We start from the raw sequence: 130,542 nt of genomic DNA, 5'->3' as shown, positions 1-130,542 counted from the left end.
AGTTATGAAGAGATGTTAATACTTTATATTGATCATTTGTAGTTATTTGGTATTTATTTAAGGTCATAAAACGATAACACAAACACATCATTTATACATAGTTCATCATAGAACACATTTTCTGAAACATTTTAGTTGTACATTAGTCTAACGGTTTTTAAAATGTCACTACTTCAGAGAATGTTGTCAAAATGATGAAATGGAATAAAAACAAGTTTTTTAAAAAGAAAACATCTGAACATTCAGAGAACATTTAGAAATGTATGCAAGAATTCTATAACATGGGATTCATGTTATTTGTGTGATTTACACTTGATTACATGTGATAAACTGATATTTCACAGCCCAGTGAGACTCTGAATATGGAATTACCTAGACAAGATCAAATCTCAAAAAACATCAACTTTTTTAATGTGGTTGTTAAAACCCTTTTCTATAGATTTTCTTTGAAAGAAGACATAAATGTAAAAGTGCCTCAAAGTAACACTGGATTTAAAAGGATGTAAAACACATCTCTCCAAAAAGCATGAATTCTGTTAACGAGGCACCTGTATGCACTCAATCTAAAATTGTTAGCAGCTCCTGATGGAGATGACGGGAAGGTATGTGGCTTCACTACTCTATCAAGCACTCTGCTGGCTGACCGACTGCCCCTGTCACTCAGAAGAGGTCATGACAACCCTGCACTGGCCTCCTCCATCACAGCTTTGATGGAGTGATGAAGCATTTTCAACAAACCTATGACACTGCCATGTGTGAAAAGCATAGCACCTGTATTCCATGAGTGTTCTTTTACTTTAAAGCATGCATTATTAAAAAAACAACACCTTGTTTTGTGTCTCATTCCATTGCCTGTGTTGTAAGTCAATATATTGTGAACACCAATTCAAAGACTAGCAATAGTCACTAATTCATTAAACACAGGGATGCTGGTTTTAATAACAAGACGGTCTGTAGTGATGTCAGACTCCTTCGGCAGTGACTACTGAACTAGGGAGCAGATTGAGACACACACTATTAATTCATGTTGTTGCTTTTTCACCCAACAGAAAACTGGATTTATAAAATATAGCAACAAAGTGCACTATGCAAATTATGATGTCGTATTTAAACAACATTAATCTTTTTGTACTCCGCTGTATTCTGATTACCATGGTCTCCATGTTATGCTTCTTACATGGTCAGCTAGTGATGTCTGCATGTGTTCACTCCATTCAATGCTCATCAATGTCATCAGTCACAAGTTTTAAGTATGATGAAATACTTGTGTGAAAATATAAATTAATATAATAAATATAAATAAATGGTGCTGTTAAAGATTTTAGGTTGGTAAGTTTAAGTATTTTAGAAAGTATGTTCACCAGGGCTGCATTTATTTGATAAAAAATACTGTACAAACAGTAATACTATGAAATATTACAATTTAAAATAAATTGATTTCTTTATTTTAAAATGCCTTTTATAACGCTGAATTGTCAGCAGGACTTGCTTCAGTCTAGATGATTCTATGCATATTTGATACTCAAAAAATATTTACCATAATCAGTTTTGAAAACAGCTGTGCTGCTTAATATTATTTGAAGACGGATCTCTTTTTGCAGGATTTTTTGATAAACAGAGTTTAAACATACAGTTTACAGTCCAGTAACAGCACTTTAGAACATATTACAAGTCTTTATGTCACATTTTATAATTTTAAAATATATGTATTCATTTCATTTTTTTTTTATCTTACTGACCCTGTAGTTCTGAAAAATAGATATGTATTATTCACCAACGGGTATATTGTCTGATCTACTATCTGTAAGGTGATAAAATGATGTATTGGTTCCATATATAGTACCCTTCAAACTGAGTCTACACACTTCCTCCATACAGTATATCACCTTGAAATCTTATTTGACCAAATACCCTGTGAGGTTCATTTAAGTTCAGCTGATCTGAACACATTCATTTCTTTTCAATGGTTCTTATTCACTTTTCTAAACAAAGGATACAGAACAGTGACCTTGGACTCACTATCACTTACACCGTCACATTTCAGTTTAAAACCAGCATCAGTTTTAACTTTGCTCTTCTTTATTCAACAGATGTGAGAGTATGTCTAATGTTTTAATTATCATATCTGGTGAGAGTAATATATATAATTTTTTGGTGTAAACTTGCTCGGTGTAAATTTGATCCTCTATTATCTCAATATTAAACACTGTTCATCAGGCTGTTGAGAGCAAATGTGCATCCCTATATATTCGTACACAAAGCCTCCAGTCAGGACTGATAAAGATTTCTTTTTAAGTATATGCAGTGAGAGACAGTGACCTTTTGCCACTCGTTACTGGCTTCAGTAGGAGTTCACATCATGGGGTTCAGTGAGATTCAATCCGGTAATCACCACCTAATTACACTCTTTGAATGCCTGTGCTCACCATTAGCCTGTTCTTTAACTAAAACCACGAGAGCCCCAAGGAAAGGTTTTGTTTGCTTAATCTGTGTGGGAAACATCAGACTCTCTACTAGAGAGTATTGTTGTAGTTTAGCGATGAATTGTACTATGCCATTTTATTATTTCAGTTTTAAGATTTCAACAACCAGTTTGGGGTCAGCACATAATTTTTGCCATTCCATTACACATGTCCTATCTTAAAATCTTAAAATATTTATACCATTTTGTGCAGTGTTCCATATATATCCAACATAACCAATGAATGCACATTATTCAAATATTCTAGAACACATCAACAGATAAAACGTATACCTTGAATGATGTTGCTTCTGCTAAATGTATGAATTTAGGTTTAGGAGGTAAAATGTAATCATAATAGTCAAATAAGTAATAGAAATAAAAACATGTTAACTAATCTGGGATCTTCTTAATTTTTGTATTTGTAGGAATGAGTAAAGTGGGGCGAACCACAGGGCCAATTACAGGATGTTATAAAATATTAATTCCTTAATTCAGTCTTACATTTAATAATATATTGGCTGATTCTACAGCATTTCTCCATTTGGAAACTTCATTACCACAGCTGTAAGTGTCACTGAGCTAATGAGGGTTTATCTAAAGGGTATCTGAGATGACTTCATGATGAAGTCTAGCAGACGGACTCTTGTCAGCGAGGCGACGTGTCTGCCTGAATTACACTGATGTAAATACGGTCAATCTTTCTTTCTCAGATGCACACACACTCACACACATGTGGCAGCTAGAGTGACATTCTGACTAATTAGCTAGGTTTTAATTTGCTAAAGGTTGATCAGTGTCATGATCTCATGCCAAACTATGGAATGCATGTGTGCAAGCAAAAAGCAAGCGAAGGAAGAAAGCAGGAAAACTGGAATAAAAGAATCCAGAATCAGTTTCAAGGGTAAGAAGGACTGACTCTTTGAGAGTTTGTTAAAACTGGTCAGTTTTGGATATCAGCTTGTTAATCTAGGTTGCGTTTCCCATAAGCAACTATCGTATTGTCGCAAGTTCCATTGTTACCAATGGAGTTCAATAGAACTTACCATCACAGTTAGCTAATGATGTTTTTTGGAAATGCAAAAACATCCCGATCGGAAGTACTCATAGAGCATTCTAGAACTGATAGAATGCCATAAACCAGCACAAACCAGATACTGCCTGGTGACCTCAAACAAGTCAAAAATTGAACAAAAATGAATGCCATTTCTATGGAAGCTTGTTTCCGCCACAGAATAAAAACTAAAAATGGCAATTGCACTTTTTAATCTCACAATTCTGACTTTTTCTTGTAATTATGAGAGGGGAAAAAGTCAGACTTGCAAGATGTTAACTCACAACTGTGAGATAAAAATTCACAACTGCGAAAAAATTTTTTTTTTTAAATATTTTAAAATATAATTTAGGTATATTTTTTATACCATAGTCAGAATTCCTAGATGTAAATCTAGAATTCAGAGATAAGTCAAAATTGTGAAAAAAAAAACATTTAATTTCTAAATGTAAACATACACACACACACACACACACACACACACACACACACACACACACATACTGTATATATACACATACATATATACACTGTATTACAATTCAAACCTTTTTGTAAAGTTACAATGTCAGGAAATATAGAAATTAGTCAAATTCTATAAACACAGTATGTTGCAGAATGCAAATGCAAATTCATGTTGACTTTAAGAAGCTTTTTACCTTACATTGTGCATGTTGCTGACATTTGCATTCAAGGATCTTCAGTTCTTTCATTTCCTGGAAATCAAACCCATGACCTCAGCATTGCCAGCTGCATACTGTACTGTCTGAGCAACAGAAAAGACACATTTCTATTGAGAAAAGTTGTATTATCATACTGCTCCATTTAATTGTAAATGGCACTATACTAAGTGGTATAATAATGTACAAAAATACAAAATAAATGTATATTAATAAAAAAATTACATTATGAAAAGATTTTTTGAACATACTGCTACAGTGAATACTAAGGCTGGGAAATACTAGCCAACTTAAAGCAAGTGTGACATTACAGCAAATGGGCCATGCACCCCCTATAATTGATGTGTGACCGATTCTGTACATAAATAGATGGTCTGATTACCTCATTATTATCTCTCTTTGGTGAGCTAGGCAGGAATGTAGGAACGGTCATGCCTCAAATGCTCCTCAAGGTCAGTATAACGCGGATGAAATATTTCAGGTCACATCAGAAGGCACACAGAGGGGAATAATCCACTGTAGCAATTTCTATTCAGTCAGAAACCTCAAACGGGTGCATTACTCAACAATTCAATCCTCACCAATGCTATCCTCACCAATAGGATCACGGATGTTTACATAAAGTGAACGGTGGAAGGTTTAAATAAACACTTCATAACATCACACAATGGCTTGTAAACAGCACCGATCGTGCTTGTGCCATAGTGTATTGGCTTGCAACTGAAAAGAAACATCCAAGCAAAACCAAGCTTGTAGAGCTCAGAGACAGGATAGCATCAAGCCACAGATCTGGGGAAGAGTTCAGAAAAAAATCTGCTGCATTGAAGGGTTCACTGAAGCATGAAGCTATAATGGAAGAAGTGTGCAACAACCAGGGCTGCGCTTCCCAAAAGCATTGTAAGCTCAAGTTGATCACAGAACCATTGTTACCAATGGAACTATGATCCACTAAGGCTTACGATGCTTTTGGGAAATGCAGCCATGGACAGGTCATACCGCTGGGCCTTGGTTATATAGTGGTGATCAAGATGCTTATGGTCAATCGAGTTTTCAGCAGCAGGTTACTGGGGAAGAAAAGCTCAATGCAGCAAAACACAAAAACAGCCATAATGAAAACCTAGTCCAGAGCATTCAGAACCTCAGACTGGGCAGAAGGTTCACCTTCCAAGATTAATTCCTTGTGTGTGTAAACACACTTGGCAATAAAGCTCTTTCTGATTCTGAAACAGTTCTGGAAAACCCTGAAAATGTCTATCAGCCCTCATCCAAGCTGACAGAGCTAACTGCCAAACGCAGATGTGCAAAGCTTGTTGCATCATACCCAACAAGACTTGAGGCTTTAAATTGCTTCAAGCAATTACGCAGTTAAAGGGGTCATGATTTTGTATTTATCTGATGTCCACTTGTAACATTATCAAGATTTTACATAATAGACTATTTTCTGTCCTGTTTTGACCCATGCAGATGGACGCTGCAGTGATTTAGGTTAAAACGCATAAATACTCAGTACATATTAAACTATTTGTAATAACAGACCAGCAATAGTGACCACATAATAAAAACAATTGCACTACTGTGTGTGCGACATCAGATCCAATATAGTCAGCACAGCATTGTCTTACATTTTTCTGAAAATCCTGCATCGAATTGTGCCTTGTTTGTAAACAAATCCACAGTAAAATGAAGTTAACAAAAGGACCAAGTTCTTATTTACATGTTCTGGAACTTAAAAATAAAGTTGATGCTTTATGTCTGCTACCTTACTACTCGTGTGATTCGGTGAGCGGGTCTAAACAGAAAGCGATGTAGAATCAGTCATAAGGTGCGTCCCTGATCGCGTTCTTATATGCATTATGACATTTCTTAGTATGAATTGCGAGTAGTGCGTTCACACTGAAAATTCTGTAAAGAAAAAAAAGTGCACTTTAAATACCTGGATGATGCACTTAACCGAAAAAATGAAGTGTGGAAATGTTAGGCACTTCATGCATTCAGCTGTTGCTGCTTTCATTAGCGAATAGATTTGTTTTATGGAACAAATGAGGGGACATTAATACTTTTGCAAGCCACTCTACCGATACCAGACAATGGAATCTAGTATTTCAGGTGAGTACAGGCTACATTTAATGTATGAATTTACTGGGTTGAGTAAGATGAGCCTTTAATAATACACTAAAGCGTATTTGTTCTAGAATAGAGAGCTTCTCTAGCACATACAGTACAACACAAGCATGTCTTAAAGTGTCCCAGCTGTTGCCATGGTAGCTTATATGCAGATTACGTAATTATCCAAAAATGGAATATTCATAAAACTTTTATTTTAAAACCCCCAATTTCAATTACAAGACATTTTGAAAACTGTGATGCATCAAAGTGGCTGCTGGTCTCTCAATGCATTTCAAAATCGGTAAGTGACCCACAATCACTATGGCAACAGCAGCCCTGATCCATCCCCAAAAGAGGACATACAGTACAGTGCTGCATGCTAAAGGACAGTCACCAATCATTCTTAATGCCCTCTTTTACTAACACACACACACACCTCACAAAACACTGATTTCCCTAAACACACTCCCTTTAAACAGTATCACTCTGAAACAAGCTAGAATAAAATATAAGTTTTTTGAAATGCTGCCATGCATTTTAGTGTTCTCTGTGTGATATTGCAAAATAATTTGTTTTTTTCTTTCTTTGTAAATAGCTTTTTGTGTTCACCTTAAGAGTTGGAGCTGTTAGAACGACATTTTTATTGTATTTTGATGTATATTTTACACATTACATAAGCATTTAAATGCATATTTTATTATTAGAGCCCTGCGTATGCCCAGTGTGATTGACTACAGGCTGAAGGCATTATTATTGAACGTCAGAAATGAAAGCGCATGTCCCTGATTTGGAATTTATGCAAATGCAGAAATGGCTGATCTCTGGATATATATTATTCATCCTAAATGTACTGTAACTGAAAAAAGTTATAGTCTTGACTCTCAGTGTCTGCAGCCGAAGTGTCATCCATTTACAATGTTTATATCAGCTCTTAATACAGACCCTTCAACACCATCTGAGCTCACTTCTCGGCCAATCAATCTGACGAACTTATTAAGAGCCAACACGCAGTGTGAGACTGACACTGTGACGAGCGAGTTCATTTATAGCGGAGATGGTGAGCTGAAGATGGCAATATTAGTTTAAATAAAATGTTTAAGCTTAGGACCTGCATATTGATGCAACTGCAGCTCAGACTAAAGCTATTGTGATGTTTGCAAAATTAGCATAGACACGGTTTAGTCATGAGTACGTGTAAACAAGTTTATTAAGCATTAGCTGTTATATAAAAGTAAGTATTGCAGGGTTTCTGCAGGTTTTATGAAGGTACATTTAAGACTTTTTCAAGACTTTTTAGGATAAGTACAAAATGTGAGGAATAAATTAAAGGGAATAAATATATTCTCTTAACATAAATCTCTATAGGAAACAGTCAATGATTTGCATTAGCAAGACTTCAAAGTTAGAAAATACTTAAAACCGATCTCTATTCATTTTTTATTAACTTTATATGTAAATATAAACAGACAGAAATAGCTTAAGGCTTGAATAGCTCTGTTCCCAAACATTAGCATATGGAAATAGCTTTTAATGTACCTTAAAATCACACTACAAAAAAAAATATATATATATTAAATGCAAATTTATATATGACGTCTTATTTTTAGTGAAACTGAACAAAGTGAAGCATTTATGATCAAAACTAGAACACATCTGCCAGTGAAATCAGATAAATACAACTGACTGTCTGATATTTTTTTCTTTTAAAGGGGGGGTGAAATGCTCGTTTTCACTCAATATCCTGTTAATCTTGAGTACCTATAGAGTAGTACTGCATCCTTCATAACTCCAAAAAGTCTTTAGTTTTATTATATTCATAAGAGAAAGATAGTCTGTACCGATTTTCCCCGGAAAAACACGATTGGCTGGAGGCGTGATGTGTGGGCGGAGCTAAAGAATCACGAGCGCGAGTAGGCTTTTGCGAGCGCGTCTGGAAGCTGTGACACCGTGAGGACAAAACCAACCAAAACAAACCATGGCTTACAGTCAGATTCAGCGTATATTTCTGATCCAGAATCAGATCCAGAGGCTGAAATTGAACAAGAGCAGCATCAGCAATCAGTCTCTATGTGGTATGTACTGAAACTGTATATATTTGCTTAGAGGTTTTGGAAAATGACTAAGTTCCACTTTGTCGTCTTTTTTTTTTTTTTAAGCTGTACATGTGGAAAGTGCAGTTTGATGACAACATTGGATGTTGTTTACTTGATGTGCTCACGCGCTGATAGCTAAGTTAACAACACAGAGATATTTGAAGCAGTTTTACAGATTGACTACGATCGTGACCCTTTTACTTTGGGCCTGCATTATCCTTAAGAAATAAACGATGTGCAAACCCGGCGTCAAACGGCCTCAAAGCATCTTCGAAATGCAGGGAACAAACACAAACACTTGCACAACTCCGTTGATGCTCTGTAAAAATAAACTCCATCCACTGTTCCCTTAATGCAGTTTCTCTTTTGGTAATCTGTGCAGGGTTGTCTTACCAAAAACACACTTCTTTTGTGACATTTCGCGAAATACTCCTTCAAACGTACAACTTAATTTTTGAAACTTTGTCCATGTTTAGCATGGGAATCCAACTCTTTAACAGTGTAAAAAACTCAGTATGCATGAAATAGCATTTCACCCCCCCTTTAAACAAACTCACCTCATCTTTCTCAATGTTTCATTTTTATTTCAAATAAATCTTGATTTTTGTATGTTTAGATAATTCTATTGGAAAACAAAAAATAGTGCATGCAACAATTAATTCAACATTAAATTTGATGCAGTCAACTCTGATCTTTTTACAACCTTAATTTGTGGAAGGACGAATTATAATAATAACTTTTAAAACCTTTTCAAGACCCACAGAAACACTGTTTCGTGAACACATGCCTAACAACATTCTCTAGCCATCTCTATATTCAAAATATAGCACACTTCTCATACCTAATTGCTAAAATTAAGCCTTTCATTCCTTTGTAAGAATACCCTCACTAATCGCTGTAAGAGTCTTTCAGTTCATTATTTTAATCTGCATTAACTGCCCACAACTGATTCCTTTAAGCTTCCTAAACTATTCCCGGCATAAAATCCTCAGACAAGACAGTCTGTCCATTAATAAATGACAGTAGACCTGAGGGGAAAAGAGAAATGAACAGTGAACGCTGAACAAAAGATTTCAAGAATGAATAGAAATAATAGAGATTTGCAGTGTAATGGCTCATTTTCACTCACAGTAGTATTCATTCCCTCTCTGGATCCATTCATTTGTGTGGACAAACTCAATCATAATAGATTGTTATCATAAAAATGCCATACTTGCTTTTGAGTTATAGAGTGATAAAAAAAGGGGGTCTTGAAGGTCAGCGCACTTTCACTTCTGTAATGCATTTGAAATACTGAATATCCACTGGCATTACAAGAGAAATGTACAGATCCATCTATTCATTCATCCATCTAAAATAATGTTTGTGAGTATATATAAATTTTTTTTCTTTTGAATGGCTCTTAAATTTATTTATATATATATATATATATATATATATATATATATATATATATATATATATATATATATATATATATATATATATATATATATATATATATAGATAGATAGATAGATAGATAGATAGATATATAAAAATCTTATTTTCCGGACTATAAGTCACACTTTTTTTTCATAGTTTGGCTGGTCCTGTGACTTATAGTCAGGTGCGACTTATTTATCAAAATTAATTTGACATGAACTGAAAGAAATTAACCAGTAGAAAACATTACCGTCTACAGCCACGAGAGGGCGCTCCCTCTCGCGGCTGTAGACGGTAATGTTTTCTCTTGGTTCTTGGTTCTAAATAAATGCGACTTATAGTCCCATGCGACTTACATGTGTTTTTTTCCTCATCATGACGTATTTTTGGACTGATGCGACATAGTCCGAAAAATACGATATATAATATATATATATATATATATATACTGTTTTTGAAAGAAGGCACTTCACCAAAATACAGTAAAACAGTAATAATAAAAATACAACAAAACCATAATATTGTGAAATATTTAAAAGAATGGCTTTCTATTTGAATATATTTTAAATTGTAATTTAATCCTGTGATACAAAGCTGATTTTTCAGCTTCATTAATCATTTTCAGTGTCACGCGGTCCATATTTAACATCAATGTTGAAAACAGTTGTTTATATATTTTTAAACAGCCAATGGAAAGATGGTTTTGTTGTTGCACTACAAAATATCCAACAAGCCGGGGCTGACTCGAATACCAGAAAAACAATTTCTATCCTTGACATTTCGAAGATCATGAGAAATACATCGATGTAAACTTTCAGCTGTTTTGAAAGATACACGATCACATTACGGATGTGGTACAGATTCCTTTAGAAACCTCTAACGTCATTTCATTGGATATAATCTCTGAATCGGACAGAGAGTGATTCTGTACAGTCAGACAATAAAGCCCCGCAGAAGAGAGAGTGAAGGAAATGGTAAACAGATCAAAAAGAACGACAGAAAGGCAGAAAAATGAAGGATGAAGAAAATTCCTTCTGGGGCTCTGTAATCTTTTTAGGGTGCCTCGAACACCGCTTCAAACCTCTTCTGGAGCATGGTGAACCGCCACGATTGGCTAGCCGAGCTTATGAAAGCTAATGTGATTGTGGACTAGTGATATCTAACATTACTTTGTGTGTATGTTGGGAGAGATAGAGATTGAAAAAAGAGGTTGAGTGTGGAGGATTTATGGCTGCTAATATAATCACAAGTACTGTTATCTAGTTGTAGGCCATTTTCTGTAAGCCTAAGAGGAATCAAACACAGCAAAAGCCTCTACCCACTATTATCTAGAAAGATAAGTGAGATCCAAAAGCAAACAGGCAGACTTTCTAGTCACTGCATTAATCTTTATTTTAACAAAATCCTATTCTCACTCTTCGAGCTGCACTAGTTAAAAATACCCGAACGCAGCAAGCCTGTTCAAATCAACCACTTATCACACACACAGTTTGAGTGACAGGGGATGTGTCTATCCAGGGAACCTGTCTCTGTCTGCTTCAATGCTCGTCTCTGGGGCGATGCAAGAGGGAGCGACCCAGTGTGACACTCACTCTAGTTTCAAATGCCATGGCAAACGAAGAACAGATAAGGCACACAATAGAGAGATATCGCCAGTCTCATCGGTGCAAGCAGCAAACCTCTATGAAGAAACACACGGACGCTTGACAGATGGGACAATTTTCCCAGCATGGGAGAGCACATGTTGGGGAACGGTTTGTGACCACCTTTTTGGTCTCAAAAGATAATTAGCATGAAATACAGTAAATGTTGACATACTGTACATGGCAGTGCAATAGTAAGGAGACTGGAAGATTTTATGCCGCTTATGTTTAATTTTCATGTTTTTGTATATAAAAAAAATTGTGGTACCCATTGATATCTACAGTACATACAAAAAGAATTGTTGAAAATACAGTGACCCTAAAAATAATATTGATACTTAATCAAACTTTAGCATTAGATGACAAAATACAACACAGAGCAAAAAATTGTCCAAAAATTGTATGTAGAAAAGGAATGATACTTTAATATACATGTTATATAAAGAGCTAAACTTTAATAAGAAATTAATCATTTATATAGCCTGACATTAAAATGTGCACAATTAAATACAAATTGTAACCTATTTCTGGAGCGAACATTTTTCTCAATACTAAAACACTAAGAAAAAAAGAAATGGTAACACTTTACTTAAAGCCTTTATGTAAAATGCATTATAAAAGTAGTTTTAATGTATTAACTATGCCTTAATGCACCTTATAATGCATTGTACCATCTCATGGATGATTGTAACAAAAGTTAATGCATTACAACACTTATCAATTTATTGTTACACTATGCATTTTTTATTATTTACGACAGGATATAATGTATTACAATGTACTTTATAATAAATTATTCATAAAGGCTGTAAGAAAAGTGTTTTCAAAGAAACCTATAAAATGTAAAATCTTAAAGAAAGACAATGGCATCAATACTACAAATGAATAATCTCACACGGTTCTCCACCGAATAGAAACGTTTGGATTTTTAATCAAAGACAATGCAAGCTTATCTCTCCTCAGAGTCCATATGTTTTCGTTTTGTGCAGTGTCGTTGTTTGGTCTAAAGCTTCTCAGATATTAATTTTTTATCTATTTACAGCTCCTCATTAGCATATATAGCCTTTTCCACCCCAAAGCTATGAATTATATAACGACCGATCATAAAAAACAAAAACGTTCATAAATAACCAATGAGGGGCCACCTTATTTGACTCCAGATGATAAATGATAAAAAAATAAAATTGTGTGATGAGAGAGGAAATGGGTATCAAAGAAGTAAAGGGGATTCGGGGACTTAAAGGCCAAAGATGCATGACTCAATGAACTGTTAAACAAATGATACCAAATAAAGAAGCAAAAAGTAAGAGAAAGTGTGAAAACAACAGAGGCTAAAATTGACGGAGCAGTGCCAGCTTGAGAATGTGTGCATAGTAGCTGTTTTTCTGAATTGATTTTGCCAGCCAAAGACTGAGTTTGCATATAACAGGAACAGCTAACAGCAGGGACATTGCATAAGCAATGTATTCTCTGGCATGAGAAGAAAGCAGAGATGCTGGCCAAGGCCTCTGCGCACTACCTGAAACCACGGATGCAGGATGAGGGTAACATTCTTTGCTAATAGCTTTGGCACAGTGGCACTTTCCATCGCTACTGCGACAGATTTGAGACGAAATTCATCTGAAAGCAGTCCGACTCATATCAGATTAAAATTAATGTGTGCAGGATATGAAACTGTGGCATTTTATGTGGCATTCAAATAAAGACAGTAGAAAAAGGGAGAAAAAAGTAATAATTGCTGCCAGCTAAAACGGCCAGGGAATTTAAATACTCACACATCCACTAGGATTTGGTGCCAAATTGTACAAAGCAAACGTTTAAAAGACATAAAACTTGCATCAACTATTGTGGTTTCAGTGGGCATATTAGTTTATCCTCAATTCAATGAGGAATTGATAACAATAATCACTAGGTTATTTGAGTCGTTTGAAGTAAAACACAACAACAAGAAGCTTCTAACTGAATCATTATTCACTTCAACACAGACAATGTTTTGAAATCCATCAGAACTCAATACGAACAATAGACTGGAAAGTTTAATACGTCTTTATTTTTTTCTTCAATACATGCACATAAACTGCCATGAAAGAAGTTTTTTTTAAAAAAAGACTGCACATCTTTATGTTTCTTTTCCATACCTCTTAACCTTTTCTTAAACACAGTGTGGGCTCACAGCATTAAAGGTAAAGAAAAAATACACAGTAATCACTATCCTACTCAAATGCTGCCATATAGATTGTCATGCTTTGATGACCTATAACTATAAAATGCTTAATCTGTAAAAAATGCTAATTAAAAATGATCAGCTTGTCACAGCCAGGAGTTCTGTAGGTGTCAGTGTCTTTAGGTGTGTGTGTGTGTGTGTGTGTGAGAGAGAGAGAGAGTTCCCTGAATACTGTTTGGTGGTTGAGCAATGACAGGTAAATCAGGTGACAGTTTGGCGGCTGAACAGCTCGATGGTGACCGCGCTGAGGAACACTGGGATGCTCTTCTGATGGAAGAGATGCAGATCTACCAGTCCAGTTAGAGTGCGGGAAAAATCTGTTTCCAACAGCTGCATGCTGCCGCTGCCCACTGAACCAGTAGACTGGAGAGAGAGAGAGAGAGAGAGAGAGAGAGAGAGCTCTGTTTAAACATTTGTAACATGACACAGACAACAAAAAAAATCAAAGTAGCATTCACCACACAAAACAACTTCAACTGCAAAGAGAGAGTAACAAACAAAGTTGAACTAACAAAAAGTTAACAAGTTTAAGTCAAACAAAACATCACAAACAGTCAAACAAACTACTACAGGCGTCATAACTAGCTAACAGCCAATGACTCATAATTAAAATGCACTTAACTAACTAGTCATTTGGGTTTATATAAAGCTGTGATAATACTCTACGCGTAAGTAGAAGACACAAACCAAAAAACTGCTGCTACATAACTAGTTATGGCCACTAACTACTAACAAAGTAACAAGTCAAACACTGTTTATGTCAAAATGTCAGTAATGAAAAATCAGAGTAAGTGATAGACAAAAACCAGTTAACTAGCTGACACTCCATAGTTAAAACAGGAACTAAGTGACAGAACTAACTAAAACTAATTAACATTCACCAAGTCAGCTTTCAGGTAATGATAAGCTCTGACTAAGAAAAAGACAACTACTACAAGACTACTAAAGACTATAAAAAAAAAAGTCTCTAACTAATTTGCTAACTGGAACTAAGTAACAAAAGTAACAAAAACTTAATTTGATTCACCAAATCAAACATTGTTTGGGTTTATGTCAAGCTTTAAGTAATGATATGCACTTACTTAGAAATAGAAAAAAACCAACTAATAGCTACTACTAGTTAAATGAACTCAGTCACTAACAGGAACTAAGTAACAAAAGTCACTAAAAACCTACTAATCAATATTCCCCAATTCAAACATGGTTTGTTTTTTGTCAAGCTGCAAATGAAAATCTTTATGTAAGCAGTAGACAAACTAAAATGTTAATTCCCTGTGTATATTAGTTAACTAGTCTCGTGTAGCCAGACCCACAGACTGACGGCTGAAGGTCTGGAATCCATGGCAGATTTCACTGGCTAAGGCCCGCCCATGAGGCCATTTGACCGACATGTCAAACAACCAATCACAGCTTGTTCCATTCAGGATTACTATTCTGAGTGTGGAAATGTCGTCACAGTTACAGACCAGTGTGTACACGCAAGTCTCCTGGAAATCCTGTATAATTCAACCAATCCGATGATGACAAACTCTTTTGTGCCGTATGTTTCAGACGTTCAGTCAACGGTCCATGGGTGTGACGTTTGAGGCTGAGACTACTAGTTAACTGACTAGCTAACCAACTAATAGTCTCTTCTAAACGGCTTGCATTGAGTAACAAAGTTTATATCAGACATGGAGTCATATCATCCTTTACAATATGAAGCCAGAAGCACAATAAAATGCTCTGTTTCTCTGTATACATACATCCCTCAAAAACTTCAAAGAAAAAAAAGCAGTGAGTCTGTGATTAATTGCTTGCCCAGAGTAGAACCAAAAGGGAGCCAACACAAAATGAGGGCATCAATGCACAATGGTGCTTTCCATGTCAAATCTTTTTAAGTCTGACCTCCATGAGGAGAAGTTAGCATCAAATATATTTTACATTTAGAGGGCTCGAGAAAAGAGGCCTCTCAGTAAAGATTTATTCTTTTTTGCAGTTTTCTGTGATTTATGAAGCACTGTAATAGCATTCCTGCCTCATAACACCAAAGCACCCCCTCGACACCAGACCTTCTAATACCTGTCCCAGCAAACCGGGCGCATATGAAAATGCCTCTCCATTGTCTCCAACTTGGTTTTGTTTTCTATTTTCCCAGATCACATTTTAATAAAAGGTCAGTCTGTATTTTTACTGGTTTTGAGAGGGAGTTATTCAGATTGTGACCTTATCAATGTGTTTTTGTATTGCCACCGCCACAAAAGGGTGTTATGAACAATATTCAACCTTTCAGCTAACAACAACATGTTAAATCCTTCCCTGAAGTCCACATGAGAGAAAATAGTTTTATAAAATGAGGGGAAAAATGATTGACTTGGGGTACAGTTGGGCAAACAGACAATGGTAGAATGGTTTTCAAATTAGTATCGTTTCTATTACTGCTTTTTCATCTTTCCATTCTCCACGGACACCCAGTTAGTTTGGCGTTCCCAACACTGTCATGCTAGAATCCATAACTTCATGTATTGGCATCTCCTGCTGAGCTCTCTTTCTAGAGAATCAACTCCATCAATCTCAATTCCTCACTTCTAAGAGTTTGTAAAATGAAGCATTTGAACGGACGGGGTGTGAAGTGAATAATTACACCATTTTGCATTTGACCCAAACAGCTGTTTTCTCTCTAAGGATGTGAAAAGGGATGCATATTAACGGTTAATGCCATATTGTAGAGAAAGAAGGGGAGAAAAAGACAAACAGTAAGGGAAAAAGAAAAATATGCTTGCCTAGACTTTGTTCAAGTTGCATTTCTGTACTTGGAGTGACACCTGTAATGACTCAGTCTTCAGAAGCTTCCAGGGACCTACACTGTAACAGCCTATATATCTCCTGACAAATCCAGAGAGAATCACGCACACCACCAACACAAATATCAAATAAATACACAGACAAGAAAGTAAAAACGGCTGGTCTCAGGAGGAGATTTTACAATATACATTCTGTCTGAAGCCATCAATCCACACGCACACACACACATACACACTGAAGTAGTTTTTGAACCACTCATACTACAGCAGAACAAAAAATTTTTACCTTACATTGCGGTTCAAAAGTTTGGCATCAGTAATGGATACGGTCAAAAGACATTTGCAAATGTTACAAAAGAGTAATATTTCAAATGGTGCACTTCTGAACTTTCTACTCCGACAACCCTGAGGGTTTTCCACAAAAATATTAAAGCAGCACTGTTTTCAACATTGGCCATATTGGTGTCATGTTTAAGAATTTAAAATATCATACTGATCAGATGTTTACATGACAATGTGAAGTTATACAGCTATTCAGTTGTTGATACTGCATTGTAATAAAAAAAAAAACTTTTTAAAGGATTAAAATTTTTTTATTTAAAATTTAATTTAAAAATTGCCTCCTAATTTGCTGCTTATTAAGATTAGTAAGGTAGCTGTTAAATTTAGGAATTGGGTAGGTTTAGGAATGAAGAATATGGTCATACAGAATGTGCTTTATAAGTAATAATAAACTGCCAATATGTTAATAATAGGCATGCTAATAAGCAACTAGTCAATTGTAAGAACTGGTCCGAATACTAAAGTCCTACCAAAAAATAGTACAGGTAAGTTGGAAGAAATTACCCCCCCCCACCCCCACCCCCACCCCCACCCCCACCCACACACACAGTCCAGAAACAACAGCATTGAAGTAATACAAAGTTTGCAACAAGCCAAGAAAGCATGTACTACACACAGACAAATTTCTGATCCAGTTGAATCTTTGAGTCGTCTGTTGTTGCGAGAGCACCCCGCCGAGCTTAAAGAGAGGAAACGGGAAGCTGTCATTGCATCGAGTGTGAGGCGGAGGTGTGTGAAGAGCAGTAATTGGCTGTTAAATTAGCTTTATCTACTGATTAGGCAGATGTATAATTAGCCAACTGCTCCTTGCTAACGGCAGATCGTGCTTTACCACATCCATGACATGAGATACAACACATGCACTGCAGACAGAGAGCTACTTTAGGTACTGAATTGACACTAAATTTGGCATATTTATACTAAGAAACAAACATTTTAGAAGTACAAAGTAGGCACAAAAAAGTATTACGACATTATATGACATGTCACAATGTATGTCACTGTATTGAATAATAATAGTAAAAAAAAAAAAAAAAAATGTAAACCTATCAAAGTTAAGCAAGGTGACACATTTGTAACATTTTGATGTAGTAATTTTAACAATCCAATTGCTACTTTTATGATAGTTTTGATATAATACAGGTAATATGATCTGAATATTTACATAAGTAGTTATGAATTGGACTTCACATCATTTTGTCCCCCTAAAATATATTCACAAGAAAAAGGCTGCTGTTTTGATGATAGTAAAGCAGTATGTTAGAAAAACAACAGATGTGTTTAGAGGGGAAAGGCTCCATCTAAGATGTCACTGAAAACAGATGCAATATATCTAGTCACTTTCTAAGAAATGCTGAAAATAAGAAAAGCTAATTTTCAAAAATTTTAAATTACAAAACTTTAATATTCTTTTTTGGTAAATGCAAGTCCAAATTCAAACTGAACTTGACTGAAAAAAATATACCTTTAAAATGTATGGAAAATGTAGTTTTAACAATAACCGCAAACACAATTGGTTCCAAATCAGCTCCATTAATTTAAATAAATACATTTTGGCTATTTTATTTATTTATTGAATAATATAGTATACAGTAATAGTACTATTTAATAGTATTTAGACATCTCATATTTAGGTTACAGGAAATTAGAACCACAAATCATATAAACTTAGCATCTAAATAAAATGCAGCCATAGAATATGCTAACAGTATATAAAAATTAGAATGTAACTATTTTCCTAGCACTTATGCCATGAATGTGAAATGTGGATAGAAAAAAAACAGATAAAAGGTTTATTGGCATTCTTGTTAGTGCCGTATCTAGAGCGAGTGCTTTATGATCTCCGAACTGAATGAGCGTTAGCCAAGGGACTGCGGGAAGGACCGCCTCTCCAACTGGAGGAGAGGAGATGTAATTGAATAATCAGAAATATGCAAATGAAAAACAAAAAGGCTCCAATTTAAATGCAGATTTTGACATTTTACCTTGGGTGAAAAAATAAAAAGGACAGCAGGATGAGTGGCAGAGTAAATATCAAGACCATTATCAAGGGTTTACTCAGACTATCCAGATTGTAGGACATTAGTAAGTGCATTAAGTTCTCTTTAACTTCTGCCTGTCTGCCCATAAACAAACATTTGATATTTACTAGGTCTTGCACAAAAGTAGAAAAAAAACCCCACTGTGATTCTCTCTTTTTTTTTTAAATGTATCATCCCTATACACATATTGGTCTATTTATGTTTTCTGCTATATGCTTAATAGAGCATATAGAAATGAGAGTTACAGTACAGCAAACACAAGATTTCACAAGCCATCTGTGAGAAACCACACAAGAACAACATAAAACGCAGAGAAGAACATCTGTGGAAAAGAATTCAAGACAACGAGAGAAGAAAAGATAATGGTTTCCTCACCAGTTAATCTAAACTTTCTTAAACTTAATTTATCATTTTAATTTACCATGAACAAAGTAGCTGGTGAAAATGTCTAAACATTGTTTGTGGGGGAAGTCGTGGCTTAATGGTTAGAGAGTTTGACTCCTAACCCTAAGGTTGTGGGTTCGAGTCTTGGGCTGACAACACCACGACTGAGGTGCCCTTGAGCAAGGCACCAAACCCCCAACTGTTCCCCGGGTGCCGCAGCATAAATGGCTACCTACTGCTCCGTGTGTGTGTGTGTGTGTGTGTGTGTTTGTGTGTGTGTGTACTTTGGATGGGTTAAATGCAGAGCACAAATTCTGAGTATGGAATTCGCTACTATATTCTTAATTTTCTTTTTCCTGTTCTATGAAACTGTGAGAACTTCTCGTGTGATTTAAAGATGTTTTTTATTTGCATCTCTCAGTCACGACAGTTGAAACATTCTCTTGCCCGAGTGTTTCTGTATCCTCAGTCTAAGCAAATTAAAATGCATCAGTACAAAGAGCTTGCTGTCCTCTTTTCCCATGATACTCCACCACACACAAACAACTTCTGCTGTCATGACTAACATGACGGCTGACATATGCTTTAAGAATGGAGAGAGAACTAGAAGGAATAAAAGCGAGCGTCGTTCTGGGAAAGAATGTCAAATGGAATAGAAGTCAAACTCTGTCAGGAAACTCTCCACACGACAGATGTGATGGACAGAGATGATGTCTACAAGTTTAGGCATTCGATCTTCAATAGACTCTGCAGTCTCTAGGGATCAAATCAAACCCCATCCACTCAGAAGAGAGAGCTCACGCATGAGCACGCATGCACAACCTGTATGTTTAGCTGAATCTATAAACATGTTCCGAATGGATGAGATATTATAGACATATGTCAAATCGTTAGTTTTTTTTTGCATCAAAAAAAGAATATGAAAATGAGAAGGTTAGCAGGTCAAATGTACTTTAAAATCCCATGGAATTATCTGACATATGCAAATAGGACAGAAAATTGCACAGTTTTTATTCAGTTTTTCCACATTTTGACCAATTAATTTCCATAAGGACTTTTGTACCTTGTATAGATATTCTTGAAGAGCAGATAGATGAAATACTTTATAGCTGAGCATAAAAAAGGATAAATACATTAAAAAAAAAAAGCTTACTGATCCCAAACTTTTAAAAGGTAGTGTACACACACACACACACACACACACACACACACACACACACACACACACTTATTAAATAAAAAATACTTTGTACTTTTGTATTTTAAATAAATTGTACAACTCACTATATAAAGTTTCAATAAATAAATATTAACTATAGAAATTTCCATAAATAATTAAAATATTACATATATTGAAACCCTGGATTTTTTTGTCAATCATATTTTTGACCTTCAATGAGTTTAGTAAAATAACAGATTGTCTGATTCTACGGAGACTCTAGAAAACATACATATATATATATATATATATATATATATATTCTAATTTTAGTTATATGGTGGCATACAGATGACCTCAAAAGCAAATATAAAGATTTCAAAAGTTCCATAAATTTAACAATGATTTAATGGGGTGTTTAAGTCTACGTATTTCACATGTATGACATCAAAAGCTAAGGAAAGCAATAAATATAATAATCACTGGTGTGTTAGAAATAGTTCAAGGCACCACAGTGGATCCATGAAATTATTTCAGAGTTCATGCTGTGAATGCAAATGTTATTGGCCAATACAGGACAGAAAGTAGTTCAGTCTGAGAAAGAGAAACTCGTCCAAAACACAGCAGTAGCGAACCTGATTAAACAGTCCACAACAGTGTCTCGACTGTGCCCTTCACTTCTTCAAATCAACTGCACAGACACGGCCCAAAATGAACTTTGCCACAGCTACTAAAGGTGGGTGAGTTGATCAAATTTACCAGCCATTATTACTTCCTACTTGTCATAAAAATGTAGTTTGCATTAATAAAAAAATATATATATTATAATAATAAAAAAACTGTCTGCATGCTGTGTTATCTTTCTCTCCCTTTTTTTCACACTTAAAACAAATTAGTTTTTTTTTTTTATGTTATATATGACATATGTTACCACATGGAGATGAAGATCGTAAAGATTCCTCTGACAGAGGCAGGGTTGCAAATTTGATTGCCGGGAACGCTTCAACAACGGCATAAACAACAACAACAAAGAGATGAACAAAGTTATATACCATTTGCAATAAAAGTTGCATTAACTGATTTTCGCAGGACACTTGCAAGTTCATCTACATCCATTAAAGCGATTTTATCTTTTGCAGCTCATCTCCAAAATCTATACAATACTTAAGACCCTATAAAATAGATGTTCCAACTCAAAAATGCAGCTGCTCATTAGCAAATGATCCAGAGAATGATTTAAAAATGTATTGAGCCTGCTAGTGAACTGTACTTTATGCCTTTAATTTTTTTTCTTTTTTTATGAATGCATATTGTCATAAATTAGATCATGTACTGTTACCCATTCTCTGAAGTTCCCTCACTACATGTGCTCACTTGCAAACATATTCTTGATTTCACTCTCATTAATAGCTCATCAGTGAGTTTAATCAGTGAGTCCATCAAAAGGTGTAATCATCCCCTGATTGGACGAGAGGAAACGGCAGAACACTGATGAAAACATGCACGGAGACACCTGCCGTTCCGACGTCAACAATCAATGTGGCGCTACTGTTACCATGGAGATTATCAAAGCAGGAATCTTCGTCATCATAACTTTTGAGGTTAAAGCGAGACATTGCACCAGCAAAGGTTAACACAGGGACACATTTAACTGTCAGTGTGTGTCGGCTCAGAGGATGACATTTGTGAAGCCGTTATAAAGGCTATGTGGATGCTTAACATAATGAATACAGGTCAGAGCTTGAGACACAGCAATCTGCTATGAACTTTAAGTGAATTCTAATCTTATTTAAAAATAAAACTTTATAATTAAGCATCAAAAGGTACATTTCAAATATAACATTTATGCAAATAACTTTCTCTATGCAAATGACTATTTCTCATAATTACTTGCATTTAGAGATTTGTTCAAATCACAGCAACTTGCCAAATAAGTAAATATTTACACACAAAATATTGATATGAGAAAGCTGCTGCAAAGAAAAACAGTTCAAACTGTTTTGAGTCTAGACAAAGTTCAGACGAGATGGAAATTTAGGGCATAGAGTCATATCACTAATTACACAGCTTTTGACCACAAAAATTAAGACAAGGGAATAAAATGCTGTCTAACTGATTTAATATTTTGAATCCATTACAGTGTACAAAACGATCATTCTAGCGAGAAGACAAACACTTCACCAATAATACTGCAGGGCTGCTACAGAATTAATATGGAAGTCCTCTGGTGTCATTTTACAGTAAATACATTTGATTACTGAGGTGCCAGATGATAGCAGCTGCATTTAGATGAAAGTAGAAAGAATGTGGTGGTGTGATATGAGAGATGTAACAGAAGCGCCGGCCTGAAACACCCGGAAGAGTAGTACAGTATGTTACTCAGAATCGCTAATGAATACGATTAATATTGATATCGGGGAATAACTCACTTATGTTGCGACTGACCAATCAGAATCAAGCATTCTAGATAGCTATGTAATAAAACTGGCAACCACCTACAAACAGAGCAGAAAACCCTAGCAATGCCCTGGTAACCAGAACTTTAGCACAGACAAGCACTACTTAATTTTTCATCAAATAATGCACAAATCAAGTTATATTTCAGTGGTTACAGAGAGACATACATCATTTTGCCCCACCCCGCCTCCTTCCCCCCACGCCTTGCACATTTAATTCCCTGATGAGACTCAAATAGGCAGACAGGGCTTTGAGGAGTTTAAAAAGTGGACTTGATGCTCTGTTCCAATAACACCCACGCAAAAGCATATTTCCACCATGAATAGGAGTGAGAGCTCTCACGACCAATGCGCTCTTATGCTAAACACTGCAACGAACAAAGAACGTATTGTCAAAGCTGCACAATGACTATGGTGCGCACTGTGTGCTGGGAATAGACCGTCCACTAAAATTATAAGCACGCTAGACAGCATTGAGCCTTTTCAGCCCCATTCAGTTTATGTTTTCATCCCACTGAGGAGAGACATACAGCGTGGCTTAAATATCACAGATAAAAGGAAATTGAGACTTTTTTCATATCCATGCTTTGAAAGTAAATATTTTATTGGGGACAAGATGTTAGAGGATGAAATTAATGAAATATTATGTGAAAACAGAAGCTGTATGGTACTAACCAAATGTACCCACCATCAAAGCACAGAGACCCTAATTACAGCAAAGATGAGAGAATACAGAGTATATAGTCTTCCTTTGATGGAACGGTCCATGTTATTGCTATTCTCATGAAAAATGCAAAAGTAATATAGAACTGGATTTTCACAGTTTCAGAGAAAAAGCTTGCTGCAGTGATGATAAGGTGTTCTACATGGTTGCTGATGTGATGCAATGCAGTTGACAAGGCATTCATAATGGTTACTTTAACATTGTTAACAGTTGCTTTAAGTTCCAAGTTATTATTTTATATTATATTTAAGGGATAATGCATGGCTAGCTGTGCATTAAACAATTTTAACGCACAAAGTGGAGACCAAGAACCTGCATGGTTGCCTTGGCAAAGTGGATTAAAATAGTTTAATGTACAGCTAGCCATGCATTATCCAGGTTATATCATGGTTATTTGACAGCATTGAAATTTCACTATTTTGATAATACCGTGATAAAAGAATAAGCAATTAATCGCAACATGAAAATTTATACCAGCTTATCCCTACATATACCACAGTATAAATTGAAAATATAATACACAATATTGTACATCAAAGCTAACATTAAAATGTATATATTGAACAGTACCCCCCCACCTCCCCCAACAGAGCTTGGTCTGTGCATATGTTTCTCTTGATTCAGACGAGACAACTTTTTCACTGTAGAAAGCCTTATTACTGATAGAGCACTCATATTTTACCCAGACGAAATGGTTTGAAGTTTCAAGTATCTTGACGGATAAAACATTTACTGTTGGACTAACAGACTATTCAAATATTTAAGAAACAGAAGAGTTTATGAAAAACTAACAAATGCCAACTGAACAATTCAGAAACTAAAATAAAATTAATGTTTAAAATGGAAAAAAAAACAACCTGAAAACTACAAGATTTCAAACAGAGAATTTACCCATTGAAGTTTAATTCATTGTAATAGTGATGCTGTATCATTAATGAAAGTTGAAAGTTGAGTTCAAGAACAGCACACACACACAAAAACAAACACTGTAAAAACTGTGACAACATAAGTGATGTTAGACTATGATCTGCCCTGTGACAGATGGTTTTGGTTCAGCTACACTCAAATTCAAAGTGTGAAAATCAATCAGAAAAACACTTTCAGGTCCAGTTATGTTTTTCTTTTGGGGCTTGCAGGTTGGATCAGTCTCATGTCTTCAGACTTTAGAACATAAAATTGGCCACCAAAAAAACAAGAAACAAACAAACAATTATGATGTCTACTTAAAAAAAAAAAAAAAAAAAGTTGGCTAACCAATCCCTAAACTAGTTTATACTTTGTGACATCATCCTACTTTATTCCTCTTTTAATTGTGACCATTGATTGAGTATTTTCTCTGCCTGCTTCCCTGTTGAGATGAGCTCAGCAGGGAAACATGCTGATTGGTTTTGCGTCTGAGAAACTTCTGATTACTACTGGAGCTGAAAACATAGCTGAGGGCAGCAATCACAGTGACCAACCTGGCCTGACAATAACTGAAACCAAGTTAAGAGACGATAAGAGAGAATGGCAACATAACTGCAAAACACTGCTGGGCAATGAAGCAGATGCTTCCATAGGTGGTGGGTATTTTCAGATAAACACCGGAGAGCTCAAATTAAACTGCCAGATACTGTGATTGAGGGTTATGGTTAAATCTATGTGAGTGTGTGTGTGTGTGTGTGTGTGTGTGTCTGCAAATCGAAACTTTGCAGTTATTTTCACGTCAAATCCCTGTCAAAAAGTGGCTTCGAGCTTGTCAGATTTTACCAGCAAAACAAAATTGAGTATGCATAATTATGGACATGTATTTGTTCGGTTTCTGAACCGTTTATTCACGCTTAAATTATAATTACATGAATGTGGTTAACGACTGCTACTCTCATGTTGACATGGCATGTAAACTGTTGAAACATGGCATTTAGAAGCTCTTTGAAGGAAAATCGATTTACGGGATTTATGGGCAAATAAAACTTAAATAGTAGGCCTTTGGGACAGTTTTTTCACTTGTCAAATATTAATGAGTTCATTCTATGATCATGAATGATTTAACCTCTGAACAAGAGCGATATTTGCATTTTTTACAGTAGCAGAAAAAGCTATCCCACTACAAAAATTGATCTAAAGCCTCAATCTTTTATTCAAAATGTTTTTGAACAAGATCATGTCGTCAAAGATTACTCTTACTCACTTTATTTAATCTCTAAGTAAATACAGTAAAAAAAAACAAAAAACAAATAAGCGTTTTAAATGCTACAAGTGAATTTAAGCATTAAAATATCTTGTACCATGGTCTGCCTGAATTCACAATTCTGGTTGGCTGGCAGGTATGCATTTAACGCTATTTAATTAATGTTCTTTATTAATGTGCTGCTTTAATTGATGCACACAAACCCAAACACCGATAACTCACACACAAACAGAGAGAGAGCAGACAAAGGTAACGCGCACACACAACTGTCATCTCTCTCGATCAATTGATAATTTCATTTCTAAGTCTGATTTAAAGCAGGAAGCAAAAACAACCTTAAGTTTTACTCTTCCGGTCAAATACTGCACTGCAAAACATCATTAACAGCTTTGACTTGTAAATGCTGGCAAATGACCAAGGTATAAGTTGGATGATGCAAGGCTATCTGTGCATCAAATGATTTTAATGCACGATGTGAAGGCCAAGGACCATGGTTGCCTCCATGAAGTATCCTTACATAATGTACAGTAAAAAAAAAAATAAATACAAAAAAATAATAAATATAAAATGGCTTGATATTTGGTTTAGATTACACCTATTAAATTAGTATTATTATTATTATTATTATTTTAATGACTTTAAGTGTGTGTTAGATGACAAAATCTTAATATAAAAATAGGAAAAATTAGAATGCACAATTAAATATTATTAAAAATTATTGATAAATACCAATTAACCCAAAAGCATTCTTATGCAAGTCTTTGAAAACATTAATAATGATATAACAATTTATACTGGACCAGTACGTCCTTTGGCCTCTGGTTTAGAAAAGGTAAATTGCTAAAAAAGTTTCTTGCCTACCGAGAACTCCCTTCTAAAAACAAATAAAATTTAATTTCATAAGCATTAAGTCTATGATGAGTCCACACTAACATGGCGTCAAGATGGTACTCCATATGCCCTCAATCAATACAAACTGGTTTATCTGCAGGAGTCGCCCACAACTAGAATTAACAGCTGGACTGAAGTGTGCTTCAGATTCACTGCAAAGCCTAATAATGCAGTAAACCAAAAGGGCTTTGAAGAAAATATATACCTGCAACATTTGGTTGACTCCCTTCACAGCCACACTGAGAGGATAACAAGGTTTCATTATTTAAAGAAAATGGACAATAAGAGGACAAAATCTGTTCTAAACCATTATCCCAAAGTATTAGCTAAACTTCAGAGAGTAACTCAAACTGCACCATTTGTCCAAGAGACCTGAACAGGATCTCATTTAGTGTGGCTCGATGAGAGGTGTGCCTTTACTTTTCTAAGTTACTGAACTAGCAAACAATAAAATAGGGGACTAAAACGTCCTACAGATAGTGAAGAACATAACCTTATAACAATGCAGTACACAGTTTTACACAGCTTATTATAACCACTCTGAACTGTAATAATAATGAACACTAATATCTGTAAAAATAAAAACTGATAAGATAAACTCATGCAAAATGCACTTATTAGGATTAAAAACTTTTTTCATTTTTGTGTCCCCTGTGAGTATTTTCTAACATCATGATTTACAGTAACTGAAGAAAGTAATGAAAGAAAAGCTCAGAACAGTATTAACATCAACTCTAATTAAAAACTTTACTCACATCTGCTGAAACTATTAACCACGGTTAAATCTGAAACTAATGAACAGAGAGACAGCAGTTGTCTTCGAAGTTTAACTTCAAGGCTCACTGATCTGAATTTAACTGACAAAAAAAAAAAAAAAAATGTAACGCTTTGAACATAGTTATTTATTTCTATGTTTTATAAAACATTTCATGCATATTTCTTTGTCTGTTAATAGCACTCAATCCCAACATGCTTTGCATAAAATTACAAACAATGCACCACAACTGACAGATTGCAACACATTGGAAAACACCATAAAATCTTATTGGAGTGTTTGTGTGTGAACGGTAAGATCTGAATGTCTGCGATTGTGTGTGTGTCTGTGTGTAACTCAAGGTTAACAGATATTGACAGTGAATTATCTTCAGCAGAAGGGTCGCAGGTGGCTTCAACAGGCCTAATTTCACAGGCAAAGACCAAACACACACACACAAAGACTAGAATGCCTTATTCATATGACAGCAAGCTGCTAAAAATCTGAATTGAATGCTTTATTAAAAGCACTGCTATACTACAGAAATATAGCAATTTCAAAGTCAAGTACAAGAATTTATCTCCAGTTAAAGCAATTGATTAAATGCATACTTAAATGTAAAAGTATGTCAGACTCAGAAATAACTAAGACAAGCCCTAATTCCTCTAACTGCTCTTAAATTCCTTCGTTCAAGCCAACAGTTCTGGGAACTGGTTCTCTCAAGGTAATATAATTACACACTTGCTCTTGTAGTTATTAATTTCCTGAAGAGGTGATTAGCAATTAGTTTCATTTAGGCAATTGAAAAGTCAGTGTGCTCTTTAAGTATATGTAGCCTTCAATGACGGTTCTCAACTTTATGAGGGAGAAAGTGGCATGAACAAACTATTTATCTACTTGTGAAAACCTACATTAATGTAAGAATTTGGGACACTTTCCAAATGTCATTTAACCATACTGAAGAGTGGGCTGTGCGGGTTTTTGCTAGTGTCATTCAGTTGCCAATACAAATTATTCCAGGATTCTTTCTATTAACTGAATATACAGAAAAAAAAAAAAAAAAAAATCATTGAGAATCATTGGGGAATCCATGTTATATGTTTCAAATAAAAAATGCACATAAATGATAAAAAAAAAAACTATCACAGTCCCATGCCAAAGTGTTATTTTAAAACACAATATACACATTATTAAATTTGATAGGAAAGTGTTAAATATTCCGTGCATTTACATTTGATACAAGCTTTTTTCATGCCTCCAGTTGCATAAAACAATTGAAGTGAAATACTGAAGCCAGAAATCATCGGGAATCCAAGCACGTTGGCATTACATGTGCTTCCTTAATCAGTATTTCAACAGTGGTGAAAATTATTACAGATAAATGTTTCATTAGAACGACAAAAAAAAAAAATTAACTAACAGTAATCTACTGAAGCGCTGAAAATCCAGTTAATCCCACATTCTCTGTCCCCGTTTTGCATGTAATAACATCTGGAAGTGCTGCTATATGATCATGCAAAAACGGATTGCATTTCAGTCTCAGTTCTCCAGGTTGTTAGAAGTAATCTTTTTTCTCTTAGAGAGCTGCAAAGTGCAGACTAGTTTACATATTCTTAACGTTTGGAGTAATGTCACACATTTTTCTGTATGGAATGTACCTCTGCACTTCTACTTCTTAGCCGGACAGCCTGATAGATAGACACTTTATTCATCCCCAAGGGGACATTCAGGACACCCAGGCAAACTGTGACAAAGAGTAGGACACCAGAGTCCCTTATTCATTGCCATCATTTAAATCATGAGTGCAAAAGCTGAGTCATCATAGAGTTTGATGAAAAGTGCTTATGTGAATATCAAATCAATTATTGATGTCATGACACACCCGCTAGCTTTTTTTTAAACTACTTTTAAACAGAACAGCTGTGGACTCCGTATTTAAGCATAAAATATAGGCTGCACCTTGCAGACACAAACTACATTTGGCAATTTAACAACCTTATTTATTTTAACAAAATTCATCAGACCTGCACAGAAAATCCCATGAATGTTCTTAAAATTTAAATTAAATGTAAAAATGTAAAAAAAACCTTTTTTTTTTCAGAAAATACTGATTGTGATTAATTAGCACTTGTTATAAATTTTTCATCTGATTAATACATTTTATATTCAACAACCTCAGAAATAACCAAAACATAGTAATTTAAACTTTTTAATAGTAAATAAAAAATAACTACGCACCGATTAAAAGTTCAAAAGATATTTAATTCTCATTAAAACGTTATTGATTGCTTGAGACATTAACGCTAATTCTGTAAGTTTGCATCTCCTCATTATCAGGTGAAAGAATTCCAAAAGTTCAATCAGTTCTGGGGAAAACAATACTCACAAAGAGCATTAGACACACACATACAAATATAAATATAATAGACTGATTGCAAAGTGCTTCAGTGTCAAAACAGAAAGCTTGTAATAAATGTGTGGTTGTACCTGTGTCACTATTAAATTAAACTTCAAAACACCGAAAAAGGTGGCATGTCCAGTGCCTGACTTTTGATTTCAAAAAGTTTCTATATAACCAGACAACAAATAAACATGCTGCATCAGAATCTGAGTTTTAGAAGACATTTCAGAAAATTACTTTGCAAATTAATGTGTTTGCATAAAAATTCTGAATCACTTTTGATGCAACAGTCAGCATTCTTTTTTATACCCAGAATAAAATTGACAGTAATTGGACAAGTTTAGTCACATCTGCCATTTTTTGGTGGCGATAGCTTTGTTAAATACAATGATTGCCATCTAGTTTTGTTGAACCAGCTGTTAATCCACCCCACAATAGTTTTTATAAAGTGAAAACACAATAGTTTTTGACTGGAAACCGGCTTTGGCACCAAATTGTTGAGAAAGCACTGGAGAAGATTAATTAAGATTGAATGCACTGAAGTGTTGCAGCCTTGATTTAATGTTAGAAGCTGACAGTTAAGGGATTGACTATTTGCTATGTTAAAAACAGCAAATATCTAAATCTCTCATTTAACACTGAACAAATGTTTTTGCTTTTTAACATTTAGGAAGCCATGTAAATGTGTTGTCAAGTTTTAGAAGAGCTGAAAGCTACACAAATGCAAAACGAGGAAGATATTCAATGACTGACAGATTCCCAAAATAATGTTCAGGACAATGAGACACATTTTGAAAAATAAAAAGGGGAATAAAAAATCTGTGCCTCTCATTATCTTTCCTCCTTCTCAGACAGAAACAGGGAAGAATTTCAAAGCTGTTCTTTAGTTCTTTGGGGATCAAATCATTACATAACTAAAGCATTGCTCTAGTGTACTTGTCTAATATTTGGGGGAAGCGGAGAGACCAGCATTTCACTCATTTATCTTCAAGTGCCTATTCTTAAAAAAAAAAAAACCAGTGGCGATTATATTGAAAAAAAAGAGAATAATGAACCATCTTTCCTAAACACAGAGCAGATAATGCTGATCAAAATTCAGACATTTTTTTGAAGACTGTGACACATTCTCAAGGCTCTTTATAGAGTTTCAGTAATATTGTGCCCAATTAATTGGCCATTACAGTTTGCCAAACAAATAACTACAGCTTCTTAGATTAATATTTTCATCCTTGACTGGTCGCAACTGAAAAGCTATTAGTGCTCTCTAGTACGCAAACAGAACTAGTTTGCTCCTAAATGGAACTTCATAAAACAAAAGTTAAGTGCCTTAACTTTTTAACTGTGTATAATTTGTGCATCAATATTAAAGTACCAGAGATGGGCAGCATTTCAATTAAATGTATTTGAAATACATATTTAATTACTAAATATGTATTTTGTAATTTGTACACTATTTATACATGCATTTATTTAACATGCTTTTTATTTACATATCCTTGCATTTTCACATAACACACCAGCACACACAAATATCACATAATTTTTATTTTGTATACAATGTTCTTTCAAAAAATTATATATTATTTCCTATTTACTTATTCTATTTTTATTTTATGTTTCTTGTCACTGTCATTGATGGAGTACTTTAACAATGTCTTTCCTACTGTTCTGGGCTGGGAATGTGTAAGCTGCATTGGTGCCTATGGAGGGATTTCATCAGAAAGATGAAGAAAGGTCTTACAGGTGTGAAATGATTTAGGTAAAATCCGAGGGAAACTGTCATTACAGCATAATTTTACTGAACCTCATCTGTCAACATGATGTTGATGAATCTCACTGTTGCTCACTGGCATTACTATAGTGATAAGTTACTGACCACAGCTCACTTAACAGCCACTTGTGTCATTAATAACAAGGGTTTCTGCATTCTACATGGAGCCCTTTAACAGCTAATTATATGCATATGAATTAAAGTCATGGCCTAGTAATTAGAGTTTGACTCCTAACCCTAAGGTTGTAGGTTCGAGTCTCGGGCCAGCAATACCACGGTGCCCTTGAGCAAAGCACTGAACCCCCAACTGCTCCCCGGGCACCGCAACATAAATGGCTGCCCACTGCTCCGGGTGTGTGTTCACGGTGTGTGTGTGTTCACTGCTGTGTGTGTGCACTTTAGATGGTTAAATGCAGAGCACGAACTCCGAGTACGGGTCACCATACTTGGCTGTATGTCACGTCACATCGTTAAATACATCTGATGTGCTTGTATTTGTAATCAGCCTACAAATGGCTTGCTTAATAGTCTCTTCACATTAAACTGGGATATAATTAGTATTTTACATCAATTTAACAAAAAAAAAAAAAAAAAACTGCCACACTTCAACTTTAATAAAGGTGCTTAAATTACTTATTGGGCTTCAGTTGTGACCCGTCTTTTGCATAAAGAAAAAAAAAAAGATATTCAATTAAAGATACAGATACATCCATCACTTTTGCTGTCTTTTCACTCACTATTTCTTTTCACTTTTCAGTCAATTTAACACTCAAGCACATTCACACAGAGAGAAGTATTAGAGTGCTTCAGATGAATCAACTTGTGCTGTACTGTAGACACTTCTTTCAGACATTCTTGACTGACTTTTAAATCCACTATTTTAAATTCTTTCAGTTCTTGACAGGGCTGAGCACCTGTCTAAACACTATCATCTTAGAAATAATGAATAAATAAACAATCAGATGAAATCATCTGATAATCATATACAACATATTAAAAAGAAATAACCAGCAAGACAATCAGAAGTGGCTACATACATAGAATGTAGAAAAGGGCTAAATGATTAAATTATTTCCTTAGCACATAAATAATGTGTATTAAATGACCCCAGCACTCCCAGACGCACACACAAACGTGAGTAAATGCTTGCACTCACACGCAGAATGCAGACGCACTGAAGCTTTACTGCAGCTCTAATTAAACAGCCTGAGGAAAGTACCGATCAAATAACAAAAACTCAAATCCAATTACTGCAGTCCGTGTGCATGTGTGTCTATAAGGGATTACTGAACATTTCTCCAACCCACAAAGGAAGGGCATTAATTAAGAAAGATAAATTACATTTGCAGGTACACCATTGTAAGAGCATTCGGTTTACACTAAATATGTAACTTTCGTCCGACATATTGCATTAATAACACTTGGTTTATCATATACAGGCCTGTCCAAAATAAGAACAAAGGTCTTCTCATTTGCATTAAAAGAATAATGATCATCATCTTAAATCAAGTGAAAAGCGAAAAACAAAACTATTGTGCAATGAACAGTAAAAAAAAAAGAAAAGAAAAAATAACTAAACCTGAAATAGTAACTTTTCCACGTGAAATTTGAAGATGTCCTATACAGATTTGATACAGCAGTAAAAGTAATATACTACACACGCTTAATTAATTAACAATACTTTATATTTATATAAAGATTGCCATGTGGATTTTCAAGAAGTCAGAGAGCGTAAGATTATTTCTTATTATTTATTAAAGAGGCTGTTTGATTTAGTTTACCCATAAATGTTAATGAACGCAATAACTATCAAACAAATACTAACATTTAGTTAAAGTTGCCGTTATTCATGTGTGAAACCATACGACTCCAGTTATAGTTAAAAATAGCTCTTCATTAATTCATGATTTAATAATCATTATTATTTGGTGAATAAAGTATTCATTTAATTTTCCTGTGGCTCAGTGGTAGAGCATTGTGTTAGCAGCGCAAAAGGTCGTGGGTTAAATTCACAGGGAACACACATACTGATATATATATATATATATATATATATATATATAAAAAATAGCATGAATACACTTAGTTGCTTTAGATAAAAGTGTCTGCTAAATGCATAAATGTAAAATGTAAATGTATTTAGGCATCAGTAAATGGTTATTCATGTACCATTATTGTAAAGCATTACCATTATTCCTTTAAGTTAAAAAATGGAATGTTGCATAGAATTTTGAAGCAAACATTGCCTCAAGATTTAAGAAATCACTGAAGCAAACAGTCAGTAATATATATATATATATATATATATATATATATATATATATATATATATATAAAAGGCCATTTAGACATGCGACAATAAACAAAAGTGCACTATAGAGAAAAACAAAACTCACGAGGGTGTATTTCAAAGCATTATGAAAACATTATTTGATTTACACTTGTATACTGTGCAAGTTCAAGTGTTACCTGAACGGGACTCATCATCAATAAAAATTCAAAACACTCCAAACTTATGTAATCAACTGAAAGTATTCAGTAAAATCACATCTCAAGGGCTGACACTCAACATATTAGTGTACGTTTTACCAGAAGAAGAGTACTCACAGCAATTTCCTTGATTAAGAGTTATTCTAGGTCACTGTTGTTCTCTACATCCTGCTGCTTAAGTAAAAACATCAATTTCCTATACTGTTGGTATGCCTTCATCTGCACCCATCTCAGCGAATGCAGTCACTGACTGAAGAGGATATGACCTCCTGTGGAGACTCAGATGCACCTGAGGCTGGAGGAGCTGCTGAGCTGGTTCAGATGAGGTTAAACACAACAGCAGTTCTTCAGATGCCTGACCTCGGCCTTGGGTTTTAAAGTCCTTCTTTCGATTTTCATGCTTTTAGATTTGTGAGTCGAACAACAAATCACCAACTGTGGGTATGAAGCTTCAGGCTCTAACACATCTTTCTTTTCTGAAAACCCATATAGTTTTGCCAAGGCATCCCTTCAAAGTCATTCAAAAGCTCATTGATTTTAATGTGATTGTTTTATAATTGAACAAAAACTGAGCATAAAGCCTTTGATTGCTGGTATGCTTTATCTGTAACATCTGCTCAGCTTAGACAGAACCCCTAAAATAATCAAGTGACCATAAAATCAACATTCAAATTAACTGAAAAACTGAAGAAAAACAAAACAAAACAGATTCAATAGAATTTAAGTTTACTTTCCTAGTTTCCTTCAGTGCGTTCTACTTTTCTTCCAGATTATAAGTGCATATACAATGCACTTCATGACAATGTGTCCAATTGTAAACACATTTATGTAATGAAATACAGACTGCATGGGTCATGCAGTGACAAATAGGTTTGTATATGAATTTACCTTGAACAGTAATGAATCCTCCATATGCTCGGCATACACAGAAGTGAGCCGGTACTGGTTCTCCACGGTGATGTCGATCTGGTACCCGGTGAGAACGTAACACGCAGTACGGAACTCTTGAATCTTCTTTTGGAACACTTCCTTCAAGCGCTGGTTCTTCAGTTCTGCACTTTCCATCTGCTTGCGCAAGTCTGAAGAACACGTAAATTGTGTTTAGTCAAAACCATAATGACATTCAAATAATACATACATATATATATATACACACAATATGGTCTGAACAAGAGCAGAAATTTAACAAGTAATTGAAAACATGCAATTTCAAAAATAAATGGAAAATACTGACGTCAGACAATATGCACTAATGCCTGAGTTTAAGAATATCTTAGTTGAAAGAACAGCCCAACAGTCCAACTTCAACTAAAAAAAGTGAATTCTATCATAATTTATTCTATGCCTTTTAATATCAACTTTGGGCTAGAAACGGACCAAAATTGTAATCGCTATTAAATGATAATCTTTCTCTCCAATGAGCTGAATTCAAAGTTGATTAGTTTCCTTCAGGAATATATGATTGAGACTGTTTTTTGTTAAATGGCACAATTAAATCTTTGAAAAGATTGAACTCAAGAAGATTTGTTCATTAATCAGATATTGTTACTCTTCTCAACAACCAAAACGCTGGTCTCCATCAACTGCATGAAAAACTTGTGACATGAAATTGAGTAAACAGTGACCACTTTCATTTTTGAGTAATTCAACCAGAAAACAATGTTGGTTTAGAAAAAACATGAAATGGACCAAAAGCAAAAAAAAAAAAAAACACCTCTTAAAATCTCTCTAAAATTCATATATGAAAAGGTAAATCTCATGGAAAAGCTATTGGAAAACTTTGCTTTTAGAACACTTTTTAGTTTCATACATTCAGAGATTTTTGCCATTTACTGCAATACTATATACCGTATTTTTTCGGACTATAAGTCATACCTGAGTATAATTGCATCAGTCCAAAAATACGTCATGATGAAGACGGTAATGTTTTCTATTGGTTCATGTCTCTTAGTTCATTTCTCTCGGTTCATGTCAAATTAATTTTGATAAATAAGTCGCACCTGACTATAAGTCGCAGGACCAGCCAAAATATGAAAAATGTTTGACTTATAGTCCGGAAAATACGGTATACCCTTCAAAATTAATTTCCAATCTACCAGAATAATAACGGATTCTAACGAATCAAATTAGTCAAGTAAAAAAAAAAAAAAGCCAAGCCACCAATCCCATCAGGGTCTTATTTCAGAATTCATTTGAATATTTAAAAGAGAAAAATGCAAAATCAACTATTTAAAATAGCCGAAATGCAAGCTGTGCCTTATAGCTTCAATATAAGGCTTCTGTATGTACAACAGAGGACTCAACAGCAGTTTAAATTCTCTTATGGGGCTTCATGAAAAATTGATTACGAACAATAAAAGTTCTGCAGGAAAAGAGACAAGTGTTCTGCTACAGTCTCCTGTAATTGCACACTAGAACAGTGTAGTTAAACCACAGAAGTTTCAGTCATCATGTAACAGAATGCACTGATGTGCTGCGTACTAGAAGAGTCGGCCTTTTGTTCGGTCCTTTTCCTTTAACCATTCATCAGGATCACTTTTAATTATATATCATGTTAATGTCTCTTCTTTTTTGTCTCTGCTGGAAGCTTTCTGAAATCACTTCCGTACAGAGAGTAGGATAGAAATTACACACTGAACTCTCATCACAATCACCTTTAAAATGAGATGCAATTAAAAAGTGCTGTATGTGGCCCTCATTTACATCAATACACTTACAATTACCATGTCATGAACTTTACTGAAGCTGCATGAAAGTTGCATGGACTGTGTTGAGATATGATGCCCTGTCAGGAGGGGAGTAGTTTTTCCTCAGGAGGTTAGGTTCAGTTGTGCTTTCCAGACTTACTTTATGATTTTAATCTCTTCTGAACTGAATAGTGTTTTTCCTCGTACAACCTTGGTAAAAAGGTTTTTATTTATTTATTTGGTATTTTGGTATTTATTTGTTATTTATTTATTTTATCTTATCCAAGGCAATAATTAAGAAATCAACATTCATATGGATTGGGATTTTCATAACCGGATGTTTGGCAAGCACACAAAGTTACCAAACAGTCTTTATTCTGGTCTGATTTTTTTGTGTAATGTAAAGACACTCATACATCTTTAAGTGTGGCTTAAGTGTCCAAATTCTTTCTGGGGCCACTGTTTATTCTCCGCTTGCAATATTAGAGATGGCATAACCAATCCTGTTACCTAAAGCTAGTACACAAAAGGGAAATATGGATACACAATCTTCTTAGTGTTAGTAATGTGCACACATTTAAACATGCATATAAACACTCTTATGCCCTGAGCATGTATTAAACAGGCCCTACAGTAAGTTTAATTTCAGTAATGGTAAATATTACACACTTTGTAAGTAATTTATGAACTGTTAAATGTCATGCAAAAAATTTCGTTTAGTTCATTTCCAGATTCCATTACTTGAATAGTTTTCTAATCTCTGTAAATACCTGATCAATAAATATAAATTAAAAGATGATTTCATCTATAAAAGAGTTTGAGATTGTTATCATACAAACCCAAAAGGCTGTTTATGTACTAGAGAGAACTTGTTCTTATCATTTGTAAGGACAACAAAGCCACAAAAATCACATTTATTCAACTGATTTTGAACTAGATTTGTGCAAACACGTGAGCTTGTAATCAAACACTAAAGATGGGAGAAAAACTAGGTCATAAAATGAGGGATGAACAGTGAATAACAAAAAAGATAAAGAAAACAGCAGCAGCAGCGGCCAATTTAAAAAGCAGACCTCAGGGTGTTTGTTTACTTATGGGTCTGAGTCCTAATTAGACTCTTGCCTCCTTCAGAACTCATTTACGGTAAACTGATGGCCAAAGAAAAACATAATGAGAGAGTGAGAGAGACTGTGAGAGTGAGAGAGAGAGAGAGAGAGAGAGAGAGAGAGAGAGAGAGAGAGAGAGTGTGAGTGAGAATGAAGTAAATGAATAAATAGTCCCAAAGAAATATGGATCGTCAGTGCACTCCAATTAAACATTTAGCCCTGGCTATATACTTCATATAAATGTCTAAATCACCATGAACACAGAAAGGATGTGGAATTAGGAAAAACCTTTTTCCCACAATCCTTCTGCACAATATCCATTCAATATCCAACTGCACAGGTGGAAACCATTTGCTATCAATCCAGTCAAATGGCCAAGCTACATCAACTTCTTCAAAATACATTTACAAATACAAGTTTCACATTTGTATTTAAAAGAATAGTACACCCCAAAATGTTCTCATCAATTACTCACCCTCATGTTGTTCCAAACCTGTATAAGTTTCTTTCTTATGTTGAACACAAAAAAAATTTATATTTTGAGGCTGCTGCTGATAATCAAACAGTTGTTGATTCCCATTGACTTCCAAGGTATTTCTTTCCCTACAATGGAAGTTAATGGGGAATAAAAACGGTTTGGTTTTTAAAAATTCTTCAAAATGCCTTCTTTTTGAAAAACATCAAGATGAGTAATTTATTTATATTTGTGGATGAACTATGCCTTTAAGGTGCTACATTTACCCTGGTATTTATGAGTTTCCTTACTAAAATTTGCTTTTTGATCTGCTACTTAAACATAATTGAGACAATAAAATGCTTGCTTTCACCCAGCTGAAAATATGAAATAATTTTTCATTCTTTGGTCATCTCTGAGAATTCACCAGAAACCTGATATAAAAAGTGAGGACTGTTTATAACTTCTGTTGATGAACTGGACATTAAAAGTCAACAATGCCATTAAAACAGATAAAGGGACGGTTTCTCTGCCCGACCATTAAAACATCTTCACAAAGACTTGTGTAAAAAAGGTATTTACTCAGTATTTCCTGTGAAGGTGGGATGATTAGAGTAGTGTCGTCTGTAGTCATGCCACCACCCGCCTCAATTTTGCGGAGTCGGTCCCTCAAGCGTTGACACTCCACCCTCAGCTGTTCCACCTCTTCGGTGCGCTGCTGCTTTGCGATGCTAGTGGGGTTCATTTGGAGGTGGATCACCTTGGTCTTAACAGGATCATAGCCTCCCTAATACATGGAAAAGTTAAGAGATTCCAAAATAAGTATACATTTCATTAAAATAAGGAACAAGTTTGTGAGTATAAAAACATTTTTAAAGTCTGTGATGTGATTCTTCAAAAGTAAAAATGAGTGCAGACGATATGCCTAAACGCAAATATATTGCAATTTCTTTTAATTATTTTGGCATGTGAACCATTGTTATTGTTGACTGATGTAGACTTTGATCAATGAAATCAACACTGAAAAATGAATAAATAAAAAAGGAAAAATGGAACTGAAAAGACAAAAGTCTTTCTAAAATCCGATTAAAAAAAAAATCTGTGATTTTGAATTGTACTTTGCTTACACAGATTAAAAAAAAAAAATCTCAAAATTGTCAATGAAAATGTCAACTCCAAAAGGATGACAAAACACTCGTTAGAACCTAAGAATAAAAAGATGCTGAGAGAAAATTAAGTCCAACTTTTATTAAAACAAGGATGCATTAGTTAGGATTTTTGAAAACGCTTTTCATTTTTTTATTTAATTCTTCCAAGGAAGAAAAGAGTGCAGACAAAACACATCAGTATGAAACTAATTACCACTCATTTCAATAATTTTGTCATGTTAAACTATTGTAGTTGTTGATGAATTACTTAAATCAACATTAAAATGAAAGTGAATAAGACAAAATGAAAGAAGACTGGAAGCATAGCTGTTTTCTACAATTCTTAAAACACATATGATCTCGAAATTATGAAAAGAAAAAATGTGGAAATATATAAGTTCAAGTGAGAGACATTAATACGGTGGGTTCAATAGCTCATTTGTTAAAAATGAGCTTCATGTAAGCTAACCAGTTAACCTGAGAGGTTAAAATCAAGTCCAATTTTGCCTGAAGGCACTTACAGTACACCGTAAAAATACATTTATCCGAATTACCCTCCAAACAAAAGGACCAAAGAAGTGATAGTTCATCCCTGTCTGAAACGAAAGGCTTTATCTTCTGGAACGATTCTTCATTTGGGTGTAAAACTTCAGGGGTTTAAAAGCCATTACTGAGCCTTCTGGTGAATTAAGGGCTCCATCAAAGAATAATGCCTCGATCTGAACATCTCATTACTGAGCAAATTACATCACCCTGAGCTGAAGACAGAGAGGCAGAGAAGAGGAATAGAGACTGAGGGGTAAGGAGCAGATGTCATAACTGCAGAACAGAAGGTGATGAAAGAACAGATACAACTAAAATTACTAAAAATGAAAGATTAAGCTTTGGTTAAAGTGTTGCACAATGGTTGGGGAAGAAGGATAACTCAGACATGCCACACTGATCTATACTCTTATACACTCTTAGTCAAATATTGTTTTGAAAGCATTTTAAAGAAACCTAATAAAAACTAAACTCAGTAAAAATATATATTTTTATATTTATCTAATACATTTTAAAATTGCTCTTGCAATCAAAGACAGCAAAATGACATTACTGGTATTGACGACTGAAATGCTGGCATGTTGACAACACCAATAGTACAGCTATGAAGTCCACATGTACATCTATGTAACCTTCAAGATGAATACACCTTGAATCATAAATGAATCATCTTCAACAATAAGAAAGAGACACGAAAACCATTAAGATTAGTCCTTGGGCCAAAAACAACCCTCTTCAAACTGACAAGTGTTGAGTGGTTGGCCATTATTAACTATCTGAAGTCCCTTATATTTACTGTGACACTTTAAGCGTCATAGATAATAGATAGAAGAAGAGGGCTATAAATATTAGAGACAAAGTCTAAGCACATTAAGACAACTGAGTGATTGAGAGAGCAGGACGAAATGAGTGACACAGCTCTTGAATTCTAGACTTCAGTTTGTTTTGGGCTGGCACCAGTGTTGAGGTCTAATGGAGCATGTCTGACTGCATTTCAGCCCACTGATCGCATCATTGAGTCAGCAAGTGAAAACGAAGGATAAATGGATGGGAGGCCCCTGATAAATATAGCAACGCCACAAAAAAATGACAGAAAATGACGAGGCCTTACATTTTCACATTACGTCACTGACTATAATGGTTAAATGTTGCCTATAACAGGCCAAACCAATACCTTTAAAGTGCGGCAGTAGTGCAGGAATTTGCCGACTATGTTGTATAGGACTACAAGTTTAGATATTTTGTTCACATATTACATATCTGAAGTCATTTTGGCACCAATTTCATGTTTATTCAGTTGTATGAATAACACAAATGATAAATCTTGTCTTATGATAAGTTTTCATCAAGTTTCTAATAAATATTAAATCAGATGTGATGAATTTAAGTTACTGGATTATACCAAAAAATGCATTAAATTTTAATTCAAAAAATAGTTTGTGTTTTATTGCAACACAGGACAGAAAGTTATTTTATATTGCAGATTTTTTACAGAGTTTATCCCCACCCTAGAATATAAATATAGTATACCAATACACAACAACATACCTAAACAACATAAAAAATGTAACACTAGGACTTATAGTCGGAGTTTCCTCTAAGTGACTCTACATTATTTATTGACTAACAGAAATAAATAAAAACACCACCGTGCTATTATTAAACTATTATCTTTAAAAGCATATTAAAAGCTGGCAATCCCCAGCATGCCCAGAGTAATTTTTTACAGTACATGTGCCACCACTGGCTAAATCCATATTATATGTAAAGAGCCATCAGAGCTCCTTGTTGAACTAAAAGGAGCGGGATTTACTTCAAGTCTAAAGTTAGCAGGACAATTATTTATTTTTTTTCCTTCCACCTAAAAGTGGAAACACCAAGTTTATGGAAGGAAAGGGAATAACAAGTCTTGGTGGCAACTGACTAAAGTAAAATTATAGAAAGTGATTTGAAGAGGACTTGTAAGTGTGGAGAGGTTTGCAGGCAACACACAATATGGTCTCAAGTGCCGATTAAGAAGAAACACATATTCCTGAGTTACTCTGGAAACCAGATGCAACACAAGTGTGGCTGTGCATTCATAAAAACAAACACACATCTCGTCTCAAACTGAACCTATTGCACATTCATTTTCAGTACTGTGTCCTAAATTACCTTATACCATGAATAATTTGCCAATTAGAACAGCAATGAACCCATGTTGGTTTAAGGAACAGAGGGAGTTTAAAGAAAACAAAACCGTTTTGTTTCATTTAAACTCCATATTGTTTTTATTACAAGAATTACAAAAATAATACCAAAATTACCTCACCTACATGTAAAAATGGATCAGCTTTGATGATAATATAAACCAAAGACATTTATTTATTACTCAAGTCCCTGGAATACTTGAATCTGATTGGTCAATCACTGTATTCAAATGTTTAATATTTGTGAATGATGACCACTAAGCTGGAGAAATTGATCTCATGCTGACGTTCAAGTCTTGTATCACTCCACATAGCAACTTACAACAGCTGACTTGCTAGTATGCAATTTTTGCTAGCTAAAGGCATGCCTAATTATGAAGTAAATCATAGCGTGTCTTTCAGTCTGTATCATGCAGGTCTGATTATTAAGCATCAGGCTATCATCAACCACCACTGAAGCCATTAGCCAAGCTTAAAGGTGAAATGTGCAGATAAAATTGATAACTATAATGTATGGCGGAAGAGCACTTCACAGCACTTCGACCTCGGTGCAGCAAAAACGGTGATGCTTTCCTTCAACAGGCTCTCTGAACTTCCTATCATTAGAGATGGTCACAGAGCACTTATCCAGTTAATTCATAATATAATTGGTTGTGGATTCATTTTACTATTAGTCTTCATTTTGTTTTAATTAATATTGGTGCACTCCTACTGTAAACATGTTTTAGTTAATAGAAATCTTGCACAAAATGAAAGTATCACCTGGAGGTTATTCCTCTCTAGTCTCATTTCCAGAATGTTGTTTTGCTCTTCAAGCTGCTGACGTTCTGCCTCCAATTCCTCGATCTTCTGCCTGAAAGAACAAACACATACACCTATACATATAGAATGTCATTTCTAGTCCAAGCATAATGAAAAAACCACTGTCAAAAATCTTAATCTCAAAAATACTCAACATGGTCATAACATGTTCCACCATGAAGAGGTAAATAAAGGTAAACAGGCTCCAGGTTCTGGAGTTTGATCGCAGAGAAAAACATTCTAGAAATAAATGACTTAATACATTAATAGTCATTAATTAAGATCTTGTTAATTTTGAATTTTCTGGTGATAAATTAAATGATTAAAATTTAAGAGCAATCCATTGTTGTAATCAAATAAATGTGTGCCAAATCATGAGCAAAAGGACATATCAAATACTATGAAATTCAGAAATTAAAGTTAATATTCCATATCAATTAAAAAAAAATAGAAGGATTTTCAGTAGTGGTCCGGATATTTAGTAAGACCTTTTTGAACTCTTACTCTTGAGTATTCTATATAATTTCCCAGAAAGTAATTTGGTAAGCATTCAGGTTGGTTTAGTTTTGGTTTTGAAGATTACCATGTGGGGTCTTAGACTTGTATTCAGTACAACAAATATTCAATTAAGGTGTAAACAGCTTAGTGAAATGGTTCCAGGAGTGATTAAATTAAATTCTATAGAGAATAATTACAGGATCAAAAAGAAAGAGGAAAAAGGAGAAAGTAGGCAGTGAATGAACCTCACTTTTCAAGCAAGGCCACAAAAGCTAATGTAGTATAATCACATTTCCATAGTAATTAGGCAATGCAACAGGCCATGAAAAAAAAACACAGATTTTAGTTTCTCTCAGTCTAAATCCCCGTTCACAACACCAGCGACTTAAAGTGACAAAGTAGCGCAAACACTTCGATAAGAGCTGGCTATTTTCAGTGACTGTTGGTTGTTTATTGGTCATCTATGGAAGCCTCAAGCACAAAAATAACACAATGAATAAATCACCAATGTGACTTCATTACTTTTATTTTATTTATTAATTTTACTCAGAAACAGGCTTCCATAATGATCAGATCAGAAATGTATGACGCAGGAGAGAAGGACATTTCATTTCTCACATATCTCTGTTACCTGAGAGAGCTGACTTCGTCTGCTGTTGCTAAGGTGTTTTTCTCTGCATTAGGCACCTGCTGCTCTTTCAGTGCATCAAGTTCAGCAGCCACCTGAGCATGTGATTAAAAAATGTAAAATAAAAGTCCAAATGATTGGCACTGTATGCCAAAAACAGTAAGCAAACGAAACATGCAGCATAGTGGCAATGTTATTTCTATATTTCTGTCTAATATCTTGACTTCTGCCTTATGTGGTTTACCATTTCTTGCATGCATTATAGCACAAATTTTAATCAATTCCTTATGATCAGAACGGTAGCTGACATAATCGTATAAATGCCAAAAGGAAGCTCCCATGGTGATGAATGTGACTTACCATCTGAGCCTGTAATTTGAAGGTGCCTGCCTCCTCTTGGGCTTTAGACAGTTGAGTCTATCAGAGTGAAACAGATTATTCCCATAAAAACAAGAGCCTAGATACTAAACCATAAAAGTTCTTCATTACAAAGTCATGAGTACGATCAATGTCAAGAAAGTTATCTGGATGCAACTTCCAGACAGGCCATGAGCAGAGGTCTAGAATTTTTATAACATAGTATAACTTGAAATTAATTGAACCACACATTTTATAACATGAAATCAACCACATACAGTAGCTAATATCAACACCTAATAAATGTTTTTTTTTTTTTTTGTCTTATAGTTATACCTGCATGTTATAAGACTAAAAAGATACATTTCTGCTGATGTGTCCAAGGGAAAAAAAAACTGATAAATTAGCAAATAGAGCTGAGCATATAGCTAAAATATATTTAACAATATTTAACATAATTTTGTCCATCGTGGCAAAGCATCTTACATTTACAAGGTTTACTGTAATAAGCAAACAAAGGCATGTTTTCCTCATAAATCCTCTGTCCAATTAGTGCAAAGCAATATCTATCCTTCCCAATATCAATGCATTCCAAATTCAGTGCATTAACATATGCGATTAATTCAATTATTTAAAAGACAAACCCAGACAGGAAATAATAATAATAAAAAATTAAAAAACAAATTCACAAGCCCCTATTATGCTATTCCAATATTGCCTTTCATGTAGTGTGTAATATAGCTGTATTGGAATGTAAATGATCTGCAAAGTTGTAAAGCTGAAAGTGCATGATTAATTAAGTTATTGTCTCCCAAAATAAAGAATCAACTCTGTACAGCTTAAGCGAGTCGTTAGTAATTCAAATACCACTTCTATGACGGCTACACATTTGCATAATGTGCACCTATATTTACCTAAATGAGATGAGTAAAGAGTGCTGTTGCATAAATTTATACCATGAGAACCATCCACACAAATTACTGAACTGATTAAATCACACCTTTAGTCCTATTAATCTTTAAAATAAATAAATTGGCTATTAAACAAAACCACTCAATTCAAACATATCACTGAATCAGTGTTCTGTTTTTTGAAAGGTACATTTGAAAGAATGATTTGGCATGTATTATGGGTAATGTAGTTCTCACCTCCATCTCTGTATTGTGTGTCTGGACTTTCTGCAGCATATCCTCTGCCTCCTTGACCCGGATCATGAGCTGAGGGGAGTATTCACTTGTGGCCAGCTCGCTGTCGTACGACTCTAATATGGCCCTCATTCCATCGCGCTCCTGACCCACATACAAAAGCACAAGTTTCAATTGCAGAACTCAATTCAGGCCAAGCTGGGTCAGTACAATATAAAGATATCATGCATATAAAACTAGCTGAAACACTTGCAGAACCATAAAATGGAGGACACTGATTTTCATTATCGGGTGAGCAAGTATAAAAAAAAAAAAACACAAAAATTCCAAATGAAAGAATCTGCTTACTGTCTTAATGTAAATTTGATTACAACAGATTGATTGTGTTTCACTGGTTACTGAACTTCATTCACATGCTTTACTGGTCAACCTAATCGATGAATACATTTAACTGGCACGCTTCAGTTGTACTGTCACTGTAATGTTTTAAATACAGGAGGACAGACAAAATAAATATTAGAGGAGAATTAATAGGGTGAACGAGCTCCCTTCTGAGTCGGAGTCATCTGTGTAAATATCTCATTTTAGAGTCGATTTAACCAAAATTAAATCTAGTCTAGTCTCTAAAGCCGAAACCAGCAGGATCAATAAAACATTGTGATTCATTATCCCGAGTGTGAACTGAGAATACAAAAACAACCAGCAGATTAAAAACAAGCTATGACAGGCACATGCTCATATATGCACCCAGACAACACAGGTTGCTAAGGTTAATGCTGAATAACCTTCACTAAAAGACCTTTAACAACATTTGAAAGAAAAAGCTAATGATGCATTTGTGGAGCTTTAGTTAAACTAATCGGATGTAAAAATCAATGTGACTGATGTCAAAGCATCCATGCAGACATGCAGTAAAATTGTGAATGTCGAAATTCTTTTTGTGCACGGTTAAATTTTCATGGTAAATATAAAAAAAAACATGGATTTTCAATCGTGAATCACTGATTTCGGGTTTAATCAATTTAAAACGCTAAGAATCCAATGCTTTATAAATACATTAAATTATTCCAAGCAAAATTAATGGAGATCTTGAACAGTGTTGTTTGTGCATCACATCTCTCCTTGTAGCGTTCCACTCTTTACTGCCTATCACAGGATTGCACTCGTGCTCCGTACGTAGCTCTCACGGATACATTTTTTAACCAGCCAATGTGTGATCTCTCCTTTGAACTCATGGCCAGTACTGCTAGAGTAAAGCAGCTTTACTCAGTAGTTTTACTCTTCTGTAGTTTTTCAGGAGGCTCTCAGTCATTCCATTGATATCATACCTGTGCGCATTTGGACGGAACAAAAACAATGCAAGTGTCTAAAAGCATACGCACAGTTTCACTGAATGATAAATTACTTTTAATTTAATGTCGGAAAACTGAATGTACGAAGGAAATGGTTAAAACAACCACAGTATTAACAACCTTGAAATAAGAGCGCAAGGTTTATCGGTCAATCATATGCATAAAAGATGCGTTCGTCATTAAAGCAAACAGACATCGGGCGCGTTTCTTTCAGACTTCAGCATTCACTGAATTTTATTTTATGAAAACAAGATAAAGAAGCTCACGTCAAGCAAAGGTGTGACATGTTACCCTACACTGACAGTATGCTACACAATAGTTAACACAAAATAATACTTTTATACTTGGCTTACATACTGTACCCTAGTGAAAAAGACTAAGACTTAGACTAAGCCTGGACTAGGCCTTAGTTAAATTAAGATATTTAAGCAGCTTTTATAAAAATGCCTTAGAAAAAAAGTTTCAGGTGTGCATCTTGAGACAGAAAAGTGGCAATGACATATTAAGATATTTATGAACAAGATATTTTTAGTGTGGGACTATAGCCTTAAGCCTTAGGTGAAACCATAGGTATACTAAACTGTTATACTTTAAGTCTGCTAAATTGGAACAACTAATTTTGCACTTAAATGCACTTTAATTGTGTGGAAGCAGTACTGAAGCCCAACTAAAGACATAATGAAGTATATTTGATTATGTTAAAGTTAAACTATTGCAAGTATACTTCAGGAGCACTTTTCTTGCATTTAAAAACCTTTATTATTCATAGATCACACAATCCTCGTTAACAGTGACATTAAACCACCTTTTAGGCTTAATTTTAAGAAATGTGCATTGCTCACAAGTAGTACTCCAAATAAAGTTAAAGTAGAATTTTAGAAGTCTTGAGCAATATGTCAGTTAATATATTAATAGATTTGAACTATAATTTTCTATTTTTAAATGGTAAATTTACATAATTCATGCCATAGCATCATTAAACTAACATCTAACAATGGATAAAAAGGTTTTTTTTGACTCTATAAAGTCTACTGTGTAATTTGTCCCGAGACTAAACATATAAAGATTTTAAGGGAAGCATTTAAATAATCCTGTGAATGCAATTAAAGAATACAGAATTGAATCGTTAATCGAATCGCATTGAATTTAATTGTGAATCGTCTCAAATTGAATTGTTTTAAATGTGCAAAAATCGTTCTTGAAAGGAATCAAATCCTTATGAATCAAATCGATTCGCTGTTTACCCAAAAATTCACAGCCCTAAATGAAATACATAATAGACATACTTATTACAAGTTGTAAGCAACAAAAGGAGGAAGGAAGGAAGATTTTATTCTTATCTCTGCTCTACTTTTCAAAGGCCAAAGAGGTATCCGTTTTATTACCTGAAGTCATGAAAACAGTTCAGGTTTAATATGAGTTATACCACCCTAAGGGGTTCAACACACTAGCACATATCAGTATATTCACACACATGCGTACGCCAACACAAACACACACATTTTCCAAAGCTATTTTTCTGCTTCCATTGTAATGAAATTCACCTTTGCTGTCATCTTAAACAAACTTAATTCGTCCCACAGATAGCAAACTCTCATTTAGGACTCTATTATTTTGGCACCGGCCTCTGAGTTTCTGTGGCAGAGAGGGAATCTATGTGGGTGAGTGAGTAAGGAAATGAATCTGTGCCGCACTGCAGGGTTTTTTTTCACCTCTATGGATCTTCATTTAATGGAGAACTTGGGTCAATGCTACAATAAAAGCTTTTTATCGTGGCTTTTAATCATAGCTAGAAAACTGTTAATCTAGTATGCTCCAAAGACCGCTGATGCATTTTTCTGGTCTTGCAGCAATGTGAATTGCTGAAGTTGTCAATAATGGCTAGTGACAAACAGCCCCTAGATTCTAGCTTGTCAATTCTATTAATTCTATGAAACTCTGCGCGTGTAAACAGGTTTATCATCATATACAGAACAAGTAAAAAGCTTAGACGCTACTGAACTGACTATTGCTGCATGATAATTGTTAATGAGAAAATGTGCTCAAAAACTTTAAATTATGATTTTTAATCAGTTATTCTCATGAGAGAAACATGTTTTAATTTCCTCAGAATTACTGCACATTCATGTAAACACAAATCAAGAGAATGTCAACTCATATGCAGGGTTTACCTCATCTAGTTTCTGGACTTCTTATTTTCTCTCATATATTAACCCTCTCTTCTGGTAGAACCTTAACTCCAAATATGAATTCCAATAATTCCAAATTATCCACTTATTTATTCCCATTAAAATATTTATTAAAAAGACTTTGAATTTGTCATTTTTGGATTTATTAGTTTGTCATTAGTTTGTAGTTTGTTAACTGCAACAAATATCACAAGTGATCTTGTAAAGGAACATTGACTGCACTACACTTTTTTTTGAGCAAAACATTACAGTGAGATTGCTAAACTACAACACACATTTTTCTGTTTTCATATCATCAGTACTTTTTTTAAACAGTGTGTGTATGTGTGTGCACATGGTTACCACGTTTAGTAAAGATGAAGTAAAACACTGGGAAGAAAACATATCAATTTAAGAAAAAAGTCAGGGGGGTTTCAGGATAAATAACCAGTAGACTGAATAAAGACTATTACTCTTCATTAACTAAGAGAAGCACAAAGTGTGATAATGATTAAAATACAATTAATTGCATTGGGATAAAATTGACTAATTGACTTCATAGTGTTTTGTATGAAATTACATTTGTAGAAAAGTTGTACAATGTTATTACTGCTTATATAAAAATTTGAATTAAATTGACAAGCATTGAACTGAGCATGCCACTAACGTAATTAACTACTGGATAATAGAGAAACATACGAGCGTGCTAGCTTATCTTTACTCTTAATTACTTGTTCTGGCAGCTCTAATTGTCCATGTGTGGTTAGAGCAGCTTCCAGGCTTTAGGCTGAAGGTGAGGATGTTCTAAATGTCTCCAGTGTGGACATCATTACACTCAAACATTGACCTCATTAAATCAAATACCACCTATTTAGCAGCTTATTGAAGCCTTTGTTAATTACCAGTTTGCCAAGCTGTTGACAAACAAAGAACAAGAGTATTATTCGCATACACAATAAGACGCTGCTCCAGTAATTTATCTAAATCTCATCCTAGCCTTTGGAGAGAGCATCATGCCAGGAAGGAGGACACATTCTACATAGGAGTTACAGCCGTCCATACTGCTGAGACCGAGATTAAGAGAAGGATAATGGGTCATATCAGACTTTTGATTAATGTCCCTTGCTTAAAGGTTACTTTCAAACAAAAAAATTAAATAATTCAATTCATAATTCAAATGTCATCATTTTCTCACCCTTTTGTAATTCCAGAAGCTCATCTTCGAAACTAAAATGAATTTATGTCCCTCCACTAAAAGTCCACAAACTCTAATGCTTTAAAGATTCTTAAAGATATCACAAATCCATCTAAATTGAGTGGTTAATTGATGCATGAGAACAATTCTCATTGGTTAACTGCTCTATTTATATTGATGTCTTTTTATGATTTCCTTATGTATGATGTCCTCATGAACATTTTGAAGTTTTTTAAACCTTTGTCTGCATGCAGCGGATGGACAGATAAAAAAAAAAAAAAAAGAGCAAGATATTTTTAATGTGGGACTATAGCCTTAAGCCTTGTCTGTGAAACCATAGGTATACTAAACTGTTATACTTTAAGTCTGCTAAATTAGAAGGTGAGTAAATGATAACAATTTTCAGTTTTTGGGAGAATTATCCCTTTAAGAAAGTATATTTAAACAGTTCAAGTTTCTGCACATCCAAAATAAATCATTCTAACATGTTACTTTGGCACATAATTTTACCATATCAGGACTGAAAATGATTGTTCTACTTAATTAAATGTTTTAAAGATACAATACTTTCTAAGTTGTTGATATCATGAGTACACTTGCGTTATAATATTTCTGGTTTCACCTATCTATTGTTCTAGCGAGAAAAAGCCACTTTGCCCTGGGGAGAAAGTGTTCTGTTTCTAAATGTATAGTTTACAAAGTATGAATCCTTTTGTTTTGAAGAGAGTAACTGAATGCGTTTATTTTCTACGTTTCTTTTTACCTTGGTGAGCAGTAGGACTCTCTTCTGCAGGCGACGGACAAGTGAATCCTGGTTCTCTCGTTTCTTCTGTTCTTCTTGAGCTTTGGCTCGCAGTTGAGCGATCTCGGGCATGAGCTCAGTGCGGGTCTTCTCCACAGAGCGAATGCTGAAAGAGACAGATAGAAAACGGCAGAATAACATTAGGATAGAACAGCTCTTGAGAGAACACAAAGAACTGCATCCTCTATATCCTGGAAGGTCATTTCCTTATAACATAAAAGCTGCCTTCTGAGTGCTCACAGCTGAATATATGCTCTTTGTTGCTGGGCCGTTCTGGGAAATAGCACATTGTTATGTGTAAGACAGTGAGGCATTAACAATTCCTCTGAAACAGCCCTGAAAACACCCCCTGGTGAAGTTAAATGAATGAGCATGTCTGATTGTGATTAATCCATATTCATTACAATAGTTAGCTTAACTAGACACTAACAAACTAAACCGTGACAAACGCCAGTCTCCCTTTTTTACAGAACACAATATATACGCTCAACCAATAGTACTGACAGATAGAAAGATATATATATATATATATATATATGTATAAGAGGTGTAGCAAATCAGCTCAAAGGGGAAATATGAATAATCAATCATAACTAGTTATGATTAATTATAAATATTTCGATTTACTTGACCTCTCATTGTCAAGTGTCAAGAAAATAACTCTTACAGTTCAACACTCCGATAATGTAGCAAAAAAATCTGCATGATTAGGGAACTTCGGTTATGAGCAAACAATGATCAACCTCAAGTGTGATACAAGTAAGACTTTATTAACTACATAAACATTTAAACTAGTCAAGAGGAGAAAAAAAAAAAAAAAAAGGAAACATCAGTTTCTTAGTTCAAACACACATTTGTAAAAGGTGCACATGATACTTAAAATGTGTGAATTAATAAGACTAAGTTTGATACTTGCACGTCTTGCCTGTTTGAAAAAGAGTCCTGACGCACTTTGAAGGCTCAAGTTGATCTTTGCTGAAGTTGGTTGATGTAAAATAACTAGTTTGAGTCCGAGGATTTTGATGAATGAAAAGTCAAGGCTGAAGGCCTGACGCAAGCTTAGGGTGGTTTTTAAGGCTCTTAGCTCAGCATCTTCTCCTGGAATTACTGAATCTAAAGGAATCGCCTGATCTGGTGCTCAGTGATCTATATAGGGTGACGATGTCACACCCTCAGGATTTGAGTGAGCCAATGAGGAATGGTACCTTTTGGAGGGAAGTTTTACAACTCTGTCTTTAGTATGTTGTCTTGTATATGAAATTAGATTGGGGGGTTCAAGAGAAGAATCTTTAAGATTCTTATAAAACTAATGTGTTTCATAAGCATCAACATATTCATTCATTACCGTGATATATCGCATTACCAAATATACCCCCCCCCATAACAATTCAAAGCAAAACAAATGTGCAATTTTGATTAACTTTTTTTTATTATGTAACATTTCTATTCAGTAAAGAACCATTGGATTGAAACCAAATCCTCGCTAGACATGTGCCTATATTTGGTAATGCGATATTATCATGGTAATGATTATGCACGATACTGTTATAGTGGGCACTTCTAAATACTGAGAATACTTATAGATTACAAATTATTCAGAATTTGGAATGCAATTTAAGAACACCTATCCCATCAACTGGTCAAAATGCACAACAGCGCTCTATGCTGCTTGTAAGAGCGTGTGCTCTGATGTAAACAAGCATGCATGAGAAGCATATGGGGGAACAGGTGAGAGATGCTGAATGAAAGCACATTCACTTTCTGACAGCAGATGGCGCTAAACTGCAGAAAATGCAGCCCTTACCCTGGAAACACCCATAAATAAAACAGCTGTGCTACATTTTAAAACTATTTAAATAGCCTATCAGATTTGTGTATTCGCTATGATGTTCAACACAGCGCCAATACTTAAATATTTATACTAAATTTTATTTCTAAATACTAAACTTTTATTTACATTTTATTCTGTACTACAACATGCTTCTGTAGCAAATGTAGCTATTGCTCATTGTGAATGTTAATTCATTAATTAACTAATGAGATCTTATTGTAAAGTGATCCCTATATGTCTTTATAGTTCTTTTGCACTTTAATCTGTGTTAAACTTAACTGTAAATATTTTTCTGTATTACTTTATTGTATTTAAATGTTCAGTTATTTTTGTTATTAAAAAAAAGTTATTAAATCTGTTATACTGTATTATGGCCACTTTTTTTAAACTATTGTAAATTTCAATACCATGATAATACTGTATACCGTGATAAATGTATTAGCGTTTAATTAAAACATGAAAATTTTATATGGCAATGCCCCAATCCTCACAATTTACTTTCAGTATAATACTCTGACACTTAACCAGACAATATAACAAGGAGACAGACATTAAGAAAAATAATTGTCAATTTTTCAGGTTCACCATTTTTCTATTATGTCTGTACGCAAAGCAATTCCATATTTCTCTTCTACAGCTCTGCTTTTTAGCGAATTGAGGACATCTAGCAAGATTGATCTCATTATCCAGCATTTCTAACACTTACCGAACTGCCGCCAGGTACCAAAATTTGGGCAATTTTACACTTTTCGCATTTTGGATATGTGATATGCTGTTGTGCAGTTCTTGTGTGGTGTCACGGTTAAGACACAATAACGGACATCAAAACAGTTAGCAAAATGGCAGTGCATATTTATATGAGAAGAAGCTGTTTGTTTGTGTGCGCATGTGCCTTCTAGAGATAAAGGAAGGATGTTTGATACAGATAGACTTTGACTGGGAGAGCACTTTTCCACTTGACCTTGCAGAGTGAGAGAAATTACCCACAGCAAGAGTTCAATTCCATCAAATGTGCTGGAAAAGTGTGTGCGAGTCTTTGAATCTGCTGGATTAAAGGGAGAGAAAGTGCTAAGACTGTATGGGTGGATGTAATTGTACTTTCTGGAGGTAGTTGACAAGGGAAATTTGTTTGTAGGAGGAGGGAGGGTGAGTTTGTGTGGGCCGGCGTTTGCAAGAGCGAGTCAGCATGTGTATGCGTTTGTGTCCTCATTGCTAAATTGATTAACTCCTCTCATCTCTTCCAGATGCTAACTATCCAGCTCAATTTGAGCTGTAATGAAAACCATCATGGCCTACTGTGGAGGGTCAATAAGACAATAATGCACAATCTAATCACAAAACCATACTCGTCTCCTAACAATATGACCTTAGTGCATACTAAGGCTTATTATGCAAATTGCCTCTATTCGTTAGTGAATAGGGTAATTGATTTAGTTGGCCCAGTTTCTCAACACAGAAGGAACAGCTTAATGGAGTGATTCAACCAAGTGGACCCCATGAATGCACACCAATACACGTACAAACACATGTATGTAAAGTACCTATAAGCACTTGTGATATAACACAAAGAGGGTGATTTTACGGTCCATTGCATTATTCCATTACGGTTATCATTCACAGCCACCGCATTTCTATTTAAATGTTTGAAAATTATTACCAAAACAGCTGAGGGTACATCCTCCACATTGATTATCGTCTGGTGCCTGTTTAGGAAAAGATTCACCTGCCAACACGCATCCAACATTTAAACAGGACAACCTCGTTTTTTTCACATGATGTTTATGGGCAACAAAATAGGAAATGCATGATATCACAATAACAGACCTTCATGCAGTCATGTGGCTCATTTATTAATGGTGCAGCAGTCTCTGAAAACAGTTATATAGGAAACTAGCAGCATGGGGTTTTTTATACCATGATATAGATTGAGCAGGGAGGTCAATGTAATTCAGTATGATTGCAAATAAGATAACTTAAGGCTATTGAAAGCAGAAACATGCATTTGGAACTGTCATGCAGTAAGGCATACTGCGATTTGACCCAAAGGCTGTATAGATACCAAGACACTCATATTGATATGAACTGAGGAAACTGCAGCACACTATATTGCTGTTGAGAGAAAGGCTGTGCAATACATTTTTAGGAGTAAATGCAAATTTTAGGAGTAAATGCAAAAATATAATGATAGACCTATATGATTAATATGAATGCATATAATCAAAACATGGAAAAATACATAGATAAATTTTTTTTTAGCTTTATTGCCCTGCCCTAATCCAGATGGCTCTTTATATAGGGCTGTGCGATTTATCGAAATCGAATCGCAATCTAAATTTGAGACATGTGTTTTGCTAATCCCAAAGCCTGCAATCTGGACTAGAGGTCTTCACAGTGCACCCGAGACCCGTCGACCCCGGACACATACGGGTTCGGGTCTATATTTTAAATCATCAGCCGGGTCCGGGTCGGGTCCGAATCTATTACCTCCGGTCCCGGGTCTGTTTAACATTGTGTGTAATACCCGTGCGATCGCCGATCGGAGTCATCAGACTCGAAGAACACCCGGCCGTGATCAAAGACTGCTTGTGTTTTTTGTAACTTGCAACTTGTAAAATTAGGAAAAGAAAAGAGTGAGCCAAAAAAAAGTGATCTCTCTCACTCGCTCGCAGACTCAGAGTTACAAGTGCACGCACGGTATTAATGCTTGCAGACTTGACACACTCATATTTAATATATTTCAAATCAGCAACACAATCTGAGGTGAACTGTCACATGAATGTTTTCTATTACGCTCATATTGCGCTAAAGCATTTTAGGTTGATACAGCTAGCACGCATGTGCAGTCTCAAGCGCATTTCATGTTTCTATGGCAACCAGTGAGGGACACTTCGACTGCCAAACCGCGTTTTACATTTTCTCCCATTTTTATAATATTATAAATGAACCGTTTAATCTTAAAGTTTTAGTGGTTCAGATTCAGACTCGATAGAGAGCAGAGAGCACAGACAGAGATCAGATGATAGTAAATAAATAACGTCAGCGGCCATGGCATTGCACGAGCAATCGTTATTATAGTTCAAAAGGGCAAACAGTCTAAGTTATTATGCGAATTAACTCGAGTCAGAATGTAACGTTACATGTGCACAGTAGCATTTGTCATCCGTCACCGTGACATCAAGTGGACTTTTGAAGCTGAAAAAATTAGTGGTTTCAGCTTGGACTTGGAATAACGAGAGGAATAACATGAATAACTTTCTTGTCTGAGGATTGTAATGCATCACAGGCAGTCAGGTACAAGGAAGAGAGACTACGGCTCTTTAAATTAGGTAAGACAAGCTGTATTCTTTGCAACAGGTTTATTGACATGTAATAGCAATTTAAGGTGGAATATGTGAACGTCAGGTCCAGTCGGGTCTGTGTCTTCCCGGCAGGTTCGGGTACAGATTCAAATTATATACGGGTCGGGTCCGAGTAGACATTTCTCGGATCTACATAGGTCCGGGTCCAGCTTTTGAAATATTAGACGGGTCCGGGTCGGTTCGGTGTAGTACATTACGGGTCTCTGTCGGGTTCGGGCACGAATTTTTGGACCCGTGAAAACCTCTAATCTGGACACGATATTACTGTTCCAGAGCATATGAAAAACAGCCAGCCTTGAGCCTTGAGTGGCAGCCTTACTAACCAATAGAGTGAGCCAACTTCCGTTCTCCCCAATCAGTACTGCTCTAGTCAACTGCATAACAAACGCCCACCATTTAAAAAAACAAACAAACAACGAAAGCAGGAGAAAGAGTAGTTAATTAACACACGCAGCTGGTCTCATAATGCTCAGTTATACTTGCGCGAGGTTCCGCACTGCACATCTTCAGGAGCACATCTGGCAATGTGGATGAGGCTTGATGCACGTGCGCAACCTGTGTCAACTCTCACCTGTCTCCACGTTTAAAACAAGTGTAAAATCAGTCTAACTGCTTTACTAATTTCACTTGGATGAAATGAAACATTCAGCACATTTTCCACTTGTTCTTAAAATCCCAAATGCTTAGAGTGAATAAATCAGCCTATGTAACCCATGCAATACTTTAGTAATTGACTGAAGTAATACAGTTTTTTATTTTCACAAAATAAACTCTTTCCTGTGAAATTCAGTAATTAAGTAAATTCTGTAAAAGGAGTAATACCATTATAACATTCCCTGTTGAAAAAAATACAATATAACCCTTCCCAAAACACAATAGAAAATAATGGGTTAATGAGATTTAAGTTTTTCTGCTTGGCCGATGTGTTCGAAGCAGGACTTTTATGTTGATGGTGCTAAGAGCTACAGCACTTGAGCACACAGTGCTCACATTCTCACTCGTTTACCGTCGTTGTTAACAGTTCCGTCTAATCCGATAGAATGGTTAAACAAAGGAATTAATTATAACAATAAACAACAAAAAGTATTATAAACAATAGCTTTTATCTTATTAGTAATAGAAATGCAAACATTATAATACTTTCTCGTTTGCAATCAGCATTCAGCAAATACCCCTTATCTCATTTAAACAAATCTTTGAATGACTAATAAACATAATTTCACAAACCTTGCAAACTTAGTTGAATCAAGCTGTGAGATCTTGTGAAGTGTGCATTTTTATCCTGCATGACTCATGATTTCAAATTACGCTGCACTTAATGCATTTGCCCATTGTCATATTGATGTCATTTTCACTGTGTGCTGAATGTAAAATGAGTGTTACCCTGGCTTTATTTGAAAAATATGATTCCCAATGCACACAGACTTCCCAGAATATTGAGTACCCTGTTGGTTACAGTGTTTACTTTTTTTTTTTTTATTATATTTGTATTCAATATTTATCTATAGAAAATACTTTGTCATCTAAAGTAGAAGTTTGTTTATTTACACAATTATTTTTAATTCATTGTCAAATTATTTCAAATTTGTTAAATTGATATCTCTATATATGGCTTTATATGGGCTATATTGTTTTTCTCCATGCATGACTAGGGGTAAACCACATTTTCTACTGATTGAGAGAGGAAATAAGCTACTGCAGTAGACTGACTTAGTATTTTACTGTCATGATGAGTGTATACTGTAGAAGAATTCCACTCTAAATAGTGACAAAACACGACTCCTTAATACATGTTAACCAGGATTCACTCTCGTTTATAATCATGACATCATCTGATAAAATCTACATGCATGTTGAGCGGGCTATGTAGTGGTTTTGGCTATATTACTTTCTTGTGTCATGCAGCACACTGTCTGCTTCTGAGTAGCATAAATAAATAAATAATAATAAAGTGCATAATATTATCAGACAAACTATGCTCATGTTTATAACTCCAAACAGTCAGTAAGCAACAGATGCTTGGAAACGATGTTTTGTACTCATTTATTGACCAGTCGGCTGTGGTCCGGCAAGCTGAAAGAGATGCTTCTCTGCCACTCACTGCACAGAACAGACACCGAGAGAGACGACACTGTGCCAGAAAAGACTGAACTCACACTCATGGGGCAGCACTGGGAACATCTTCCAACTGAATCAAAGCTAAAAAAAAAAGTCGCTAGGTTTGTCAGTATATATATATATATTCTATGGAAAAAAGCCACTAAAAGCACCTGAAAGTTGCTAAATCTAGCGCTGAAGTTGTGCCCGTGTGTACTGACATGTGGAGGTCAGTGGATATTGTAGATTAATTCTGTGTCATCACGTTCTACTAGTTCAAAATTTTCCATTTCGGAACTTTCACACTTAATAACACATACAGTTGCGTTCTCGCCACATTGCAGCAGTGAAGACAGACACCTCTCAAATGCGTTCTGAACATTTTTTAAACAACACCGGTATTGCAGCATTATATGCAAAATACAATACCATAATATCAGATTTCATACCTAATATGAAAAAACTTGTAGTGCTGTCAAATGTTTAATTGTGATTAAATTACATACTAAATGTTTTTGTTTACACGTGTGTGTACTGTGTACATTTATTATGTATAAATACATACATGCATGTATAAATTTAAGAAAAATTTTGTTTTTGTATGTATGTGTGTGTGTATATATATATATATACACACACACACACACACACACACACACATACATATACACAAATATACAAAGTACACAAATATTTTATGTAAACAAAAACTTAATAAATAAGCTATTTAATTTGTCACAATTTCACATATCTCAAATTTTGACAGTTACTCGTCTTCTGTTAGTGTTATGGCATATTAATAAAGTTAACTACAAATTCACATCATCTGCTACATGCTTTTTCAAATGCATCAGCAAAAAAAAAAAAAAAAAAGTGTGATATATTGACACTTAGGGTGTTTTCAAACTTGCTCCTTTTCAGGTGTCTGAGTGCAGTTCACGTGATTTTTGGCCCATATGTGAACACTCCAAATGATCTCAGACCCCACAGAAGCGAACTGAGCCGAGACCATCTCGGGAGGTGGTCTGAGTAAGGTTCGCTTTTGGCTAGAGGTACGGTTTGCTAAAAACATGCACTGTGAACAATCCACCCCAGGCTCACTTGATTTTTCCATTTGCTAATTCCAATGTAGTTTGGTCTTCAGATGTCTCCGTACAGATCAGCTGCACATAATGGCTGCGTCTTCTGGCAGATCTCCACAAATTTTGCTCACAACATCTTGTTTATTTAAATTTCAACTGCTTCCAAACTGTGTAAGAGATGTAGCAATTCACCTGCCCACTTTAAACTTCTTGATATGACAGGCGTGCACATCTAAAAGGGGGTTAAACTATACTCGCTTTAAAGTCTATTATGTTTACTGTCATTTTTTACATTTGATTATTCCATTTCTTACTTGAATGCTGCTTTTAAGGATACCTACTGTACATGAAAAGTTCAATGCTGTTCATATGTTCTTGTATTTGTCCTATCTTGATGTCATCAGTGCTATACAATAACCATGATCACATAAAGAAAACAATTCAAAATAAATATTACAAAGGTGTACAAAACATCTATTCTTGTACAAAATAAATCTTAGTGAAGGTTAGTGAGGCACATTGTAAGTAAAATAAAAACAAATTTTGGAGGCCATAGGGTCAGCCATCAAACACTAAACTTGACTAGATCCAAAAAGCAACAGTCTGAACACAAAGAGGTCTGAGACAACATTACTGCTTTAGTGGACCTTTAGTGTCCTAAACCTAGAAACATTTTTTTTTTTTTTTCGTGCAAATCATTTGTGATCCAGCCTCACCTACAGAAGAAGCGAGTATAATTGCATAAATCAATAAAAAGGAGTGTTTTTTAAATTTTTTTTAAAGAACCAGACAGCCCCAACTCCTTCCATAAAGAACTTGAAGAAATGACAGCAGACTCATTACTTTGCAAAGCTGTTTTAGATGACATCATAGTTCATAATTAGCCCAATCTCAACACTCAGCTCATTAGTGAGATCTGATATTGTCAGAGTTTCGTTTGACTTGACTGCTCAAGTGAAGAGCCGTGCAGCGCCGACACGCACCAACTACCATCGACCAATTACCATCTGACAATTAGAGAGAGGGAGAGACCAGAGATAGACTGAAAGAGCATCAAAGAGAACGGCTAATGCTGGCCGGCGAAACTCAAGAAAAGACCCCATTACTGCCTTCGAAAGAACTGCACAGGATGAAGACACCCACATTAGAGGCCTTGTCAAATAATGACATTTTTAAGCACAAAAACAGACATGAACCCACATAGGGAAAGAGAGACTGTCCCAATCGATCACTTGAGGGACAGATCACACGCTCTGGAGTAGAGCTTTCACTCAAGAGTGAAGGTTCAATAGAGACTGTCAATCTAACAAATCATGCAGTGACAGCGGGGCACGACTAAATCAAATATTTAATCTGAAACTGCTTTAGTTTTTACCAACAATCAGCTCTGTGACATTAAAGAAATAACTTTGGAACAATAGTGTAAAATTCTCAAATTTGGTTACAGTTTATTTTGATAATCCAATTTAGACATTCTACTAACTATAAGCAACTTTACATATAATCTAATTCTAATTTATTTGCAACTACATGACTAACTCTCAGAGTAGACTGTTGTTTTAAGTTTGGGGTTAGTAGAATAAGTTGACATATACTTGCAAAGTATCTTATAGTCAGTATGTTGTAGACCCATCAAAATAAGTGTTTGAAGATATTAAGCCGACAGTCTATTAATAATCTAATAACTACTAGTTGACATGTAGTTGCAAAGTTACTTACTGTCAGAAGAATGTCTAAAGTGGACTATTATAATAAAATGTTACCTCAAATTTACCTCCACACAACTTTGTTAAATCAGTGAGTGATGAGTCAAAATGAATGACCCAATGTCAGTGATCTAGATCTTAATGCATGTGAATTTGTGTATTTACCTGCTATTGAGTGTGTAGTTCTGCTGTTTCAGGTTCAGTTCTCGCTGCTGAATCTGTATGACCTCCCTGGACAAATCCTCAGGTTTCCTACAACAAATCAATTTGAAAGTAAGAAGAGACAGACAGGTATTACACACACACATACATATATATATATATATATGTGTGTGTGTGTGTGTGTGTGTATATATATATATATATATCTCAGATGTAAGACAAGTTAAAATGAACGAGGGTTTTAAAGTTGAGGGAGATGAAACTGAAGTAGCGACATACTTTCCCTTGTGTATTGTGATGTACTGTCAAGTATAACAAATTATCGCGCTAAAAAATTAGGGCAGGGGCTCGGTTCTATCCATCGTTTAATGTTTCAATTTTATGTTACAAGTTATGCTTTCAAAAACAGAGGCAGATCTGAATGTGAGCTTGTGGAAGCAGAGTTTAAGTGGACTGCATAATAAATGTTTCATTTAAGTAAATAAAAAATAAATAAATAAAAAAAAGTATGGATGAATCATTCACATTGATTTACAAAGAAGATAGCAACTTTAAAACGGTCTACTTTCCATGCAATGCTTATTATGATCCACAATAGTTTACCTAAAGCATCTTATAGATCTGAGAAAGAAAAAAAATATTTTTCTTGTCGTAATTGTACACTAGTGTACCTTATTCATGAAAAGCATTCTATAAGCCCACAAACTCTGAATACTTAAAACTTCCCAAACTCATTCTATAAAATACTCATTAGCGCCTGCTAATGAAACACAAATTCATTTGTAAACTCATGATAGAATCTGTTTCCTAACAGAGATGAAGACAATTTCTCCAAAGTCCAAAGCTATAACATTTACTTTTTCTAATTAAAAGTACAACTGTTTCCTGACGTTTTGCCCCTGACTAGGTTTTCAAAATGTGTTTCTCTTTTAAAACAGCTCTTTGCGAAAACACATTGCCTTTTTTCTAATTCGTCAAACCCACACAGATTTCAAAAGGATCCATTGTTCAGCGGTTTTTAAAACTTGATGCCATAACAGAAGTTATGTAATTTAAATGAAAAAAAAAAATGCAATCTTCATTTACAATATTTGATATAAATTCTTCAAAATGTGATACAGTTACACAGGACTCTACTGTTTTGATGTTATTTTCTCAAGCATTCTTCTCATAAAAGCAGGTTTTGTCATAATTCTGCAATCTCATTTTATAAATTCTATGTTTTGCTTCTTGGAAGCACACAGCACAAGAAATAAGTAGCAATATATATTTAAACTGCTTAAGATATTCACATTTACACTTAAAAATAAAGGTGCTTCAAGATGTCATAGAAGAACCTTTTTGTCCAAATGGTTCCATAAAGAACCTTTAACATCTGAAGAACCTTTCTGTTTCACTAAAGGTTCTTTGGGGTGAAAGACGGTTCTTCAGCTTTTTCAAAGGGTAAGAAAGAGATGGTTCTTTGTGGAACCAAAAATGGTTCTTCTATGGCATCGCTTGCAGAACATTTTGAAGCGTGTTTATTTTGTGTATTTGTATATCATACATAGCTAAACACTGGATCATGTTTCAAATGATCATAGGGCATGTTAAATTACATCTGCCATCTTTGATTTGCATAATTAACAGAGCTGTCAACATCAAACAAAAGGCACAGGAACTTAATCACACCCACAGACCGAAAGGCTTTGCTCAATTTTGACAAATTTTCTTAATTTCTGTGATGAAAGTGCCATCTTACAGCTGACACCTTTGTTCTATATTTGAGATGAAAGCGAATTCTAAAAGACAATGGATTCAACATTCAAACAGTAGGAATATCGCCGCAGAGGGAACATAAAGGAAAGACAGAGTACAATACATTTTTTGAGTATGTATTTCTCTTTCCCTCTTCATTTTTCAGAAAGTTATCTTTCTTTTCCTTCACGCCGAGATGAAATGAGTCCACAGTACAAAAAAGGAAAGTCCCGACCGCTGCACTTTTCTTTGCTGAGACAAAACATTGAGAAGATATGACACCAGTTTCTTTTATTTGGAGAATCCCCACGAGAGTTACATTGCTCGCCCAGGTAAAACATGAGAGAGCAGAATGAAACTACCGCCTGACATATTTATACTGCCGGTGAATGTGGTGGTTCATAGGCCTGGAGAGCAGAGAGAGCAGAATGAGTCATGTTCAATGATCAATCAGAATCCAAAATCTGATTTCTGCTCCACCAAAGCGAGAGGGGCACTTTGGCTCATTTGCCATGCCATTATCCCTTCAGAGCAACTGAAATACGTTGGGAAGAGTTTGATTACATAAAGTGTTTTACCTATGCGAATGTAAGCATAACCAGTTGAATCCTGCATTCAAACGCATCACCCAAGGCCATATCATACTTCAAAGACAGGAAATGCATACAAACAGGAACAAAGACCTTCGCTGAGAAAAACGGACGTCACAGAGAACAGGGAGGAGAGAACTGATCTGAGGAGGAAGAACCTATATGGGAATTAAGATTCTGCCCAGATACATGAAGGATATTGACTCTGTGAGCAATTGCGTGCCGTTTGAAGTTAATAATCATTATTGGGCAATTACAGAATAGTCAAAGAGGGAGGTTTATGCTCTACTACATTCAAAAACACACATACATCTAAAATAATCGTTACAAGATAATTCACAACAAATTTGCAATGATTTTGTTGGAAATAATGCACCGTCCTGGATATCGTAATGGTTTTTATATGCCTATAAGTGCCCTAAAGACTGAGGGTGAGTTTTTCTATTTTCTGGTGAAACATCCCTTTGAAAGGTTTCAGCAAAACTATATGTAGGTAAATATTATGGTTTATAATGATAGGAGTGAATATAAATGAAAGCAATTAAGTCAAGTCCCATTTGTTAATTTGAAAGAAAAACATTTCAGGCATATTTTATTTTTTTCTTGTATTAAACCGTCTAATCTAATTGGATTCAATTTCTGTTTGGAATAATACTTCCTCTGATATCCATAGTTAGAAAGAACGAAGAAGTTTTGCTTAAAGTTTTTCCACTACAAATAATATGACGCAAACTTAAACACATTCCTGCTGTTGAAAAGTACAGCACTTACATGAAACTACAGGAGTCTGTTTTTCCGAGTTTACATGTGACAAACGAGAAACAGAGCCATCACCTCACCAGTATATTTAAAAGAACAGCTCACCCAAATGAAAAATTCCTTTTAGGACACTAAGACAAATCAATGTATGATGAACTTATAGTTGTCCTTGCATATCAAAGGGTTAGCACACCCAAAATTTTATTCTGTCATTAATTACTAACCCTCATGTCGTTTCAAACCAGTAAGACCTTTGTTCATCTTCAGAACACAAATTAAGATATTTTTGATGGAATCTGAGAACAGTATGATGTCCTTGCTATGTTTCTCTGTTTATCATGGTAATATCATTATTGTTTGTAAAAATGAGAATTTATTAAAATAGAGATAGATATTTTTTACCCAGCCCTAGTAATTAACGTATTGAGCGTTGTTTACGTTCAGCATGCTTTCGCTAAATGTAAGCAGGTTTGTTTATGTTCAGTAGACAGTGCGCGCAAACTGAACGTAAACAACACTTACGTTGACTGAATTCTGGGGTACTCTCCAAAATGGGAAAAGACTGTTATTCGGGAACAAGAACCACTGAATAAATTGTTATTATTGTTTTCTTTGTGCACAAAAAGTAATCTCATAGCTTCATAAAATTATGGTATTACCCCTGATGTCACATGGACCAATTTCCTGATGTTCTTGCTACATTTCTGTGCGTTGATCGTGGTAATATTGCTGTCTATGGAGGGTCAGAGTGCCCTCAGATTCCATCAAAAATATCTTAATTTGTGTTCTGAAGATGAACGAAAGTCTTTGCAGTATGGGTTTGTAATGAAGGGTTTGGAACGACATGAGGGTAAGTAAATAATGACAGAATTTGCATTTTTGTTAGAACTAGAGTGAAGTGAAAGTGAAGTGAAGTGACATTCAGCCAAGTATGGTGACCCATACTCAGAATTTGTGCTCTGCATTTAACCCATCCGAAATGCACACACACAGAGCAGTGAACACACACACACACACTGTGAGCACACACCCGGAGCAGTGGAGATAGAAAGAAGGGTTTAAAACAGGGATGCACCGATACTGGTATCGGCCAGATACTGAGCTCCTGTACTCTTACTCATTAAAATGCCCCAATACCAAGCCCCGATGCCAAAAACACAGCATGTGATAAGTTCCATTCTCAGACGAAGAAACAACGACAACAGAACAACAGACAGCAGAATGGAGTTATTAGATATAAGGATGTCTACGAAGTACATGTAAGCAATGAATATGTTAAACATTCAGTATTAACACCTGTATAGCTGACAAAGCACGAAGAGTGAACTGAGCACACGCTGGAGGAGTGAATATACCTTTCATCACTGGAAAGTATGTAGTTCGGTCAGATATGTCAAAAACAAGTAAAACAATGCACAAAAGAGCGAGCGAGAGAGAGAGCACACTTCTGTTGTATGATCTTGACTTATTTAGCACACGCATCAATTGGATTAAAACTAAATCGTAAAAATACGACCATTTATAGAGGCATTCACTATAAACAGTTTATTTTCAACCTTAGGCTTACACGACTTTCTGGCGAAAGTGAATCTAGCAGCCTGTGTGAAAAGCGCTAGGCTGTAACTACTTGTCCTTCTCATTCTGCACCAGTACAAATACATGCACCCATTGCACATGTTTTGCTTGCATAAGTATTTCTGTATTATATGAGTGGCTTTGGAATATAAATCGAAGCACAATTAAAAAAAAAAAAAAAAAAAAAATATGTATATGTATATGTATATATATATATATATATATATATATATATATATATATATATATATATATATATATATATATATATCACAGAAGATTTATAATGAGTGGTTCTGTGCATTATTACAGCAAAGTGTGTGATTACAGCACTAAGTCGCTGCAATGGAGTGATTCTAATGCTATTAAATTAATGATGACCATAGAGCAAAAAAAAATGAACAAAGAAAGTAACAAAAACTTGTAAAATACATTTTAATGGGCATAATTAAGTGTGAAAATAACCGAAGGATATAAAGTCAAACCAAAAATTATTCAGAGACCAGATATAATTTGAGATATATATTTTTTTTACTAGTGAGTGCAGAACACTATAGTTCATTTATGTAAATAAGGATAGTTAAACTGTGACAAATTATACCCAAAAATTATTCATACAGTAGACTACCAGTAAAAGTCATACAAATTTGGGACCAAAAATTATTCAGTCCGAGTCCAAGCTCAGGTTTGAACCTGGATGACAGCATGCTCCGGAGACTACAGGCTGTCATTACAGCTAAGGGTTGCCTGACTAAGTATTGGTAGTTATGTAAATACTGTCATTCAGCTGTCTGAATAATTTTTGGTTGATTGTAATCCATTACATACCATTCTATCAAAGTTATCTAACATTAAAAGTGGTATCGGTGCATCCCTAGTTTGAAATAAATAAATAAGTCACCTTAACACAACGCTTTAAATATATTACATTTACACTATATATTATATATATCTATAACCATATTTACATTACAGTTCAAAAGTCTGTATTAAAAATACAGTAAAAGAAAACCGTAATTGTGAAATATTACTACCAATTAAAATAAAATAAAAATATTTTAACATCTTAATTATTGTCAGTTTTCTATCAGCAGATGTTTAGATACTCATAATATCATTAAATATCTGTAAGAGATAAGATCCGTCGCTCGCTCTGGTGTCTGACGTTTAGGACAGTGATTGACTAATAAGAGACTCCGTGTTTGTCATTTTGAGGGGTACTTCAAGAGCACTGTGTGTGTTCCACCAAATCCACATAAGCCATTAAACAGACACTGTTTATATGTTTCCACATGAGTGACAAAGCACATTTACATCTCACATGATCAATAGAACGCATGCATATGCAAACAGCAAGCGCTTCACCATCTATAACAAGCTGACCTTGAAATCACTGCAGAACCAGAGACCATGTAGAATTTACAAGCAATAACACTGACTGACCTAACACAAGTTAATAGACCTACACAGGGGCAGATGCAGAGGAGAGAAACAACATGTTTCTTGAGATCAGAGCGCCCTCTAGTGGCATTTTTATTCACCATATGAACCAAAACTATAGAGTTTCTTGGAATATATATTAACAATTCCCTCAAAATTCATACATCGATTGTCAGTTATCAGTCAGGCTTTTAAGACAATATTTCCAGCCAAACAATTACTTTAGCTATGCGTTTATTAAATAATAATTATACATAAGAAAATACCCACCTAATATTAAGTCCTGTAGACTGGCCAATGTTTTCCCAAGCCTGCAGCTCATGCTCCAGTTTCTAGAAGATACACAATTTTGATTTAAACCATACCATAAAATGCAAGTTACAAAACACTACCATTACACCCGTTTTTGGGGGTAAAATATCAAGCATAATATTATTTATAATCAGAGCGTTAATTTTGCATAACAAGACCAGACATATTTTGCAAATATTGCACATTAAAAACGCACCATATAAAAACCACAAATTATTGTTAATTCAAGGATTCACACAATATTTTCAGAGAATAATTATACTAAATGTTCAATCTCAAATTAGTCTCTGCAAATGTGTAACTGTTTACCTCTTTCTCCAACTCTACTTTCAGTTTCTCCTCCATCACTCTCTCCATTCTCTCTAACTTCCTCCTCAAACCCTCAGTCTCTTCTCTCAGCAGACTGTTGTTCTCTTTTGTCTCTCTGAGAAGGAAATTGAGAGATAATTGACAGTACTAGTTATAATTCTAAATAAAGATTTATGCATGTATCCATCACACAAAAAGTATGCTGATGACAATGTTGAAACCTTAAGAAAGTATTTTCCTCCCGCAGACGTTTAATTTCCCGCTCCAGTTCAGGCAGTCTGGCCACTTCTGATTTCATGTTCTTCACAATCACAGAGTCTTGCTCCTGAAGAGCCAAACGCCTCTCCAACTCCTGCAGACATAAGAGGAAGCAGGGCACAAATAAAATAATTTCTTGATGTAAAATACAAGTTTCACATTCTTTTTTCACAGACCTGGTACTTAATACCACTATTTCTGACATCCCTCAGTGCTCCACAAATCATAGAAATAGATGAATAAGAATTAAACACAAATACCTTCATCTTTCGTTCACTCTCTGTGCTGGTGGAATGAGATGACTGCAGATTTTGGTACCTCTGACTGACATCCTGGAACTTTCTAAAGGCAAACGAAGGAAAAACAACACCATGCATATGTATTTATAGAGGTTATGAGGAAAATAGTGTGCATTTGTGTATGTGGGAATTCATACTTGCGCTGCACGTCCAGTTGTTCCTGCAGGGACTGGATCTCCAGGTTCTGGGTGGAGAATTTGGACTCCTGAATCTGGATCTGTTGATTGAGCCTTCGTGTCTCATCTTTCAACTCACTGATCATCTGCAACATGAAAAGAATTTACTTGAATTAAACGATTGCAATCCTAACTGTATTAACAGAAAAAAAATGTCAAAAAAAGGATTTCAACTAAATCATATTTGTAAACAATGACTGACATACAATTATTTTATTTTTTGTTAATGTACAACACTTTAAAAGTTGTTTTACAAAATCTTACAAAGAAGATGTTTTAAAAAAAATTTAATTCAGCAAAGACGTATTGGTTTAATCATAAGTGGCAGTAAAGACACTTATAACGTTACATAATATTTCTGCTTTTCAAATAAATGCTGTACGTTTTAACTTTTTATTTAAAAAAATCCCAAACAAACCATTTTACGTATTCAAACTATTATCATTTTAATAGTTCATCAAACCGTTTCATGGGAGCATCTTTTCATCTTTCTACAAACACTAATACAAAAGATAAATAAACACACCTGGTCTGCCTCAGCGAGTTTGCAGTCTTTTTCATTGGCTTTCTTGTGGAGTTCCTCAAAGTTACGCTTTAAAGCTTTGTTGTTTTCCATTTGTTCATTAAGATCTTGATTTGCTTTCTCTTCTCTTTCTTCCAGATGCCTGATCTGCAAAAGTAGCTCCCTGTTACGGTCAATTTCCCTCTGCAAATGTAATCAGACACATACACACACAAACACAGGTTAAATGAGGTTTTTCACAGCAAAGACAAAAGCAAAGACTAGACAATCTTGCCTTGAATACACCAAATCACATCCTAATGGATTTTGTCTAAGGTGTTTCTAACACCCTGTTTTAGGTTGCAATTTTTTTAGATATTGCCGAATATGTTTAGAAAATGGGAGTAAGGGGAGAGTAAAAGAAAATCCAACAGAACCCATGTTTTACAGCACTATGCCACCTATCACTCACCTGTAAGTCTCTGGAGCTGCTGTTTGCCTCTTTCTCTAGCTCTATACGGGCCCGTTTGTGACTAAGTTCCATCTGTTGTTTCTCTTGAGTGAGCTGCAGCAGGCTAGTGTGAGAACGGACACGCTCTGCAGCCTCCTCCAACTACCACACAACAACAAAATTCAATCATTTGCTCTACACGTACTATATTAAAGGAATAGTTCACCCCCAAAAAATTATCATCCTCAGGACATTCAAGATGTAAATGAGTTAGTTCTTTTATTAGAACAGATTTGTAGAAATTTAACATTAAAGCATTTGCTCACCAGTGGATGCTCTGCAGTGAATGGGTGCCGTCAGAATTAGAGTCCAAACAGCTGATTAAAAACACCACAATACTCCACAAGTAATCCACAAAACTCCAGTCTACCAATTAATGTCTTGCGAAGCAAAAAAAAAGCATGTTTGTAAGAAACAAATCCATCATTAAAAGTATTTTAACATTAAACCATTGCTTCTGGACAAAATATAACTCTACAATCCATAATAAAGCTTTATCTGATTTAAAAGTTAGAACTGTTTTGGACTGTTTTTTGCTTGCAAAGCATGCTTGCTCTGTGCATATTTCTCTCCAGATTCAGACAAGACGACTTTTGCACTGGAGAAATGCATTATTATAGATAGAACATATATGGATAGAAGACTAGTATTTTAGTAAGAAGCAGTGGTTTACGGTTTCAAAATTTTAATGACTTAATTTTTTAAATCGCGAAATGTTCATTGATGAACTGGAGTTGTGAGGATTACTTGTGGATAACGGTGACATTTTCGGTAGTAGTTGGGATTCTCATTCTGACGGCACCCATTGAATGCTTTGGTGACCAAGTGTGGAAAATGCTCAATTTCTCCAAATCTGAGTGAGTAAATGTTTCACCAGTGAACTTTTCCTTTAAGAGACAAACTGCATATTTATAAGACCATGGAAGTGAAATGTAGAGATACTTCCATAAAAAATAGGCCTAAAATATGAAAAGAGTCTGTGACTTGCCTCCACTCTTTTGGTATAGAGATTTTGAAGGCCACTTCTTCCAAAGGCTGGCTCAGTCTCGAGTAAAGAGCGATCTGGACACGATATGAAACTCTTGAAAGATTTTAGCGTTGAGAAGATTGTGGTGTCATCCTCCATATCATCCATATTGACAATGTCTTGACAACAGTCTCCTCTGCAGAGTTAGGAAAAATGTAAATAAATAAATGTGTAAAAAGCTATTAATAAACCTCCTCAATTTACCTCAAGAAACCTACTGCACAAACCAAATAATTAAACAGTACATGTAAAATATAGTCAATTCAGTTTAAAGTAGTAAGCATGTATCTATACCCCATTTGGATGGTATTAAAATTTTAGCAGTTTATTATAGAAATGTTAAAAAATAAGTACATCTTACATCATATGATGAAGAATAAGATGTGTTTCAATAATTCTCAAAGTCTTACATAATGTCTCCTCATTTTAAAAATACACGAAAATATAGCCTTCTCTAGCATGTTCCCACTGTTGAACAGCACTTTAAAAGTTAAATAAGGGGTCTGATGTAGTAAAAAAAAAATGACACTTCACACACACACACACACACACACACACATACTTACTGAGTGTGGAAATATTTTCCATCATGGTATAAAATGACAATACCAGAGTAACGTAATTTGCTACATACCATGTACTAAAGGTGTGACCTATTTATACATCATGACATTTTAACTGTACACAACACAAAACCTCAAAATATGGTATTGTCATAGTTCATGGTCCAAAACGTAGTATTTAAGTTACTAATACAGACTCGAGATCTCATTAAAGCAGATTAAATGACGAATTAAATGAAATATTTTACAATTCTTGTTTATGAAGGTAAGCATTAATACAGACGGTAACCTCATATGAAGTAAATCCACACACGCTAACAGTTCAGTGTATTTAATTAGCAAGAGTTCAGCTAACTTGACCTTATTAATGCTCGTCAATAAAACGATTGTACAGTCTAAAACGCAGACCAAATTCACTAACATACGTGTATTTATGATAAATCAGTAACTCACGCTTCTCGGGACCCTCTCTCTTGGCGCTCGTGCTTCTAGTTTGAACTTGCGGTAGTTTTGTTGCCGTTGGTTGAGGGGCCGCTACTTCGTATATGTGAGGAAATGAGCGCTGGTTCGCTCAACAACACAACAGCGCCACCTTTGTGGATGGGCGGAATGGATTCACTTTTTCTGCTTTCATCGAAATTTACACTAGCGAAAAATACTATGTACATCTATGCTGGATAATCCAACTCATTCTTGTTGTTTATTGAACTGGTGCGTAAAATTAATAACACACAAGCACTAGTGTTGTTGATGAGCTCGCGGAGGTCGTTTACTCTGACGTGTAACTCACGCGCTCCGACAACACGGAAGATGTGACGTTGCACTGCTGAATGGATGAAACGAAAGTCTTATGCTGGAGGACTGTCACAAACTTCACACGGATCGTACAGTGATTTATTCAGTTTGCTAATTTTACAATGGCCAGTTCTAGCGCGGATCCGACAACACTGTGTTTGTTTGATGTGGACGGGACTTTAACAGCTGCTCGCCAGGTGAGAGAATTTTTAATATACAGTAGTTATGAATGTAGGCGCGAATGACTACTGATGCATAATCATTTGTTGTGAGTTGACAAGTGCTTTTAAAAACAAAACTTAAGTATGGCGTAAATGTATGAAACTGAATGATGATCTGTATAAGCATCTTGTGATCTGATTGCAGTAATCTGACTGTGTTTTTAGGAAGTCAAATATGTATTGTAAATACAGTTTTGGGGTGATAATATAAAGTAATCTAATCTTCTTTCTTATCACATCCTAAATGACAGTCGTGGTTGTTTATTAAAGATAACTTTCATTCTCCATACTATTTTAGACTGCTTGTGAGGTGAAGATTGATTTTATGTGTAAAATTAAACACATCCTGGTGAATAACATTTTATACAGTGCAAGAAAATTTTAATCAGTAGTTTGCAACCTTTTTGACTCCAGGGCCCCCCTTGTCCACAGCAAAATTCAGAGGCCCAATGACTTTTCTGTTGTTGTTTTCTTCTTGATATCCTGCAATTATATATTTATATTATTTATATATTATATATTTATATATTATTTATATTATATTATTTTATCACATAATTTCTGCCTGACATTGTTGGTATAACTAAAACATGTATATTCATTATAAAATGAATAAGATTTATGACATTTTTAGAAAGTAAAACAAAAACAAAAAAACACTTTAAAAAGTAGAATACCTCTTATATGCAGTTTTTTCCAAGATGGTGAAAATATGAATAATTTTAATAAGTCAATTAAAATCAGAAAATAATGGCTTATATTAATGCTTGTTAAAGTAATTTTGAGGCAGAAGAATTAGTATTTCTGTTTCAGAAGTTGATGTATGGAAGATTGTGATTAGTAACTTGTGACACTTTTCACTTCCAGTGAATATGTTCTCAGTGGTACATTAACTTTTTGAAAGTCAATTTCTCTACAGACAAACTTGCTACAGAACAGCTATTTCATGTTTCAATACATAAGGGTGAAAAACTGTAACACACACACTTTAGCTACAAAACACACTACAGCAGGGGATGTAGTTACCTGAAATTTAAGCTTTAAAATAATTACGAAGAACAAAGCAATTCATTAAACTTCACATAACGGAAAAGATAAAAAAAAAAACAAATCTATATATAAAGAAGGACTGGCATTTTATTATTTTGTGTTTGGAGTAAAGTAGTTCCCCTGTGTTTGTATGTTTTTGTCTTTAGAAAGCGACTCCTGACATGCATCAGTTCTTGAATGAACTCAGACAGCGAGTGAGAGTCGGGGTGGTCGGAGGATCAGACCTGGACAAAATTAAAGAACAGTTGGGTGATGATGGTGTGTGTATAACAATAAATAATATTATGCACAAAACATTCAGTGTATTTATAGTGGTCAGGAGTACGTAAAATCTTTCATATCCTTTACAGTTATTAATAGAGTGGATTACGTGTTTGCTGAGAACGGTTTGGTAGCATACAGGTTTGGGCAGCTGCATTCTGTGCAGGTAATTTGAATTCTCAGTTTACTTTTAAATGAGATCACAAACTTGTCTAGCAAATTATATTTGTTGCTTTTCTATTTAAATTTTTTTTTCATCAGAATATTCAGGCACACTTGGGAGAGGAGGTTTTACAGGATTTTATCAATTTCTGCCTCAATTACCTTTCAAAGATAAAACTGCCCAAGAAAAGGTGAGTATATATGTGACGTTGCTTGCGGAAAACATATTTTTATTGCTTTACTTTAAAGTTGGTAAATATTGATTGTGAATATTAGAGATTATTTAACATTTCTTTTAGAAAATATTTTTATTGATAATAAAAAGAAATGTTTCTTGAGCAGCAAATCAACATATTAGAATGATTTCTGAAGATCATGTGACACTGAAGACTGGAGTATTGATGCTGAAAACTCAGCTTTGACATCACAAGAATAAATTACATTTTAATATATATTTAAATAGAATAATACTTTTTTAATTGTAATAACATTTTACAGCATTTCAGTTTTTGCTATATTTTTGATCAAATAAAATCTTACTGACCCCAAACTTTATGTATATATAAACACCATCTTTTTTCTTGCAACCATAATACTTACATCTTCACTCTTTACATCTCAGAGGAACATTTATTGAATTCCGTAACGGAATGCTGAATGTCTCTCCAATTGGTCGAAGCTGCAGCCAAGAAGAGAGAATTGAATTCTTTGAACTTGATAAGGTAATTTTATTACTAACACAAACTAAAAATAATGTACATCTATGCTTGAAAATCCATGCAATTATTTATATATTATATAATATTTTTATAATAAACTTTTTAACAAAAAAATCACTCATTGTCTTTTGAAAGAATGTCATTAAAAGGTTGCGTGACTTTTAAATGTTCTTATGCAGAAGGAGAAAATCAGAGAAAAGTTTGTCTCCATTTTAAAGGAAGAGTTTGCTGGGAAAGGACTAGCTTTCTCCATTGGTTTGTAACAATTTAAGTACTGTAGATATAGTTGTATAGCCAATAATATGTCTGTGTAGTGTATATATAAATTCTATACATCATAATATGTATATTTCTGCAGGTGGGCAGATCAGCTTTGATGTGTTTCCAGAGGGTTGGGATAAGCGATACTGTCTGGGAATTGTAGAGAAAGACTCATATCAGCGCATCCATTTCTTTGGAGACAAGACTATGCCTGTGAGCCCAAATTTTTACTACTACAATCGTGACTAGTAGTAGCATTTGTGTAATCGTGCGTATGCAACTGTATAAATGTCTCAGACATGCTTGAATTAAACAGTTTTGTCATATTTCTTTTCTTTTTTTTTTTTTACAAACAGGGCGGAAACGATTATGAAATCTTTGCTGACCCCAGAACAATTGGTCATGAGGTCAAGTCTCCTGAGGACACACAGAGGATCTGCAAGGAGCTCTTCTTGAGCTCTGCCATCCAGAATGAAGTACAGTAGAAAGATACAATGTCCATGAACTGTGAAATTATGCATAGAAATCTCACTTGACATATCCAAGCCATTATTGTCTTTGTGTACTTCAGTGATTGTAGGTCATGACAGTTAATAGATGAACCTGTTCATACAGTGTTCATTTTATATGTAATCTGGTATTATTTACAGGTTTAAGGAACTGACTGGTGCTAGCGTCACTATATCTGAACTTCTGTGCCTTTAATCATGTCAATACTGGAAATATACACTATACATTTTTATTTTGTTATTAAACACTTTGGATTAAATGTAAAGACAGATATCATTCAGTTATAACAGGTTTGGTTTTCATCAAATGTTACTGTACATGTTGTTTTATTATGGGTTGTTGTTGTTTTTAAATCTGGAGCAAACGTGATTAATAAGAACAGGTGTAGGCTGGACTTAATTCAAATTAATGGTGAAGGTACTACAATTTAGGTCTAATTTTCATAAGTAGAATTTAAAAAGACATCAAGACAAAGAGCTTTATTAACTTCAGGTTTAACTAGTTTTGTTCAAATTAAACTAACTGAATATTTCGTTTCCTGACAACAAAACCAATAGTTTTTCCTTGGCAGAGTTAATCTACATGCTGAAGTCAAATAAGTGAATGCAAATGCTGTATAATAAATGGGAAATATATTCTGATTGGATATTGCTGCTCTGTGCCAGTTTATGTATATTAAACAAGTTCAAAACCATAAGAGAGTACTGTAGATATTCTGAGCTAAAAAAAAAAGGGGGGGTTCGTAGTTTTTATTAGGAACACGTTTGAAAAAATAAAATTCTCAGTGTTTGTAATAACCTACTCACATGCACATTTTAGATTGATGAATAAAAATATTTACTGAACTGATATTTTCTCTTTTTTGTTGTTACTAATTGCTTTTTGAAACCAAAAATGAACACTTTCATTTGGAAAATGTTAAATATTTTAAGAATTTTAATTATAAAATGTGCTACTTAAGCAGGCCATTAAATAACCACAAATGTAGATTTTCCAAAAATATATTTCATGGTTTGTACAGTATTGTTGAAAAGGTATGAATGCATTTTTACCTGAAACAACACTTAATCTGTACAAGCGCTTTTTAAAGTCTATATCAAACTTAAAATTATACAATGGATATCCCAGTTTATGATACACAAGACCATATAACCTGACCAAGCCAAACATGACTACAAGTTCAAACCGAAAGTTTTGAAGATCATCTAATATAAAATATAACAAGTTTGTTCTCATCCCAAGAGGAAGCAGAGTAGTCCAAAAGTCCTGCATAGCTGGTTAACGAATGGGCCGGTAAGGAAAGGCCATGGCAGCAGGATGGAAGGCATGTGGAGAGAGAGAAGGGTGTGCGGTGTGGGCCGTTAGCGGGCGATGTGGGGACAGCGCTGGGTGCGGTGACAGTACAGGGTGCGGGCTGTGGGGAGAGAGAGAAGAGGGCCGACCCGGGTGGATGTGTGGATACATGTTGGGCTGGAAGGGTCCACTGTGAGGTGGAGGCTGCACTACTGGACCGGACATCACAAGCTGTAACAGACTGCAACACAAAACAGACTGTTACTACACAAAGCTCACAAATGACCAAAAACAGTAGATAGTGATTGACTAGTCTTGCATAGCCAGACCCTTATATTGAAGGTGTGGGATTCATGGCAGCTTTCACTGGCCAAGGCCCGCCCATAAGTCCATTTGACTGACTTCTCAAACAGTTTCATTCATCATGACGTTTTGAGGTGTGGAAATGTCGCCACAATAACAGACCGGTGCGCAAAACTCTCTTGACATATTTTAAAGTTTCTATGCCTTAAACTTTAAATATTTCATATACTTTTGAAAATCCAGCATTTAGTTGATCTTAAGTGCCTAATAAGGGGGTTTGGTGCCATGGTATCTTTGTTTCCAGAAAGAACGTTAAAGAACGCGACACACGTCTAGCGGTAATCCTGTATAATTCAACCAATCCGATGATGACTTCGACACTCCTGAAGTGTTTCCACTTTTGTGTCCCATATGCATCCGACATTTAGGCAATGGTCTGTGGGCGTGACGTCTGAGGCTGAGACTAGTGATTTACTGATGTGGGTTTCTGAAGGGTTGGTGGGATGTCGATACGTACAGATATATAATCTACAGCATCATACGTCATAAATTATATATATTAAGAATGGTAAGATTCACCATTTCACATTGGTTGTCATAATACAGTATAACAGGTTGAGTAAGTTTTTTTGAGAACGAGTCAATCGTTCGTTCATTATCTGGCTCGGCTCGGTGTTAATTTTCAGTTCTCTCTTCACAGCAGTTCAGTCAGTGTGCTGTTTGAGTAAATTAATTACTCTGGGATATTGGTTTGTTTGAACTCAGAGGGAGTGTCAGCCACATTAAAAAAGTGAACAGCTTAAGTCATTCGTGGATTAATGCGCATTGGAGATGCGAACCGTTTAAAATGATTCAGTTCGATTTGGTGAACTGGTTAAAAGAAAAATCTGGTTACATCGAATGATTCGTTCGCGAACCGGATATCACACACTGCTTTGTTTTGCACTTTCTCACAACAGACACAGAAGAGAAGACAATGCTGAATAAAGTCACAGTTTTTGCTATTTTTTGGACCAAAGTGTATTTTCGATGCTTCAAAAAATTCTAACTGAACCCTCTGATGTCACATGGACTACTTTGATGATGTTTTTCTTACCTTTCTGGACATGGACAGTATATCATACACACAGCTCCAATGGAGGGACTGAGAGCTCTCGGACTAAATCTAAAATATCTTAAACTGTGTTCCGAAGATAAACGGAGGTCTCACGGGTTTGGAACAACATCAGGGTGAGTTATTAATTACATAATTTTGATTATTGGGTGAACTATACCTTTAATGCACTAACAACGTATGCTGTTCTGTGTCAGTGTGCGGATACCATGTTTACGTTCAGATCATAGCGTAAAAAACATAAACTCAGTATCCGCATACGGTGCTGCGGTCACAGAACATCATATGTTATTAGTGCATTAAGGTTAACTAATGAGTTGTTTACTAATACTAATGTGTATCGATACTCTCCAAAATGGCATCATCGGAAGAGACAAACTGTTGAATAAAGTCGTTGTTTTTTTTTTTCTTTGCGCACAATGTATTCTTGTAGCTTTGTAAAATTAAGGTTGAACCACTGATGTTACATTTTAATGATGTCCTTAGTTTCTGTGCTTTGATCGTGTTAGGACCCTTGCGGTCTATGGGAGGGTCATAGAGCTCTTGAGATTCATCAAAAATATCTTAATTTGTGTTCAGAAGACAAACGAAGGTCTTGCGGGTTTGGAACGACATGAGGGTGAGTAATTAGTGACGATTTCATTTTTGGGTGAACTATTCCTTTAAAATGATCACAGATCATTCAATATTATTTTAATATTAAAATCTGCATGATCAGGTTTCATGTGATCATTGACTTACTTGTTGTGGGGAAGTCTGGAGCACAAAGCCCGTAGGTCCTCTGAGAGATAAAAGACATGACAGGAAATGACATCACTGAAATGCTGCACTTTTCAGTTCAAAACCCAAACAGGACTAGGGCTAGAAGGGATACAGCAAAAACTAGTGGACATATGCACATCAATACACTGTACAACAATAATTACTGTGTTTGCATTATTGTAAAGGATAGTTGTAGAAATTAACAAAACACAGTCAAATAGATAGAAAATGTAATTTATTGTTAGCTTCCAGTTTTTGCTGTATCCCTCCTAGCCACAACCCCCAGACAGGACATCATGAAGTAAGCATCACTTACCTCTAGCACACAGAAGAGCTCCTGTTGCCATGGCGACCTGAAGAGCTTGCGCCAGCCTATCCAGTGCCAGCTGGATATGATTGGCAGCAGGGAAGGGCGTGAGCTTCTCGCACAGACGGCTGACTTCCTCTACCAGCGTGGCAACAGACTCCACAGGAAGCACAGCTAGCCGACCTATCAAATTCTGTTCTGTCAGGTGGACCTGCAGGAGTTCAAATAGAAACACATTATAAATTCTAATACTGAATGGAATCCTTAAATCCTCACAAAGTCGGAAGAAACACAACACCTGCAACATGAGAAAGACTTGCAGAACACTCAGGTGCAGTTTAGAGTACAGCTCTTCAGATGCTGTCCCTTTTTCACTTTCCCCATGGCCATTGGTCAAAGCTGGCTTGCGGCATCTCTGATAGGCTAACGGGGCTTTCACACACCACCGGAGCAGACCCAAAAGAGGCGTGATCTCAAGGCAGCCTAATGGCAGGCTGGAATTGAGGGGTGTGTTGATGAAGGTGAGGAGCAGTAGTCTGGGATCTTCTGTGATCCAACCAACCAGCATCTCCAAGAGTGCAGGGGGCGGAGTCAACTCATCTGCAAGCAGCAATACTAATTATTTTTTTTTAATATTAAAATATTTATATAAAAGTGTAAACTTTTATATTAAGAAATTTATATTAAAACATCACACTTTTAATATTATAATAAAAAAAACTGTATGCATTCAATATTTTAGAATATGCACTATATAATAATTAATCAAGTAGACAGATCTAAAAAAAAAAACAAAAAAAAAAAAATGACAAAAAGAAAACTAGTACCTGAGGAGAAGTCATAGAGAGCCGTTACTGCAGTGATGAGCTGACAGCAGAAGCGAGGACTGGCTGAACAGATGTTCTGCAGGGTAGAGATGGCACATGGCACCAGTGTGCAGTAATCATCCATCAGCACCTGAGCCAAACGCACGCACCATGCAGAGTGTGTGCGCTACACACACACACACACACACACACAAAAAAGTTTCAAAAGTGGTCATATTTCAGCCATTTTAGCTTATTAAAGCTAATATAGCATAAAAGGAAAAAAATTAATGAAAGTATAACAAATATTACCATGATTTAAAAATACAATATGCAATTTAAAGTATTGAGAAATGTTTGCATTACTGTAATGAAAGTTTACGGGGTTATTAACATGTTCTTGAACATTGCTGTTATTGTTAATTAAAACTACTGCTATAAAAAACTATTAAGCTGAAAAAGTATTATTTGAAAACTTTCTGAAAAAAGTTTAAATGTTTCCTGTAATTTAAGTACTAAAACCAAAATGATAAAACTAAACTGAAACATTTAAAAAGCACAAAAATACTAAAACTAAACTAAACAGAATACTGAAAATATAAAAACAAGAGCTAATTATTATTAAAATCTAAATTATTAAAATAATACAATTGAAAAAATAAATACTAATAATACTATTAATAGTACTAAACAATACTAACACTGTTCTTGATCGTTTTAGTGAAGCTCACAATAAGAAAATGTTAATTAACAGTCAATTATGACATAAAATGAAAGTAAACGCATTAATATCACACACCTGTAGCCAGACGGCTGCACACTCTAGTATTGGCACCCGACACACAGCTATAGCCATTGAAACTAGCTTCCCAAGCATGGCCATGCGGCTCTCATCAGCCTTGTTGCCTTGAAGACTGAAGAGTGCAGAGAAAATGATCTGTCTGATTGCATCTTTGCTCTGTTCCTGGAAGTAACTGCACATGATCTCCAGCAGTTGCAGTTCCTGAACGCAGCTCATCCTCTAAGACAACACATAGGTCAAATCAGCATATTAGAACGACTTCTGAAGCATCATGTGACACTGAAGACAGCTTCAAACAATGGAATGGCATTCATCACCACACAGATTTTTATTTTAGTCAAACTAGACTTGACACTCCTGTTCCTCACCTTAGGCTGGATGTTCCTGTCTTTCGGGACATGAAAGATGAACTCCTCCACCAGCTCCACCATACTCTTCTCTAGTCCAGGCGTGGGGCCGGTGGAGCTCTGCAGAGCGCTGCCCAGTGAGATGTCCAGATGATACAGAACCTCTTTAGCCGCGCTCAGCGGATCACGCCGCAGCAGTGCATGCCGGATATCACTCATCTCTTCTGTGGAGGGGAAACTACAACATCAAACACAAGCAAATGAGACATATGAAATACATTAATCAGTCATTAACATAATAAGAACCTAATATATCATTATATGTAGTATTTCTGGACATGCATCATTGTAATACCATGTTATTTTGGACATGCATTAGGTTTTTTGAACGTGCATTACTATAATACAATGCTGGACATGTACCATGTTTTTGAGATATTACTACAGTAAAGCAAAGTATATTTGTCTTTCCTAGCGTGTATCCCTTAGTTTCACATTACCATCTTATGGTATCATTATACTGACAACGCAATATTTTTTTGTAATGCGTGTCATATCCAAAATAATGAAAAAGAGAAGCTCTGAATATAATGTATCGGTAGAAAGACTAACTAGTTGGATTACTAGCCACTTAAAGAATTGTGTGGGCTAATCGAACGCTTTCAATTAGTAGCGTTAAACACAAATAAGCATCAGAAAGCGACACAGGACATTGTCTGAAGCGATCCCGTTTACACAGCGCGATTGCTGCATCGCCGATGTCTTTAAATGTTTCCACGGTTCATACAATGTATACACTTTTATACTTACAACACCCTTACCTGAGTTGATAATTAGACTCGTTACATTAGCTTCTATCAATCTGCAAACGTTTATCGCCCATAACTGACAATGTGAACGTTGTTCGTCACAAAAATAACTACGGAATCCCGTAAAGGACATAGTAAACTCGCTTGTGTGAAGAAGAGCGCGGCTGATCAGCGCCTCCTGCGAACTGGAGATTCTGTTGTGTACACTGCATGCAGACTGTATTTGGACTAATAAGCGTTTTCAGGACAATCGATTCTTGCTTTGATTAAAAAAAAATCTAATTCAATAACATTCAAACACTTTAATTGTGATTTTTAAGTCCAAACAACCTCCTTTCTAAAGCCATGATAAATTTGAAAATGAACAAAAAATCGAACAGCTCAAATAATATTGAGTTACCTCATGATACAGTTAATTTAGCATTAAAATTATAGTTTTTACTAATAATTAGAATTTATTTTTATATTTATATTTTCTGTGTTCAGTTTCATGTTAGCTAAACTTTTGTAATTTTGTTGTGTGTGTGTGTGTGTGTTTAACAGCCTCTGTAATATTTATGTAGCCTACTATGTAATATTTTAAGTGGATTTAAATAAATTGTTATAAATATGTTTTAATTAATTATTATTATTATTTTATTATTATTATTATTATTATTATTATAAGGCTAGTTTTTATGGTTATTTTAGTAGGCTATATCAAGTTAAAATAAATGAAAAAGATAACTATATATTGTATTTGTATTTCAATAGTTGAAATAAAAATACAAAAGATAACATTTATTTTATTATTATTTTAACGACTAGCCTAATAACCTTATAAGCACTTTCTAATATGTTTAATAAGCACCTTTACATTGAATTTAAATATAGTAGTCAACATTTGAAGAAGAAAAGAACGCATTTTGGTTTTAGGTTTTAGGACAACTTCGATGAATGGTTTTGAGCCATTTCAAATGTTGACAGTTGTATATTATGTCAAGGTATACAATTATCAATTTGAATCAATCAACACTGGGAGGCGCTATTTGATGCCTAATTATGAGTATTCTGTAGTCGGATGTAGCGCCACCCCATCGCCTCTCTGACGGGACAGCAGACTGAGAGCATCATCCAGCTCTCTTCAACTTCACATCCAGGACACACGAGCAGCTGTCAACATGACCATCAACACACTCAGTCAGGATGGAGTGCAGCGCCAGCAAATGCCCTGTCTGACTAAGGTAAGTCACCAAAGTCGATTTGCATTTAGCTCTCACAATCATAAATCTGCTGCAGAACATACTGTCATCTTTGCAAACCAGCCAGAGTTTAATCATCCTGCAGTTGTTGCCTATAAAGACACTGTATAGGAACTTTTCCTCGCAACGTGTTAAATACGAAACTAACATTTCTTTACTGTAAATGTTCTGGATTTGCATAGTTGTGCTTGCATTTTCTTAGGCTACTTATATAACTGATTTATATAACTGGAGTTGGTAAAAAAAAAAATAATCCAACAAAACAATCCACTCTTCCTGTTATGCTTATTGTATTGATGCTTTTGCTGTTTTGTAATTTTAAATCACCCTAATTAATACAATGAGAATGTTTGAATTGGTAATTTATAACTTAAATAATATAAGTTCTCTTTATTGTTAATAGCCTGAATAGTTGGCAAATAACAGACTTATTATTATTATTCAAGATGAAGGTTTTTATGTATTTGTTTATAGAGGAACTTGTAACTTTTTATATTATTTATATTTACGCTATTCACAATTTTAATCACATTTTAGCTTCTGTGCAGTTCGCAAAATAGTTGTGTGGTATGATACATGAATATGTAAAAGTACTAATATTTCACATATGCCCACATACAGATGGAGCGAATGATCATATCCATGCAGGACCCTGATATGGGCATCAAGTTGCGCAATCAGCGTCTCCTTATTACGGTCATACCACATGCAATGACTGGTGAGTCTCTCTCTCTCTCTCTCTCTCTCTCTCTCTCTCTCTGACTGCAGCAAACTTCAAGCTTCACTCACTCTGTTGATAATCCCAAATGGACATGACTGTTCCTCGTATTTTCCAGCCTCTGACATGTTATGGCACGATTAGAGAGACAGTTGAGGCACAACTAGGATAGTTTCCCACTATTACTGTGGAAAGCATCTGCATTTAACAGCAAAGTATCCATGCGTATCTCATAAATTCTCGAGTGTGTATGAGGACAGTGAATCAATAGAAGCTTGCGCAGTGAAATTAGACTCCTGTGTGTGTGCTTTCAGTCTCTGCGCTCATTTTTCTTGCTATTAATTAGTCTAACAGTGCATGTTTTGCCCCTGCACTTGTCTCTCAGAGGACACCGGGCTACGTGTGAATGAACAAATGACTTTCTTCAGCAAATTTAAGATTTAGAAATTTAAGTCAAAGTCACTTAAAGTAATAATACCACGGATTCTGTGCAGTGAATGGGTGCCGTCAGAATGACAGTCTCTACAGCTGATAAAAACACCACAATAATCAATAACTAATCCACTCAACTCCAGTCCATCAATTAATGTCTTGTGCAGCAAAAACCTGTGCGTTTGTTAAGACATTTGTAACTTCAGATCATTGCGTCCAGGTAGAATAAGCTGTCTCTTTTGAATCAGGAGAGAAATAAGCACAGATCACGCACTGCTTACAAGCAAAAACAGTTTAAACACCAGTATGTTGGTAGATTTTGATGTGAGAGGACAACAGGAGATAGACTTTTTCACTGTAGGAAGCATAATTATAGATTATGGACTCATATTTTGGCCAGAAGTAATGCTTTAAAGTTAGCATGCAGCTTTTCACTTTGCAAGACATTAACTGATGGACTACATGTGGATTAATTGTGAATTATTGTGATGTTTTTTTAGCTGTTTCAACTCTAATTCTACGGCACCCATTCACTGCAGAGGATACATTCTTTTGTCTGACACACCGCGTTTATGTTGACAGTCATATTCTTTGATTTCATACAGGTGTAGACATTGTTGAATGGCTGATAAAGAAGTTTTCTATCTCCGATGAAGGTAGGAGATTAATATAACCTATAAGTATATATTGATACTTTGTCTTTTGATACATAACATTGGAATTGTACTTGATTGCAACAATGATGATAATTGTCGTTTAGAGTAAAATTTATTATTTATTAAACTAAAGTGTCAGCAACTTTTGCATGGACAAGCACAATTCATATTTTCTTCAGAGAATGTGATATAACAGGCCATTATTTTAAAGTGTGCATAAAAGTAATACATTTAAAATGAATAAAACAGTGCTCATAAACTCATGATTTCAGACTAACTGTGTGCATGTCAGAGCCTGTGTGTGTAATAGTTTCCATGCTATCTGCTGTGGTGTATTTGTTGGAGATTTGCAGTTACCTGTGTGTGGTTTATAGAGAGTGTTCTCCAGAGATGACATTATTCTCCATGCGTTATCCTGGGGGACTTCAAAACATACACACACACACACACAACCACAGGGAGCTGAATTGCATATGAAAGTTGCTTAAAATTAAAGTCAGATTTTATGTAATGTAAGCTGAGTTGTGTGCAAGGTTTTTAATAATAAATGCAAAAATGTCACACTCTCAGAGAACAGGCTGCATGGTTCAGAAAAGCTCTAATAAACAAGTAATGCTGCACACAGCTGTGTGTGGAATAAACAAGACTCCAGAGAGTTTGGCAGATCTGTGCACTGCAGTGAGGGAACACCTTGTGTAGGAAACCACTAGATGAAATGTATGTATTACCAAATCATTTACTTCTATTTTAGTTAAAGGGAAATAAAAAAATTTGAATATTCGGACATTATTTTCTCACTCTCATGTCCTTCCGAACCTATATGGGTTTCTTTATTTTGCTGAACACAACAGAAAATATTTTTGAAGAATATTGGTAACCAAACTGTTGACGGTACCCATTGCCTGCCATGGTATGGAAAAACATACTATGGAAGTCAATGGCTACCTTTAACTCTTTGGTTACCAACGTTCTCCGAAATATCCCGTTTTGTGCTCAACATAACATAAATAAAACAATGATTATTTGATGTATGTTGTATGAACTATGAAAATACTATTTCAGTCTTTCTAAATCAAAATGTCATACTTGCCAATTGTTTTGTAATTATTTCTAAATAAATTCACTAGCACAATGAACAATTCTAAACCAATGTAAATCCTTGGTTTTATTTCTATAATTATTTATATTTTTAATTAAAAAAAATATTCTTTTTTTGTACTTGTGTGGGTGTATTTTTTCATCTTTATTTAGAGGCATTGCACGTTGGACAACTCTTTATAAAGTATGGATACATTTATCCTTTAAAAGAGCCAAGAAATCTTATTCTGAAAGCTGACGATTCATCATATCGTTTTCAGGTATTTATATATGCACACACTTACACAATATTTACATAAAATCCCATGTCATGTCAGCAGTTTATAAATTTCCATTTTCAAATTCAGCACAACTGAATGAACCTCTGTCTTTATCAGACGCCGTATTACTGGATGTCGACCCGCTGGCCTGCTTCAGAACTGGACTATGGTGAGATCTTCCCATTGTTCAAAACATAAAATGATTTACCAAAATGTTGTGCCAAACCAAAATACATTTGCTTCAGTACAAAAGGAGATATTTTGCAGCAGATTCAGAGGGTAAATCTATTATACGTGGACTTATTTATGTGTTTAAGCAATCTACTTGGCCAAGAAGAATATCCGAAAACAAGGAGAACTAATTGAGTATGAAAAGGTATGTAGGTCAAATGCCAGCCACACCATAGAGAAACAAGACTGTACAATGTAATCACGAAGCAATGAAGCCATCTGTTGTTCATTTCTCAATCTCTGTCTTTGTTAGGAGTGCTATAATGCCTTACATAAACGTATCAACCACACCTGGGACTTTGTTGTGATGCAGGCAAGAGAGCAGCTCAGGTAACTATCCTTTTCCATTACTAAACATGCACACACACACACACACACACACGCTTAACACTCTCATCGGCCTATTACATTTAGCCCTCGATTGTCTACATTATAAAAGTAGCATATAAAAATAATTTAAATTATATTAAAAAATAAAAAATCACATTTTTGAATAATTATAAACCATATAAAACATTTGTTAATTGTTTAAAAACAAGTAAATGCTGAAAATACCACCTATAGGTACAACCATGAAAATAAATATATTTTTTCTAAATATTTAAATATTTAGTTAAAAGTGTTTATACATTTCCATTGAAGTTAGAATACTAGAACTGATTTAAACAACACAAAATAAATAAACCAGGTTTCAACATTAGCAATATATATATATATATATATATATATATATATATATATATATATATATATATATATAAAATCTATATATATATATAATATATATATATAAAAGGTTTTACTTTCATTAAATTGTATTATAGTTGACTGAAAGTAAACCACTAAATGCTAAAATAAATGTTAACTGAAATAAAATATAAAAAACTGAAATGTATTTCATTTCAGTTAGTTGCCACTGCATAAATTCTCATTTTCACTTTATTTTATGTACTGACAATTAAAAAAAAAAAAAAAAAAAAAAAAAAAAAAAAAATATATATATATATATATATATATATATATATATATATATATATATATATATATATATATATATATATATATATATATAAGAATATATAAAAAATAAGCTAATAAAATGACAACCCCCCCCCCCCCCCAAAAAAAAATTACTTTGCCTTTCATTTAAATTAAGAATAAAATGGAAAATATAATTTACACAATAAACAACAACAAAAATGGCATGAAAATCACAAAATTCTCTGTAGTGGATACACTACACTCCTTTGCAATTTAAACAATTCTTCCTTGCATACAAATAATTTATATAGCTCTAAATGTTTTAAACTCAAGTTTTATGCACTATTAAATATTAAACATATTTTTGAATGTTGAAAAAAAAAATCAATATAAAATATTTTTCTGATGGTTGCTGTCTAGAGTTTCTTTATGTCTGTGCATTGGCCTTATCTTGTTCATTTCCTTATATTTAAGGGCATCAAAACAGCGTCGAAAAGCAGATCGTATCGTACTGGAGTGTCAGGAACAAGCTTACTGGCTAGTGAACAGACCTCCTGTAAGTCCCGAACACTGTAAACTCACAACGATAACAAAACATGCCATGGCAATGCTTACACCATAGTATTCTTTGAAGTACATTGGAGTAACATGGTAGTATCCATCAAGGTTGCCGTCTTTGTCTGTTCATGAATTAAATAAACATAAAAAAGTAACATACTGCGTATCACCTTTCAGAAATGTGATATAGAAATTGAAAGCATGTTAAATGCATTAGTCAGTGTATGATGCTTAAGCAGCCACAGCATCTGTGCCCTTCTGGCACGTGCCATCATATCTCTATCCAGCTTCTGCTTATGAAATATTCAGCCAGTCAGTTAAAAGCATTGCAAAGCAGAGGAAAAAGGGGGAAGGGGGAAGGGGACAGAGTGAGAGGAGATCAGGAGAAAGGGAGGGCAGATTCTGGCAGAAGAAAAGGAGAAATAGAGTGGAACACATTGGTGGCTTTGAAACACACTCACACATGAGTGCAAAGGATATATATGGATTGCTTTAACATGAGCTTAAGTGTCTTGATGGATGAAATAGTAGCATACTGAACCGGAAGGATTGTGTGTGTGTGTGTGTGTGTGTGTGTACGTGCTGGTATATCTCTAATGGTTCCATCTTTTGGCAGAGCGCTTAAGAGGATATTCTATTACTAAGTGAATATGTGTGTTTTAGTGTATGTATGGCTGTGTGTGTGTATGTGAGACTGGCCACTAGTATACAGCGTGTGTGTGTATGTGTGTGTGTGTGTGTGTGTATGTGTGTGTTTCTTATGTTACTCCTGAACCCCTGCAAAAGGTCATTTTAATGAGGAATACAGCTGATGATTTAATCTGGGGTGGATTTAGAGACCATTTCATTCATATATTGTCACTGTGTGTGTGTGTGTGTGTGTGTGTGTGTGTGTGTGTGTGTGTGTGTGTGTGTGTGTGTGTGTGTGTGGTTTACTAATTCTGTGAAAATGCTGTAAATCCACCTGGCAGACATTACTGTTATTTGGGTTAGTCTGAAAGCCTGTAAAATCAAGGCTCACGATATTTTTCAAATACTGTATATTTATAATGAATTCTCTGGACAGTGACGTATATATCTTGTATGATGAACATGTTTTGAATTTTATGAATTTACAGTAAAAATATAATTTAATCATTTCTGATGTGGAGAAAATAAAAATGTTAAGATGGTGTATTTGTTCTTAGATTGTAAAAAATAAAATAAAAATCAGATTTGTTTTTCACAACACTGAGAATTTTTTTTTTTGAATTTTGAAACAATTTACATTTTAAATTGTTTAAATTGTTTAAAAAAAAGAATTAAAAAACAGGACATGATGTCACTGAAAGGAGGACTTCTTTAAAGCCCAGCAAGCGGCAGGGCTAGTTTAGGTTTGTATGAAAACATAACCTTAAGAAAAAAAAAAAAAAAACCTTGAAACTTGTATATTTAAAATTAGTAAATATGATTTAAAAAAAATTCTGATGTGAAAACTATATTTGATAATAAAGATTAAGATATGTTTATGCTTACATACTCCATGTTTAATGCTATACATTTCAGAAGATACCAATATGAATACAGAGATCATATTTCTAAGGGCTTGGCACATGCGTTTGATCGTAAACATCGTTATTTTGTCATTGATTCATATACAGTATCTCTTTGTGAACACATTTTCAGCCCGGTACGCAGGACAGTATAGATCATGGACCGGAAAGAAGAACCATGAACACACGAGTGCAGCTGGTCAGTAAACAGACCACCACAACACAACAATATATAAACAAACATTCACAGCAGAATCTCTCATGTTCAAGCATCATCTATAGCTTTTTCTCTTTATTTCTGTTTTTTTTTTTTTAAATCATGCATCCTTGTTCAAGTAAGTAATCTCTAAAACACTGCCTCATTTCTTGCTGTCATTTCATTCCATTGCAAGATCAGAAAGTGATTAATTTTAAGAAAGCTAATATATTTTGATGATATTTTGTCATTGTGCATTTCAGAAAAGAATGCAGAATTCTACAAAAAAGAGGTGAGTAATTTGAATGGCAGGTGGTCAACTGATTTAAAACCATACAGTGGATGCCAAAAGTATTATAACAAAAGTATAAATAGATGGATGCTTTTATGTCAGATATTTTCTATCTTTTTCTGTAGTGTGTCATTAGGCAATATCAGTTTACATTCATTATGCCATTAATTGTAATAATCCAGTAAGATTTTTGTTTGCACAAGGACTCTGACTACAGAGAAATGTGTGTGTGTGCGCATAAATATATATATATATATATATATATATATATATATATATATATATATATATATATGATTAAAGAGCGTCCCAAAAAATATATGTATATATATATATATATATATATATATATATATATATATATATACTGTATGTATGCATATGACTGCTGAAAATTCAAATGAATAAAATATATTCAAATATATTTTCTATTGTGACCACATTTCACTGTTTTTAGTGGCTTTTCGATTAAATAAATGTAGCCCGGAGTCTAAAAGAGACATTAAAAAAACATAATTATACTACAACTATGATTTTTACAAAAAAAAAAAAAAAATAGAGAAAGCATTCAAACTAAATTATTCTAATATCTGTAATAATAATATTTATTTGTAAAAAAAAAATATAAAAAAACATAAATCTTTACTTATGCAGCACTATCTGTTCTTCTATTCTTTTTGTGTTTTTATGGTACACGACCTTAGATTGAGCATAACAGGATAAGCCTGGCAAGGAATCGTGTAAAGTCCTCCATTTGCCTTGAGAGGTACTGTGTGTGTGTGTGTGTGTGTGTGTGTGTGTGTGTGTACTCTGCCGAAGTCTAAGACTCCAGGCTAGAGCTAATGGACTGTCCTAAAAGTATCTTTTAAAAAGAACTCTTACCATAACCCTTTGTGTTGGCCTTACATGTGTGTGTGTGTGTGTGTGTGTGTGTGTGTGTGCAGTTACGTTAAGTACTGTGAGCAGTACCAGCCCCATGACCCCATAATGCAAGGATGTCTTCCCAGCAACCCCTGGATCACAGATGATATCATGTTTTGGAACATGACCTCTGAAACGTGAGTCACATGATCAAACATGAATAACCATTTAAAACTGAAGTACACTAATGTTCTGTCTGAAGGTCAGTATTTGTCTGTATATCTCTGTTTTCCTGAAATAGAGTGGCTTTGCCGACGAAACTGCGTGTGGAGCGCTGGAGCTTTTGCTTCATGGAGCTGCTCAACGACCCGATGGGAAGAAAAGAGTTTCTCACGTATTTGGAGAAAGAATTCAGCGGTACACACACACAAATTAACAAAAGTATTCATGACACTTACAAACAGGACTGTGATATACCATAGTATAGTTATAGCGTCAGGTAGTAGTAACGTAGTACATAGACATATTGTGTACTGAAGTACTGGATAAATATAGACACATAATTGGTTTGACCAATACTTAATAAGTTCAATATGTGTTTTACTAGAAAATGGCGCCATCTGGTTGGGCTATATAGAATAACAACTGCGTTTACAGATAACGTTTGCAATTATAATATTTGACCTATTAATTTATTTCTGTGATGCTAAGCTGAATTTTTAACATCATTCCTCCAGTCTCTAGGTATACTATATCTTTTGTAACATTTTAAACATCTTAATATTCAAAACAAAACTAGCATAAGCTAGCGCTAGTGAGCAAAAAAGTGCAGAATCTTAGATTACAAAAGACTTATTTAAAATTTTAGTTACATTACTTTATGCAGCTTTGGCCAGGTGTTAATTATAATAAATATACAGGTTTCTTGAAATCTTTGTAGCAATCTGTTCATCTTTGGCTGTTGATGTATATTTTAGTTATTAGAATTGTTTCAAAATCAGTTCTGCGTATCAGAAACTTAAACCATAAATGATTTGGTACTGTTGTATTAAATCAATACCAGCTGGTCTTTAGTATAAATTGTATTCACATCAAACAATACCATGGAATTTTCCAAATCACTGTGGTTTGTTTGTCTGAATCCCTCTTTATATAAACATCTTTTATTTTAGCCCAGTTCTGAAGAGCGTCCCAAAACTGTCGTTCCCTTCTGTAATTCTGGAGCTTTAATAGATTCCGTTTTTATCCTGCTGCATACTCTGTATATATGAATAATGCAACAATTTTTCATGTTTCTCTCTCCCCGTTCTCTTTCTCATCATCTTCTTTTGTCCCCGTTCCTGGGTGCTTCTCTCTTGTTCCTCTCTTGGTTTCTCTCGTGTTATCAGCGGAGAACCTGTGTTTCTGGCAGGCCTGTGAAGACGTTCGTCACGGAGAGACTGCAAAAATTCCAGAGAAAGTGGATGAGGTTTACAAGTATGACCTTAAGATTTTATCCATGCAACAATCTTAAAGACATTTATAAGGTTACAAAATATTTCTATTCTAAATATGCTGTTCTTTTGAACTTTCTATTCATCAACAAAATATACTATGGTTTTCCAAAAAATTTAGTTTCACCATCACAAAAATAAATCTATGTATATATACACTAAAACAGTAAGTATGTACTGTACTGTATATACTTAATCAGTGTGCCATATATGAATGAAAGTTTCTCGTCACCTCATGTGGTTTTTTTGCTGAACTTTGTAACTGATCTCCATTATAATCTATCAGGCAGTTCCTGGCTCCTGGTGCAAGTCGCTGGGTGAATATTGACAGCAAGACCATGGAAAAGACCTTGGAAGGACTCAAGCGCCCTCATCGTTTTGTCTTGGATGATGCTCAAATGCACATTTACTTTCTCATGAAAAAGGTATAATGTTCAGCTCTGTGATCTAATGCAGAATGTGGGGGTTGATCTTATTTTTGAAAGATTTGGAAAGACGTTTATTTGATCAAAAATACAGTAAATACAATAATATTGTGACAATTGTGGAATAAAACATAATGACCCCAAACTTTTAAACTAAAGAAGTGAAGACTCCCATGTGACTGAATGAATGTAAATGTAAATGAATATGGGTCATATGATGTTAATACTGTAAACAAGGCCTTTGTGATATGAAAAGATGCTAAAGAGATTTGAATATTCTTTCTAAAGTTCAATAAATGTCTTTTGTGTTTCTTTGTAGGATTCATACCCTCGTTATCTCAAATCTGAACTCTACAAGAACTTATTAGCCAGAGCAATAGTACCACAGGAAACCAAAAAAAGGTAAGAGCCTCTTTTGCTCAGTCTGCAGAGGAAGAGATGTCTTATAATGTTTGTCTGTGTGTATGTCCAGTGTTTTCCCGTTCATGCGTCGTCAGCGTCACTCCAGCCCCTCGCCTGCCCTCGCCACCCAAACCGCAGAGGATGATGGGAAGGCAAAGAACTCCAACTCTAATTCCGGAACAGCATCCCGGCTTTAAACATGCACACAATATTTACTGCTTTTTTTTATTTTGTGCTGTTATGTTACCTAACACAGCTGTAAGTGGCACCTGCATTGCTTCTTGTTGTGCTCATAACTAACATAACATTTGTCATAACTAAAGTTCATTATATAATAAGATTGCTAGATTCCGGTTCACATTTCTCTATATGATATTTAGAAATACAGCTTATCATGCATTTCACAGATACTATTTATGGTGTAGCAATAATGCCGTAAGACAACAGATATATTACCAACTTTCAGCTGTTCAACAAATGTGTTTTCTTCAGTGTTTTAAGTGTAACTTGCTCTTTTCACACATTTGTTATGTTTTTAATGTATTTATTTGATATAACGTTTTTCCTTTCTGCTATAAATGTACTATTGTTACAGTTTATTGACATATTTTAACATCACATGCTTCAGTGAATACTTGAATGGACAGAGTACATCCGTCTAAGAACATCCAAGAAACCAGTTTTAAATAATCATTAAATTATTTATTTCTCCATTTATTGGCATATAGATCATTTTCAGAAACAGAGGAGACAGAAATCAAGAGCACAAATAAAAACAAGAATAAAGAAACATAATCTCTGTGACTGCACTGCTTCATTCTCAACCCCAAACACAAGTGCATATATGTGCAACTTACAAGGCCTACCAATGGACACAAAGAAGAACAAGGATCATCATAAGCAATATTAAATCAAAACTAAATCCCATAAGAAAGAAGAAAAGGTTTTGGGATTCGCAGATCTACAAATAAACTATTATATTTCTTTTCAATATCAATCCCGATACTAAATGAATATAAAACATTGTAAAACATCTGTATAATATTCCAATCCTAACCTCCTCTGGAAAACAAGAGATGAATCACGTTAAATGGAAACCCGAGATGCTGATTTACATACACTTGATCTTTAAAGGACAGCTGCTATGTAAAATCTTAACTTAAAAGAACGTCCACAGATGCCTCTTCAAGTTTATACTGGCCTGAGGGTTCAGAAGTGCAGAATTATGCATATCTATGTAAAGCCTTGAACAATACAGAAGCTCATCTTAAATACATCATGTCATCATACGTCAGATACTTATTACACACACATATACACCTTTAACCTAGTAAGGAGACACAGCCGTTCATACTGGCATACAACCATAATTTCACATACTGGTAACATCAAACAAACACAATTTAAAGCGAGTTTAAGAAGTTCTTCCCCTAGGAAACGGAAGAACAAAATCTCAAGAAAATTTCCAAGGCTTTCAGGGAGGAAGAAGGGAGGTCATTTCTTATACATTCCTGACAGTGGTATAAATAATAGTGTAAAACAATTCTGGCTATTAATCGAGGAACTATTGCACCTGTTCTCCAGTGTATGCAAACAATAGCTCAGAGACACAGACAACAGTACTCTCTGGTAATCACAATGCCCAACACGATCCTCAACGTCATAAGTAGGTCCAGAGAGAATCTGCAATTTCTTTATTTTCTGTGCTGGTTTTGAAAAAAAATCATTTCTGCAGAAAAAAATCCCAGTTCTGCGGGTGCAGATTCAATGAAGTGCTATAAAAATCAATGGACAAAAGTGCTGAATAGACCTTGAAATCAGTAGTGTTTTTCTCAAAAGAGATTTAAAAAAATACAATAAAGACAAAGAACATCACAAATGCTGATAAATTGAACTCTCAAAAGTGCTTCATGGGGTAAACTGGGTCAAATGACATTCAGCAAGTTGACTTTTGTTTGTTTTCGTTTTTAAATAATTGACATTGCTGTTGTTCTCTGTGAAATCATTCATTTAAAAAAGTTAAAAAGTGTAAAAGTATCCTGTTTAAAGGAATAGTTCATTCAAAAATGCAAATTATTGCATTATTTACTCACCCTCACTTCATTCAAACCTGTAAGCAGTTTTTTTTTCTCTTCCATGAAACACAAAAGGAGAAGTTTTCATTCATCAAAAAGCACCATAAATGTAGTCTACATGACTGAAGCCTTCTGAAGTCACAATAGCTTTGTGAGGTGGAAAAAAAAGTTTGTTGTGTCACTATTAATTGTCAAGAATCTCCTGTTGTGTTCCATTGATTTGGTTTATGGGTTTATGACAGTAAAAATGACATTTTTGGGTAAACTATTCCTTTAAGTAGTGTTTCTTTAAGCTAACCACTAATGTTTGTAAAACTGTTCAAATGCACAGTTTGTGCATATATCAATAGCAGTGTATTTAGGTGACAGTGTAAAGCTCTACTTTCTCATTTTTGCATCTCCTGTAGCTACAGATTTTGTTGGTCCAGCCCCAGGGGGGGATGTGTTTTTCACGGGGTGGTAAGAGGAAGACCACGCTCGTGGCCACCATGACATGCCATATGGAATGAGTGTAGTAGTAGTTGCTGTCGGTCTGAGCGAAGACGTACACGCACACACCAATCAATGCAGATACGATGCCTGGAAGCAGGAACAACACCCAGCGGCGCCACAACGGAGGATAGCATTGATGCCTTTTCACTCCTCTGTAAACCTGTCAGGTAACACAAGTCAACAGGACAGGAAATAACACCTTCTTTTATGTGCAACAAAAGAAAGGTTTGAAAATACATGAGGGTGAATATATGATGACAGAAAGTTATATTTTTGGGGTGAACTATCCCTTTAAAGGGGGGGTGAAATGCTATTTCATGCATACTGAGTTTTTTACACTGTTAAAGAGTTGGATTCCCATGCTAAACATGGACAAAGTTTCAAAAATTAAGTTGTACGTTTGAAGGAGTATTTCTGTTCCAGAAATACTCCTTCCGGTTTGTCACAAGTTTCGGAAAGTTTTTTTTCGAGTATGGCTCTGTGTGACGTTAGATGGAGCGGAATTTCCTTATATGGGTCCTGAGGCACTTCTGCCGGAAGAGCGTGCTCCCGTATAGCAGAGCACTGAGAGCACAACAGACTTCACTGATCAGAGCGAGAGCGTTGCGAAATTTCAGAGAAGTGTGTTTTTGGTTGCCAGGGCAAGACAACCCTGCACAGATTACCAAAAAAAAAAAAAAACGGCATTAAGGGACCAGTGGATGGAGTTTATTTTTACAGAGCATCAACGGAGTTGTGCAAGTGTTTTTGTTTGTTCCCTGCATTTCGAAGATGCTTGTTTTACAAACAAGGCCCAGTTTGACGCCGGGTTTGCACATCGTTTATTTCTTAAGGATAATGCAGTCCCAACGAAAAAGGGTCATGATCGTGTGTTGGAACCGCATGCGGTGAGTAAAACTGCTTCAAATATCTCTGTGTTGTTAACTTAGCTATCAGCGTGTAAGCACATCAAGTAAACAACATGCGATGTTGTCATCAAACTGCACTTTCCACATGTACAGCTTAAAAAAAAAAAAAGACGACATAAAGTGGAACTTAGTCATTTTCCAAAACCGCTAAGCAAATATATACAGTTTCAGTACATACCACATAGAGACGTCGTTTGCTGATGCTGCTCTTGTTAAATTTCAGCCTCTGGATCTGTGTCACAGCTTCCAAACACTCTCAACACAAAAGCCTACTGGCGCTCGTGATTCTTTAGCTCCGCCCACACGTCACGCCTCCAGTCTGTCGTATTTTTCCGGGAAAAATCGGTACAAACTATCTTTATCTTATGAATATAATAAAACTAAAGACTTTTTGGAGTTATTAAGGATGCAGTACTACTCTATAGGTACTCAAGATTAACAGGATATTGAGTGAAAACGAGCATTTCACCCCCCCTTTAAGGATTTTATTATTGTTATTCTCTAAATAATAAACTAAATCTGCCAGCAGGTGGCGGCAGTAAATGTCTTTATGTGTCATTTATTCATTCATTGGATAAGTTCATGGTTCAAAAGGCTGATTCATTCAGGGATGTAAAAGTAAATGTCTCTCTTTTTGAATGGGCCTTTGAATCATTGATTTACATGATTCGTTCAAAATGCAGATTCATTCAGAAACTAAACACTGCTGTTTTGCACAGAGACGGCGTTTACAGTGTTCAAATATTTTAATCGCGTTATTTTTCATAACTAATTAATAGGGATGCACCGAAATTTCGGCCACCGAAAATTTTCGGCCGAAAATGGCCTTTTCGGTTTTCGGCCGATAGACTTTTATCACCGAAACAACACGGCCGAAATGTTGTGATAACGCAAACAGAAACCGCAACCTGCACGTGCACCTGCATAAGGCAGACAACGATCTCCACGCGACATTCACCTAACACCAGTGAGAACATTCTCTCTCTTCGTATTCCTTTATTCGCAGCACTAAAACGTCTCCTAACAAAGAAATTAAGACGGATCACGAAGTAAAAACAAAGAAAAGTACAGTCTTATAGAGTCTGTTAGCACACGTCTCACAGAGATCTTGTCGGATCCTCTGCACTTCATCGCGAATGTGCTTGATCCGCGTTATAAAGACCATTAACGTTACTTGGATGCGGAAATAAGGCAGCGCGCACGAGAAATGATCCAGGCCGCGCTGGATGCGGAGAACCCGCGTGGAGACGGAGAAGCGCCAAGCGCAGGAGACAGATCAGAGCGCAGAAAAAAAAGACTGGTCTCTGCTCCAGATGAGGGGCATGCACCATCGTTGTCTGATATGTTCAGTGGAATTCTGCCAGATACAGATACAGACAGATAAATTCTGTTTATTTATGCCCTGGCCCTATTTAAATACACTCTCTCAAATATTTCTCAGATGTCAGGCAGATGACAAGCTCAACTGCTCAACAGCTAGATGGTTATCTGTCTGAAGTCCCCATCCCCAGAAGTGATAAGAGTCTTGCCAACTGGAGAAGTAATGCACTTTCTAGTCCTACATAAAAAAATTTCAAATGCACTTCACCTAAATGCACTTTGTTTTTATGAGAGAAATGTTCATTTTAAAACCTTTCTGCAGGCCAGTAGGCCTGTACATTATTATTAAATATACACATGAGTGGGATACATTTTTAGTTTGAATTTTATTTTATACTGTGCATTGTTGCAATGTGCTTAATAAATATTTGCATCATTTTTAATTGTGTATTTTTATGTTTTTTTTTAAATAAGTTATGTAATTGTAATTATCTTTGAAACTTTAATATTAATTTATGCAATTGCAATGTCTTAATTTTAGTAAAGTTAGTACACGGTCATAGCAATAAATGCAATGGTACTAATAATTGGCATAATTTCTTTCGGTGTTTCGGTTTCGGTTTTCGGCCTTGGTTTTCTCTTTTTCGGTTTTGGCCAAGAATTTTCATTTCGGTGCATCCCTACTAATTAATTAAGTTAACGCGTTAAACTGACAACCCTAATATATATATATATTTATTTATTTATTTATTTATTTATTTATTTATCAACGTAATGCATATATGTTGAATAAACAAATTAATTTTATTTTAAAAAATTCTCTTAACCTCTTAATGAAAAGTAGTGTATTTACACATTTAAAACCTATCCCTGTCATTATTCTATCACAATATCAAAAAACAAGAAATACAATGAATACATGAAGAATTCAATGTTTTGGAGTAATGGAAAAGTCTAACTCACCCAGGAAGTGACCATAATGACCAAAGCAAACAGGACAGGACCTAAAAGGTTCCAAAGTCCCCTGCGGTCCAACTGCATCGCCATAGAAATGACAAGAGTGCCCGCCATAAACAATAGCTGCAATGTAAGAACAAAATAAGCTATTAAAATTGACATCCAACACAAACTTTAAGTAGATAATTAATAATTATTAATTATTGATTAAAGTGTTTAGCATATACATGTAAAGGGGTCGTATTGTAAATCATCATTTAATTATATAAATAAAATAAAAATTCATTGTAATAAGTAAACTGTTTCAGAACTAAAAACTTTCTTCCCAGTCTAAAAATCTGACATCAGAAGCATGAGAACATTTACAACAGAGGACCCACATTCTATTCATTATATGAAACATTATATGTAATAGTTTGGGGGTGTTTACTGAAGTCTAATATTTCATTCTGAATAGAAAATGACAATTGACAAGGCAAACTTACAATTTCCTTGACTAAAAGGGGGGAAACCATTATATAATATTTAATATATAATGTTATGTTATGTTTATTGATCAGTTAAATTAAATTAAAATTACAATTAAATGTATGCATTTAGCAGACGCTTTTATCCAAAGCAACTTACAGTGCATTCAGGCTAACAGTTTTTACCTAACGTGTTCCCTGGGAATCGAACCCACAAACTTGCACTGCTAACGCAATGCTCTACCACCTGAGCCACAGGAACACTTAGTTAACAAATCATTCTTCTAATTTATAGACATAATAACATGACTATAAATAAAAATGTTTTACTGGCTTTTGGTTTGTATTGTTTCAAAGTAACAATAGCTGGTATGAACTATCACAACATTTCCTTTAAAGAACAGGTAGGTCTAGTTAAACATGTCGTGCTATTTAAGGCCCATTCCACAATAGTTCCATTGCAGTTTAAAAGGTGATAAAGACATTTGATACTTTCATGAATGTACATGACAGCACAATGGTACAATTTAATGGCACAATACAGCAGTTTCAGTTCCACCCTGCAGCTGTCTGCTGGTATGTTGTAATTAAAATTTTGATCCTACTTAATATTAAGTGTCCCTAATATCTGTGTGCTTACATAGTAACTAGATGTGTACGTAGTATGTAACCACAGTGAAAGTACACATTGGTACATAGTATCTACAAATGTGTAACAAGACATTGGTAACATTCACACTTGAATAAAAATAGTCATAATACCAATAGCAATCAATCTTTAGTTATTAAAGATGCTGTATGACCCCTTCCACCAATTACAAGGCGCCAACACATCTACCATTACTCTGTGGGAGGTGTGCACATTATTAACAACAATAATGGCCATTTATGATTAAAATAAAAAAATATACATAATATAGCACTTACATATTTTACTGGATCCTGGAGCCGTGCCATGCACACAATGGTCACCCACACTGACACAACAGAACCCAAGAAATCACAGAACTGCAGAGTGTCATAGTCCATGATGCACATCACAGTCACTCCGGGCTGGTCACATGCATGATAAAACTGCAACAGACATCATCATTATGACAACAAAATATGCAACATGTATTATAAACAGACAGACAGATAGATAGACAGACACTGACAGATAGATAGATAGATAGATAGATAGATAGATAGATAGATAGATAGATAGATAGATAGATAGATAGATAGATAGACGGACAGACAGACAGACAGAATGACAGACAGACAGACAGACACACAGAGAGACAGACAGACAGACAGACAGACAGATAGATAGATATAGACAGACAGACAAATAGACAGAAAGAGACAGACAGACAGACAGACAGATAGATATAGACAGACAGACAAATAGACAGAAAGAGACAGACAGACTGACAGACAGAAAGACAGTAAGACAGACAGACAGACAGACAGACAGAATGACAGACAGACAGACAGACACACAGAGAGACAGACAGACAGACAGACAGACAGATAGATAGATAGATATAGACAGACAGACAAATAGACAGAAAGAGACAGACAGACAGACAGACAGATAGATATAGACAGACAGACAAATAGACAGAAAGAGACAGACAGACTGACAGACAGAAAGACAGTAAGACAGACAGACAGATAGACAGACAGACAGACAGACAGACAGACAGACAGACAGACAGACAGACAGACAGACAGATAGATAGATAGATAGATAGATAGATAGATAGATAGATAGATAGATAGATAGATAGATAGATAGATAAATAAACAGATGGAAAGACAGACAGACAGATAAATATAGACAGACAGACAAATAGACAGAAAGAGACAGACAGACAGACAGACGGAAAGACAGTAAGACACACAGACAGATAAATATAGACAGACAGACAAATAGACAGAAAGAGACAGACAGACAGACGGAACGACAGTAAGACAGACAGACAGATAAATATAGACAGACAGACAAATAGACAGAAAGAGACAGATAGACAGACAGACAGACAGATAGATAGATAGACAGATGGAAAGACAGACAGACAGACAGACAGACAAACAGATTAGATAGATAGATAGATAGATAGATAGATAGATAGATAGATAGATAGATAGATAGATAGATAGATAGATAGATAGATAGATAGATAGATAAAATTATAACATAAGAACATACCGTGGAGAAAAACATGGTAAAGAAGTAGATGGTGGCCTCAACGTGGTATCCTCTGTAAAGTGCTACAACGATGGGTGGGATGAAGAAAAAGTTACTGAGGGTGAGGAGCAGAGCCGCAGCCATCTGCCGGGAGTATGACTGCGCAGTCGCTCCATCCGTACAGCCCCATCCCTGCCAACCTGTCAACAGAAAACAGTAACAAACTCAGTCGCTTTCATTTTGATGATTTATGGCCAGTTGTTTGCATGTGTGTTTGTTTACCTGCTTTGCATACACATGCGCCATAGAGGTAGCTGTACGTGCGTAGCAGTCTGCACTCTCCATACGGTCCACAGTCATCAATGCACGCACTCACACTTACAGACGCACTCACTATCGCGGATGCGTTCCTGCAGTCGACACTGGAAGGACAACACAGGACCATAAATAATGCTCAGAAGGTGCTTTAGGAATATCTGAAGTAATACAATATAGAGATATAGGACAGGTTGATCTTACTGTGTGTGCTAGTTTAGCACTGAATTTTCACAACCGACCTGTCATTGCACACGGTCTGGAGGCTGAGGTACCACACTGCTGTGTCTGGAAACGGAATCCTCAACAGAGCCTGTGATTCATTGCTGCTCACGCTCAGAGAATAGCCCTGCATAAGCCCTACAAGCACACACATATGCAAAGAGCTTCAACTGTGACATGCAGGAGAATAGTAAACAGGCATTGCACAAATTTGAATGTGACTGACCTGTAGCACAAGTCTGGCTGAGGTTGACATGAAGTACAGGAGCAGAAGGTGTGAGACATGCTTTGACACGAGCAAATCCGCCAACCAAAGAACTCTATGCCACAAGCACAAGAATACATTTTTGTAATTTTCTGTATTTTTAATTATATAAAGTTACTAGGATAACTGAGTAACAATTCATTATTGATATCACAGTGGTTGTAGTAAATATGCTGTGCTCAAATAATAGAAGTGGCTGTGAGATGTATATATACACACACACACACATACATTCGATACACTGATTAAAAAAACAATAATAAATGTTTCTTGAGCAACAAATCAGCATATTTGAATGATTTCTAAAATTGAAGACTGGAGTAATGGCTGCTGAAAAATAAGCTTTTGCCATCACAGAAATAGATAAGATTTTAAAATAAATAAAGAAAGAAAAGTTATTTTAAATTGTAATAATGTTACATAATTTTAATGTTTTTATTTCAATTCTATGAAATAAACACTGCCTTGGTGAGCACAAAAGACTTCTTTTAAAATGATTCAAAAATCTCACAGACAATATTATATTATATTCTTACAGTGTTCAAGTGGAGCTGTACAACAAACGTGCCGCCACTGTCACCAGGAGAGTGCTCAAGTGTGAGCACAGTGGGAAGGTCTGAGGTCACGGTTAGGTTGCTGCTGGAAACGATGAAGCGTAGTGATAGCACATCCTGTTCATCTCTGAGCACTGAAGGGCTTCTCATGCACACTGGCTCAGAGCTGTTAGCGCGGAGGCCCGGCTGGTCTCTCATGGAAACGGATGTGTTACTGAGGCCACCTGAGCTGTTGCTTTGGGGAGCAGTGATGGTACGAATAAAGGCTGAGGTGTTGAAATCTGAAGAGACGCTCAGAGGTTTACATCCCACTGTGTGGATGAAGTGAAAGAGGAGAGAAAGACATTAAAGAATTAAGCAATAACTGACAAAAAAAAATGTATTACAGTGAAAGATTCATCAAAACAAACCTGTGACATTGGCAGAAATGCTAAAAGGTATGGTCGTGTTTGGTTGACTAGTCTCAACAGTAACCAGCAACCAGCTGTTCCACGGGGGAATGAGGACGGATGCGGAGCAGCTCTCTAACCCTGAACAGTTCTGTTTCACCTCTGAGCCCTGCCTCAAAGTGCTGGAGCCTACAGTGATTGACAGCCCGCAATCATTTCCCAGCTTTACAGAACAGTTCAAGATGAAAACATCCAACCTGGAGGTGAACTCTGGAACAAAGACCCTAAACAGAAAAGGCACAAAATATTTCAAAACAGAAACTTACTTTACATACATACATACATATATAGACTACCCAGATTTTGAAAAGTAAGATTTTTTAAATATTTTGTAAAGAAGACTCTTCTGCTCAACAAGCCTGCATTTATGTATTTGATCCAAAGTATTGAAATATTTTTGCTATTTAAAATAACTGTTTTCTATTTTAATATATAAAAAAAATTAATTTATTCCTGTCAGTTTCAAAGCTGAATTTTTAGCATCATTGCTCCAGTTACATATATAATATTCTAATTTGCTGCTCAAAAAACATTTATTAATATTATTATTATTATTGAAAACAACTGAGAAGAGAAGTTACTTTGATGAACAGAAAGTTCTGAAGTACAGCATTTATCTGAAATAGAAATCATTTGTAATATTATAAATGTCTTTATCATCCTTGCTAAAGTATTAATTAATTTTATTAATCCCCCCCCCAAAAAAGAAAAAAATTATACTGAATCCCAGTTATTCAATGGTATAGTGAATAATAGTTCCAAAAGCTTTTTATTTCAGATAAATGCTGACCTTTAGCTCTTTCTGTTCATCAAAGAATCCTGATTTTTTTTTACATAACTGTTTTAAATAATAATAATAATAATAATAATAATAAATAAATAAAATACATTTTAAAATATATTCAAATAGAAAGCAATTATTTTAAATAGTAAAATTATTTCCTAATATTACTGCTTTTGCTATATTATTAATCAAATAAATGCAGGCTTGGTGAGCAGAAGAGAATTCTTTAAAAAACATAAAAAATCTTTTGACTGGTAGTGTTTATATGTGTGTGTGTGTACATATTTTACTTGATACAAACACATGAACATAGATCATACTTAAACAAAGCTGGGGTTGTAGTTAGTGTTTGATAGAGTGGAATGTTGTGCTGCAGGATTGGCAGGTCAGCAGCTCTCCTTAAAAACATCTGTGCCTGAAATAGGTATGAGCAAGACGGCAGTCCCTAAAACAGACGGCAAAAAACAATCACACATTTACTTCTACTGTTCTTCTTCTTAAAAAAAAAAAAATAATAATAATAATAAATAAATAAAATAAAACATCAACTTTTGCATCCCAGGAATAAGTTACATTTTAAAATATATTAAAATAGAAAATCTGTTATTTTAAATTGTAATAATATATCACAATATTACTGTTTTTGGCATTTTTAACTAAATACAAGCTAATGTATTGATTTAGAAAGGTTTCACATTTATATAGGTAATCCTATATATATATATATATATAGATACATACACATACACACACACACACACACACACACACACACACACACACACACACACACACACACACACGCACACGCACACGCACGCACACATACCTGCTGCTCTATCTTCCCTTCATCCTTGGGCATGTGAGCAGCAAGGAACCAGTCTCCAGGTTTGGGATGGGTCACATTGAACAGTGTCACATTGCCGCTCTGTCCACTGGGAATGGTCAGCGTCAAATTGTGAGCAAGAGACACAGATGTGGAGTTTGGAAAGGCTGTTTCTATGGGGTTGATTACCGGGGGAGCTCCTGCCCTAAAGTGCCTGTTGATGTGCATTAGATGGACAGAAGTCAATGTTAAGAGACATAATTAGGATTAATTATCTATTACAGTGTACAGTGCTTCCTTCAGGAAGAGTATCTGGGGCAACCTAGGTTTAAAGACCCCATGAAATGGTTTGATAAACAGTTTTCCTTAATTGGTTGGTGCATTTTAGCTGCTAAAAATGTGTGTTGTTATCTTCTAGAAGTATATTAGTATATAGACATCTGTGTGTTCTCTTTAATAGTTAGCATATTTCCAATGTTAAAGCAGGTATTCTGGTATTGATGCAGTATACAATAATCTTGGTCTTCTCAGTTTAAGAGTTCTCATGAGAATTTGTATTCTGTATACGCAGTCTCCAAGAAGTGATCTCTAAGAAAGACCTCCAAGGATATAATTCTTAGATTCATCAACACATGCAACACGCCATCATTTTAATTACAATATTTCAACCTGTAAAACTGAAAACAAACAGATGTTTTCTTCCATATTTTGCCATAAATCATTGAAAAAAAAGAAGAAAACCAAGTAGGGTGAGGACTTGGTTCTATGTATCTGTGGACGTTGAACACAAAAGTGGACACAGATGTAAGCAAGTCCTGCAAGACCAGGGGCCCGTTTCACTAAGGAGGTTCAACCAACTCTGAGTTTAAACTTGAACTCTGAGTTGACTTACTTGAACTTCTGAGTTAAGTGCTTGCACCACAACTATAAAAAGCCATTATCAATAGAGCGCCGATATTACGATTCACCATGGCAACAGCTCCCGCCAAAAAGCCGTCTGCATACTTCAGACTCAATAAAAATTGTGTTATAATATCACAGGTGAAAACTGGCAGAACGTTAGATTAATGAACTAATAGCTAATCATATTATGGTATCTCATGGGCAAAAATATATATATATAAAATAATAATATTAATAATAGTATTTTAAGTGCATTTTTCTTATTTTACAAATGATCTGCCAATAGAATAAGAAAAATACGTCAGTGGCTATTTACACTAAGTGGAATTAACATACTTTCTTAGTGATAGATCCTATTTACAGTAGGCTAAGTGCAAGTAGCTGTAGATGCTATTTACAGAAAAAATGTACAGTGAAAATCGTGATATATTCTATTTAACATGTAAAAGTAGCATTTCTTTGCAACAGGCTAAGTGTATAGTGTAAATAGTAATTGGATGCTAGTTATACTTTATACTGGCAGATACATACTGTACTAGGCCCATTTGCCCCTCAAAATTGTTATACAGTAACATCCATCCATCCATCCATCCATCATCTTCTGCTTATCCGGGGCCGGGTCGCGGGGCAACAGTCTAAGCAGAGACGCCCAGACTTCCCTCTCCCTAGCCACTTCCTCCAGCTCTTCCGGGGGGACCCCGAGGCGTTCCCAGGCCAGCCGGGAGACATATAAAGTAACAGGATGCATTATAAATAAATAATTATAGTGTTCCTGTAGCTCAATTGGAAGAGCGTTGCACTATCAAGCGCAAGGTTGGGGGGTTTGATTCCCCGAGAACACATGATAGGTAAAAATTGATAGCCTGAATGCACTGTAAGTTGCATTAAAAAAATAATTTAAAAAGCGTCTGCTAAATGCATAAATTGTAATTTAAACAAGACTAAGTATCTTATATCATTTTCTTATATAGAGAATCAATATTTATTTTATTCTATTTTTTTATATATTTGTACTTGGGGGGGGGGGGGGGTACTTAGTAAGAAGAGCATTTTTCCAGCGTGCATCAATGAAGTGTTTAAAAAGGGATAGGAGACCGAAAGAAACTCTGGGTTTAGGTTTAGGTTAGGTTCAGAGAGTAAGTTACCATGGTTACTTAGCTCTCTTTCAGAAACGGCTTGACTTACCCTGCTTTCTCAGGTTTGACAAACCTCCCATTCTGAAACAGAAAACCTAGAGTTTCCCTCATTTCAGGGTTAACATACTCAGAGTTTTCACTTAACCTTTCACTTCACTTAATCCTTTGGGAAACAGGCCCCAGTTGTAATATTTTGTTTGAATATAACAAGGTTCAAAACATTAAAAAAGAGAGAAAGAAACATGCATTCTTCACAGTAAGATCTATAACATGCATTCAGAAAACAGAACGGGTACATTTTCATTTCATGTTAACTTGAAATATTTATAAACCATTAGTAACCTTAAAACCCACACTTGATTTTGGACATGTTTTCAAATGGGTTACCACAGTAACATAATTTCTGCCAAAATGCCATAGCAACTACAGTTATTATTACAACTATAAAACCATGTAAATCTCCTTTAAAGAGGTTTTCAGGATTTTATCACATTTCATTTCATCACAGTGTGTATAATAGCAAGTTCTCCGTTAAATTTACTCAAACTTTTACCTAAAAGCATGCTTTTTGGAGGGAAACATGTATTGTTCTCGCGGGAAAGCTTTCAAAAGTTAATTTGAATATTGAAAGCTCTTTAAATATATGCATTATGTCATAATTTCACCATACATACACAGTGATGTTTTGGTTGCCACAGTTGAGTCCGGATCCCCGTGAGACGGTGAGCAGCCACCGCACGAGCACCGCATCCTCCGGTACTCTGAAGTGATGGAGCCGAACGTTACCGAACCAGCTGTATTTGGACAACCTTTGAGGCGCTTTAGAGTAGATCCCGTTCAAGTAAGTGAGATCTGGGGGGCAGAGCGTGACGTCATGGTGGCGTCAGACGTACACAATCACAAGAAGCGAGATCCTTTTATTCGTTTCAAACATGCGTATGTAGAGACTTATTCATCCATAAACATACTAGAGTACCTAAACGACTAAAAATATTTACGAAAATCCATGCCTATATAAGGGACATTTGGGTAAGAGCGAAAAACTTATTGTTAAATACCACAAATATACCTATGATTTCTAAATCGTTCGCAAAAACTTACCGCCAAAACAGCCAGCGATAACAAACAGTAGAAGGCACGGTGCAAGTGTTTTTCCCATATTGCAGTTTACGATTTCTTCAGTCAGCCCATTGTAGTGTTCTTCAAATGTCTGAGGACTGTTGTGACACGTTACTTCCTGGTTCAAAACAGAAATACTGGACGTCGGCCTCATACGTATGCATAGCTTCCTCTTCGCCTCTCATAAAAATTACTTAAGGTTCGTGTCGTTCTTTTAAAATGCCAATCGAGCCAAGCGTGTGGTTGTCTATAAATAAATGTTCATTAATTCCCAAGGTCCATCGCAATATACATTAGAAAAGACTACGTTGCAGAAGAATTTCCTGCGGGACGCTTCTGAATGGTTGCCATGCAACGTCATCAGGGGGACCTGATTAATATTCATGAGCCAAAAACAACAACATCAAAAAACACCTTTCCATTGTATTTACTTACTATTTTATTTATTTACTTTTTAATCATTAAAAAGTATTTGGAATAAAACAAAACAATAAAACAAATGATGATTGATAAATAAGTCAAACTGCAGCAAGTAGGCTACTAGTTTGTTTGTATGTTTGTTTGTTTGTTTGTTATTATTATTATTATTATTATTATTATTATTATTATTATTATTACTATATATGACCCTGGGCCACAAATCTTTCGAAATTGAGATTTATATATCTTCTGAAAGCTGAATAAATTAGCTTTCCATTAGTATAGTAGGACCGGACAATATTTGGCCGAGATATTTAAAATTGTCCAAATTAAGTCCATAGAAATGCATATTACTAAGCAAAAATGAAGTTTTGATATGTTTATGGTAAGAAATTTACTAAATATCTTCATGGAACATGATCTTTACTTAATATTGTAATCATTTTTGGCATAAAAGAAAAATCGATCATTTTGACCCATACAATGTATTTTTGGCTATTTAGTCTTTAAAATTGTCCAAATTAAGTCCATAGAAATGCATATTACTAAGCAAAAATGAAGTTTTGATATGTTTATGGTAAGAAATTTACTAAATATCTTCATGGAACATGATCTTAACTTAATATTGTAATCATTTTTGGCATAAAAGAAAAATCGATCATTTTGACCCATACAATGTATTTTTGGCTATTGCTACAAACATACCCCGGCGACTTGAGACTGGTTTTGTGCTCCAGGGTCAAATATGTACTGCGACTATCATCCTCCAGATTTATAGTAAGAATTTATGAAAACAGCAACAGTGCCATCTGCTTGTCAAGCACTCAAACTGTTGTGTTAAAAGCCACGAACATATCTCAGTAGTTTTCATATATATATGTAGCACTTTATTTATTTTTATTTAATTTTTTTGTAAAAAGACAAAACAGAAGGGCCGTTCTAAATCTTGTAATCATGTGTAATGTCCACCCGTGGCTGACGGATGGTTAAGCCATTACATGCTGTCTTACCAACCCGAAGCTGCAGTTAAGTGTTCTTTTGCTCTGGCATATGTTAGTCCAGATGCTGTGCTCTCCACTGCTGGTCATTAGCTCTTCTATTGCCCTGCATCCAGCTCATATTCACTCATGCTGAGCACACACACACACACACACACACACACACACACTCTTTCTTGTTCTTTTTCAAGTCTTTAATCAATGTTATACACGCATTCATGTTAAGCTGCTTCTACTACAATATATTCCTTCTGCCACCTCTTAGACTGTTTACCTGGAACTGTACAAAAACCTTAATGATTTGTTTCTTATGTCTTTAAAATTGTAAATATTTAAATAAATATTTTATACTTTATAATTTGCGACTAGTAACTACATTTATATTTTATTTGAATTGTAGTTTAGAAAGTTTTGTTTGCTATAATCCCCATTTAAGACCAGGGTTAGTTTCCAGTGAAAAGTTTATTTTGAGGGGAAATATATGATCTTGTAATTTTGTCAGATAATGAATAATAATTAAACATGTTTTGAAATACATTTAAAAAAAACTGCCAGTGAAAGCACACATTTGTTTAATTTAGCCTATAACGTTGACATCGACTAGCCTTTGTGACAATGAGACACACTGTGTGACAACTAGCCCCAGATTTTAAATTTAATTTACACCTAGCCTTTCTTTTTTTATGATTCAGTCTCTCTTTTCTTTCTTTGTAGTTTGCAGAAACAACACTTAATTAATAAACTGTTTATTTGTAGCCTAATTAAACGTTACACATTATTGATAAGGTCAAACGCACCTCTCGCCCAGATCAAAGGAGCCTAATGGGCGTCATTTACCTTGCTTGTCTTTTTAATGGGGTTTTATAAAGGGGCTCATTCAAAAGTCAAAACGGCGTAAGATGCGATTTCACGCCTTTTTAGGTTCATCCTTAAGTAGCCACCAGTACACTATAACAGCTGTGAGTCAGACACGCTGCGCTGAACGGACACTTGAGCGTCCCCCGGCAGACGAGGCGGCCGCCGCGCGCGCCAGTTTCCGTTCGTCTCTCCGGTTGCTGGGAGCCCAGACAAACTCACGCTCTGTTTGAGCAGAACACTATTACAGACGTGCGCCTAAATATTTGCTCAGAAAACAGACTCGCCACGAGCGATGGGTATAAATGAGCAAATCGCTAATCATCCAGAACGCGAAACGGACAGCACGACTTCACGAGCGACATCCATCGAGCATTACACGGCAAGAGAAACTCAACATTTTTCTAAAATCGTTTTTTCTTTCTTTCTTTCTTTCTTTCTTTCTTTCTTTCTTTCTTTCTTTCTTTCTTTCTTTCTTTCTTTCTTTCTTTCTTTCTTTCTTTCAGCTATATAAAAAAAGTTATCACATTTAATCTTACCCATGTTCTAAAATTATTATTGTCCAAAACATTGTTACAGACAAGAAGAAAAATGATTAAAATTAAAATAATTTTAAAATCTTTTTCTTTCTTTCTTTCTTTCTTTCTTTCTTTCTTTCTTTCTTTCTTTCTTTCTTTCTTTCTTTCTTTCTTTCTTTCTGTGCGAATCATAATCTTTTAAACGTTTTTTATTGTAGAATTTTTTTTTTACAGAAAACAACAATTCAAATTAAAATAATTATAAAAATATTTTATTGTTTCTTCACTCTTTCTTTGTCATATTTATATCAGTGATCCTACACAATCTATTAATTGTAAATCTGTATTTTTCTGTGTGTGTATGTGTGTGTACTATATGTTTAATATACATTTATTAAACCAAAAAATACTCTTGTTATGAGAAAAAATATATATATTTCAGTATCGACCATAGTATTACAGAGATGTAGCCTTTTTCTCCGTGACAACTGTCCCCAATTTGGTGTATATTTATATATACATGTCATTTTTTTCATAGGATGGCAGCAAGTGTTATCAGGACGCTGAGTAATCTGGGTTTGGCAAAACCCTTCCCTCCCTGTTTCTTTCCGGCTGAGGATGAGGAGGAGACTGAAGAAGAATATGAAGAGGAGCTGAGAGAGGACAGTTTGGAGGAGGACGAGGATGCAGTAGCCAGTGAGTCTCAAGAGGAACAGCCATGGAGTGTTGATTCGTCCCCCAATAGTGCTGAGATGACCAATCAGCTCCTACGGTTTGCTGAGCTCATCAGCAGCGATGTCCAGCGCTACTTCGGCCGAAGCCAAGACCCTGATGCCTGTGACATCTATGCAGAGAGACCGTGTCCAAAAGTTGGGGGGCGTCAGCGGTACTATGCTGACTTCATCAAAGTAGCATCATCAGGGCATGCGGAGGAGCCTGAGTTGCTCGGGCCCCTTGCAGAGCTCTTTCAAGACACTCAAAGGAAAGGACGGAGTTTACCCATGAACCAACGGCGCCTGCCAATCAGCTTCTGGACAGAGCCTTTTGTACATCAGCTTGACGTGTTGGGTGATGCAAACACACAAGAGAACTCGCTCAGTATAAGTAACACATCAGAGGGCTCCAGTAACATCAACACGTCTTCGAGTATGTTCAGTAACACAAGCGTTTGCACCATGACCAGCTCCAGTATCTCAGGGACTCTCAGTAGCTCAAGCACACCAGACTTCAGTGATTTACTTGCTCACTGGGCCATGGACAGAGAAAACCCCAATGAATTCAGCTGTGACTATCCACTTTCATAATCAATCAGCCTGTCTTCTACACTGCAAAATATCATGTTGTTAATTTGTTCTGCTTTTCTTCTTGTTCTTAATGTCTGTGTTGTTTTTCAGTAAAATATCTGCACAAGACAAAACTGCATCTTCTCATGTTCTGTTCTCAGTTGCTTTAATTTGTTTTAATTTTAATGTTTTGTATGTTATCTAATTAATTAACTTTATTTTTATTTTTGGCAGTGCATTCAATATTCAGTTTCTCAATTTAATATACTACTCCTACAGCATTTTCTTGATCATTCTTTCTCTCAAGTTGTTTTTTAATGTACGAAAAGACAAAAAAAATGTATGCAACAAAGTGCTATTAAAACACTCTGTTTGCAATCAGTAATGCATCTAACTCCTCACACAGGGATGACCAATTTATTAAACACATAACACATTTATTAAAAAACAAAATAGCGTAATAAAAATGCAAAGAAAATTCTGTAACTGTAATCTTGTGATATCAGAAATGATTAAAAAAAATCTAAATATTAGCAAAAACTATAATAGTATATCAATGATTATTAAAAAAGCACTGCTTTATATGGAATCAAGTATTCCAATAAGAAGTGGAATAACCTTTACATTTATGTTCATTATAGACTTAAACAATGACAGAAAACGGAATGAGAAACACTTGGTTAACTGGTTTCAACACATTTCCTGGTAATAATGATATGAATCTGCCCTGTCATACTACATGCACAAACCACATAACCACAGGCCATTAAGATGAATAATTCACAGGTACAGGGAATACAAGTTAGCAAAGAATCCCACTTCTGTCTATGCAGTGATTGTGTGGGATAATGTGTGTATGTCCCTCTCTGTAATTTCATAACTTGTTTAAATAGTGTATGTGTGCAGATCTTCATTTCGGTCCTCTGAGTGCTTACGTGTCTGAGCAGGGTGAAACCACTAGTGGCACATGGCCCGAAAGACCAGATATGGACATGTGGCTAATTCACACACACACACACACACACACACACACACACACACACGCACGTCCACAATACTGTTTGTTTTTCAATTATATGTACTGGACACTATTCTATAGATAACTGGAAGCATGCAATAAAGACAGCCACAGTATATTCTCAAGTTATGTGAATTTCCTACGTTATTATATTTGCTTGTAATCTGATGTTAATTTCCACTCTCCAACGGCTCACTTTCAGAGCTCATGTGAAGTGGCAAGTAAGACCAGTAGATTTGCACCACGCAGGCATTTCAATGATTGGTCAGCGTCAGTGTTCTCTTATCAGCACCACAAGACCACAGAGCAGCATGGTACAGCTCATTTCAGCTCATTCACTTCCTCTGTAGGCCCCTGAACCGATCGATCATGAGGTTTCTACACATCCTGGGTTTCACCGTCTTGCTCTGCGGCCTGTGTGTGAGGGCAGAGGAGGAAACAGCTGAGGACAAAGTAGAGGAAAAAGTAGAGAACAGCTCTGAAGAAGACACAGAACCAGAGAAACCAGAGAAGACAGAAGAAATTACAGAAGAGAAAGATGTTTTGGTCCTTCATAGCGTCAACTTTGAAAGAGCTCTTAGTGAGAACAAATACCTGCTTGTGGAATTTTGTAAGTCCTCTATGACTTTCATTTGAAATATATTATAATTTTGCTTGCAAATGGGAATTCTGATGTTTGTCTAAATAATGCAAGAAAACACCACACTACAATATATATTTACTGCAATGTGTGTTTAAAAATCATTTAAATTATCATTTAAAAAGTTTTATATTCAGTTGCATGCATTTAAACTATCCTATCAAAAGCAGCACACGTTCAAAGATTATTAGCAATTGTTGGACACATCATCCATGAGGAGTGCACCTGTTATTTTCCCCACGCTTGTAAGGAGGGCCAGTTATGCTTATGCTTTTTTAATACTGTATTAAGCTATTGTCATTGCAATACAATATTAGAACAAAGTTGATAAAATACTGATATTATTAATGTCAACATTTAGCATTTAATTCTGAGCTGAAAAATAGTGAATAGTTGTAACACTTTTTACTCTTGTAATATTTCTTAAACAGTTTCAGAGTAAAGTTGGGGACTAGGAAGATATTTGTATGAAATATTATTATAATTAACTGTTTTATGTTTTAATATATTAAAAAATATATATATATAATTCATTCATGTGATAGCTCCTGCATGCTCTCTAGTGTCACATTATCAGTAAAATAATATGCTGAATTCTCTCAGCATTTCTTATTACTATCAGTGTTTTTCAGGATCTGTTGAATAGAAAGTTCCAAAACATGTGAACAATTCCTAAAACTATATGTCACTCAAAACATTCTAGTTACTGAAATATAGCCTTTGTGACAACATGCTGGTATGAAATTTGTTTTTGTCTTTTAAAACATAAAAAGATGCTCCGTGGTGTGGTCACTGTCGCAATTTGGAGCCAATTTATGCAGAAGTGGCTGGATTACTGAAAAATGGGTCATCTGAAGTACGACTGGCCAAAGTGGATGCTGACGAAGAGAAAGACCTTGCCACAGAGTTCCACGTGGGCAGTTTTCCCACTCTTAAATTCTTCAAAGATGGCAATAGGCAAAATGCCACTGATTTTTCTGGTAATATATTTATTTGTTTGGTGCATTTGCATGCATGGTGCTATTTTCATATAGTGTGTTCTATAAACAAAAGCTCATAGGCATTATTTTGTGATTTGAACAGGAAAGCGAACAGTAGAAGGAATCACAAGGTGGCTGGAGAGGCACACAGGGCCCAGCGCTACTGTTCTCAATGATGTGAAGAGTGCAGAGGCTCTGCTGGATGCACATGATGTGGTTGTGGTTGGATTCTTCCAGGTAATTTACCTATTGTTTGCATAAAGTAACTGACTTTGTAAGATATGACAGTGCCTTATAGCCAAAGAGTTCTATCATTGCACCATCTATTTATAACAAATGATTTATCATTGAAAGGTTATTATTTTATTTTAATTTAATTTAATTTGCTCTCTATGTCCCAGGATTTGGAAGGAGATAAGGCAAAGACATTTTATGATGTAACTTTGATAGCAGTGGACTTTGAATTCGGCATCACAAACAACCCAGAGCTTTTCAAGAAGTATGATGTGAAAAGTGACTCATTGGTGCTTTTCAAGAAGGTAATTCCAGTACCCCTAGCACTGATTTAAATCTAATATATTTACATCGCAAATAGTGAGTCACTGAATCATTCATTCACCTGATTCACGACTGAAAGATGTCTAAGTTGTTATTAAAGAGACTTTCAGGAAGATTTTGTTTTAACAATCAATAACATTCTTGCCTCAATTTAAATGTGTACAATCATTTTCCACAATTCCCTTTATCTTCTTAATGTAAACAAGACAGAACTACATGATGAATTGAGGACAACACCTACAGTGTAGTTTTCGCTCAGCAAACGGACTGTGTTCAGTCAGTTCAGTCAAACAATCGAATGCGTGATCTCTTCCCACACGCAACAGCTGTTGATTTATGCTATCGTCAGTCTTTCAGGACAGTGAAAACCATAAGCGTAAAAAACTTAGGTAAACAAAAAATTCAATGCCTGAAATGGTATATTCATTCACTTTGAAGATTAATTTAAAATAATTTGTTCACTTTCTTGTTTAAAAAAATAATGTGTTGTATGCTCTTTATGATCTTATCACAAACCCACACATTCTTCTCTTTGCATACATTCCAGTTTGATGAAAAGCGGGCAGACATGCCACTCTCTGAGGACAGCAAGCTAGACAAAGGAGAGATGATTTCATTCATCCATGCCAACAGCATGAAACTTGTTATTCCATTTAATGAAGAGGTAACACTTTTAAATTCACTTCACTAATCAATGAAACCAAGCGTTACAATAATTCGAAACGGTCTTAAAAATGAAAATTTTAATAAAATTAAATGTATGCTAATGAAATTACTCACGATATTGGTGATTAACATCTTTTTAATTTCATAATTTCTTTATTTTTATATTATCTTTCCGCAGAATGCTGAACAAATATTTAGGTCTAAGGTCCGTAATCACATGATTCTATTCATTAACACAACTGTGGAATCCCAAAACGCATTGCTAGAAGATTTCAGAGATGTTGCCAGTGAGTTTAAGGAAAAAGTAAGTGTTTTAACTTAATAGCTAAATTATAATAAAATAAGTTTATTCAACTCATATTGGGATATAGAGCTTTTTCCAATCTTGTCCTGCTCACAGTCAGTGTGTATGTGCACAGGTGCTTTTCATCACATTAGATGTCTCGTCTGACAAATCGGATCATGTGCTGAAGTATTTCAGCATCTCTGCAAATGATGCTCCTATTATTCGCCTGATCAACATTGACAAAGTGGTGACATATGCAATGGAAGGACCAACCATCAACAAAGACGCGCTGAGAACATTTTGCCAGGGTGTTCTGGATGGTACTGTGAAGGTCAGTGTGTTTCTGTTACCAGACATCTTCATTTGCAGCATATGTGTAGCTGTAAATGTAGTTAAATTAATTTAAATATCGCACTTCAATCTAGCCCTTTCTGAAGACTCAAGAAATTCCAGAGGATTGGGACAAGAATCCAGTTAAAGTCCTTGTTGGGAAGAACTTCAACGAAGTGGCTTTTGATGAGACTAAGAACGTCTTTGTGGAGTTTTGTAAGTCAGCAATTTATATTTTCAAGTTCAAATAAAAGTATTTAATAGTGGCTTTAACATATTTTGTCCTTCCTTACAGATGCTCCATGGTGTGGTCACTGTCAACAACTGGCTCCTATATGGGATGAGTTGGCTGAGAAGTACAAAGACCATGAGAATATAATCATTGCGAAAATGGACGCTACAGAAAATGATGCGGAAGATGTCACTATACAGGGATTTCCCACCATCAAATACTTTCCAGCTGGGGCTGAAAAAAAGGTTCGCAACAACAAACACTCTTAAATAGTTTTATATTGTAAAAGGATATCAAATAGTATGTTGTTGTTTATTTCTTTGGTTATTAGAAATGATTTTACATTTTCCAAGGTTGCTGTAAATTAAAGAAATAGCAAATATTAAGAGCCTAATTTTAAAAATATAAAAGCTCTTTATAAAAAGTTTGATATTTAAGAATGTTCAATTTTATCCACTTGTAAACTTGCATAGGGCAATGTATACTGTACATAGTATATAACAATACTTTATGCAAACAGATTGTTGATTATAATGGAAACAGAGATTTGGAGACCTTCTCAAAGTTTCTGGATAATGGAGGAGTGATACCAGAAGAAGAGAGTAAAGATGATGAGGAGGACAAAGATGATGATGATGATGATGATGATGATGATGAAGACAAGGTCAGTAAAAGCCAACAGATGGCTTGATTATTTAGCCGGTAGCACTTTATTTTACAGTCCTGTTCCTCATGTACATACTATGTACTTATTATAGTAATTTCAATAACTATGTAATAACTAGGTACTAACCCTGAACCTACCCCTAAACCTAACCCTACCCCATGTAGTTACCTTGTATTACCAGAACTTTATGTAGAATGGGCTAACGAGAATGTTAGTACACGTACTGTAAAATAAAGTGCAACCATTAAGCCTGTTAAAAGTTCAAAAACATGAACTTTTTCATTTAAATGATATAGTTTGTGAGTTTCTATTTGCTTTTCAGGTGTCAGATGAGCCAACAGAAGATTCACCAAAATCTACCAATGGAACTAGCAAGGATGAGCTTTAAAAACAAAGCATAAATAAACTAATTTGTGCTAAATAATATCAGTGTGAGACTTACTGTATGCCAATGAGCCAATCTGTGTTTTGTCAGGTTAATGCCATTTTTCATTAATGCCCCCACTGGATCATTTCAACAAACTATACATACCTGACTTAATTGAATAAAAACAACTTAACATATTAAAGGGATACTCCACCCCAAAATTAAAAAGTTTTCATTAATCACTTAATGACAAAATGGAAGATATTTTGGATAAAAACCCAGGAGGCTTGACACTGTCCCATAGACTGCAAAAGTTAGTTATAGTGTCAGAGTCCAGAAAAGTATGAAAGACGTCATCAGAATAGTCCGTCAGTCATCAGTGGTTCAACAATGGTTAACATTATGAAGCAACGAGAATACTTTTTGTACACAAAGAAAACTAAAATAATGACTTTATTCAGTAATTTGTCTCCTCTGTTTCTCTCCACATCACTCTAGCAACATTTTGGTGAATCTGAACTGTACACAGTGGCGCCACAAGGATACCTTTTTTTTTCATATATTTACCTTTTGATTTGAAAGAAAACAGTGCAGCCTTGTGGCTCGGCTGACTCAGAAGAGCGTACGCTGCCTGCGTTCAGCTCAGACTCGCCATAATGGCACTACAGTGATGTGGAGAGAAACAGAGACAAATTATTGAATAAAGTCATTATTCTTGTTTTCTTTTTGCATTTAAATGATGCCCAATTGGCATTAAGGGGCCTATAGTGTGCCAAGAAAACAATCCCTACGCCATTACACCACCAGCAGCAGCCTGCACATTGGTAACAAGGCATGATGGATCCATGTTCTCATTCTGTTTACACCAAATTCTGACAGAAATCGAGACTCATCAGACCAGGCAACATTTTTCCAGTCTGTAACTGTCCAATTTTGGTGAGCTTGTGCAAATTGTAGCCTCTTTTTCCTATTTGTAGTGGAGATGAGTGGTACCCGGTGGGGTTTTCTGCTGTTGTAGCCCACCCGCCTCAAGGTTGTGTGTGTTGTGGCTTCACAAATGCTTTGCTGCATACCTTGGTTGTAACGAGTGGTTATTTCAGTCAAAGTTGCTCTTCTATCAGCTTGAATCAGTCGGCCCATTCTCCTCTGACCTCTAGCATCAACAAGGCATTTTCACCCACAGGACTGCCACATACTGGATGTTTTTCCCTTTTCACACCATTCTTTGTAAACCTTAGAAATGGTTGTGCGTGGAAATCCCAGTAACTGAGCAGATTGTGAAATACTCAGACCGGCCCGTCTGGCACCAACAACCATGCCACGCTCAAAATTGCTTAAATCACCTTTCTTTCCCATTCTGACATTCAGTTTGGAGTTCAGGAGATTGTCTTGACCAGGACCACACACCTAAATGCATTGAAGCAACTGCCATGTGATTGGTCAATTAGATAATTGCATTAATGAGAAATTGAACAGGTGCTCCTAATAATCCTTTAGGTGAGTGTATATTTGTGGTGTGAGATCATTTTGACACTGTCAGTATCAGTATTTGGCTATAAAAGAGTTAGCTATATGGATGAATTTAAAAAAACTGTCAAGAATATGGCTAACATGAACATGAAGCCTATTTTTATGATCATTAAGTTACAGTTAATCACATTTTTGTCCGTATTTCCATTACACTTATGCCCAAAAAGATTTGAAACAAATGATGATGAATTCATTCATTAATGTCCTATGGCCACATTTATGATACAACATCTATGTTTCTACTCTAAATATTTCATAAGCAACAAAGCTACAGCAAGATATATTCTTCTCATGCCACGAGATAGCTGAAGGAAAGGAGTACTGATGTTAATAACAACTGGATGGAATCATTAAACCAAATCACAAATATGTTTAACATGTCTGTGTTAAGCATTTCTTTTTACTTACCCTAAGGCATGTTCACTATGCAGCTGCACATTCCTGTTCATTGCAGTGGAATGCACGGACAACAAAGACTAACAGGTAAACAGGTCGAGTGAGTCAGGCATGTGATGTCATAAGAAAACTTTTCTGTGAAGAATCGAGACGCAGGTAAGAATAATTCAGCTATATAAGCTTGTTTAAATGTAAACTTTCTAATGTATATTATTTATGATAAAAAGGCATTTTGAAGTGAGTATAAGAAAGTATATGGCATGCAATGGCCTGTGTTATTACAACTTGTATTTGTTGAAATGTATACTGTATGTATGATGGGCATGATTTTGACAAAAAGACAGACAAACATTCGCTATTTTCAACATTTCAAGTTGTATACTGTATGTATGATGGGCATGATTTTGACAAAAAGACAGACAAACATTCGCTATTTTCAACATTTCAAGTTCACAAACTCTGCATAGTAAAAAGCAATGTTTAGTAGAACATGCTTCAAAACCAACATGGGAAGTAAGGTCTGTATGTCACTCGACATGCAACTACTTTGTTTTATGAGCCAAGTTCACATCTGAGATTGCAATATCAGACATAGAATTGAATATGTGGAGTGATATATCATATAGATGAATAAAAAACACATTCTGGATTTGTAAAAGAAGAATTAGGCTCATGTAAAGACATACCACCTATTTTTCCCCATGGCTGGCAACCCAAACCTTCTAGGTTTGATCCAGAATGAAATAGATGAAATGAGGCTAATTGGTCATGTAGCCATGAACACAAGTATAAAGTACTTTTTGGAAATCCATAGGATTGTTTTATAATATGGAACAAATTGTTTTATTTAGTGTCTTACATAATTGGTCATGGGTCTGAAATAGACCAATAGGTCTATTACCACACTCTCAGAAAAAAAAAATACAAAAGCTGTCAACTTTGTACCTAAACAGTCCATATTGCACCTCAAAGGTACATATTAGTACCTACAGTAAACATCAGGGTTCCTCAATTGCAGCCCGAGAGAATAATGTTTGGCCCGGTTTAATGTGGCATGAAAATTCGAACACACCTTCAGAAAGTGACATTAAACTGTGTCAATATCGGACACGAGTGCGCGGCACAACAAAGGTTTGCAGTGAGTTCCCATTTTAAGTTTGCTTTATCCTAAATTATTTTCAAGATCTGAGGTAAAATATCTGTTGTTGCTTTCACTATGGCTGTAAAGATCACGCAAAATAGTATTCAAACTCACATTAGACACTTTTAACTTTGAATAAAGCAGATAATCATTACCTGAGATTATCAATGTCATATTTTATTTTTCGCAGAAAATAAAAACCATTTCTAAAATAGAATTCCGTTTCGCTTATTGTCACGTGTCGCTGTCGCGGGTGATTGAGGAACCCTGGTGTACATATTAGTACCAAAAAGGTGCAAAAGTGTACCTTTTGAAAAGGTTCTGCCCCAGTGACAGCTTTAGTAACTTTTTTTTCTAAGAGTGCAGGTTAAATTACTCATATGATTTTATGGTTTTTCTTTTAATACATTTTTTTAACAAGGCTTTTAAAAAATATTGTTTAATTATAACATTTTTCTTTGCTGATACAAAACAACTCACATGGTTTAGTAAAAGGTTTACTACCGACATAATCATTTTGTTCTCTTCATGACTTGCATCTTAGATATAGGGTACCACTTTTCTCTCATATGATGCTTTAATTCACTGATGGTTAGAAAGTATGTTTTATTTCCCTACTTTAATTAGACTTAGTCAGACTATTTTTGCAATGACTGAATCAGCACCCAACTGACTACTAGCCTATTAGTACTTCTTTCAGAAGGTAATGTACGCAGATTTAGTACATCGTATTTTCATGTTATTCAAAAACTCAATTAATTTATTATACTAACTCATTATATTCAGTAATAGATGGATATTCCCACATGTGCTGCAGCAACAGCAGGCTCCCTATCACCACCTCCCGCTTACAATGACTTTAATAAGTTTCCCCTTTATGAGGAAATCATTCCAGATTCACCACCACCCGATTATACCATCGCCATTGCCCCAGCTGCTGACAGGGAGAGAGGTAAGAGCTGCACCTGCTGAGGGCAGCATATAAATTGCATATATGAATGAAAAGTATATATTAATATATATAAATTTTTTGTTAACAGCCAATCTTCAAGAGATTCCTCAAAACCCTAACAGGAGGGCAAACCCGTATCCTGTCCTCAATGTGCCTCGAATCGAAATAATCGAACACAGAGAACAAAGTAAGTGCCATTAAAGGAATAGTTCATTCAGAAAAAAAAAGAAAAAAAATCTGCCAATCAGATTAAGTTGAGTTAGGAGAAATTCAGCATTCAATCACTTGCTCAACAATGGATCCACTGCAGTGAATGGGTGCCATCAGAACGAGAGTCCAAACCACTGATAAAAAACATCACAATAATCCACAACAAATCCACATGACTCGAGAAGTTAATGTAAACAAATGAAGGCATTTTAACTTCACATCGTTGCTTCTAGCTAAAATAGCTACTAGATCCATAATATAGCTTTCTCCAGTGAAAAAGTAATCTTCTCTAAATCAGAAGAAAAATATGTACAGATCAAGCACTGTTTAAACATAAGTTCTAAATAAATATGTAGGGTGATTTTGATGTGAGAGGACAAAAGGGGATGCATTTGTTTCTTATCACTTCATAAGGTGTTAATTGATAGGTTGGAGTTGATTACTTGAGGATTAATGTGATGCTTTAATCATCTGCTTGAACTATAATTCTGACGGCACCCATTCAAAGCATAGGATCCATTGGTGAACAAGTAAAGGAATGCTAAAATGTCTCCAAATAAAGAAACAAAGTCATCTGCACTCGGATGGCCTAGCCATAACCAATTTTTTTTCACTGTTTAAGCATTCATACAGCAGATAGTGCAGCCTGTAGCTCCTCAGGTGGTCGTGGTGCAGCCACAGCAGATGCTTGTTCTTTTGGATGACACACCGACAGCGACTGTGTGCAAGTACTGCAATAAAAGCATCATCACTAATGTAAAATATAAATCTGGTTCTGCTGCATGGGCCATGTGCTGTTTATTGACTATACTTGGGTAAGAACAATAGACAAAATTGCATTGTAACTGTTGAAGATACCTCTAAACATGCCAATTATTTTTCTAATTGTGTCTCTGTCTTCATTTCTTTGTTTTTCAGGCTCATTTGTGGATGTTGCCTCATCCCATTCTTTGTCAGCGGTTTTAAAGATGTCCATCACTCCTGTCCTTACTGTCATAAGCATTTGGGAATATACACCCGGAAATGACTTAATTTCCAAACTCTCACACACATTCAATATTATGATCAATACTTGCATTTTAAAAGTCTATAAACTGCCATAATGTATTAAAACAATTATAATGCAAAGCATATTTGCTTATGATTTACTTAAAAAAAAAAAAAGCTAAATATCTTTACATAAAAAATATCTTCAATATAAATGAGGCTGTTATTTTACAAATACCACTTGTGATTGAACATTTTATCTTTGTTGAGGAAAATATGCAACTGTCCTATTGCAAGTTTGCAAGTCCTTTTAATGTGCCTTTGTGTTGTAACCGCATGTTATCGTGATTGTTTTTATTAAAAAAGTGATTTATTAAGAAAGACACCACACATTATCGTAATTGTTTTTATTAAGAAAGTGGTTTATTAATAGACAGAACAGTAAGGGACAGCGAGGTTGTAAAACTATTAAACAAGAGCTAAAATATTGTTCTTAATACAAATGTATTAGAGCTTAGATCGGGGCCAACAAATCAAGCCCGACCCTGTCCGAGCCCGGCCCGGCCCGGCCCGACACGTTCACTGTAATTATGAGGCCGAGCCCGATTTAAACCCGACCATTTTTAATATATGTGCCGTTAAAACCAGGGGCGGCGCCAGAATTTTTTTTATTTATTTATTTATTTTTTACCGCAGGTGCTGTTGTGCTACAGTGGAGGCTGGAGCTGTATACAGCTCCCCCGTAGCACAGCAACACCTGCGGTAAAAAAAAATAAAAATAAAAAAAAAATTCTGGGGCAGCCCCTGGTCGGGTTTAAATAAATATATTTATTAAATGCGTGTCGCATTTAATGCACGAGACAAAACCAACACATATGTTGTCACTCCCCACGACTAGTTTAAAATCAGGGCAGGTGTCCTGACATTTTATCCTACCTTGTCAGATTTTCCTACCTGGGTCTATTGCGCACGCGCACATCAATATCAAGTCCGTTGTCTCCATAGGGTTGTCTCATTCTAATCAAATATATTTAATAGGCTAAGGGCCCCACTCATCCATAGGGGCGCCAGAATGAGTGAACGAGTGAATTTTTTTTTACATATTTTTTTAAATAGGCTACTATTTGAAAACCATTAATTCGAAATACTACCAAATAAAGCAAAAAAAAAAAAAAAAAAAAAAAAAAAAAAAACAGTTCTGGCTCTTCAATCTTCCCCCGCCCATCGAGTGCTTGAAGTGCGTCAGAAACAGAGCGCGCACGATCAGTTGTTTCGTTTACTGTCTATGGTTGTTGGTATTTTGCATGGTAATTTGTTGTCTAGAGTGCCCGACGCCGCATCCAATGTAGACAGCACTGCTTTTGTTAACACACTGTCTATGGTAGAAACGGGCCTGGCAGCTCGCGCCAGTTCTAGACACGGTGAAAGTTTCCTGATTGTGACGGAAGGCCGAATTTACATGACACGTTATAAATTAGCATAAGCCCTATTCGGACGGGACTAGTTTTACAGGGGGTCGTTAGAGAAATCTGCGTTTCACAGACGTACTTGGTGATTTTAATCCCGTCCGAATCTGCCACCTCTGTGTTTTTCTCATATATATATATTCATATATATATATATATATATATATATATATATATATATATATATATATATATATATATATATACATATATGCTAAATCATGAACACAATGACAGGGTGAAATGGGCTGTGATGCATGGGGCGCCAGGTAAAATCTTGCCTAGGGCAGCAAATTGGTCAGGGCCGGCCCTGTTTAAAATGTTTCCATACCTCCGATTTTCCTCCAAACTTGCTCAAAGTTAATTCTCATGTTTTTTTTTTGTTTTTTTTTTTTTTGCTTCTTCAAGCTCCATGTTGCACTTAATCTACTGAATAGTAGGCTACAGCGCACACAGCAGGTGTGATGCGTCACGCATGCGAAACTGCGAGTGGACGAGACGCTGCGCATGGCATTCACAATAAAAAAAATAAAAAAAAGAGAGACGCTGCGCATGACACGTGACGTGCTTTATCAAGGGCCCGACCCGACCCGGCCCGAGGACGGTGGCGGGAAATATCCATAGACAGTAAAAGAAATGGACACAGCGACCCCATTGGAACTCAATTGAGACGAATGAAGCCCAGTTTTAGCGTTTTTTAGCACTTCCGTTTCTGACGCGCAGACTCAAACGAAGCTTGATAACATCAGCAACCTGTCTGACAGATGTAAATCTTCTAGTACCTGTGCGTGCAAACTGCCATCGTTAATCTTGCAGAGACGGCGAGCTTGAGCGGGGAGTTCTTTGTCGTGAGTGAGCAGGAGTAAGTATTCTGATTAATTATTTTGTATAGTATTTTAAAATGTAACGCCACTACGCCATATTAAGTTAATTGCCTGCGAGCTTCTCCTCCTGTCTGTACGGTAATGCGACAGAGAGTCGAGAAGTTATGACGCAATCGTTAGCCTATTTTTTACAAAAACTGTTTCTACGGGGCCATAATGTAACATAGAAGGCAATGGAGCACTTTATACATTGTCGTGTATCTTTAGAAATAAATAATGGACAAACAGAGTCTTTAAACGCCTCAGATGTAAAGTTATTTGCTGTCAAAGTGACGCCAAAATGAATGGGAGTCAATGGGAATGCTAACGCAAGTGAAGTTCTGCTAAAAGATGGCAGCCCCCACCCGACTTCAACTTCCGGTCGAGTTCCTTGCCCCTTGGAAATATCGGGCTCGGGCAGAGAATCTAAGCTCTAAAATGTATTAAGCTACAATTATAATGCTGAAGTAAATATGCTACAATTTTCTCAGCATGCATGGTAGACCAGGGTATTGTCACAAGAACAATACTTTATTAATATGTAATAACTTGAGTGTAATTAAAGCAAAAGGATCCCCTACCAAATATTGATTACATGTACAGGAAATTAACATACTTTCCAGAAGGCCAGCAATTCACAAAAAATACACACCTGTACTTTAATCAGTGTTTTCTGAGCTTAGGTATAAGCTTAGCTTGTATGTGTCAAATAAATTGTGTCAAGATACCAAGTTTTATTACCGCTGTGAGTTTATGGACAGCTGCAACCCCCAAATTAAAATCTGTTTAGGGCTCTATAAAGGTTTAGGCCGGCCCTGCAAGACTTTATTGTATTAGAATTTTGGCTTTCCAATACAAATGGTCTCTGAAAAACAGAAGCAAATGCAAAAAGTGTTGCAATCATCCCCACTCTCACAGTAGTGTAACACTTCAAGTTTTCGGGAGTGACAAACACTGCAAAATGCTCAGTGATTCACAGTGATAACCACAGCGTTATGGTTTTATATCTTGTGCTGCAATAAAGAAATGTGGATGCCGGTAGTTACATCGATTTGGTTTTCCATCATTTTCCATCAAGTAGCGACTAAAGAAAGACGCATTATATCTGGCAAACAGCTAAACTTCAAATGACAGTGTCGTTGAATTCAGTTAGCTCTATTGTGTGTGTTTTGGATATATTATCGATTGAAAAAAACGGAAATGATCACTTTGTTACATTGAGAAGGCTTAAATATAAAATATTAATAAAAAACAAAAAACTAAAAAAGGGCAGTGGGACTGCCATGGGGAGCACTGGGAGTATTCCTGGTGGCCAGTCCGGTGTTCTAAACTGAAATGGAGCACGGTTCTGTAATCAGCAGTAAAACTCATTTCGAAGGCCAGAGGGCGCTCTCGCGCTGAAAATCCAAATACGCCTAGCAGAAGAAACCCTGCTGAATAAACAGAAGATTTAACTGCATTCGTTAATTTAGCGTGACTAATAAACATACGACTACGACAATATATGGTTTATCGGAGTTTTTCTATTAGTATAGTATATTAGTATAATAATAGTTCATGCAGTATATAATCAAAGAGTATATACTCTTTGATATAATAATGCAATGCTAATCAACTAGCCTTCATCACTGCTTATAATACTATGAAATATGTTGTGCCTTATTCTGTTTAAGAAGCCACATCACCTCACAGTTATTTCTAACAGTCGACTGACATTATTAAATGGGTTTGGAGTAAAAACGAGAGAGCGCGAGAGACAGCGAGAGAGAGATTTGATTTTTAAAACAACTTTATTTACCATTAGCCAACTCACACATTATTCTATAAATTCACATCATAATTTGTTAGAGAGGAAAAAACAAAACAAAAAACATTCCTTTAAAAACAAAAACATAACTCATCAACATCATCAATTTTACACAGACCTTCCCAACTACACCATTTCATTTTAAAAGTACAAAGATCACACATAGCTTTGTAAAATCTGAAATCAATCAAAATTCTTACTTTAAGTAACGATTTAAAAACAAAAACAACATCATCATTGCTTTTTTCCTCTATTTTGTTTTTCCTACTCATGTATATTGCCAACTTTGCTTGTCCCAAAATAAAATTCAACAATTGAAAAACAACTCGCTTTTTTTTATCATATTTAAAACCAAAAATAAAAGTCTCAGGATAAAAACACTCTTTAAACTTATTACACAGTCTTTCTACCATCTCAAACAAAGGTCCAAGTCTAATACATTGCATGAAAGCATGAAACATAGTCTCTTTTTTTAAACAAAAAGGACAACCAGAGTTATTCTTTGGATCTAAAACTGAAATAAAAGAATTCACTGCAACAGCTCCATGCAAGATTCTCCACTGCAAATCTCCTGTTCTTTTAGATAATGGTGGCTTGTACAAAACTCTCCATTCAGGTCTTATCTCATCCCCCTACTTTAAAACAGCACGCCATGGCGTATCAACTCTATTAGTCAACTTTTTTTTGTTTAGAACAAGCACACACATTTTATACAGCTCTTTTCCAACACATGAAAAAAAATCAACAGATGAAAACTTTCTTTTTTGAATAAAACTTCCCGAACATTCTTCAATTTTTGGTTGAATTAACAAACAAGGAAACATATCTTCTTTGTCAGGGATATTATTTCCTAAAGAGAATTCCTCCAACATCAATTTTTCTTCACCTGTAAACACTTCTTTCAATTTATTCAGATAACGAGAAACTGAACGAACAGATCGAATTCCAAGCTTTTCAGTAAAAGTTTCTACATTCTGAAAAACAGGCCCAGTTAAACACAGTAAATGTTTTAAAACATAAATTCCTGAGTCTTGTAAACTCCTACTAAATCCTGGTAGGAAATTAGGTGCAGAAACATCTAATATTGCATTAAATATCAAGGGTTCATTCAATAACCAAAAAATTGAGTGAACATTTTCAGTCCTTTGAATTTGAAAAAGACTCCAAATCTTAAAAAGATGTTGATAAAAAGACGGCATTTTCAAAAGATCCAAACACTGAGGGTCCATTAGGAAAAGAGATTTGTCCATTCCGAAGTTTCCAACAGTCTTAAGTAGGGCACAACTGATTGCCCTCCAACTCACATTCATCGGTCCATCAAGAAGTCTTTGTAAAAAATGCAGTCGGAAAGCTGCAATCCTGCTCTGTAAGTGAATCAAACCCTGGCCTCCTTCTTCCTTAGGTAGAAATAAAATACTCTGTGGATTCCAGTGAAGTTTGTCCCAAAAAAAATTGACAAAAGCCGCTTGAATTTCAGCTATTAGCTTCACAGGAGGATCAATACAAACCAATCTGTGCCATTAAAGAGAGGCAACCAAATTATTTACAATAAGCGTTCTACCCCTATAGGACATGTTGGGTAGAAGCCACTTCCATTTATCTAAACGTCCTTTAACTTTTTTCAATACACCATCCCAATTCTTTTGTAAGAAGTTATCGTCTCCCAAAAACACCCCTAGATATTTCAAACCCCACCTATTCCAGCACAAACCTTCAGGAAGACTTGGTTTCCCTTCCTTCCAATCTCCTAATAAAAACGCTTCACTTTTTTTCCAATTGACTTTTGCGGACGACCATTTTCCAAAATCCTCTATCAGTCTAGATAAAACATTTATATCACTTTGTTTGTTAATTACTATTATGAGATCATCAGCATAGGTTGATAAACAAAAATTAAAATCACATAAAGGTATCTTGAAACCCTCTAACTTCTTCCTGATTTTCTGTAGAAGTGGTTCAATTACAAGAGAATACAACATTCCAGATAACGAACATCCTTGTCTTTTCCCTATTTTGACCTTGAACGGAGCACATAAGCCACCATTAATCTTAATTATACTCTCTATGTCACTATAAAGAATTTTAATCATGTTTAGAAAATTTTCATTAAAACCAAAAGCTTCTAAAATATTCCATAAAAAATCATGCTCAACCCGATCAAAAGCTTTCTCTTGGTCAAGAGATAGCAGACCACAATTGATATTAAATAATTTGGAAACCTGTATAACATCTCTAATTAGAGAAATATTGTCAAATATTGACCTACCCGGTATACAGTACGATTGATCAGAGTGGATCACCTGTGACATTACCTTAGTCATTCTCTTAGCCAAAGTTTTAGAAAGCAATTTATAATCACTGCACAGAAGCGATACCGGCCTCCAGTTCTTGATCTCCGAAAGATCCCCCTTTTTCGGAAGGAGAGTAACTACTGCCCTTCGGCAACTCAACGGCAGCCCACCCTTCAGCAAACTGTCATTGAATACCTCTAGCAGGTCAGCTCCTAAATCCGACCAGAAAACCTTCAGAAAGTCCACTGGAAGCCCATCTATACCCGGAGCTTTCCCAGACTCCATCTCATGGAGTGATTTGTACAGCTCTCCCAGGGTTAGGCTACATTCCAGCTCTTCACTGGACTCCTCTGAGATCTTTGGTAAATCCTCTAGAAAAGGAGATTTTCCTTTATTTTCCGGCTTAAGTTCACTTTTGTACAGGGATTGATAAAAACTCGTTGCCACATCACGAATCTGTCTGGGATTATATAACAAATTGCCATTCTCAGAACGTAGGGCATGAATTAAACGTTTCTGCCCATTTTTCTTCTCATGACCAAAGAAATACTTGGAAGGTGCATCCATTTGATCAATGTTTAAAAAATTAGCACGAATTAAAGCACCTTGTGCCTTAAACTCTAATAGCTCTTTAAGTTCAGCTTTTTTTCTAAAACAAGTTTCCAAAATATTACTATCACCCGAGGACTGATACAATTTTTGTAAATCTTTTAATTGTTTTTCCCGAAACTCTACAGAACGATTAAATTCTTTTGTAACATTTTGAGTATATTGTTGTGTGAATTGCTTTATCT

General features: G+C 35.3%; 8 protein-coding genes across 14 annotated transcripts; 5 read left to right on the top strand and 3 right to left on the bottom strand.

The window, feature by feature from the left end:
* Positions 1 to 13,487: 13,487 nt before the first annotated feature.
* On the bottom strand, positions 13,488 to 71,965 carry mad1l1 (mitotic arrest deficient 1 like 1). 2 transcript variants are annotated; one of them, XM_026204569.1, is made up of 18 exons: positions 71,875 to 71,965; positions 70,820 to 70,994; positions 69,793 to 69,933; positions 69,345 to 69,524; positions 68,780 to 68,904; positions 68,604 to 68,685; positions 68,307 to 68,437; positions 68,086 to 68,200; positions 67,735 to 67,796; positions 61,367 to 61,453; positions 51,088 to 51,232; positions 45,613 to 45,753; positions 44,468 to 44,524; positions 44,111 to 44,202; positions 42,943 to 43,033; positions 38,883 to 39,087; positions 34,942 to 35,132; positions 13,491 to 14,049 (listed from the first exon to the last, which is right to left on the bottom strand). In XM_026204569.1, the coding sequence occupies exons 2-18, from the start codon at positions 70,964 to 70,966 to the stop codon at positions 13,888 to 13,890; spliced, it is 2,154 nt and encodes a 717-aa protein (XP_026060354.1). In that variant the 5' UTR covers positions 70,967 to 70,994; positions 71,875 to 71,965; the 3' UTR covers positions 13,491 to 13,887. The 2 variants fall into 2 exon arrangements, with proteins under 2 accessions (XP_026060355.1, XP_026060354.1); XM_026204570.1 differs by lacking the exons at positions 61,367 to 61,453; positions 67,735 to 67,796; positions 68,086 to 68,200; ... (5 more) ...; positions 70,820 to 70,994; positions 71,875 to 71,965 and adding an exon at positions 53,664 to 53,807 and having other exon boundaries at positions 13,488 to 14,049.
* A 132-nt stretch (positions 71,966 to 72,097) lies between these two features.
* pmm2 (phosphomannomutase 2) lies at positions 72,098 to 76,245 on the top strand. The gene is made up of 8 exons (XM_026204574.1): positions 72,098 to 72,413; positions 73,634 to 73,745; positions 73,838 to 73,914; positions 74,010 to 74,101; positions 74,533 to 74,632; positions 74,809 to 74,884; positions 74,988 to 75,103; positions 75,247 to 76,245. Exons 1-8 carry the CDS (start codon positions 72,339 to 72,341, stop codon positions 75,373 to 75,375), a joined length of 777 nt encoding a protein of 258 aa, XP_026060359.1. The 5' UTR covers positions 72,098 to 72,338; the 3' UTR covers positions 75,376 to 76,245.
* A 140-nt stretch (positions 76,246 to 76,385) lies between these two features.
* Positions 76,386 to 82,099, bottom strand: ints15 (integrator complex subunit 15). Of its 2 annotated transcripts, none has more exons than XM_026204571.1 (8): positions 81,956 to 82,099; positions 81,156 to 81,358; positions 80,785 to 81,006; positions 80,007 to 80,172; positions 79,478 to 79,779; positions 79,189 to 79,390; positions 78,852 to 78,891; positions 76,386 to 76,934 (listed from the first exon to the last, which is right to left on the bottom strand). In XM_026204571.1, exons 1-8 carry the CDS (start codon positions 82,074 to 82,076, stop codon positions 76,679 to 76,681), a joined length of 1,512 nt encoding a protein of 503 aa, XP_026060356.1. In that variant the 5' UTR covers positions 82,077 to 82,099; the 3' UTR covers positions 76,386 to 76,678. The 2 variants fall into 2 exon arrangements, with proteins under 2 accessions (XP_026060356.1, XP_026060357.1); XM_026204572.1 differs by having other exon boundaries at positions 81,156 to 81,372; positions 81,956 to 82,087.
* A 954-nt stretch (positions 82,100 to 83,053) lies between these two features.
* Positions 83,054 to 95,162, top strand: rgs11 (regulator of G protein signaling 11). 2 transcript variants are annotated; one of them, XM_026204568.1, is made up of 17 exons: positions 83,054 to 83,166; positions 83,806 to 83,902; positions 84,940 to 84,990; positions 86,242 to 86,348; positions 86,466 to 86,517; positions 86,666 to 86,724; positions 86,833 to 86,909; positions 88,035 to 88,116; positions 89,784 to 89,849; positions 90,115 to 90,138; positions 90,843 to 90,904; positions 91,083 to 91,196; positions 91,301 to 91,416; positions 92,388 to 92,475; positions 92,779 to 92,917; positions 93,237 to 93,319; positions 93,390 to 95,162. In XM_026204568.1, the coding sequence occupies exons 1-17, from the start codon at positions 83,104 to 83,106 to the stop codon at positions 93,514 to 93,516; spliced, it is 1,407 nt and encodes a 468-aa protein (XP_026060353.1). In that variant the 5' UTR covers positions 83,054 to 83,103; the 3' UTR covers positions 93,517 to 95,162. The 2 variants fall into 2 exon arrangements, 1 of the variants encoding a protein (XP_026060353.1); XR_003275878.1 differs by lacking the exon at positions 93,390 to 95,162 and having other exon boundaries at positions 92,388 to 92,467.
* Positions 94,025 to 108,600, bottom strand: pgap6 (post-glycosylphosphatidylinositol attachment to proteins 6). Of its 3 annotated transcripts, none has more exons than XM_026204565.1 (13): positions 108,270 to 108,599; positions 107,843 to 108,020; positions 105,133 to 105,343; positions 104,624 to 104,748; positions 103,481 to 103,743; positions 103,053 to 103,381; positions 102,478 to 102,571; positions 102,272 to 102,389; positions 101,997 to 102,136; positions 101,736 to 101,914; positions 100,466 to 100,612; positions 99,078 to 99,194; positions 94,025 to 96,046 (listed from the first exon to the last, which is right to left on the bottom strand). In XM_026204565.1, the coding sequence occupies exons 1-13, from the start codon at positions 108,439 to 108,441 to the stop codon at positions 95,753 to 95,755; spliced, it is 2,367 nt and encodes a 788-aa protein (XP_026060350.1). In that variant the 5' UTR covers positions 108,442 to 108,599; the 3' UTR covers positions 94,025 to 95,752. The 3 variants fall into 3 exon arrangements, with proteins under 3 accessions (XP_026060350.1, XP_026060352.1, XP_026060351.1); XM_026204566.1 differs by lacking the exon at positions 94,025 to 96,046 and adding an exon at positions 97,066 to 97,113 and having other exon boundaries at positions 108,270 to 108,600; XM_026204567.1 differs by lacking the exons at positions 107,843 to 108,020; positions 108,270 to 108,599 and adding an exon at positions 106,564 to 106,716 and having other exon boundaries at positions 94,026 to 96,046.
* A 3,017-nt stretch (positions 108,601 to 111,617) lies between these two features.
* percc1 (proline and glutamate rich with coiled coil 1) lies at positions 111,618 to 112,396 on the top strand. Its single transcript, XM_026204901.1, has one exon. The coding sequence runs from the start codon at positions 111,618 to 111,620 to the stop codon at positions 112,380 to 112,382; it is 765 nt and encodes a 254-aa protein (XP_026060686.1). The 3' UTR covers positions 112,383 to 112,396.
* Positions 112,397 to 113,687: 1,291 nt separating this feature from the next.
* Positions 113,688 to 118,162, top strand: pdia2 (protein disulfide isomerase family A, member 2). The gene is made up of 11 exons (XM_026204973.1): positions 113,688 to 113,989; positions 114,793 to 114,999; positions 115,103 to 115,236; positions 115,401 to 115,538; positions 116,105 to 116,221; positions 116,402 to 116,527; positions 116,643 to 116,840; positions 116,935 to 117,055; positions 117,135 to 117,316; positions 117,592 to 117,735; positions 118,061 to 118,162. Exons 1-11 carry the CDS (start codon positions 113,749 to 113,751, stop codon positions 118,124 to 118,126), a joined length of 1,674 nt encoding a protein of 557 aa, XP_026060758.1. The 5' UTR covers positions 113,688 to 113,748; the 3' UTR covers positions 118,127 to 118,162.
* A 1,954-nt stretch (positions 118,163 to 120,116) lies between these two features.
* On the top strand, positions 120,117 to 123,485 carry LOC113044801 (lipopolysaccharide-induced tumor necrosis factor-alpha factor homolog). 2 transcript variants are annotated; one of them, XM_026204970.1, is made up of 5 exons: positions 120,117 to 120,187; positions 121,959 to 122,124; positions 122,213 to 122,311; positions 122,957 to 123,149; positions 123,253 to 123,485. In XM_026204970.1, the coding sequence occupies exons 2-5, from the start codon at positions 121,965 to 121,967 to the stop codon at positions 123,359 to 123,361; spliced, it is 561 nt and encodes a 186-aa protein (XP_026060755.1). In that variant the 5' UTR covers positions 120,117 to 120,187; positions 121,959 to 121,964; the 3' UTR covers positions 123,362 to 123,485. The 2 variants fall into 2 exon arrangements, with proteins under 2 accessions (XP_026060755.1, XP_026060756.1); XM_026204971.1 differs by having other exon boundaries at positions 120,121 to 120,187; positions 121,965 to 122,124.
* Positions 123,486 to 130,542: the final 7,057 nt, after the last annotated feature.

This window comes from Carassius auratus, chromosome 26 (assembly GCF_003368295.1).
Source record: "Carassius auratus strain Wakin chromosome 26, ASM336829v1, whole genome shotgun sequence".
Lineage (NCBI taxonomy): Eukaryota > Metazoa > Chordata > Actinopteri > Cypriniformes > Cyprinidae > Carassius > Carassius auratus.
The sequence above is the reverse complement of the archived record's forward strand: the minus strand, read 5'-3'. Positions and strand labels throughout refer to the sequence as shown.

Bases quoted from the DNA above. Each gene is read 5' to 3' on its own strand.
- mad1l1 (XM_026204569.1), bottom strand. From the start codon at position 70,966: ATGGATGATATGGAGGATGACACCACAATCTTCTCAACGCTAAAATCT. The intron at 44,203-44,467 runs GTAAGTCACATT...TCACATGCTCAG, and splicing joins TCAAATTACAGGCTCAGATG to GTGGCTGCTGAACTTGATGC. The intron at 14,050-34,941 runs GTAAATTCATAT...CTCTCTCTCCAG, and splicing joins AGGATTCATTACTGTTCAAG to TCTACTGGTTCAGTGGGCAG.
- pmm2 (XM_026204574.1), top strand. From the start codon at position 72,339: ATGGCCAGTTCTAGCGCGGATCCGACAACACTGTGTTTGTTTGATGTG. The intron at 74,102-74,532 runs GTGAGTATATAT...TTTACATCTCAG, and splicing joins ATAAAACTGCCCAAGAAAAG to AGGAACATTTATTGAATTCC. The intron at 74,633-74,808 runs GTAATTTTATTA...GTTCTTATGCAG, and splicing joins AATTCTTTGAACTTGATAAG to AAGGAGAAAATCAGAGAAAA.
- ints15 (XM_026204571.1), bottom strand. From the start codon at position 82,076: ATGTCCTTTACGGGATTCCGTAGTTATTTTTGTGACGAACAACGTTCA. The intron at 81,359-81,955 runs GTAAGGGTGTTG...TCCCCTCCACAG, and splicing joins GAGTCTAATTATCAACTCAG to AAGAGATGAGTGATATCCGG. The intron at 79,780-80,006 runs GTACTAGTTTTC...TGCTGCTTGCAG, and splicing joins TCTCTATGACTTCTCCTCAG to ATGAGTTGACTCCGCCCCCT.
- rgs11 (XM_026204568.1), top strand. From the start codon at position 83,104: ATGACCATCAACACACTCAGTCAGGATGGAGTGCAGCGCCAGCAAATG. The intron at 92,918-93,236 runs GTATAATGTTCA...GTTTCTTTGTAG, and splicing joins TTTACTTTCTCATGAAAAAG to GATTCATACCCTCGTTATCT. The intron at 93,320-93,389 runs GTAAGAGCCTCT...GTGTATGTCCAG, and splicing joins CCACAGGAAACCAAAAAAAG to TGTTTTCCCGTTCATGCGTC.
- pgap6 (XM_026204565.1), bottom strand. From the start codon at position 108,441: ATGAGGCCGACGTCCAGTATTTCTGTTTTGAACCAGGAAGTAACGTGT. The intron at 104,749-105,132 runs GTATGTGTGCGT...CGTCTGTTTTAG, and splicing joins AAGGGAAGATAGAGCAGCAG to GGACTGCCGTCTTGCTCATA. The intron at 101,915-101,996 runs GTAAACAAACAC...TTCTGTTGACAG, and splicing joins CGCATGTGTATGCAAAGCAG to GTTGGCAGGGATGGGGCTGT.
- percc1 (XM_026204901.1), top strand. From the start codon at position 111,618: ATGGCAGCAAGTGTTATCAGGACGCTGAGTAATCTGGGTTTGGCAAAA.
- pdia2 (XM_026204973.1), top strand. From the start codon at position 113,749: ATGAGGTTTCTACACATCCTGGGTTTCACCGTCTTGCTCTGCGGCCTG. The intron at 117,056-117,134 runs GTAAGTCAGCAA...CCTTCCTTACAG, and splicing joins GAACGTCTTTGTGGAGTTTT to ATGCTCCATGGTGTGGTCAC. The intron at 117,736-118,060 runs GTCAGTAAAAGC...TTTGCTTTTCAG, and splicing joins ATGATGATGATGAAGACAAG to GTGTCAGATGAGCCAACAGA.
- LOC113044801 (XM_026204970.1), top strand. From the start codon at position 121,965: ATGGATATTCCCACATGTGCTGCAGCAACAGCAGGCTCCCTATCACCA. The intron at 122,125-122,212 runs GTAAGAGCTGCA...TTTTGTTAACAG, and splicing joins AGCTGCTGACAGGGAGAGAG to CCAATCTTCAAGAGATTCCT. The intron at 122,312-122,956 runs GTAAGTGCCATT...TCACTGTTTAAG, and splicing joins AATCGAACACAGAGAACAAA to CATTCATACAGCAGATAGTG.